General features: G+C 41.8%; 1 protein-coding gene across 1 annotated transcript; it reads right to left on the reverse strand.

Moving 5' to 3' along the window:
• Positions 1-48,588: 48,588 nt before the first annotated feature.
• TECRL (trans-2,3-enoyl-CoA reductase like) lies at positions 48,589-113,279 on the reverse strand. Its single transcript, XM_049815035.1, has 12 exons — positions 113,046-113,279; positions 98,234-98,285; positions 76,265-76,309; positions 74,888-74,991; positions 62,638-62,753; positions 59,882-59,987; positions 58,069-58,141; positions 55,969-56,012; positions 52,166-52,223; positions 50,764-50,849; positions 50,293-50,338; positions 48,589-48,716 (listed from the first exon to the last, which is right to left on the reverse strand). Exons 1-12 carry the CDS (start codon positions 113,277-113,279, stop codon positions 48,589-48,591), a joined length of 1,092 nt encoding a protein of 363 aa, XP_049670992.1.
• Between the last annotated feature and the right edge of the window lie 30,900 nt (positions 113,280-144,179).

Consider the following 144,179-nt stretch of genomic DNA (forward strand, 5'->3'; position numbering starts at 1 on the left):
TCATTCTGTTGCATTCAATCCAGATTGACTACTTCTAGTGGATAAAAAAATACCTAAAATTATTTGCTGCAATTTATCTCTTAGTCAAATGTCTGTATAGTCCATTGCCTGCTGAGTGAAAAGTATTTATAATAAATGTTAGCTAACAAGCTTCTTCCTTGCTAACTAGAGCATTAAATTCATTGACAAATGTTGTCATGAGTTGGTTTGTGGGCAAATAAATGGAGTTCAGAGGTAAGGAGAAGAAATATGAGGCCATAGAAATGGTCCTGGAGAAATTTGAAAGCTTAGCACTTGTAAGCCCTGGAGAAGACTTTTATCTTGACTAAAACACACAGGACAAAGTTTCATAAAGTGATTAACAGAGGCGGTAGTATTGTCCCCCAACCCATACTGAAAGGTGTACAGGTGTTCAGAGATACCAAAAGAGGTGAGTTTAAAACCAAAACAATGATTCCCATTGATTTGAGAGCAATTTATGGTACTAAATACAGTTGGTCTTATTTTTTTATGAAGATTGTCTCCCATATGGGCTCATGGCCAGACTACTCAAAAAGTCTGTGGGTATCAGGAGCAGGTATTTATTATTTTGCAGACCATGCCAGTATTTAAGCCTGCACTCAGGGCACCTTGTAGCTTGGGCCTAAATATAAAATAAACATAAGCAACTGGCTTCCCCTTTTGCCTATCTACCCCCTGCCAAGCATTGTATAATTTTGTCTCTTTAGATTACAAGATTTTGGGTTTCACGGAGCCTCCTAGCCTGCAGCACATACCTCTGCTGAGGCCTTAGGGTACTGCTAAGGTGGCATTATATTTCTGAAAGATGCTAAATTGTAATTTCTTGGCAAAACACCTTGTCTCTGTTTTACACATTTCCTGCTGTTCCTAACAATCTTATCTTCATATGCATCTGTGTCATGATGGGGACTGTCTTCCAGGAGATCTTTGTGGATGAGATTTCCTTTGTCTGCAGGAGAAAGACCCTGCAACCAGGCTCAGTCTTGCTGTTTTGCAGGGACTGAAGCCTGCTGTCATAGCAATGAATTGGGTTACTAGCAGAAATGAATTTGAAGTGCTTTCATGGACAGGACTACAGGGAATCAAGGTTTTATGAAATGTGTAAATAGGAATTTGTAAGAAACACTACATCCACTTGCTTTTACCTACCGATAATAAAAATGCGTTTCTTTAGCTGCAGGCATATTATCTTGCTTGTCAGTTATATGTGATACTCTATTAACCACTGTATTTAGGGTTGCCATTCATTCAGTACTTTTGTTCTCCTTTCGATAGAGGTATGGGGGCAGAGTATCTTCTCAGTGTGTGAATGTGTGTAAAGCTCTTTTGCGCTAATGGAAGATACACTTAGCTGCATTCATGCAAAAAAGGAGCCAGCACCTGATGCTCTTTTATCTCTCTCCTCCTTGCAAGAACAAGAGACCCCATTTATTTAACGAGATGACTCCACTTAGAATATTCGCTTATGAACTCAGGGGAGGGAGTCTTGCAGTTTATTGCCGAGCAGGGCTCAGGGAGCCTGGTCCCAAGCCTGAGCCTGCAGCCCAAGCTGCAGTCTTGGCTGGTCTCTGGGTACGACTTGTGCTTGCCCTGTCCTGTTGCTGTGCTGCCTCTCAGCCCCATGAGCCTCAGCGCAGTGGGGAGCTGCATGGGCAGCGTTGCATCACAGCCTCGCCTTTGGCAGCACCTTCCGCTGTCCTTCGTGCTCTTAGTTAGGCTTCAGGGGGGCGGAGGATGTGCAAAATCATGGAGAAATTGTTTAGAAGGCAGCCTTCAGTGCATCAGGCTTGCAGGAGAGACGTTAGGTGTGGACTGCATAAGGGGTATGCAGTTTTCTCCAGACCTTCCTGAACAGGGTCTGAGCAGAGCCCACCACGGTTCCCACCTACCCAAGAAGAACTTGCAGATCCCACAATTTGTCATAACTGGGAAGGTACCTATGTGTCACTTATCTAGTCTCGTTCCTGCTCCTGATGCTCCCCAGGTTTGGTTGCTTTTGACAGGGCACCAATTTCTTCATCAGTCTATTGGTGGCAATACCTAAAACTCAGAGCTGGCCCTGCCTGTGCCAGGAGCTGGGTGGTGCTTAGCATGACTGAACGAGCCTTCAGGTATTTTGGTTTCAAAGGAACAAATTTATTTTTTACACTGGAAGCGTCCTCTGATGTTAAGGACTATAAAGAGATCCATGGAAAAGGGGTAACCATCTTGAAGGGTTAGACGTTGCTGGAGAATGTGGACAGAGAAGAAAGGGAACCCATATTTTGGGGCACCAGCCTGCAACCATCAGGCCTGGCTGCTTCTGCAGGTGTGCTGTAGTTTCTTAACAGGTTATTGCTATATTATTGTAGCTGCTGATAGAGGTTATGCTCAAGCTATGCAAACAATCATAAAATTTGGACTCATGTGCGTGCATGTTTAGGTCAATACAGAGTGAGAGCCAGGAGCATTTGGAAGGGAGGCTACTTAGTATGTGCTGCCTGTTACTGGGCATTTAATTCAAGGGGAAATTCAGTGTGCTTTGTCCTCGTAAGAAATCAGTGAACTGCTGTATACTAAAAATTCTGTGTAGACCTCTTAGAAATGGCAGTGTTTGAAAATAAAATGGACTGATAGTATTGGCACGTTCAGCATTGCAGTATTTTTAAGCGTACTTATTGCTAATATATAGATTCTAATTGGTAATTCCCTCTTTTAATTATCTTACATTTAGTTACAGCAAATGGTCCCCTTGTTCCTTAAATGTAAATAAATTTGTGTGAGCATGTGTTTAATGGCCTCTCTCATATTTTCCTTTTCACCAACACTGGAGTTTATTCTACTCAAGCTAAGCGCCTCCATATTTTGTGGCTGTTTACTTATCTATCTTTCTTCTAAAAGTATCACAGTCAAGATAAATGGATTGGCACCAACTTGGTACTTGGGTGATTAATGTGAAAGCTATTTCTAAACCATTAGTTTGTTGTATGTGGCATTTTATCTTTGTTTAGGAAAAAAAATGCATGAAGTGCAGATGCTAACTATAGATTAAGCAAGCTTGATTTATTCTGAAATGTAATAAACCTTGGAGAGGGGATTGCCTCCAAAGGTAATGCCCTCCCTCATAAGTACTCAATGAGTGAAATATCTTTCTTTTAAGCCCACTTATTAGTTTGAGGTGTTTGTCTGTCCAAATAACAATGCACTCCAGAAACACTGATTTGTGTTTTGTTAAAAAACAAAACAAAACAAACTGAACACCACCTCCATTACTTAAAATACATCTTCCTGAAATGTTCATTGTTACTCCTACATATCCCCAGCAGCTGAGGGCACTGAATAATTTGATGTTCTAATTCCAGTATAAGATTTTGTATATGTCACTTCTGAGTGAAGATGTTTCGTCCCCAGCAGTTTTTCTTAACACTTTTCATCTAACAAAGGCTGAAGGATGTCCTTTAATACTTTTTTTCACTGACTTAAGTTACGTATGTGATTTAGTGTCTGTATACAGCCAGGGTAAAGGCTTGGGTTTGGGTCCCATGGGGCCTTCAGTTATACCAGCTGCAATTTGTACTGAAAGCAGCAAAATTTTCAGCCAGTTCATGAGGAACAAACTTCAGTCCTGAGTGTGTAACTGTCGTGGTTTAACCTCAGCCAGCAACTGAGCACTACGCAGCCACTTGCTCACTTCCCCCCACCCAGTGGGATGGGGGAAAGAATTGAAAAAAAGTAAAACTTGTGGGCTGAGATAAAGGCAGTTTAATAGAACAGAAAGAAAGAAAATAATAATTATAATAGTAACAATAATAAAATGACAACAATAATAATAAAAGGATTGGAATATACAAAACAAGTGATGCACAATGCAATTGCTCACTACTAACCAACTGAATCCTGAGAAGCGATTCCCCCCAGTCCCCCCAGTTTATATACTGGGCATGATGTCACATGGTATGGAATACTCCTTTGGCCAGTTTGGGTCAGCTGCCCTGGCAGTGTCCCCTCTCAACTTCTTGCGCGCCTCCAGCCTTCTTCCTGGCTGGGCATCAGAAGCTGAAAAATCCTTGACTTTAGACTAAACATTACTTAGCAATAACTGAAATAATCCGTGTTATCAACATTCTTCTCATACTGAACTCAAAATGTAACACTATACCAGTTACTGGAAAGAAAATTAACTCTATCCCAGCTGAAACCAGGACAGTAACTGATCAGTGGATGTCACAATGGCCAGCTAAGAGCATCACACATTGGAAAAATTTGGGAGGGAGTGATTCTGGGTGATACAAACTATAATACACATACACAGTCACTATGTGGAGTATGTCATCTGAATCTGCAGAATAATAAAGCAGGGTGATGGTATGTGAATTACCGTGGGCAGAGAAAGATGGTCAATAGTGTGATATCAATGAGGTTCATGATATAGGTTTCCAATTGAGGCCACAGTGTTACTGATAGAGAAGAAGTAACAACTGTGATGTCTCTAATGAAGGTTAGATCTCATGTCTATTTAAACCCTAGTTTTGCACCCCAAATCAGTTCTTGGTAGTTACGAAGTTATCCAACAGCCCAAAGAGAAAGAGGTGTCTCTAGTCCTTGATTAGATGGGAAATTGAACTTACAGAGCTAGTTTGAGTGATGTTTATGGCAAACCAATGCCATGGTTTGGAATAGCACAATATAGTCTGGCTTCTACCCTTAAATATTATTTTTCCTTCCATATTGTGTCTACAAAATATTTTAAAACTTCACTCTCTGAGGATTAATATGGCCTGGCTCTTGAAAGTGTTCATCTCCTAGCAGCAGCCAGGGAGATGGGAGAAGCGTGCCACATAACTGAAGACGTTTCATTAGCACTGTCAAGCACAGCTCCCCAAGGACAGGCCTATTTAAACATCCTGATTTCCAGGAATCCTGATGGAGATCAGCTTGTGTGTCCCAAATATCTTTGCAATCAGGCTGCATATGTTGTCAGTGAGGTATCCTGGTGCAAATTTGAAATGTTTATAGTCACACATATCAGGTTTCTGCAGAGTTTACACACACTGACCTCCTGTGGACTTTGGTTGTTCAAAGAATGTGCTGACTGCAGAAATATTTCATGTCCCCTACGGTCTGTCTGTCATGTGACATCTCATGTCCTAGTGACCAATGCGATAATTCTTTGATTTAATAGGAAATAGTTTTTCAAAATGAGAGCTAGTGAGAAAGAAAACACAGGAAGATAGAAAACAGCATGATAGAATTAATAGATTAATCTGTTCATCAATTACTCTTTGAATTATACGTCAAGTTCTTTTCTTTTGATTTTTATCAGATGGATCAGCATTACTTCCAGGAATAAAGTCATCACCTCTTTGTTCCTTTTGCATTCTTTCTTTTCCTGCCTAGGACACATAATCGATATCTATAAATTTCTTCATTTTTATTGTTCCAATGTAAAATCTTTTTTAAAAATAATTTTAGCTAAGGCTTACTAGGCAAAACATTTTTTTGCAATGACCACTTGTAGGCACGTTCTTCATTCCTGCTCAGCACTTGCAGTGAAAACTTCATCTGATAAGAAAGGAAAGAGGAATCAATAACTAAGGCATACCTGTGTCTTATACATAGGAGCCTCTTTACTCCTGGGTGGGAAATGCTGCAGGTTTGTTAACCACACAGATATAGTATCCTGAAAATACCACAGTAGTTCAGATTTTGGCTCTGTCAAGGACCCCTGTGCAAGTGTAGTGGGGAGCCTTTTCCCCTTCTTGTGTCTGGGTAGAAAGTGGTCCCATTGTCCCAGATTTTAACTTCCTTTTCCTGATGAACTATAAACCTTACACAGCTGGGACCACCTTTCTGCCTCTTTTGATGTGACATTAGATAATATTTGGAGATTTGCAAGTGGTTTCTGATGGATGAAGAAACTGTTGATAGGCTTGATCCTGTATTGCAGGAGCAGCAAGACTGACTCTCCTTTCCCTCTGATCCTTCCCACGTGCCAGTGAAGTAGGAACAGTCACTGGGTTTAAATGTATGAAGAAAATAATGGAGGTGAACAGAGAATGTGCATGATGGTGTGGGCCTATTTCTTATTCCTAGATTCAAGATTTCAAAACCTAATAAGATTGCTCTTTTCTGATGTTCAATATTACTCATAGATTAGAGCTCATAAATCCTGCACGGAGCCTGTAGTATTGGCAGAGATGCTGTCTCTCCTAAAAGGAGACACTGGATCCTCATTTAAATGCTTCAAATGGCAAAGAATCCCATGCCATCCCTTAATTAGGTCGTGATTGTTAATTATATTCTCTGCTAACTAAGAGCATGCAGTTCTCTCCAGCGTGCATTCAGCTCACCTTTCAGCCATGTAATCCCACTGTAATGTTGTTGGCTACATGGAGAAAACCCCAGTAATCAGTTATTTTCTCTGTTGGTGTGTGGTTGGGGACAGCAGGATAATTCGTTTCACTGAGCCTAAGATGCAGTTTGCTGTTTCTATCATTCAGTAATAGTTACTGTCTACATCAGCATGTGAATGTGGGATCTGGGGTAGGGGGACAATATGTTGTGTGGGCATAGCTCTTAGTTTACATTGCTTCAAGGAGTAAACTTGAGCAGCTGTTGGCAGAGGTGGGATCTTTCAGTGCTGTGAAGCCGGGGCTGTGACTGAAGGATGGGAGATCCTTTGTGGTGAGAAGGGGAGAGCAGTGGGCTGGAAATCATTCATTGGCATTAAACCCTGTGATAAAATATATCTTGTAATGCTACAGCAGATTGTACATCCTAGGAAAGCATTTTAATAAGTGTTTGTCTAAATTAGTCTTTTCAATCTGACCTTTGAGAAATGTCATATGGATTCAGTTAGAGTTGAAAAGAAGGCTGGTCCAGAAGATTGATCCTTCTTGTTCCAGGTGTTGAGTGGCATCAATGTTACTGGGTTTTGCAAGTTCTAGATTAGCCATTTAGGTAAAGAATTGTTCTGTGAAAACCTTCCCAGAGAAAAAAAGAAAAAGGGCAGGAGGAGCTGCAACAAGGATTGGTGATTGTAAGGAGCTTTGGTTGTAGGCAGAGCTGTCAGTTTGACTGTATTCAGTAAACACAAGCTTGCTCCTTTTTGGACCATTCTTTCTCCATCTTTAGTACAGACTGCAGGGGTAAATATACCCAGGCATAGGCTTGTGATCATCTGGTACCTACTGGCACAATTTTTTTTTTTTTTTTTTTTTTTTTGAAGCTGATTGTGAAGCCACATCCTCCTGTGCAGGAAAAGGAAAGGGGCTGTCAGACTCACACAGCCAGTTCTGTCTTGCTATGAAAAAGCACATGCTTTGCATACCAGTGACAGTGAGGAGGACCAAAAGGCCTGGTGAGTCCATGACCACATAGCTGGCAGAACTGCAATGGCAGGTCACCCACAGCATTTAAAACACACCTTTGGATAGTCAGATGCTTTCTTATAAACACTGTCAAGTAGATATGGAAATATTTGTTTGAATGAATATCTGGATTGGCAGACGACACGTTACTGAATAGTCATAAGTATTGAAGTGGCCGCATGAACGACTTGGAAATGTTTGCAGGTCTTGAAAGTACAGCACATTTTGCATGGATTGAATCTTCAGTGTCCACTTGCTCCTTACTGTTTTTCTTTAAAATTGGAAGATCTACTCCTCGAAGTGCTGCAGCAGATACTTGTGAAGAGACAGACTATTCTGAAGGGCATACACCACGGAAAAAGAAACAAAGATGCTATGATCAGTATTACAGCACAAAGCAGCAGCAAAGTTCTGTATAGAGCAAAGGTTTCTCTTCAGTATATCAAAAAGCAGCTTCCAACAGCACCTTGTAAAGTGTCTTCATTGTTATTTCCTATTTAAAGTATGATAGTCACAGACTTTGCCAGTAGCAGTGCCCACTAGTTTAGATAATCAACTACACAGATAGGCAGCAGCAGATATCTGATGGGAAGTGCTAAGGATCAATGATTATAATAATGAAAACTTTTCTAAAAACTTTTCAGAAACAAGAAAATGAGCAGAGGGATATCAGGCTTACTAACCAAGAAAGACAATATTTGTATTGATTAATATTTGTAATAAAGTTCCAGTAGTTATAATGGTAGATAACACTGGATGAGAACAAGCACTTTCAACATCCCAAACACCTTTTTCTACCTTTCTGTATGGCTATATTTACTGAAATGACTGCATATCTACAGAATAGTTGAGTCATCCCTCCCATGGTTGTGTAGGACAGGAAACTGTTACTTGCTGTCTGGCATATGGGAGAGAAGCTTCAGTAATAAATCCATGCAAGAACATCAGCAGGAGAAAAGCTTCCTGGCTACCATGGGGCATGATGTTCTGCGTGTAGGAGTGGAAAGAGGAGTCTTATAGGAGGTGTTTAATTATCATGTGCCACATAGCATCCTTCCGTCTTGGCTTTGATTTCTAGTACCATATTTTTTGTGGCAGCCTACAATGGCTGAAGCAGGCCGGGGTATTCTGGGTCTATTTTCTTTCATAGTATGTGATTTCAGTGTCTTCAGCTGAGCCGTGTTCTTCATGGTAGCTGACATGTTGTTGTTTAACAGCATGTTTACCCAAATTGCATATTCCACACCGACTGCAGGTCTTTTTTTTTACGTTGTCTTAAAGAGAAGGTGATTTTTTTTTTCTTGTGTTTTTTTTCTCACTCGAGATGATGGCATACTCATTACAGACAAAAGATGATTACAGTAGATGTCTTCCTTTAGGCATGCTTCCTTTCTGAGATTATTTTGAAAGCTGTGATGCTACTGATAGTTACTCCTACAAGCAAATCTATTGACTTCAAGGCTTGAATTCTTCCTGCTAAGATTGATGTTCATTACCTTTGGATTGGTATAGTTTTGACATTATCAGAGGTGGTTAAGAAATTCAGCTCTCAAAATAATTTCCATTTTCACTGATTTGTTTTTCTATTAAACTTTAGGGTTTTCTTTGACAAAGTGACAACCAAACCATATTTGCCTCCCTGTATGTATTCCTGCCTTTGGTAGGAGTCATACAATCATAGAATGGTTTGGGTTGGAAGGGACCTTCAAAGTCCAACCCCCCTGCCATGGACAGGGATATCTTTCACTAGATCAGGTTGCTCAAAGCCCTGTCCAACTTGACTCTGAATACTTCCAGTGATGGGGCATCCACAATTTGTCTGGGCAACCTGTTCCAGTGTCTCTCCATCCTTATTGTAAAAAATGTCTTCTTCATATCCAATCTAAATCTACCCTCTTTCAGACCTGGAAGTTTTGAAATTTTGGGTTTTTTGCATTGCAAACTTGAACACATTCAATTAAAATAAGAACAAAACCATATTAGTATTTCCAGTTACTTGTGTGTCATTTCTTTCAAATCCTTTTGGATCAATTTTCTTTGAGCAGCTATAATTTCCATGAGGTGCTGTTGAACAGTGGTTGTCTGGACTTGTTGCACCTAACTAGGTAGCTGCTGCAGGAATGTGGTAGATGTGAGCCGGAGCACAGGTGATTGTTTGGCTCAGTGATCAAAACCCAAGTCGTATGCTTTGGTGTCTTGCCTGGCCAGCTCTTTGCCCTGTTGTTATTCCTCTCTTTAATTAGCACAAGGGCAGATACCTATGCAATTATTTCTCCTATACAATGTGTCACGAGCCCAATATAAACTCATTTCAGACATTTACACGATTAACGTAATGAGAAGTAGTACGCATATCTTGCTATGTCCCCAAGGGGTGACCGCTTGACTAGCAACCAACCACTTTACACGTGTCCACTCCAGGGAAAAATATGTCAGACCAGCTCCTGAAGAAGACACTGATAAACACACTGTAGCTGAACCACATTTGGGCAGTGTATTTACACACGTACACAAACACTTTCCGAAGTGAGTTAGAGCCTAAATGGATAAATCTGATCTCTAACTGAGAGAAGCTATGGGGGTGGTTACTTGTAGCAAAATGGAGGAGATGGCACCTTTGATGTAGGATCCTGTTGGGGAGAGGAAATCAAGTTGAAGAGCATGCATTTATTGCATGGGAGAATAAAAGGCGAAAATAAGAAACGAGAGAGCGTGAATATGTGCATGTCTGCATGTGTACACTGACCTCTAACTCTAGAACTACTGCATTCCTTGTGGGCAGGATTTGGGTATTCAGGGGATCTAGGAAACATCATCCATGTCCCAACTGTGAGTCAGCCTGTGTTCATTGCACCCCAGCAGAACACTTGACCTACCAACTCTTAGGGTGAGTTGTTTTTTCCCTCATCCCTCTAATTACAGCTGTCCCACTTTGAACGCATCATTAAATATTCCTTGGATAAGAGAGAGCCTATTGCTCTCTGGCACATCAGGTCATTCCTAATTCATGCCATAAGAACAGCTGGGGAGAGCTTGCCTGAGAAGGGAATGCAAGCACACGTGAATTCTCTACCCACTTTATTGTGTGACTGATTTGTTTACTGTCTTCTGTTGCACCAATATTTGAAGCTTTCATTGGGCTCAGTTTCTGCTCAGAATTTCCCTCAGTGTAAAAGAAGCAGAAGTTACTGCAAAGTTGTATCATTTCTGGTTGACATCATCTTCCTGGAGGGGCAGTAGCTTGGATGTGAATTACTTGGAAAAAGCAAGATCGTGACAGTTAGTTCTCAAGGGTTGACTGTCAGACTGGAGTGAATGAGTGTGCATATGCATTTTCTGCGTGAAACACTGTAGGCCTAAAGTATATGCTTCTAAGTTTGTTCAAGATATACAGGAGGTTTGCCTGGATAAGAAATTTCTGAGATTTTGTACAGGGTGCTCTTGTGCGCACTGATAGCTGGCCGTGGAGGTGTTCTGCGATCTCCTGGCTCGCTCTTTGCAAGAAATTCCACACGCTGTATTATCTTGCATCAGAGCTGTGATACCACTGAGGCTATAAATGCAAACATAAACGAAAAGGAGGGGGTGGAGTAGCTCTGCATTGTCACGTGCTGGTCTGTTTGCTGCAATGGCTGGTGTCAGGTCAGCGTGAGGGTAATTCTCTCCTCTTTCTACTACGGATGTCCAAAGGCAGCCCTCATCAGTGGCCACATGATAGCCCTTCTCTTGTGTCAGCTATGTTCATTGTTGTCAGTCCCACTACATGGGCTCTGAAGGTGGTGTTTCCTGGCAGTATCTTCTGGGATCTGTGGGCCTGTCAGATGCCTCGAAGGAATGCATTCAAATAGAAAAAATAAAGACCAAATTATCAAATGCAGCCAATAGCTTTTTCTTCTTTATTTTTATTTCATAATACAACACTTAACTGCAAATACAGTACAGACTGTGCTAGCTAGGTTTGGGTCTGGAGTATGGGCAGGCTCATTTGTATGGCTGTGTGTGTGTGTGCCTCTTAAGGAGTCAGGTCAGCTGCATCTCAGGTCGACTTGGTATGGTTCCAGCTCACGTTCCAATAATCTTCAAAACAGACTTATATGCAGTTCTAGACCAAGAAAAATGGAGACTTGGAACAATTTTAATTTCAAATTTGATCTGACTTTTTGGGCTGTGTGTATATATGACACCATTTGTATTATTTTATGCGTAGGCTGGTGAAAGAAGCAATACATCCCTCACTGTCCTTCACAGAGCACCATTTCAGGATGCAACACAAGACGTGATGGCTACTGGGAGGGAAGATGGGCCTCTGCAGCAGATGGGAATCAAGCTGTCCTTTTGATTTCCCCATCCTGTGGCATCAGCCCAAAGAGCGAAGGGACCTGCTGCAGGGAATGACTACAGAGCCATGTGGCTGCTGAATTAAGAAGGGCTGGAGCAGGGATCAGCTGGGACAGAGTGACTCTGCATTACACCTCCACACGCTTTTTGGGGGGACTGAGTAATTCTTTGTGTGTGACTCTGAGGCCGTTATTTAAACTTGTTCACCGTTTTCATCTGTGATGTAGCGTAGTTGCACTGGATCCTGAGGAAACTATTTTAGGGCCATATTATAAGAAATATGATTTGGAAATCCGTATAAATTGGCTGCAGTTCTAGTACTGTACCAGAATGCAGGTGCTCTGGTGCAGAAGTACAAGACAATTCTGCAGAGCATAAAGATAAAAATATGGAACAGTTTTAGAAATACACGTTTTTAGTCAAGAAGAGGATGAAATATACATTTAACAGTGCTTTCTTTCTCAATTTGCAAAGGCTGATGAGATCATTTCAGTGTGAATGGCTTTCAAACAGGCAACAAAATGAAAACCAAAGTCAGGTTTACAAGAGATTTATGATTCCAGAAGTAATTATAAGCGGTGCTACTAAGACAGAGCACCTAAAACAATGCAACTGAATTATCTCAACAGATAGGTGTAACAAATCCTGTCAAGAGTAATTAAGGTCACCAAACATCTTATATTGAAAAATTTCAGACAGGGTAAAAAATAGGAAGGTTCCTTAGTCATTAATCCAATCTTAAACCTGAAAGATCTTATAAAAATAAACCCAACAGGAGGAGGAGGACAGAAAGAATAGGAATGAGTTACCTGTAAGGCACAAAAGTTGCAACACGGAATTTGAAATCTTTGGCTTGGGGTCACTTTCATGACTGTCAGAATGAACCTTTTTCTACTCTTAACATAGCAGCAAGCTCTTTATAAGAACTGAAAATTCAGGTATTATCAGTGTCTTCAAAAAGACACCACTTCTGTGCGTGAAAATTCAGTGTAAAAAAAATCTGAAATTAGTGATCAGTATCGGTAATCATGTTTGTCCGCTGTCTTGACTGCCCTTTGCTCTCCTGGAGTCGGTCCCTGATAGCGCCATGAGCCGTAGCATCGCCTCTCTTCTATCTCTTCTCCATAAAACACGCCTGGAGATGTGGAAGCTTCATTCTGCTGCTCATGTCAGGGTTGCATGTTGCCTGAGAGCTTGTGTCTTGGAAGGGGCAGCTGCCAGGATTGCTGAGTCAAGTCCTCAGCGTCATGAGATTCGGAGTCATCTTGGGCAAGCGTGTGGCTGTAAGTCCCCTCTGCTGCCTTTTTTTTTTTTTTTCTTCTGTAACTTGAAAGTCATGCTGTTTGCCACCTGCTGCATGTAAGATGTATACCAAAGTAGTGCACTGCGTAGGTGCCAAATATCTTCACTCAGTTTCTCGGCTATAAATATTAATAGGCCAGAATACTTGACTCAGTCACCTAATATAGGCATTAACTCAACAGGTTCACTACTGATAGCATTAAAATGTGCACTCCTTTAAAAGCTTGACCTTTTAATCATACACCGTTTTGCAGGTTAAATAATAAGCTTTTGATGGGTAGAAAAGACTTGGGATGATCAAGGTTTTAAAATCCCAAGTGGTGTCTTCAGTGGCAGCTTTTGTTTTCATTCAGCTTAGCAGATCCTCACCTGCCCTAGCCGACAAAGAAATCCTTTTGCCAAATGAGAGGACGCTCTCACTTTGTATGCCAAAGTGGCCAGAAGCTCTGCAGGAAAAAGCAGCCTGAGAATATTAGTGAGATACTTGGATTTATCAGTGGAGTGTCACTGGATAGCTGTAAAAAGCCTTATCTGAGTTGACAAGTTGGAAAAGAAGTTTGTAAAAGAGCATTATGGTAGGCTGTGTTGTGCTTAATGACGTTATATTTTGAATTTCAGAAGGTCACAATCTGATACAGACGTTGTGATATTTACTAGGATTGCTAGTACGACATCCCTGTCAATACATCTGAGTTTCATCTGATCCCATCAAACATGCTGTAGCTCTCAAAATTCAACTAAATAGAGACATTTGCCAGGCACGGCCTGAAGATTTCTTGCAATTATTTATACTTCAAGCTAAAAGGGACACAGTTTTCTAAAGACCTCACCATCTACTAGCTTCCACTGCTCAGATAAGAGTTGCAAAAAAAAGGGGGGCTCTTAACTATCATAGCCAGTTTGCTTACCCATGACCAGGATAGTGGAGCCTATTTTGCAGCAGACTCCATACTCTATATGTAGAAATAAGAACAAAGAAAAATGTGGCAAAATGATGTTTTTCTACTGGAATAGTGCAGTTTCAGCAAAGCAGAAATTTCATAGGCACATTTACATTTTGATGTTATTTTCAACGGGAAGGGGTGGAAGCAAATAGCTTGCTCACGTCATTTAAGTAATGCTGAATTGCTTGTCTCAATGAGTTAAAACATTTAATTTTCATGCTATTCCATTTAATTCCATCGAGACTTTTGTACTGTAACATTCATTTTATGCTAAAATGCTCTTTATTTTCTTTTATACTGCTTCAATATTGATTTAAAACGTCCTCTTCTCTTTTTAAGCAAAAAGATTCAACATTATCAAAACACAGCCTTTTGGTATTTCCCAATTTTTAAGTTTCACAAGAAATCTCAACTCTTGTGCTATTTTACAATACAAATTAATTTCAAAATGTCAGAAGATCCCACTGAACGGAAGTATTTTCTTCCCAGTTCTAGTGGATAAATTGCTTTTGGACTGTTACAAGTACTGACAGGATGTATTATTACTTCTGCTGAGTGGTATTTCTTCATTATGTCTTCAGTCCGAGTTCTATCTAGAATGTGTTTAAGCAGTCATCGTATTGGTCTTGTATCACAGGCTCTTTCTTTACATTTAAAGAAAAAATGCATGGATCATTCAGTGTTTCAGTGATCATGACCTTACACCATATATAGAGGAGGTAGTCAATAAGTTTCCAAAAAGGTGTTTTGTGCAATTCCTATTCAAGTTATCCTAGCATAGCACTCATTGCTGTTTGGTTTTTGTTGGGGGGGGGGTGTTTGGTTTTTGTCTTCTGTGTTGTGGTTTAACACCAGCCAGCAACTAAACACCACGCAGCCGCTCACTCACTTTCCTCCCACCCAGTGGGATGGGGAAGAGAATTGGGAAAAGATGTAAAACTTGTGGGTTGAGATAAGAACAGCTTAATAGAACAGAAAAGAGGAAACTAATAATGATAATAATAGCAATAATAAAATAACATTAATAATAATAAAAGGATTGGAATACACAAGTGATACACAATGCAATTGCTCATCACCCACCGACCGATGCCCAGTTAGGCCCTGAGCAGCGATCCCCCCACCCCCACTCCCCCCAGTTTCTGTACTAGACGTGACATCCCATGGTCTGGAATACCCCTTTGGCCAGTTTGGGTCAGCTGTTCTGGCCATGTCCTCTCCCAACTTCTTGTGCCCCTCCAGCTTTCTCGCTGGCTGGGCATGAGAAGCTGAAAAATCCTTGACTTAGTCTAAACACTATTGAGCAACAACTGAAAACATCAGTGTTATCAACATTCTTCTCACACCGATCTCAAAAACACAGCACTGTACCAGCTACTGGAAAGAGAATTAACTCTATCCCAGCTGAAACCAGGGCACTTTGGGTGGCATATTATTATTTCTAATCACAAACCAAACTGCTATTCCCATTAATGAGCTAGCTGGGCTTTCTGTTTGTTTCGTATTGCTAAGGTTAGTCCCTTTCCTTGGAAGGGTTTCTTTTTGTCATTCATCTAAATGATTCCTTAGGATACCTGGGATAGATATGGCGAATGGGCTGCTTCAAAGCAAGTTTAGGCAGCATAGCCGACAGCTATGGAGTTCAGTCTGAGCTGACATGGATGTTGTGCACTTTTTGGGTGTGTGCACCCTTTGAGTGTGTTCTGCAGCCTACAGTCAGCTCAAAGCCTTCACAGACACGCTATTATCAGCAGCACAAGTAGCTTCTGCACTGTGAGCTTCCTAAGACTTACCCACAAAGGAACAGGTCATTTTAATATCAGGATGATCTACTGTGATGGTGATTGTGATTTTATTATTTCTGGTCTGTAATTTATCCTCCACTGTATTGTTTGGAGTGACATATGGCCTTCATTTGCAGGTGATGTTTGCCCTGTCCCTGAGGACATGACTCTTAATTTCCAGTTTGCTTCTGCTGCAAATCTCTTGCCTTTGTGAATCACACCTTTGTCTTGGACAAACTTGATCAAATGTCTTTGGTTTTTCACTATAAAGCAGGTAATCTACATCCTGACCAGTCCTAGTAACTCTTTTGCATTCTTTCAGATCAAAGATAATCAGAAAAACACTGAGACAGAGTGGAGATGCGGTGCTTTACAGGCATGATGCAGCTGTGCAGAAGCAGCTGTAGTAGGCAGATGTGCACTAAGTCTGAGTTGGTAGTCTGTAAGGACTGGCATGACCAAGGCTAGAGCCATAAAAATAAAATTCATTGTGACTGCTCACACATGACTTTTTGAGGGTGAAGACTATATATTAACAGCTTCAGAACAGTTTGATGTTAGTATAGCATTTTGAAGTTTAGTCTTCATGCAGTATTTCCGACTGAAGATTTCTGGAATGATTTGGGTTTGTGGTAAACAAAAACATAGCCTTCCCCCTGCCACAGTGGTTGGTGAGAAGTAAACCTATATGAGGTGTGCTATAAGCGTACCTTTTACCCTTACTTTTACAATCTTTGTAATCCGTAAACACATTTTGAAATTGGGTGGGGCACATTTTGGCAGTACTGCAATTATCAAGAAAGGATAGATCTGCCCTCCTGTATGATTCCCAGAATGGGAAAAAAAGTTTGATTTCTCTAGAACTTAGAGCAGTACAACCAACCAGGCTTTTAGTGAAATGTCGAGCAAAATGTCCAAGCTTCTTTAGATAGCCCTTCCCCTGTATTCCTGTTGTGAATTCACCCCTAAGCCTGCATTGCTGAATGGTAGGGCATAGAAGAGGGAAGAAGAGTGGCTGTGAATGTAACTGTCACCCCTGCATAACAGAGAATTTGCAACCCCTCTCTCTGCTATCAAAAACCAAGTACCAGGGAGGTTACGCTCCATGGTTATTGGGAAATTGTTTTCCCATTTATTTAATGCCCTAAGAGCTCTTAGGACTGTATCGGTCCTCTGCATTAAAGAGGAAGACTAAAGAAAGATAACGGTGTTTACCTTAACTTGTCTCCCCTGCTAACAAAACAAGCAAAGAAGAGGGCATAGCTTGTGTAAAGTCCAGGGAACGCCATGTCTTTTACTCCTGAGGTTCTGTGTAGCAGCAAACCAAATGTAAAAAAAACCCTGGAATGATAAAATAAGCCTTTCTAATGGTAGTTTTAAGGGATCATTTGCTGTCACAATGACACTCCATTAGCAGGTCTGAAAAAGATGAAGGATTCCTTGGCCATGCTGGTCCAGATCTTCCATGGCACATTTTCCATTGCTGATGGTCGTGTCAGAGCTGGGGGCAGCCAGGACAAAGGAAAAAAAATTGTGCTACCCCCAAATTATAATTTCCAAGGCTACAAAACTGAGAAATAAAATCAAAGACATGACTGTCATTTGGTGACACTGAAAATGTTTTGCTAAGTGTTCCAGTAAAGATGATACAGTAATGGTGTCACATTGTGCATTTATATGTCACAATGCTTTTTACAGTAGCTATAGACTTGCAGATGCACTCCTTGATAATCCTGCAATTTTATCATCAGGGAGTGATAAGCTCTCAGATATGAAAGCTGATGTCAGCGTCTTCTGCCACTTTGATCTGCGTGAGCTGATGCCTTGAAAATTAATGAGAATGCTACATGTGAAATCAAAATCAATCTACTGTGGATTTTTTCCTCTCTCCGCCTTTCCAGGAGAGCTGGCAGAGGGAGGGGGTGGGTGGGAGACATGCGTTATCAAATCTGAAGCGCGGCAGAGTATAAAGGCTGTAATCTCATCTCAGGATTCTTATGGCTTTAATAAACTCTTCATGCTTCATTCTTGCAGTTTACTGCATCATAGGGACCCCTCTGCAAAATTGCAGCCATAAATTTTCCCTTCTGCTGGACAGATTTTACTCCCTTGCTTTGGTATATATGTCATCCTGCTTTCAACAGAGTTGAGACATGACAAAACTGATTAAACATTTGTATTACTTTTTCAAAATATATAGAGAAATACAATTTCTTAGATGGAGGGAAAGAAGGCAAAAGCGTTGTTGAGTACAGTTCACGGGTACTTCTTTGTGCTTGCAAACACACAAAGAAAAGTACAATTCAACTCCTGTCACCTCTTGGGATGAAAATTCCTTGTCGCTTGGTCTAAGATGGGCAAAATATCTTTATCACCACTGGCATTTGGCAAAAGGTATTAGTCAATCATCCAAAAAAGCATTATTGTCCTGCCATCTGCTCCCACATCTGCTTAAGTCCTGATGGCCCCCAAGAAACTGTCTGCCATTAGCAGTGATCCCTAAAAATAAAGTCCTTTTTACTATGGGTAAATGAGCTAAGTAGACCACGTTCTCCCTTAAGATGGTCGTCTGGCTGCGATTGCACATTAATTATGTTCGGGGCTGGCAGCTGGAAATTGCGGTAATTGTTTGCTGGCTTCTGCTGGAGGAATTTGTGGGGTGGAGCCTATTACAGTCCCATCATGTTTTCATCTCTAGTCTTTGTCTCCAAGGCCCAGGCATGGCCTCGGCTCCCCCTGCTGCTAGCAGAGCTTTCTCCTGTACTGTCTGTACCGCTCGCTGGGGACAGCTTCTGAGGCACAAGACTGGCGGTAGCAATTGCTGTTGAGAAGAGCACAGTGATGGAGCTACCTGCCAGGTGTGACACCTTTGTGTCCCTGCTGCTGTCACCCAGGCTAAGCCAATGATCTCACCACTGCCTGTAGGGCCCGTTCCCAGGGCTGCAGTTTCCTCAGTCAGGAGTGCCAGAGCAGGGATGGTTTCTATGTTCTGCAAGGACGGGATATCTGCGCGGGGGAGACGACAGTCTTCCAGCAGGGAAGGCTTCCCCAGAGCTGCCAAGGGAAGGAAACTGCGGGATGCAATTAGAGTCAATACAGCTGGCAAATGTATCTACGCCCGTGACGGCACACACGAGTGAGCGAGCATCAAATGAAGAGTCGGAACTGGAAGCAGGCATCTCTGGCACTCCATGCACGCGTTTAGGTCGTGGTCTACGCCACATGGAAACTGTACTTGCAGCTAGAAGTAAAGTTTTATGTCTTTGGTCTTCATTGCAAACTGTTTTGAGCAAAGCGTCATACCAGCCTTGAAATGGGGTAACAGCGATGTTAGCAAAACGTTTGCTTTATAACATTTTGACCAATAGGAAACAAACTAATCAGAACCTAGCCTTTGGGGGGTTGAGATGATCAGAGAAGTTTTTAAAAGGGCAAGGACATTAAGAGTTTCATCTCCACCTTCCTAAAATTCTCAAGGAAGCCGTAGAAAAGGTAGGAAGTTTCCATTACAAAAAGCTGCTTAGTACTAAAACTTAAGAGTTAGAAGCATTCTCCTTGCTTTTCTTTTGTTTCAGGGACTTGTGTTCAAATTAATCATGACATAATATATTGAAGGCTCTTTTACTGATAATGAAAAATAAATTCAAATAACGCTGGTGCTTTAGTATAAATGTCACGAAGTTTGAAAATGCAAGTCTAGAGCATCAAAACTCAAAGGTCTTTAAATTAAGAACCAATTTTAAATTTGCAGCTATCACGCTGGTTTCAGCAGGGAGCAAGTCCAAAAGGATGCAGTACATGAATTGAAAAAGGCAGTTAAGATTTATGTGTCCGCATTACCATTGCCAAAAGAATCTTTTCCTTTTTTTAAAAAAAAAAAATGGATCATATTAAGTCTGTAGATTCCTAAGGAAGGGAAAAGATACTAAGCCTTAAATATGAAGACAAGGATGAGACATAAACATTTCATAGTTAAGGAGGATTGTAAGATGGATGGATAGACAATTACTGGGACTTTCTTTTGGCCTTATTTCCTGTTGTCTTACAAATCTGAGAACTTGTTCTGATCATCCATATCGATGGTGGGACCCAGTGGTGTGTGGCAGTGGAGGTGCTCCTGTGGATTCCTGACCGGGTGCGGTTGTATTTGTGCATGGACAAGACTTGCTGTCTTCTCTACTGTAAATGAAGATCAGTGATTAAGCCCTTCTGTTTTAGCTAGTTTTAACCCACGTTGGAATAGGGAGCTCAGCAGTTAGCTTTATATATTCATATGTATTCACAGTGTTCCTGGAACCTCTGTCCTTCCATAAAGAGAAGTGAATATTTCAACTGAGTTCATATTTTTTTTTAATGACTTCCCCAGTTCATTATTTTCTTGCCATTAGCCTGTGGAAGAGTTTGAATCATACAATTTTCTGTGATTACCTTGCTCAGTTTTTTACATACATTACCACAAGGAGCACTTCTGCAGTGTGTTGCACCTCTGGTCTGCAGGACTCGCTGCTTCTTGTAATCCAGACTGCTGAACATGGAACACAAAGCCCTCCCATAGCATGTGCACTAGCTGTATTAAAGGCCTCGAGACATATACCCTGAAAAGACTTTGAGGACCTTTATAGTGTCTCACTGACGTTTTGCCTAATAGGTTGTAGCAAAAAAGGTGACTGAAATACGGCACATCAGTTTTTCATTCCCAGTCGGTAGAAAAAAATAAATAAATTAGGTTTTCCAAAATAGTTATGGGATTTAGGAAGACTGGTTTCTTAGGAATTCATTAGGAATTCATAGAGCTGGCCAGGAAATTGATATCCAAAAGGTATTTCAGCAGAAAATATGATTCCTGCTAGATTGTTATAGGCATTTTATTTCCAGTGGAAAAGCTGAAAAGTCCATTTCAGGTCACTTTCAATATTTGAAATTATAGGGATCTAAAAATTCATTCCAAGCTAAATCAATAAGAGGTTAAGGTGTACATTCTTTTGGTAACCTGTATTTCCAGCCCTTTCCATCTCATCTGGAGAAGGTTTCCTGAAGGAGTAGTATTTCCAAGGAGACACTATGCTAAAATATACGTAACCAAATTGTACAGCACAGCCTGCTGCCACCATAGTCGTAGTGCTTTAGAGAAGATGTAGTTCATAGTAGGAGCTTGGGCCACATGCAGGGCAAAGAACTACAACTTCACGAGCCACCTTGGGGATCTCAAAGGAAGCAGCAGCCACTGCACCGGTTTTCTGCTGGACAAGGGCTATGGTCGTTAACCTTCACATCACATTGCAAAGTCTATTTGCTCAAGACTTTCCTTGAAGGAGAGAGGATATGTGCTGAGCTGATTTGACAATGAAAGCATCAATGTCAGTTCTGTGTTTCTTTACGAATTCGTAATGTTTTAAATTGAAATACATTTGTTCAGAGACTGCCATGGGTATACATGCATCAGAGAGGAAAATAAAGTATCACGCTATTTCTGATTCACCAGCAGCTGTACGGAGCACCAGAGGCTGCTGTTCTGTGTCAAATATGCTACTTAATCAGGTGGAACAGGGGAAACAAAAGTTTTCACAGCCACATCCTCCTCCCGTTGTCCTGCTGTGTTGGTTGCTGCATTTCCAAGGCACTGGGTTGCTAGCCAAAACTTGCCTGCGCATTGGGAATTTTCAAAGACATCCAGGACAGCTTGTTGCCCAGCTCCCACACCCAACCCTACCCATTTCAGGATCCAGATGTAAGTCTACTCAGTCAGATAAGACGTTGCTTCTTCTAGGTTTATTCAGTCCCTGTAGCTGTACATACTGGAAGGTGGAGCAGACGCGGAACAGGGTGCCAGAATGAGTCAGTGCCGGGGCCAAGGGAGAAATGGATGGACATCTGCTAAGCAAGAGGATGTCCAGGAGAACATATTGGCCCACTTACTCCCCAGTACTCTGATCAGACCTGGTTTAGTGAGATTTGTTATCCGTGCTGTGTCCTAGAGCCTCAGAGGATTCAGTCAGAGTAAAGCAATTTGTGTTCACAGGAAACATGGCACTGGAGTTGCAACCTGTCTGTGCTCTTGAGCTGGATACCTCAAGAGCCAAAGGCAGGCTACAGGCACGGTAGCAGTGTCTGGACTGTCCTCTTTCATTGTCATGTGTTATCCCTGTCACTTGGCATTTGCTAGTTTTCTGCCCATTACGCCTTCTCAGCTACTTAATCTGTTCACATAACAAAGCTACAAGAAACAGGTTAAGCTACATATTAATGTTTCAGTGCAACACTGCAATTTGATAACAATAAACAGAAGCTTTTATGAGGCTGTAAATGTCTCCTCCATTTATAAATATTGTACTATAACTGCAGGCTCTGGGGTTATCAGGCAGTCAAACCTTTCATCAAAGCCAAATAGTTCCTAAAGTACCGCTCTTAAAAATCTTTTGCAGGCATTAATGTTTCATTAGTTCTCTCAAATGAGTCTCCTTGGGAATCTGTATAGCAAGTAAAATCTAGCTCTAGCCCATGGAAAACTTAACTGCATTTTTAATTCATTTCTTCAGAATTTACTCCACATGGCTTGTGGTGGTACATAGCTGATATTCCAAATGTACTCAGTTTTAAAGGGTAGCAGTAAAATTAATAACATATGTACAAATACACTTTTTACAAATGCGCAGTCGCCCTCCAGCCAGCTTGCTTTCTGTGTACCCATCCAGCTCTCCATCTATCCCTTGCTTTCCCATGGAGAGCGGCTGTGTCTACCCCGAGTATGTGCGTACTCGACAGAGCATATTGCAAAGCTTGCTGAAGCTCTGAGTAGATTCCCAAACTGGGGAATCTACGTTGTGTGGGGTCAGCATGTGCGCAGGCAGGCAGGTCTGTATGTGCATCTCTCCAAACCTGGTGCTCCCTGTCTCTGCTTAGCCAAGTCAAGCTTCCAGAAGCTACATTGAAGTTGCACCCATGGTGCAACAATCAAAGCGGCACTGTCCAGTTTGATTCATTCACAGGTCAGCAGGGACCACTGTGACTGCCATAAATATACCTGTTTACCTATCCAGTAGACTACTCAAAACACATTGTGCCAGCAACAAACACAGCCTGTGTATTCACCATTCCTTTTTTTTTTTTTTTTTTTTTTTTTTTTAATCTCTAGCCTTGTAAAACATATATCCTCAGTTCCTGCTCAGTGTTTAAATGTAAGTAATTGGCAACCTGTTGTTACTGCACATTGGCATGGGGCTTTATAATTGGTGTGAAAGAAACTGATTTTGGCATCTGTAGTGGCTTTGTTTTTTCCAGTTCGTATGTGGTTTTCCAAGCAGTGCTTAATTTTGTGTAGCTTATCCGGTAGACATTTACTATAAAGTACAGCTAGAGTGCAAGCGGGTAAGATTGAACCTGCATCTTTCATTTCACAAGTGACTGACAGTTTATCCTCTCTGGGCAGGCTTTTTGGGGGACAGTGAAGGCCTGAACTGATCAGAAGATGTGCTTTGTAAGCATTTGTGGTCTTACAAGGCCTCTTAGAAGTAGAAACAAAAGGAAATGCCTGCATGCTGCCTTTGCTGGGATGTTGGGAGTTGGGATGGCAGGAGCTGGAGGGGGGGGAGAGGTAGGGGAAAGCGGGAGCGCATCAGGGAGGTGCGTCTCTGGGTGCCTGAGGGGCTGCAGGTGTGGAAGTGGGCATGAGCATGTGAAGTCCCATGGATCACACTTCTCTTCACACTGTTCAATTGCACAGCATTGTAGTTCAAAGTACAGTGAGCTGAGCAGTTCCTTGCTTGGTCATGTCCAGCTCAGTGTGACCTTGGCACTCCTACTTCAGAGAACTTTGGATTTGGGGCTGAAATTAACTGTTAGCATTGGGAAGAAGTGTGAGTCTGTCCTTGAGAGTGAGCTTGAATGTGGTTATACCTGATGTCAGCATGTCTGTAGGTTTCTGCAAAGTGCTGACATTCATCTCATTCATCTCGCATCTCTGTTATCGAACCAATTGCGAGTGTATTTACTGATAGTTACCCAAAATCATTAGTAAACAAGGAGTCAGCAACAAAATGGTTGCACATCTAATGGGTCCCCCAGGAACCTGTTTGGACTATATTATCTGTTCCTGTGGACTGGAAGAAACTGTCTAGACTTTGCTGGGAAATAAATAAATAAATAAATAAATTGATAACGATAGAATTGGTAGAGTGGAAAATAGCAATGGAGACAATCAAATTGTATGGGGCAAGTTGAGTTTGTGCAGTGCCATTGCTTGATTTGAACTACCTCTTTAGCATAGTCAAGACAAGATTATGCATCCAGGAATGCACACTATAGTTCCCACTGACTAGGTGGTGTTGAGTATCTCAGAAAATGGTGTCTCAGGAAAGGAGTTGAGTATTGTAAGAGCAGTATTCAACAGAATGTGAGTTGACAACTTCTTCATAAACCTACCTATGCCAAATCATCATAATAGGCCCACAGGGATGTTTTCTTGATGCGTGTGCTGAAAGCGTTTGTCCTGCAGTATCACATGGTCGTTTTCAGTGAGTACAGAGGCCCAATTTGTGAATTCACTCTCCAAGTGTTCCCTCTTTCTTTCTCCCACACTTTATAAAATTGCTGTCTGTGGCAGTGACAAGGCAACATGTAAATACCTTGCAGAAGAGTTATTCATCATTAACGCAGACAGTTTGAAGGCATAGGCAAACAGCATTTGGCAGGAAAAACTTTTTAATGAGAATGGCATTAAGGAATTCAATTTAAAAATTGTGAAGGGATTCTTTGCACATGCCTCCGGCTTCTCAGCCTTCCAGTTTTTTTTCCTGTCCACTAAAGATTAAAAAAAAAAAAAAAAAAAAGGCAATTTGGGATTCATTTTCCCAAATTCTGGGCTTCGTTGATTTCACATGACATCTTTGCCACTTAGCTTCTCACAAACAGAAACCACAAAAAGACTTTAGACTTAGGGGGAAGTGCAGCAGGGATTTTTGATACTAGAAATCTCTAGAAAAAAGGCGTATTGAAAATAATTGGCTGGAAAATGAAATTGGCCAAAATGAGTCTATAAATAAAGTGGAAATGTTTAACAGGGAAGGAGCAGCTAACCTCAAGTTGGGGTGAATAATCCATCTCTTCCTGTGACACCTCTCTAAAGCAACTGCCAGTGCTCAGTCAGGAATTACGGGGTCAATGCAGAGATTATTTGGTATTGATCTTCGGCCTGGCTTTATGCAAAGCACAAGTCTGTAAAATTACAATGGTCCTTGCAAATTTTTTAAAATGGCTTAAAATTTATTAATCACTTTGGAAATGCAGGTCATGGACTCTGAACTAGAATAATAAAGCTTTAGGCCACTACCAATTATCTGAGAAGTTTGTACAATGAGGCGGTTCAATTACCCTGTGTGCAGGTTTCCCCACCAAACTGCAGTGAGTCCGCACTTGCCATCTGTCCTTCCCTAAGTAAATGGGGCTGCCAGCACTCCCCAAGTTAACACCATATCCCACCATCAACAATTAATTCTCATTAGTGAGGTATATCTGTAAATTATTACAAGGATATTGAAATAAAATATTAATATCAGAATCAAAATATGCCAGACATGAGAAATGGGAGACATTAGAAAAAGCTCCGGGCATGCATCACTGTTCAGGGGAGCGGCAGGGAGATGCTTTCTTATCTGCACAGAAATAATGGCTGTGCTGTCGTATCCCATTGCTCCTGATAAAGGAAGAGGTCATTGTTGTACATATTTTCTGACAGAATGAGGTTGTTGACGTTATCCCTGATTAGTTGAATAATGGCCATGACAGATTCTTCGTTGTCTTACCTTAGAAATGACAGTCTAGTTTCCTATCCTGGCTGACCTTTTTGTCTTAAAGGGAACTATACTTGCAAAATAGCAGCAGAAGCTAAGGTCTGTGGGGGCTGGGTTTTTTCCTCTCTCCTTGTGAAAGGATAGTAGGAAGAAAATGAGAAGAAACTTTAGTGGGTACCGCAGCAATAATCACCCCTGTTTATCTTGCGGTGCATGTGAAGGATATGGTCTCTGCAGCAGCAGAGCTGGTGGAAGAAATTCTTCCACCTGAGCCGTGGCAGATTGCTGCCCCTCAGATGAGACAGGAGAGCTCCTTGCCGGGTTATTCTAGAAAAAGGATGGTAGAAATAGTCTGAGTTAAGAGCAATGCCTTCTGGATGAAGCAGTGGGGGTGGGAAGGAAGGGAAGGGCACTTGTACCATCAGCTCTGCCATCAGGAGTGGATCTGCCCCCGCCACCCTGCAGGGTCTCACGGGCTGGAGCTGGCTGGAGATGCTGCTCCTCCCACCTCTGCCAGAGGTAATGTACTTGTAGCAAGGGTGGCCACTTGTCATCACCCCACGGGAAGTGGGAGGGTGGTGGCAAAACCCCAGGGGGGACAGCAGGCTGTGACAACTCACAGGACTGTGGTGAGGAGGACCCCAGCTCATCTGCCAAAATGCTCAGCTGGTTAAACTGGGTCTCCTACAGCTGGGGAAGATCCCTGCTGAAGAGACTCTGAACAGCAAAGGGCTACTCTTTGAAGGAAAGATTTAACTGGTTTGCCTGCGAGAGAAATTTCTTAAGTTTGTCTCAGGAAGTTATGGCTAAAAAATCACAGAGCTGAAATTGGGGCCTTCTTATTTCAGACAAGTTTAGCAATATTTCCACACAACTTGATTCAAACTGGAGAAGGCACTTTTATACCAAAATGAGAGTTTAAGTTCAGGCTTTATTCATTTTCATAAATTTTAAGGCCAGGAGGACACATTAGATCATTTGCTTTGCCCTCCATAGCGTCTCAGCCCTGTGCCCCCGTACCGAGCACAATAACGTGACTAAAGCTCCTCTTAACATTTAACAGCCCCATTAATTTTCCATTGATGCACCACTCAGACTAAGGGATTTGCACCCTTGACCTTGGGCATCTAACACATAAACTATCAGAATATGTTTTTGCAACTCTCTTGTATGCATTCAGTCTTTCAGTGCTGGGAGCACAGACGGTTATAACCAGCTCAGTCAGCCAACATAAAAACCACTTAAACTTTTCTGGCATAGACAAGGCTAGAGACGCAGGAGAAATTCAATGTCCTTGTCTTGTTTAATAAGTCTGCAAGCTTGAAAGTGTTATTAAACATTCAAAAAACAGAACGTGACACACTTAGAGAAAGTTTGTGGGAATTACCGTTTCTTTTTTAAAATTCCTGTTGAAGTCTCCTTGAAAAATGAGAACTGAGAACAGAATTCTCATTTTTGGTGCCTTCCAGTAATTTGGATTGAATGTGAACTGGTTTCTTTTCCTCTCCATTCATTTAGCCAGCAAATGGAAAACATATTTTGCTTGAAAAACCTTTAGGGAGTGCATGAGAATGAAGTTATTCTAACCAACCACTGCACTGGAGAAGTAATATAAATGAGGTTCAGTTTTTCTGTGGAACTTCTCTTGAATTTGACCTGAGATGCAATGAACTAGATCAGAGACACACACTTAGAGGAATAGTTAAATTATAGGGAATAGGAAGGGATGTGAAAGCGAGAGCTAGAGCTGACCTGTGCCTGGTCTCTGGATCATCCTCCCTCCCTGCCCACCAGACTTGGATAAATGTGGGGTTTGTAGTGGAGGTTGTTAATTACTCACTTAAGCAGCTCTTGGGAACTAATAAAGCACTAAGTCTTCATGAGGGCAAACTTCAGGAAGTTAAGTGGCTGCTTTCCTGGAAGACTCCTTCAGAGCCTTCTCACTCTATTTGCAGCAGGAAGGAGGGTGAGATGTAGGTACAGGGTGGCTGTAAAGCGTGAATAAGCTCTCGGGTGAAGCCGAGTGCTGTATTTCTGAGATTGGCGTGCCACATGCCGTGCATCTCCGGATTCGGCAGGAAAGCAAGGAGGCTCCAAGAGCCTGTGCCGGGTGATGTCTATCCCAGCCACCTACGGGGCCCTTAAGGTTTTCTGGGTGCTGTGAACCTTCGAATGCCATCTCAGTGCAGGTGTCTTGGCAGTGTACAGTGTTTCAGGTCACTTACAAAGCTAGTGGAAACCTGCTAATTTGACAGAGGACCAAAGACAGTGAAAATGCCTTCTCTAGGAGCGGGTTTGTTATCCGCCTTTGAGGCAGAGTCAGGACTCACCTTTGGTGTGAGACACGGAGCGCTGAGATTATGGGACGTGGGTGCAGGCGCACGAGATGGAGCTGGCATCAGCCGCCCGCAGCGGCACGCAGGCGTTCCCTGGATCGCAGCAACACATTTTCTGGGGTGGCACTGGCCAGTGTCTTCTCTCCTGCAGCAGGGCTCGGTGTGCTAGCCCGGCCACTGGCCAGGCCAGGCTGATCTCCCCACAATACCCACCGCGTGGAGTCCTGGAGAGCGAGAGAGAGATCCTCCTGCTGTGCCATGGGAGTGGGGTGGGCTCTGAGACAGCAGGTCTCTCACCCTGCAGGGCTTTTGAGGCACGTTCTAAGCAACAGCATCTCCATTTCTTTAGATTAAATTCATTTTGAAACCCGTTAGGAGGCTCACTCAAAGAGCGATAGTGTTTGGTTCATGATCCAGCACCATCCACTACTTAGAATGGAAATAATGACCAAACCCTTTGTAGAAAAGGAGAGGGGGCAGTCTGGGATGGAGCGAGAAATAAACTGACAATCTAAAGTTATAACCAGACATGGAAAGGCAGAATAATATTTTCCAAGGTTGTTTTCAGGGAAAGTTAATAGAGCTCTAATGAATATTAATTTATATCCATATAGATTGCTAACTTCTGTGCTTTTGCTGACATGGCAAGCAATCAGTATTTAAATGTCTAGTATTTCTTTTGATTTGCCACAATTAATGTTTCATGGCATGTATGTGAGTTTATAAATTAAAAAATTTAATTAGAAGTTGTCGTTCTTGGTTTTTTGTAAAGACTGAATGGCAAACAGAGCCATAAAGCCATGTCATATTCAGAATCAGGATGCTGATGTAAATATGGGTAGATGATGCTAACGACCCTGAGTTATTTCTTTTTAATCTCCTCATATTTTGAATGGAAACATGGCTTTAAATGAAAATGCTCATTATACAAATTAGATGGATGTTATTACTAAGCACATTAATCATTTTTTCTCCAAATGTTCACTTTACAAATGTAATTATTTTTAATCATACTGGTTCCACTAAATTAGAGATTTGGTTTCCTTTTTATACTCAAACTCAAGGCCTTTGTATTTAAAGGCACATTATTTTTTATAGATTATTCCCTGCCATTTTATTTCAAAAGCACCTAATAAAATTTCAGTAAATGTGATTAAATAGCACAGAAAAGTTGCCATGGTATTTTTCTTCCTTTCAGCGTTATAAAATAGCTGGTTTCTCTATTGCAGGTTTGCAGCTTCACAAAGATGTGGGTGTGTAATTAATCTGATTCCTTAATGTGTGTATCAAAAATATATTTTCTTGCAGTTCAGTGACTGATAGTAAGCTATTGAGTATTTAACCCTGGCAGAAGATCAGGACAGGGTCTTTACGACATACAAATACCACCTATAGCTTATCTTGAAGACTCGCAAGGTACATAGTACACCTCGTTGTCACCTCAAAAGCAAGCGTAATTTCTATCCCATGCTTAAAAAAATCCCAAATCCTCAAACCCATGGGAGATTTTGCAGACTGCTTTTCCCCTGGCAGTATGCAGCAGAAAAAGCAGCACAACATGTTGTGTTATGAACTGCCATCTGGCAAAATTTCTTTGTCTGAGCTTTTCACCTGCTTTATGAGGAACAACAATTAAACTCCACACTGAAGACTGTTCAGCCTCACAACCAGATCCAGTCATTTTCAGTACTGCCCCTCTGTTAGTATGTATAATTAATATGGACTTTGAGACATTAAGCAACAAATTCTGTAATTGGAAGATATTTCATGTGCAGATTAGGAAGCAACCATCTGCCACCTTCTTTTGCATTACTGTGGTTTATTTTAGAAAGAGAAGAAAAACCCTAACATATTCGCTGTTTTGCAAAGACCAAACATGCTCCCAAGAGAACCTGGCTTTGCTTTTGCTGGAAAGGTAGTTCAGCTACAAGTAAACTCACATTCTCTGTGCACATTTTCTACCGCAATTTTGCTAATGTCTTAAGGAATAGTACTTCTGTGAGATTCTGCCAGTCAAAACGTTCAGCAGAAGTAAAGGGAAAAAAAAAATAATTTTCCTTTTATGTTAATTCACACAGCAATCCATGAATAGCATATTATTTGTCCGTGATACAATGTTGCTTATGTTGGCATCCCTTGCTCTAATTGCAGTGTTGCATTCAGTGCTGCCACACTCCATGTCTGATCTTGTATGTTACAGTGGTTTAGTGGGTTAATTCCCAAACTGCACTTCAGTGGTGCCTCCCCATCAAGCTTGTACGATCTTCACCTTTTTTTAGAAAATAAAAATCCACTAGCTCCTATTGTCCCTGACAAGTCTGCTTCTCCACAATTTGTCTACAAAAGGGATCATGCAAAAATGCAGATGAAGGAAAGAGATTAATTGATGGGATTTTGTAATTTGGGATGAAGCAGAGAGGTGCTGTGACTATTTGTGACAGTTTAAGGGAGCATAGGCATTCATAAACATCTAAAGAGAACATCCATTCAAAAACTATTCCATGAGAAAACACTGCTCATCTCATTGAGTTAGCAGTTTAATGCGCTTTGAAAAATAGCGTGAAAGATTGTTGTTTTTTCAATCATTGTACATCAGGTTGCTGTTCTAGAGCATGGTGTTATAGCATCGATGAATTGTTGTTTCAAAGACTTTTTTTTTTAAAAATTGGCAAAATATCTATACCGGTTTTTGTAAGAGTGAGCAAAGATCTGACAAAAGAGATTGGGGGAAAAAAGGCCTTAAAGACATTGACAGGAGAGAGGCCCATTGGCAGCTATTACATGGAGTGACCCACTTGTAAACTGTTGGGTGCAAGTCTCTACTCTACACGAAGGTGGGAGAGAGTCCCAGAGGAATGGGTACTCTGCCTATGTCCTCCTCTGGATTCTTCTGCAAGGGCTCCTTCCTGACAAACTCAGAGGTAGAAACTCATTCCGTGGACATTTGAATTGATCCACAAGGGCTGTGTATGTAATTCCCACGTTGCATTTTATAGTTTTTACTGAGATGACTGTCTTGGATTTTCACGTGAAGTTCAAGGAGGTAGGGAGCTGTTTCACTGAGTTGTGTTTGTCTCAGTCCCATGGGGTTTTGTAAGATCCCAGCTGAAATATTTCTCTTCTGCACTTCTCTTTACAGTGTAAAGCTTGTTTTTTTCATTCCACTCCATAGGAGGTACAGTGGACTCATCTCCTTGCAGCTCTAAGTATAAAACCTCTCGGGTGAATGACCACAGAAATCCAGTACCACAGACAATCAAGGCAGTAATTATTTTGCCAGCGTTGTTGCACCTCACCGGCATGTTAAAGAGCTGGCAGCTCCATCGGTGGTGGGATGAATATAGCTTGGTTTCCTATGACTTTTTGTGCCATGTTGGCTTCTCGGAGGCTGATGCCGGTGACTTGTCCCCATCTGTTCTTTCAGTCAGAGGCTGCTAGTATATATCTCTTTCTTAGCTTTTCTAGTTCTGTGGAAGTTTTCAGGAATTTACTGTCTTTAAAATCTCTGCCTTCTTGTAAAATTTGATGGAAAACTTTGCATTTACTGGGGAGGATGAAGGCATAGATGTATGCATACATACAGCATGACTACCTGGCCTTTGTTTCCTTAAGGAAGCTAGGTTAAAAGTGTCCACTGCATCCCCAGTCCCCATCAGTGCACAGTGGTGAAGCTGTCTTTCTTAAAAGGCATTTAATTATGGCGCAATTTTAAAAGAGAATGAGTGATGTGAGTTCTATCTAGTTTGTAGTAAATGGGCTGGGATTTTTTTTCTTTTTCACCCCTCAGAATCCTTGACATATAACCTTTTGCTTATATAAAACACTTCAGCTGTTCATTCATAGGTTTAACTATGCTGAAGACTATCCAGTGGAAAGAAATCTTATTATCTCCAGCTTAATGTTTCATTATCTGGCACAATATGAGGATATTAGACTTTGATTGCCGGTTCTCTTCAGAGATTACAGCATTTAAGTTCTTATTCCCATCTTCATTTTAAATTTTATCTTCTTTTTTTTAAACTGGTCACATTTACGTTACATTTAAATCTTGTCTTTCAAGTTTTCAGGGTAAAAAGTTTAGGTGAGAAATATTCTAATTAGGTTTGCCTTAAATTGTCCAGATTATCCTGATGTTCATCCACTCATTTTATATCCTAACAACATGTAGACAAAATAATGGACATCAAGCAATTGCAATGACTGTTCGCTACACACCAACATCACAAATCTGACCAAAAAAATCCCTTCAGGAACGATATGATGACCTGATGCACCTATGCATTTTACAAAACCATTAATCTGTGACAATGTCACCCAAAGTTACAGTAAATAAGTTATTGAAGTAGTTTTATGGGTCACAGTAACTTATCTGTTTGGAATCTGTGGTACTCAGAAAGGCATATACTTTTGCTGTAAATGGATCTTCAATCTCTGTGAATCATTTTATTCTTTTTTTACACACTATAAAATTGCCATTTTTATGGCCAGGCTTGATGTACGATATGGCTGAAGAATTGTATGAGTTAATTAAAGAATAAAGGGCTGTCCCTTCTGCTGTATATTTCTGTTCATGACATTAGCATCTTAGGAGCACTGGTTTGTACTGTGCAGAGATTTAACTTTAAGTGAATCACATAGGTTGTGGCAGGCGTACTCTCATACTGTGCCAGAGCACGTGATTTGGTCCAAAATCCAGAGGCTTTGTATCACCAAGGCAAGCATCTGCACTCCTAGGACATCTTTACATTTCTTTGAAAGCGTCAATAACATCCCAGACTGCAAAGCAGAGTAGTGTCTGTAAATGGTAATCCCACCAAGAAAATGAACATGGAAAAGTAGGGCAGGAAAGGATCACTTAAATTCTGTCTGCTGCTATCACAGATGGCCACGTTGTCTCATGCCAGTCAGGCACGCATCTGCATCTACCTTAAATCTCCTTGATGGTTGCTTTTTGTTGCTTTTTTTATTTTTGCTTTTTCTACCACCACTGGAAGGATGTTCCAGGAAATCACTCCTCGAATAGCTAGAAATCACCCTCAGCTTTCCAGCTAAAATTTATTCATGCTAATTAATGCTCGTTTGTTCTCATGCCAACATTGTTCTTTAGCTTAAATTGCTCTTCTGGCTTCCTGACGCTTACCCCAATGTATTTATAGAGCACAATCAGATCTCTCTCGGCCTCCGCTTTGCTAAGCGAAATAAGACAAACACTCTTAGTTCACTCTTGAGGGACAAACTCATTGTTTCTTTGATCATCCTGCACCTATGCCCTGTTGGGTTTATATTTTTTTGCACACGGCTGGCAAAAACTGTCCCCTGAACTTCAGTCAAGGTCTCCCCAGGTTGTCTTATGTGGCAAATGATATTCTCCTCTCCTGGGAGGAGAGAATTGGGGTCACCAAAGTGGCCTGTTTTGCATCAGCCTTCAGAAGGGAATGTGTGTACCCGAACGCCTGACTCTGAAATTTACACTAGACATGTATTTTCCCAGTCACTAGCTCTCGTCTCACACCGGACAAGAGATGAGCAAAAATCATATAGCCAGGGACCACCTTCGGTTTCGGTATTTTCCCTTTGAATCCTGGCTGCCGTGCATTAAATAACGTGGTTTCTTCCTCTGTAACTATGTGATGGAAGTTCCCATGAGCACGTTCCTTTTTGTCAAGAGAATATTATTTAGACAGCCAAAAGGAAGGCAGTTGTAGCATAGGATGATCACCAGAAAGAGAAAAGAACGCCTCCTTATATTTACATTTTAGAAAGCATGAAATTCTGTTTAGCTTGCTCATCATTATCTACTATGAGCCAAGACATTTACAGAATGTGTGATTTCCAAAATGATTTTAAAGGATAAAATATTCTAATTGCTCTGAAGTATATAACAATCTTTTTTCTCCGTATTAGTCTCAGAGAAAAAATAGCATGAAAGTGTCAGGAACTATAACTCATTGCTGTTTTTCCACATAACTTAATCATGTGCCTTAATTTCGAAGCCCACATCCAATAATGCATGTTCACTTTTAAGGGCATCTTCAATAAATCATCCTTCTTCTGCACAGCCTTTATTATAACTGGGCCCTTTCTGTCATATTTTTTCTTTGTGTAAATGCTATTATATATGCAGATTTTTAATATCGCATGGATATCTATGTTTTCTCCTTGAGATCATTTTGTTCTAAGAAAAGAGGTATAGTCTTTGGTTGCAGTTACAGACAGATACAGTGTCTCATTCCCGTGGGGCACTGGTTTGTTGCAAACATGCTAGAAAAGCTAGAGGCACAGTTAGAGAAATGAACAGTAGAGATGGCAAAACACTGCAGGAAAGATCTCTAATGCCTTGTGGGTTATAGGGCTTTAAAAGGTACATGGCTCTGTTATATTCCTTCCTAGAACCCAATTTTGTCTTCACAAATATGCCATACAACTATCATTTCTCTCACATACTAGGCTTTATCACCTCCTTGCCCTTTACAGCCTTCCTCATGTCCTCTGTTAGCTCTAATAAAAGTTAATCCATAAGAAAAGGCTCAAAAGACCAAGCTGACCAAGCTCAATTAGTTCTTTGATTAACTTTATAATTGAGCAATAAGCCACAGAACCAGACCTTCCTCAGCTGAAAGGGATGGCACTCAGCAGTGGCAAGGTAGAGCCTGCTCAATGTGCGTTTCAGCACAATTGTTTTTATATCACAGTGGTTTATAACTTAAAGCATTTTTTCTTATTACCTGAGTCTTCATGCATTTTTCTTTTACCTCACCCTGTCTGTAAGGCAACTGGAAGGGCACTCTCACAACTTCTCTCTATCTCCTCACATGTGGACCTCAATAAATGAGGATACCAGCCCTGTTTACTTGGCACGAGCCACTTAGGACCTGTAAATATAACTTAGCAGGAGTGCAAACCATTAGCAAAAGAAACCTCTAGTTCCTTCTCACACATTTCAGCACAGAAAGGAGGGGGGCTTTGTATTCTAATGAATGTATACAACGGTTAGGTGTGTATAACTTGGTTAACACCAGGTAGATAGGCGAAAGAGCCCAGATAAGACCACAGTTTGTTTCTCTTACTGTGCTCTGAATTGGACAGATGTATGCTAATTGTAGCCTGCAAGATGCAGATCTTTTAAGCAGGGTGTATTTGTCTGAGCATATGTGCTATTGCTGTTACGTATTTTCTGCCCCAGAAATATTTTGGCTGTGGCTCTTTGGATTGTACGCTGAGCCCGTCTGCTTCTGCCCACGTAGATACACCTGCTGAGACACAGTCCTGAGGCATATGCAATCGCTTTGTCATTGCGTTCCTCCTCTGTCATCCTTTCTGGATGCTTTTGAAGACAAGATGCCAGGTCAGACGGATCTTTCATGTGATGCAGCGTGGTCACAGCCTTGTGCTCTGCTCCGGACCAGGCTGCCCACAGCTGTGCGCCAAATTTTTCGTGTGCTCACGAGCCTTTCCCTGACATCCTCACATTTCCATTTGTAAGGTTTAGCAGAGACATAGTCTGGGTGTAACACGGGCTTTTAGTAGGAACACCAAAACATGAGCAGCCAGAACTAGACGTTAATTTTTAAGCCTGCTTTTCTGTGGTAAGAAAGTCACCCTGCAGAGTACTGCAGAAAGGTCATCTTTTTGAGGCAGCTGTGTCCAGAAGAGGGTGGGAAATGCAAGGATTTGGGCTGGGAGGCAGAGGGGAGGCAGTAGAGGAGAAAACAGGAGCGTCCAGGATTTGGGAGCATAATCCAGACGTCTGTCTGTGCAGGGGGAAATCTGTCTGTCCGTCTTGGTATAGTGTGCAGTAGGTGGGGATTCCCATGTGTGTTTCTGTACTGAGATATCCGTATGTACGATACACTATACAGGTGTTTGGAGGAGAAGAGACAGAGGAATATATATTTTTTTAAAGGACTCTGCAAACAACTCAGATTGGTTTTCAGAAGTTTTCTTCCGCAATAGAATATTCAAAAAATGCTCTCACGATAAACATCTACCCATCTGTGACACTTGCTAGCAGCTTGTTTTAACTTTATGATGCTGGAGACAGACCTCTAATCTCAGCGGGTGCATTCTCACTGAAGAAATAGCCCTATAAAAGGTAATGGGTAATTAATATAATCAAAAATTCTTCAGCAATGGCTGGGGATATCAGATTTTGGTTCATATATCCTTTTGGGAACATGGAAATTAAGTTTTATACTTTGTGGCAAAAAAGGCTGATCTTTCTATTCTGAGCACTTTTATCTCAAAGTGTACATGAAACAGCAAATAATACACTTCCACAGTTTTATACTACTCTTACTGGAATTTAATTTCTTCCTTTACTTAAGGAAGGAAAATCTGAAACATCCTCAAAGTCTAACGAGATGCTAATGTGCTAGAAAGAGCCTTTGAATTAGTTTGTCTTAGTCAAAATATTGCAAATGTGTTAATTCCGAGACCTTCAATGACACTAAAAACACTCATTGACAAATGCCTCATTTTCTTTTAATAACACTTGCTTTAATGTTGCTGTAAATGACATCAACTTTGCCGTAATGATACAGCGTTAGCAGTTAAAAATCTACCTTCAATGGTTATTTGTATTTTAAATTTCACATTTTCATTTGATCCCATATGCTTTTGACAACCCTGGATTGATTTAAACTCAGGTGATTACAGAACATTGAATTAAAGCAGAATTCCGGGTACATTACAAAGGTGAGGGAGCAGCTAGATTCTAGGCAACACCTGGGCTAATGTCTGTTTTCTAATTGAGTGATAGTCAGGCAGTTTGCAGCGCCAGCAAGTATGGTTAAATCAAATTGACTTTTAGTGTTAGACCAATGGTGCTAATAGGCTGGGTTCACTGTCTATGAAAGGATATGGAAAGACAAATACATTAGAAGCAAAGGTCATTCTTATCTTTTGCTTTTGGCAGCACAGACTTCACTGTACGAAGTTCGTTTCCCCTCCAAGAAATTATCGTTCTTCCAGTTTATCTCAAATGAGTTTGGTAATGAAAATCTAGAAGGATTTTTTCTTTCCACATCATTCTCCATAACTCAAGACTTATCACCCTCATACCTTGCTGTATTTGTTCCCTCCCCTCATGCTCAGGTGGGAGTAGGGATCGTTTTCCTTTTTAGTTTTGCTTACAGCATCTAGCACAACGATGTCTTGATGTTTGCTTCAGGTACTAATGTAGCAACTAATAGGCAAAAACAGGTCCAAGTACGGGAAACAGGAGGAGGCTGTGAGCTGTCTGGGGGAACAGAGCACGTAGTAGGAAATATGGATCATTGCTTCCTTCAGCAGCCGACTGAAAGAGAAACAGGCGTCCTGGTGAACTTGAAACACTATTCCCCTGCTGAATTCATGAACTTTTTGCCAATGCTAAACAAATGGCCTTTTCACATAGCTGAATACCGTGGGCAGGGGAAGAGTTTTAATACTGCTTTCAGTGTTAAATGTCAGGTACTGAGGGCTGCAGAAGTCTTGGCCTATTGATTCGTGTGGGGCTTGCAGGCTGCTTGGGGTTAAGTATGTGCCTATGTCTTGGCTCAGGATAGCAACCAGAGAGCTCTGAACACTCGTGTAATGCGGATTAATAACAATGCTGGTAGCAGTTAGGGCACAGAGTAACTACCTTCAGCACAGTGGTAGCAGTGACAGCAGAGTAAAAATGCTGCATGTTTACGGCTGAAGCTTTGTGTCTGATGATGAGGCAGGATGAAACGAGTTGCGTTTCAGGGAGGACTTCAGCAAAAGACAGCAACATCTTCTTATGCTAAGAAGTAAAAAAAAGATTTTGCCAGTAAATAGCAGGAACCTCTACCTATTGATCACGTCTGAGAGTCCTGCCAGCATTTTGACAATGTCTGATCTGTCGTGTTATGTACCTAGTGCTTCCTGCCCCCTAATAGGCTGCTGAGAGCTCTCTGGGCAGTGCTGTCCCCCCCAGTCACACATGCAGGAGGAGAAATTCTCCCAAGAGCCTGATCTGCTCAGGGGATCCATATAGGGTGTGCTTCAAATCCTGCCAGCACCCACAGAGGTGGGACAAGAAAGAGATCTCTTACCTCTGGCTCGGAGCATGCTGAATGTGATGGCCATGACTCACAACGCATCACTCGCTCCCTAAACCGCTGATTTACCGAGGTGCTTCTTTCCAGTCTCAAACTTCATGGTTTGCATTACTGGAGGGCACCCACGGAAGGAGCAACTTCTGCATGCTTGGGTTTAATGAGCTGAGAAGTGACGGGTGTCTGTGCATTGCTGCTGCTGCTGCAGCCAGGAGAGGCTGTGTCGTGCTGCCTGTCGCTGTGTCTTTGAACAGTACAGAAATACAAGAACTGGGGAGAGCAGACGCAAGAGGTCTGACGCTCAAGAGCAGGTAGGGCCAGACACTCGTGCGCTTTGTACCTTCAGTCATCGGCACATTCCTTGGAGCTGGCCAGAGCCATTTTCTAGAATGACTTTTGTTGGAAAATGCTCTGTTTTGACGTGAAAATTCTGTAGGAAGATATCCAACAGCTGAATTAAGACAGACCGCTTTTTTTTTTTTTTTTTTAATAGTTTCATTTTACCCATCAATAGTACTGCCTATTTGTATTAGTTTGGATGATAAGTAATTTTTAAGCGCAGCTGTCGTACTCCGCACTGTGAATTGCAGTGATTTTAATTTGTTGCAAGGAAACATTTTGACACTATGAAAACTACACTTTTTACTCAAGCATTTTTGACATCCACAAAGGTAAAATTTTTCTATGGTCATTTCATGGTTTCACTATAGACCAGGTTCAAAATTCTGTTCCACAACACATTTTGAGTGTGCAACAAATTTTTCTCACTTGATTTGGGGAGGGCAGAATAACAAGCGAACTGAACACCAAAAGTCTGGAGCTTCTTGCAAGTTGAAAATTCCGTGGTTTGCTTCCCTCTAATACCAAGAGAGAAAAGGTTAATCTGAAAGCACAGAGAAATTCACATTTACAAAATCTGGTCTCCACAAGGCCGTGAAATCTTTAATTTGTTTATTTCTCCCAGAAGAATATAAATCACTGTTGCATTCCCCAAATGTTTGTGAGTTTATCAAAAGGAGCATTTATTCAGCATTCATTCCACTCTGTCATTAAATCCTCTGGATTATATGGCTGTTGTTGTCTTTTAAATTCCTGGTAAATATGTTGCTGACAACCAGCTGTTCTTTTCAATGCATCATAACCAAGCATCCTAGAGTAGATCATTAGTCTGCTCGCATCCATCTATTTCATTTATGTTGCTCAGGGAGTTTACAACGGCCATCTGCAACTGTGGGCAGCTTTTGTTTTGGAGGAATGGCACCACCGAGGGCAGAGGAATGTGAGGGACAGGGCAGAGCTTCAAAGGCGATTAGCTCACTGGGAGTGGTAAGGTTTGCTGAGAGCCTGGTAAAGGGACACTTTGGTGTCTCTGGTGACTTTGGCCCTTCTTGCCCTGGAGCTGTGCAGACTGGTGCCACTACGAGAAGCCTCTTGGGGCTGGAGCCCCAAGCAAAGCATGGGGAAATGCGTGACCCATGCACCACCTGGTTATCCCTGGGAGCCAGTGGGTCTCGGAGACCCTCCGCTCCATCAGACCCTCTGCTTCCTCCTGGCCCTTGGACAGTGAGCCCATGCTAGTGGCCAACTCCATTGCATCAGCTGGGGGTGAGGAGAGAGGCAGCCTGTTTCTCACGCGTTTCTCTCCCACATCCATCCCATGGATGGAGCAACCTGGACGCTGGCCCCATGTCTACATTTCCATTTCAAGTATAAGGGTAGTCCATTTTCAAAGCAAAAATTTGGGTGTACGGTAAGTCCTCAGTTATGGTACAGTCTTTTTCCCCTCCTACTCTTACCCCATGTTACATTTGTTAAAGAAAAGGTCAGAGCTTTCCAGCTACATTTGTTTCCCCCTTGACAGCACGCTGAATCTTCCTGCTGCTGCTTTTGACTTTTCAGTGCTCTGAAGCATCAGGTTTGGTTCACTCGCAGTTCAAGCTGTGTCAGACTCCCATGTACAGAGCAGTCAGAGGATGTCTCTGCTGGGGAAATCAAACACTATGTTTTCCAGTTTGCAGTGTTCAGCCCAGCTGGATCTTTCTCTGAAAACAAGGGAATGCTGTCCCTTCCGCTTGTAATTTACAGTAATTAGCAATGAAGTGATGCTTGGTTTGAGGGAAAGAAGCACTGTAACTCGTTCCTAAAAAGGAGATTTCAAGAGGGGGGGCCCCACTGGGAAGTAGTACATTTTGATTCCTGGTGTAAACATAAATATTCAACACTTTATGTAAATCAAAAATTGGAAGGAAAAAACCCCAGTGATTTTGGATTGATTGAACTTTTTTCTCTCGTAGCTTACGCTGAAATGCTTAGTATTTCAGCTCTGTGTGAAATGCAAGCAAACTGATAGATTAGTTGTATTAATTAGAAAAAGGGGGGGAAATTACCAAAAAAATCCTAGATGAGACACTTTACTTTCAAAGAACAGATGGCTTTCATTTCTTGGGGCTGTAGACTATTTTGCTGCAGCATAAAGGCATATAGTATATCCTCTGGGGATGGAGGAAATTGAGACGGAGAGAAAACATTGCAGGGAAATTCATTAGAAGCTCTAGAAGTAATAGAAATACCAGGCATGAGTTTTGGTGCCACTAACCTTTGTTGGCTTTAACTGGCAAGTCTTACAGGGCTTGCCTGAGATCAAGGCATCAGGACCCCTACTTGCCCTGAGTTTTCAATCCTTCTCCCCATCAGGACAGCAGCAGGAGAAGTCCCGTCTGCAGATATTTCTTGTGGCAAAGGACATTTTTTGTGTTTTCTCTACCAGCCTGCCTGGCTTAACCTTTTGACCATCCTTCAGCTTGCCTCTTAATGTGACCGTTTTATCGACAATTGCAGTTAAAATGGCAGTCAGTTTAGCCAGTCCTGTCTGCTGCTGCTTGAAATTTTTATGTATCATGACCTTGTTTGCGCCCTTAATTTCTGCTGGAGATGCTCATCTCCTTGCACTGTAACCAACGAATCAATTTTATTTTCTCTGCTGAATGTAGGGGGGAAACATAGTTTCTCCCCCCACTCCTTAACTCCAATAAGAAAACTCCTGCAGTTTTTCTCTCTTTGTAACTGCCTATTGATTGTGTATGTCAACCGTACATTTGTGGGCGCTGAAGGATTTGATTTTATTTCTGTTGGCTCAATGGTATCTGAAAAGTGACTGCTTGAAGGGCTGCGGAGAAGTGAGGATCTTGTCAACATGTTTTATAATGCGTTATTCGCCCATAATTACAACACGACAGTGTGATTACGTGAGGTATTTCCTTTTGCTTGCTTAGATATTCCTTTTGGATGATATATGCATCTGCAGTCCCAAAGCCCCAGAACTGCAGTAGGCAAGATTGCCTCATATTGCCTGTTGCACGTGCCCAGATTTACTGCTCTTATACAAACGGTTTGCCAGTAAATAAAAGTAGTCATTTTTCTAAGTGTTTGATGGCAATGGCTGCTGTGCTCGCTTCTGTTGGTCTGGACAGTCCTTTGCCACTGAGTGCAAGTCAGATGCGCGCCTTAACGAAGCTTGGGCTGGGAAGGACCACAAGACTTGCCTAAGGGATGAGAAGCAAACATCTTGCTCAAGGATGAAAAGCTGTTTGGTGGACTGCTTGAATCTGGCTTCAGCATCCTGGCCTTGTACCTGCAGCACATCTCCTAGCACAGCTGTGGCCAGCTGGTGACACTTCAGCTCTTGAGCAGTTCGAAGAGGACTTGTGCGCTGAAACTGCTGGCCAGGGCCATGGCCCATGGGCAAAGGGACTCTGAGAGGGAGAAGCACTGGCTGAGATGGGCTTTGGTCCATTGTGGACTTAGGCTCATCAGCACTGGAGCAGGGCAGTCTGTGGAGACTGTTATCTCCTATCTGTGAATGACTCCTGAACTCCCTCTGTGAAGCTCACACACTTTGACACACTCAGTCAAAGCGTTGTGTCTGCCCTAAGGATTTGGTATTGCAGTTTGTAAGGGCAGGAAAATTTGCCACCACTTCTCTGGTAGGAACTCAATTTCCCTGAGAAAAAAATGAAGACAAGTAGCTATATATAATAACAGGGCATGCAGTAATTCCCTGTGTAACTTGCGTTAATCTGCGCAAGTTTGCCGTGCTTGTAGTGTGTGAGTGAGAACTATTCTAAAATGTGTGTTTCCAAACCGAGTGCACAAATGTCTGAGGTACAGCTTCCAGCAAATATTTGCATGTGATCAAAATAGATTACCTGTTTATTTAATTTCAGATCCATAATCAAGATCAGCATTGCCTTTATTAGACCGCAGTAAATCTTTATTGCACTGCTGTCTCCTGGGATAGGTGCCCAAGGCACTGAGACCCTGCATAGACGCCAGCTCTCAGATTGCTGCAGCCCTGTTCACTTTGTTTCTGTATCCATATAAGCAAAATAGCCATCTTCCTTTTACCTGCTAGGGCCCTCTGAATAAGAAAACATGTCAAACGTGTACATGAGAGTGTTGCGGCTTCTATTGTTACAGATTTACGGTTTAATAGTAAGATACTGTTGCAAACCTGAAAGAATTATACGTATATTTTTGCAGAAAGAAGTCCCTGAATAGCTTCAACCATGCAGAGATTAGAAGCAAAGGAAGCAAGGACAGTCATTTTGAAGTTAGGGCTCAGGTACTGCAGAGTATTGCAATTCACTGCTTCGAGATTTAGCTCTGTGTTCTGCAACTGGATTAAGGTGGGATGTTTAGCAAGACGCTGAACATGGCATCGTGCTTCACGTGGCTATTGGAAGGATAACTAAAAATGGCAGCGAAGTAATCACGTATGTGTGGGGCAACAGGGCTGAAATTCGTTAACAGTGTACAAACAGATTCCTCATCCCTAATGTTTTGAAATCAACAGCTGCTTTTCCTGTAACATCAGTGGCTATATCAAAGCTCTAATAGGTAAGTAATTAAGAGTTAGCATGAAAGTCCAAACGCAAAGCACCTTCTGCAAAGAGATGATGTAAACCAGAGGGTGGAAGAAGACAGTGTTTGTATATGTGACAAATATTCCCTGTTGGTTTAAGAATAGGTACTTTGTTTTTCATTAGATACGATATTGGAGATGTGTCATCTTTAATCCATTTCTGTCAAGCTCAGTTGTCAGAAAGAGTGAAATTTCTTTCCAAAAAGACATAGCTGCTAATCCCTAAAAGCACACTGCGACCACATTCTGGTCCTTCCAACTCTCTAATCAATGTATCCCTCTGCAAGGATGCCCTTGAACCTGGGAAATGGCCTCATATTATTAGTAGAAGTGAAAAAAAGTACTTTTTTTTTCCTACTCTTGCCTTGAGGAGAGGGACACCTTTATAAATATTTGTTTGGTTTGTAACTTAGTGTCACAGTGCTTCACCAGTCAACTGAAAACTCAACTTTTCAATACAAATAAGAGGAAAATAAAGTTTGATGTGGTCTGTTTTCTTTGGAGCCTGTCCTGCAGTGCTTTAAAAGAGCCCCCAAATGGTGAAACATATAATTGTAAAACAAAAGCCTTCCTTATTGAGTATGGCTGGGTACTGGGAACAAAAGGGACCACTGGTAGAGCTATATTATTTTTCACAGGAATAATACTGTGTATTAGGAGGAAGCTGGCTAACAATCAGATTTCTTTGACAAAAGATGTGAAGTTTGCTTTTTGAAATAAGGAATTCATTAGTAGTATTGAATATTCTTATCATATTTCTTTCAACTATCAATGATTTCCTCTTACTTGGTTCCTCAGTCTTCAAAGGCTTTAGAAGTTAGATAAAAGCAGGTATACGTTAGAAGCCTGGGTACTGTGGAGGTGTTAATATGTGGTAAGTTTTTTTTTAATCTAAGCGCACATATTTCAGGACCCATTAACTTGACTTTTGCTTTGGTAAAGGGGTTTTAGATTGACTATTATAATGCAAGGAAATTCAGTATGCATTATTTCAGTCACACAGTGACTGACACTCCTCACCTGGACAACTGCTTGTCCAGTCAGACAAGGTGGGCAAGGGAATGTTTTCTCAGATATCCTCACAGGGCAGAGCCGCATGAGAGCCAGTCTCTGGTGTGCTAGACAAATAAATAAGCAAACACTGGGACCACGATAAAGGCCCAGGACAGCTAGGCTCTTGGTTCCGATACCTGCAGAGAGAGTTGTATGTTTGAGTCACGTATGGCTGAAGATATGCAGAGACCATTAACATAAGCATTCTTCCCTGGTACTAAACATGTATGATGTGAAAATTGCCTTTAATCGTAGGTATACAGCAGCCTTTATACACTCATCTGTGATAAACCAGGCTTTTCATAATAAAGTATTATTCATGTAGATACTAATCTGCGTGCAGTGACAGCCCAACACTTCATTTACGTTTATCTGTGGAACACTGGAACAGGCATACAGTGCATTTCTCTAAAAGCTTTCATGAATGTTAATGACAGGGCATATTGCTCTGAACACAAAACTTGTGCCTAGGAAAATACGGAAAAGGAAAGCCAATAAAGCATCATGTGGAAAATATTAGCTTGCTGGAAAACTCTTTACGGTTTGAATTAATTTTTAGTTCAGCAGCACTTGTTAAAACTATAAATAGATAAATAGTCTCTTGCTTTCCTACAGCTTTCTTCCTCTTATAGTGTGCTTTAGAAGTCTTCACATTCAGTGATTTTTATTTTATTGTATTTAGCTATCACTGCAGGCTCTCTTTCAGAGAACTACTTTGATATCAGGCTGCTTTATCTCAGTTCCTAGTGTGGTAAAAGCCAATTTAGAGTCACTTTCTTTATACAAAACAATGGAAAGTACAAGATATTTTGATGATAATAGCATCTTTAAAAAAGGATGACCATCTGCCTTTATTCACTTCTGCTTTCAGTGTCCTTTCAAGCTCTACTTTCCCTATGGAAAGATGAAATCATTGAGATCATTTTCAGTCCTGTCAGCTGCAAAGATGTGGTAACCGTCCTATAAGGCAAGCATATGGCTGGGGTTTAAGGGCTTTTTCAAACCGAGGTTCCAAATACAGGCTGCCAAGTTGTGTACAGGAGCATCTGCCACTTTGGTTCCCCATCACAACGCCTCCCAGCACCACCAGGAAGCCTGAGCTGGTGCCTGCTCTTTTCCAGGCTGGCGTTTCATGGCAAGAGCAGGCCACAGAAATGCAGAGCTGCATACACGAAGGCTTAGCTTTAGGCTTCTGAATTTGAAAGTCTTGGGAATACTTTGGGAAAGATGGGACTCGCCCGCCTGAAAGATCACAGCAGAAACCCAGCCGCAAGCTGCAGGGTGAACACGGAGGGACCTGGATGATAAGCAGTCTCTCCAGGTGGACCAGGAGGCATTTATTTTGAGACACGCGTTGAGCCCACGGGCCGAGCAATGCCGTTCGCACAGTCCTCGTGGGCAGGCCAGGAAGGACCCACTGGCACTTGCGGTTCATTTTTACACAGCCCCTGCCAAAACTGTTGTCTGGTAGGCCCAGTGCCTCTGTATCTTGCTTTATTTGTGGTCCCCTGGCTCAGACGGCTTAGTTTCTGAGGAGCGTTGAGCGGGAATCACCCCTACACCTGGGGGCCTAAATGTGCCAGTGAATTGGGTTTTGTTGCAAGTGGTGGATTTCATGGCCCTCATGCAGAAGCGGGATTGCAAAATGTAGTTCATATTGTCCTGATTATTTTCCCTTTTCCATGGACACCAGTGTGTCCAGTGCACTGGAATGGTGCCATCCTCAGCAATGCCTGTGAAGCGGCTCCGTATTAAGAGTGGCCAAAGTGGGGAGCAACTACCCGAGCTGCATCTGATGGCTCATACTGGAGGTTGACTCCTTCCCTTTGACCTTGAAACACGATGAAATTCTGGTGGTAGTGTGGCCTTGCCCCTGCCTTCCTTCTACTGATGGCTCTGAAGAAGTTAGGTCTGTGCTTAAGAGAAAATATTGCCAAAGGAATTTGCAGTTAACCATTTACTTCCTCAGCAGCCCCTAATACAAGAAATACCAGTATATTTAGGGCTCAGTAAGGCATTTTTTTCCCCAGGTAATCACCACAGTCATGACAAACTTTCCCATGAAAATGTTTGTGTGGAGGCAACTGTTTTGATTCAAAAGGTGCATTATATTTGTGGGTAAAATCACTGTCGATCGCAACTTTGTATATAGTGATACTTACTTTTTGCCTGTTTTTTTTTGTTTGCTTGGGGGTTTTTGTGGTTTTTTTCTTTCTTTTTTTTTTTTTTTTTCCCAAAATCAAGGCCCTCAAAACACTTATCAAAACAAAGACTGACCATTTTTATATACTTTTTGTTTTAAAGCAAAATGTGTCGCCCATGCCAGGAAGTTAACTTACCTGCTCTAGTCACATGGAACTTGCCCTGAAATCAGAGAGGATAGAGTAATACAGAAAGATCTGTGAAGGTGCAGGAATTTGGATTTATTGCTATTTGTGAAGCCATTTAACACTGCTCAGAGCAATTTTAGCTGGTCAACACCTCATTGGTGAATCTCAAAATATCTGCCACGTTTATCTGAGACAGCCTTCTGTGACATATCTTCATTTGTTCTTACCTAGTGTTTGCTCTTAGCCCTGTTGTAAAACTTTAGTCATTTACTACAGGAGACAAAACCCTTCTCCCCACTCCCCCACTCCATGTGCCGAATGACCAACTAATAAGCAGGGAGGTAAACGATTCCCGAAGTACTTCCTTTGCCTAAGCTAACTTTTGAATAGGAACCCTGCTCATAGCAATCGGAATCACTCTGGAAACAAGCCTTGAACAGACTTAAAGCTGCAGCCATTGTAATCCAGAGATTAACAGGTAAGGAAGTAATTTTGGCAAGTTACCCTCCCGCATGAACTATTTTAAACTTGAAGATTGCTAAAATGAGACTTTTAATAAACATGAAATGAAAACAATCCTAGTAGCTGGATTAAAAAAAAAAAAAAACAGTCAACAGTCTTGACTCATGAATCTATCACTGGCTGGAAAAAAACAGGTTTCAAAAATATTGTTGCTAGGTATAAGTGACTAAAGAGTACAGAAAATAATTTTTCAAAAATAAGTCTTCATAGCAGTCTGGGTTAGAGGGCTGGATGTTCACTGTGACTCAAGTTTTCCATTGACAGGGATAAAAAATTCTAGGCGTTCACAGGTTACAAGTTAAAAAACTACAGAAAGTGATTTATTTACATTACCAAGACAAAATTGAGTTACAGTGGCTAATAGGATAAGTGTTGCAAGTTAGACATTAGAAGAGGGATATGAACCCAATTTACTGGGCAAATTAACTTTGTTAGAAGACTTGAGCTGGTGCAAAGATAACAGCGCCTTTAGGAGACAAACTGCCTGCCTTGCTTGTGTACTCCGGTGTTTCTCTAATGATTAAAGTTCTTTAGGCAAGATTTTTCACCAGCCTAAGGGAGCCAAAAGACACCGATAAATGGGCAACAGAAATAGAATGAAAACTGGACTTAATGCCCTAACGCTCCATGTCTTAATACTTCCTGAAGCAGTTCTGGTTCTTTTGCTCTCTGTAACTGAAATTGTGCTTCTGCCTGACATGTATACCACTGATTTGCAAATGGAGCCAAATAAGTGTTTTCAGGACTTGAAATAACAAGCCCAGAGAATCCCTTAAAAAATAATGTCCTGGAAAGCAAAGTAATAGATAGTAACCAAACTGAAGGGGAGCTGAAGCCTTTCGGCAGTGTCCAGCTGAGGCAGTTCAGATATGGACTGAAATGCACTTGGCAGGATCCCTATCCTTTTCGATAATCAGCTGTACTCTGGTTCACCTTGTGCCCAAGGATTTCACCGTGCTTGATACAAGTAAGGTGAATGGTGTTTGATGCAGCTGGGCACTGAACAAGGGAATCTTAACATGCTTGTTAGTCCAGAAAAGTCTTTTGCTATTTCCAGAACTGTTCAATGTAAGAAAGGGGGATGGACTTAAATGATGTTCCCAAGGTCATGCTGCAAATTAGTAGCAAGATGGGAAACACCTCACAAACAGTCCCCTCCTGGGATCATGGGGCTGATCTGCCTACCTGAAAATAAAAGAAAGGCAGACCTCTCTGCAGTGATCAATTTAAGCCAATTTGTATTGAATAATTTGCTATTATATTCAATTTAAAAAAAAAAAAAAAAAAAAAAAGAAAGAAAGAAAGAAAAACCTTGTAAAGCTAGACTAAACTGTGTTAACAGTGTAGCAGTCATTCTTTGATGTGATGCTTCAGAGGAGCTGAGGCAGAACGTGCTGTTTCTGTGCAGTTTAATAAAAATAAGGCTGTGAAACATCTTCTGATGCAAAGAATCCAAGACTCTCATCAACATCTAACACTGAACCTTAAAATCACCAGACCTGAATGCATGCAGATGAGCTGTATTTGTTAATTTTAACAGCATCTGTGCCCATTTACACCAGCTAAATATCTAGCCTAACATTCAATATAAGCAATTTTCTTGTCCCTTCCCAATTAGCTCCATTACAGAAAATCTAATTAAATCATATCTTTTAGCAGGAACCAAGGCTTCAAGAGCTACATTTTTTCACTTAATTAAAAGCTCTTCATCTTGAACTGTTAATTTTCTTAAAAAGATATCCAGTAGTTCTTCCGCTGATCCACTTTGGTTACTGAATGAAATGGCTCATTTGCTCTGAGTTAGCTCTTGAACTGTACACATAGGCTCCAACTCTTGTGAAGAGCTTAGAAGATGATAGGAATCATAGCTGCTTTTCTCCGCACCTCCGGATAAAATCTCTTCAGGTACAGCTTGTGTTTCTTTTGGGCCCAGAGAGACATCTGGATGACCATCAGGAAAGCAAAAATTCCAACTACCAAGGAAAAAGAGGAAAAGAAAAAAGGATCACGTGTTTTCTTTCAGTGTTTCTGTGAATACAAGAGGGTTCATGGAAAAGTCTGTAGTCTCTTCTGTGGGCAGAGACAAGTTAACTTTGCCCTTGCTCTCAGCCTTGAAGTTGCTGATATACCATAGCCTGAGGCTCAACCTCCACATCAGAATTCACACAGATGATGTCCACATCTCTTAGACGCGCCCTGTATCACCTATGACTTTGCCATAAATCACATGCGCTCCTTGGGCATGGTGCTGTCTCACCTCAGAATTACCCATGGCCTCTCCCAACAGTTTTTCTGGTTTGCATTTGGCCTATAACACTTCTTTGTTTTTACCTCTGGCTCCCAACCATAACAGGGAGCTGTGCTGAACTTCCTGTTGCATGGAGGGACAACTTGGCCCTGGAGCAAGTAGGCAATAGGTGCACAAATAGATAGAGCTGCCTGGCAGCGAGGTCTCACAAAACCTAACAACTATAGATACCCAGGCCACTGCTGCAGTTGTCAGGAGCCAGCAAGTGGTCTCTCAGGTACCTCTCCCTTCGGGCTGAGTGGCGCTGAATGGGCAATGCTTTTACAGGTGCTTTTTGCAAATTCATTGTCCGTTCTTCCTTAAAATGAGCTGGTGGATCAGAAACATTCATTTGGCATCTGGTCAAGTTATCTTTGGGACAGTTACAGCAAGGATGAGTGTGCTGCATGTGTTGCTGCTCCCTGTCCTCGTCAACGCAGCCCTACAACGTCCTCAAACTTTCAGGTCATTTCCATAACAGAGCCTAATGCACAAAAAATGTTATATCTTTTTTTTAAAAAAAAAAAAAGAAAAGTTTGATTTTTGCATGAAGCAGGTTAATCCACTTTTGAAATTCCTTTCTTTTTCATTTGTAAACCATGTGGGGCTACTTTTTGCAAGTAGCTTTTATAGGTTTCTATTTTGGAATAGAAAAATAATTAAAAAGTTAATATTTTGGAGACCTTAGACCCAGGGACCATATTTGTATGGGTATTTAGTTCTCTAAGGATGCAGGAAAGTACTGAGCAAGAGTAGTGAATGCTACTAAGCAGGCTTCTGTTACAAGCTGGCTGCCTGATATAAGCAAACAGGGAAATACTACCAGGAACATGTGTCTTTCCTCTTTTGAAATACTAAGTTCATCTGTTTTCTTCTCCCTATTAGAAGTATTATTCCAGGTTTACAATACAAAGAAATTTTCCTATATCAAAAATGATTGACTGTAAATGAAGAAAACTGATATTATTCCATCCCCCCCCCCCCCCCCCCCCATTTTCAATGTCTGCTTTCACTGTGGAAACAGAAGAAAAAACAATATTTCACAAAAAGCAGAGAGCTGGTTTTGATCAAAAGAAGGTGTTGCAGTAGTGTTCATGCTCTCTGCAGCTTTCTGAGGGTAGGACTTTGAAAGCTTATACAGTCATGTCACAAGGGGGATTCGATGGCAATATTTCATATGCTATAAATTTTTTGGCAAATTTTAGATTTTCAGAATTTACTTCCATTTTTTAGAGGCTATCTTCATTCTGTTTCAAACCTACCTGGCAGGGTTTGTGTCATCACTGTGAAACTAATCCAAGACCCAACCTGTTGCAAAGAAAAAAGCACTGTTAATCTGTTAATTGTATACTTTATCTAAAGCAAAAGGACAAGTTTTTGAAAGCTCCTCCTGGAAGAAGAGCGTGACACTTGTACTGGAAATGGAAGAGGAAAAATAGCTAGAAAGGAGCCCTGCAGTGTGCTGGATGGGGTGAGGAGATGGGTGGTAAATCCTTGGAGCACTGGGGAGTCTGTAGCGGAGGGGAATATACACAAGAGTCATGATATTGATGTGAGGGAAAAGAAGCGTCTGGTGGCGAAACATTTGTGGGAGCAAGGAGACTCTGATGTACAGAACATCATGATTGATGAGCAGAGGGAACTGCGTGGAGGCATTGCAGATTTTCTGCGGGCAAAGGCTGTAACACAGTAACCACCTACCCTTTGCATGCAAGCAGAAGAAAGTCATGTACCTCGTATGTATAGTTGGGACAGGATACCAGCAAGAAGAGCCACGTGAAGGGGTTGTAAGTTGGACTTGGAAAACAGGCTTTACTTCCTTTATGAAAGGAAAAAAAGAAGGGAAAAAAAACCAAAACAACAACAAACAGACAAAACCAGTTTCAGTACCGGGAGGGGAACTGAGCCTTATAACTTGCCTGTGTAACAGCCATCCCCTTGGCCAATGCTCCCAGAGTACCACTTGTTAGAAAAGTTTCAGTGAAATCTTTTGAGACAGCAAAAGCTGTATTTATCCTAGTGAGAATGCTGCTTAGTGAGCCATGTATCAGTTTTTACAGGAAGGTCTGGCATGTCCAAAGGATGCAACCTTTGTTCAGAGGAAGAGAGACAAGTAGATTTAATGCGGGCCAGCCAGCGGGCGAGGGCTAAGGGCACTCTTCTGGGATGTAAAGGATGCAGCTGTATCTTATTCAGCCTGATTCAGGAACGTGAACCTGTCCCCTCTCGCATCTTCATCCTTCATCCCAGGGTAGAACAGGAAAACAACTCCAGAGCTAACAGGATGACTCGCTACAGCCACAGATAAAACTCACAAAAAGCCATATACGCAACATTTCATTTTTAAGTTCTGGCAACATTGTTATCCTTAATACTTGTAGGCACTGAGAATGTAGATGAAATATTTGGGTCTTGCTGTTTTTAAACTGAATTAGGCCCCTTGCAACAAAGAACATAAGGACCTGCCTAACCACAGCACATCAAAAGTTTTCCAGACTAGAAACTGACGTCAGTGTGTGAAGTTGATCATACTGTGGTAAAGTATTTTCTTGAATACGGTGTTATAGTGGGAATTATACTATTATTATCTGAAAATATATTTTACTTTCTAGTATATAACTTTTATTCTCATGGTACAAAAGATCCTGAAAACCTATGCTTGGAGCAGCCTTTTAAGAGCATATATATACTTTGATGCCTGTGTAGGTATTCATGAGTCTATCTTTGTGTATTTGTATATATATATATGTGTGTGTGTGTGTGTATCTTTGCATGAGATGAATGTACCTAAAAACTCTGCAATCTAGTTTAAAAGTTTTTCAAACATATTTAAAATGTAATCCTCTGTTGTCAGTCAACAGGATGCTTTAGAGAACTTCCACGCTTAAATCCATATTTAAATTGCAGTTGTGTCTAATTAAGATAAGTTTGCTATAAGCTTTGAAACAATAACAGTGTTGCTAATGTTTCCTTGTCACCACATTTATTTTGAAGATGTTATACCAACGGCATGGTACCTGCTTCATCTTTCTTTATTCTGTGGATGTGGATACATAAATTACTGTATACCAGCAGAAGATGGATAGGTTAAGCACACTTCAGTCTTAAATAGACAAACAGACAACAAAGACAGACCTGAATGATTTTGGTGAGCTAAAGTTACGTTGATAAAGTGATTTCCAGCTTCACACATCTGCAAGACATTAAAACCGTATTTTCAGTTGTATCCCTAAAATGCTGCGGTAACTCCGTTGCAGTGCATAACCAGAATCCCCCCATTACAACTCTAGTCTCTGTATCTAGAATATATGTACTCTGAAATGACTCTCCCACAGGAAAGACATTCTGTGATCTCTGTCAAACACACAAGTGCCTAGTGAGCACCGCGGGCACAGCCTGGGGATGAAAGCCCATGTTTCAGCTCCGCGGAGCTCAGCGCAAGCACGCCTTCAGTGTGGTTCTCGTGCCCAGCATGTGCAACATGCTTTGGTCTGGGGAGACCGGAGAGGCTCCCTGGGGTCTAAGGAATTTAGCAAGATACTTTTCTGAACCGAACGTCATTGTCAGGATTTGGATTTAATCCAGGCTCCAAAGAAGCAGGTGAAAAGTTGACCGCTGGTTTTGTAAAGATGTCATGAGTTAATGTGCCTACCCTCTTCCTACACACACTTTGAAAGGTGTTCAGCTTAACGCCTCTGTTATGCCAGCTACGGAGTATGGTAACTGGTTCTTTAGGTGAGTCAGAGGAAGAAAAACCAGGGTGAATAAAAAGGTAGCGGTTCTCTGAAGGGCAGACTGGTCGAATAGATAGTAGTTGGGAATTGAAAAATGAAAGGAGCCAGTATTATTCCTGGTTCTGCTCCTCTCTGGTTATGCCATTTCCTGCCTTAACCAACCTCTCAAACCTGGTCTTTAATATTTAGATGGTTTAAATCTTTGGGAGAGGTACCATGTCTCCCCACTTGGCTATATAGCATGTGGTACAAGGTATTTCAGATTTGCTTGTGGCTTTCGGTACTTCATCAACTACAACTACTGTAGAATCAAAGCCAATCACTGCCTATATTTAATGTGAGAACTGGTAGGAAAACCAGTTTCAATTCCTTGAAAAGGAAGCCTGTCAGTACAGCAGCCTAATTTTATTTTTTTAATTTTTCCCCAGCTTTGTGAAGAAAACCAAAATGCTGTATACTTTTCAGTCTTGGACTGAATTGAACTTTTTTATTCATTTCTGGGTTTGAAAACTGATTTCTCCTCTCAAATTGAAAAAAATGTAGTGTTAAAAAGTTGTGTTTTCTTATATCATTTGTCATTCTAAATTTTACAAGGCTGGAAAAAATTAAGAAAATAAAATAAAAAGGAGGAGTGCTAAAACCTAGAGACATTAAAAGTGTAAAGTTGCAAAATTAATACAGAAAAAAAGAAATACAGTTGTAATTTTTTAAAGCTAATTCTGAAAGTCATCCATTACAAACTTCAATTACAACTAATTGAAAGGAATATGTAACTTCATTTTGTATTGAAATGTGCCATTTTCTGAAAGAACATTGTGGATAGCATTGCTAAAGAATTTTCCCCTTTTTGGCAGAGAGATTTCTGTGGGTTTTGTGAGGAAAGTTTAAATCAGTTCTATCAGCAAAGCTGTTATTCTGCATGGATATGTAGTCATGGGTCAAATTCTGCAGTCCTTTTATGTTTTTTAATTACAACTAACTGGCTGTCATCTATCATAAACACCAGATGTAAAACACTAAATAGCCAGAAAAGGAAATTCTATTATAAAATACCATATCAGAAGCTATAATTCTAGCCATAGCAATAGGAGTAGTTTTAATTTACGTACTTCCAATTATGAGCTAGGAACATGATTTTTTCTGATTACTATTATTTTAAAGAAAAAAGTTTCAAAGTTAAAAGTGTTTTTGTGAAACACTGTACATACTGAAATATGCAATGCCCATACTATTGTGAAGCAAGAGAGATTCACACACTGTAGTTAACACCTACTAATTCTATAATCAATTCTAAGTAAAGCAAGCAAAGGGCATTTCTGCAGGGATTTTTATTGCCTTACCTTTGACTCTGCAGCTGCGTTCTGCTGTAATTAGCTGTTATGTCCCTCTTTATACACGTGGCTGCTAATGCTCTATATTGAGAAGTTCTGCTAAATGTAAGCTAGTCCTTAGTCCGTGTCTCATATATAAAATATGGGGCAGTGGGGAACAGCAGGAAAAAGGTTTACCATATTTATGCTGATAAAATATTGAAGTCTATGTACTGTTCCCCCTCTTTATATTCCACGTGACCCTATGAGAAAAACATCCCTGCAAAGCTTAGAGTGATTTCTCAAAATATGAGAATCAGAAGGGCCTGCTGACACTCTTCAAATTATTCAGTACTGTTGTTTACAGCAGCTGCAGATGTATACATGTAAATCAGGATATGTAACAAAGACAAGCGTTAAAAGAGGAAAAGAAAAGAAATCTTCCAAATATTTTATTTGTGTGTTTTAGAAACCTGTGAAAACAGATTCATGTTATTTTATTTTGTATGTTGCTGTTTTAAATTCATTGTCTGGGAACCTGCCAGAACAAGGTCTGAAAGGGAAAGGTTTTGAGTTTCCATGGGTAGGAAGTTCTCAAAAGAGCTGCAAGAATTCCTACCACAGACCAGGTGCTGATGCAGATCTGAAGGGGTTGGCCATGTTTTATAGAAAATACCCCCAACAGGACTCATCTCTTTGCTTGATGGCAGCGTTTTCCATAAAAGCTATAGCAGGGCCAGTTATACTGAGGCGAGGAAGGATGTTTCACTAGAAAGAGAGGCTTTTTCTATGCGGAGATTTTGATGAGGGCTAGTTTTACTGGTAGCAGTGAATATTCAGACAAGCGGCTGGTTGCTTTTCAAGTAACCCCTGAGCTTGGGAATGGCGCAGGCAGTAAGGTTCTGGGTGCACCACTGCCTACAGCTGCCACAACCTCCTGTCTCCGCAGTACAGGATTATCGCTTTCGGCCGTAGAGCCTCATTGAGTACGTGAACTTCTTCATATGAGTATTTTACTTGTCTTTGCTATACTTTATTAGAGCAGGAAAAGCTGAGAACTGCATGGCCAACCCCAGAGACAAACACTGCCAAAAGTGGGATCTTTAAGGCTCCCGAATTTACAAAGGCATTTAAATATTGCAAGGAGTTGTTTGAATGCTTTTCTGAATAGTGTTTGCCTGAAGAAGCCTAAACAACTTACTGTCTCATCTTCTTGTTATATTTCTGGAAACTGAACTGTATCTGATTTTCAAAGAGGCCGACCGTTTTGGTTACTGACCCATGATTGCTCGGGAAAGTCAACACACAGCATTTCCAAGCGCAATGCTCACAGAGGACGGAAGAGAATATACATTTCCAAGTGAGAATTTCTTACTGAGCCTCTGTCTCACTATATGGTTCTGTTCATTCAAACATCAGGTTCAGTAGTCTCAGCCATCCTTTGTCGCCTGCGCTTTCCCTTGGCTTAACCCACTTTGACAGGGATGGGTTTTATTGTTTTTAATAGCTGTGAGGTTAAGTTATTCAGGGCACACAGTACTATCGCAAAGTCTGTTTAGGATGTAATTCTTCAGTGTTATAAAAATGGCAAGTTCCAGTCTAATTACCTGTGTTTTTACACAATTATGAGTAGTAATAATGCTGATGATGTTTTCATGGCTCTCAGAAAGCTTTGTATAGGTAAACAGCACTAGGAGACTTCCTGGCCTAGAAACCGTAATAGATTATCACTAAATCCAGTCAAAGAACACAGGGCTATGGGCATGGACATATAAATATATATATATATATATATATATACACACACAAATGCATAGCAGCCTTACTGTATTTTGCTAAATCAGGAGTTACTCCTATTCCATAGTCATTAATAAAGCTTTATTTTTGTACATACCAGAAAAGCAAGGGCAGCAAAAGAAACTTGTCTGTGGCCAAATGCTAGAAAACAGAACAAAATTATAAATTGCATTTTACGGTATGCACATGGTTTGCTATGGGTGAAATTAATCTAGTGCTGAGGAGCAGAAATACTTCTTTCCTGACAGGCTCTGCAGAAAGAATTGATATTATCACACACAGTATGAAGAAAATGCAAATAGTAACAACACTCTAGAAATGCCAGTCTCTTCACCACTGATCTCAAGGTAGTTTTCACCTAACTTCTTCTAGTATTTGTCAGCTTCTAAGTCCAAGCTATCCAAGTGCTTTGTCAAAGCAGCTGGTGGTGTTAATTTCCTTGGAAAGGCACGAGGAGGGATGAAGTGAAGGTCAGTGGCAGAACCAGGCCAGGAATCACAGGCCCTTGTATCCCATGAGTAGAGAACCCAAGATATAACCTATCCGCTACTTTTTCCTTTTTTTTAGGAGTGAGGCTTTACTATATAGCCACTGTCTGCTACACAGTCTCACCACGCAAGAAAAATATTTAGCCTTTGCAATTTTTACCTGCCCTTTGCCCACCCTCTCCCTTTTTCCGCTGTCCCCAGATCACTGTAGTGCTGTATCACGTTCATCGCCAAAGGTTTACAGTTCCCAAGTAAACCTCGGTTCTGGCTGAGAACCACAAACCAGGTGTATGTACCTCACTTCCCTGACCAAGCCTCATCGAGCCTTTACTTTTGAGAACCCTTTTTCTCCGGCTGGCACACGACTCCTCTGCAGTGCCAAGGGCACGGGCTAAAACTCCTGCTCAGAACAACCAGCACACGTCAACTTGTGGGTATGTAGCGGCTGAGCAGATGTTCTTCATGGGTCCTTTGTCAGCCTGGTTTAATTTACCACTCCTGCATAGCATTCTGCAACTACCTGCTTGCCTTTCCTTACCTGTCCCCAAACCAGCCATCTCTGGATTTGGTTGCGGAGGTCACCCTCTCCTGCATCCAAATAAACCGTCAATGTTTTACTGATCCAGCTAACTATGCCAGAGGGCTGGTGATCCCCAGCATTAGACCCATGTACCTATAACTGTCATTCTAAGGCAGAGGCAAGCAATTAGTAGCACTTCTTCTGAATGCTTTCTCTATTGGAAAGCTGTCTTGAACAAATGGTTTCCTCTATAAAGAAGCTGCACCTACTGATTTGATGGCCCAGACTGCTAAAAACTGTGTCTAGGGAGGTTTCAACGTTGTTCGCAGCATTACTGTTAAAGCCACACCAAATTTAACTTTCAATGAATCACATCATTTTGGAACAGAAATTTTGTACTATTTTGAAAGAAAAGCAAATACCATGTAGGAGAAATTTTTTTAAAAAAAGTAGTAATTTAACTGAGTGTAAATAAAAAAGGCAAAGCAAACTCTTTGTTCCCAAAGCTCATAGATAAGTATAAGATGCACAGAAAAATAAAGATTAAGGTGTCACAAGAAAGTAAAGTAGCAGGAAACAAAAGTTATGCCAATTATGCTCAAAAGAAGCAACAGCTCGAAGAGTAAACAAGAAGAAAAAAAATCGTGAAGAAACAGCAGTGCAACAATAAAATATAATGAGAGGGAACAAAATGATGAATGAAATCTGGAAGCAAAAAGCATAGGATTTTTTTCATTATTATCAGCGGTATCTGCTTGACTTTTACTGGTTTCTTACAAAAAAAAAAATTAAAAATCTTAATTTTCATGAAAAGGATGTATCTTTAGCAAATAAATATTTCCTCCAAGAAAATGCAGCCAGCTCTAGTTCTCTCCTGCATTCTTAATACAAAAACTGTGAAGATGAGCAAAATATATCAATCTTTGTGTTTTCTCCGCTGGGCCAATATTTCCAGTTCATAAAACTGGACAGCGAATGACTGTCACTGAACAGGAACGTACATGCAGTGGCCCAGCAGGAGTGCCTCCTGCACAACAGTCTTCCTTCTGACAGGGAGTAAAGGCTAATCTCTGGCTAGATGAGTCGTATGATCTCATGTGGGAGCCATCTATTGATTTTGGAGGTCTTAAGGTTGCATACCAAAAACTTTTTAAAACCAAGGTCAGTTTTGTGTTCTACTTATACATACATGGCGGCGTATACCGTGGATGGTTGATGTAGTATGCAATCCAGGAAGTGAATCCCCAGTAAAAGGCACAGCCCTGGAAGGGACAAAAGATACTTTTTTTTGTTAGAAAGGGCGATAAGCAAGTACAAACTGTAACTTTATAAGTTCTGGTAAGTGCAAAACCCAGATGGCCATTGAAAGACTTTGCAGTGGCTTCTTGAGACAGAACAGAGAACTTTCCAAGACGCTATGAAGCTACTAAAAAAAAATATAAAAGGACACACAGTGTAGATTTTTTGGGCTGCGTTGAATGCGTTTTATGCCTGTTGTAGGAACTGACATTTGTTTTCTCCTTATTTGATTCTATTGCTGAAGGGCACTTTTCTCTGAGTTGTACTATTAAAAGTCCAGGGCTGGTCAACACAGCTGAGCTGTTACTATACCTTAAACTCAGCATTTCCAGGCAAGATAGAGCTAGCCAAACAGAACACTAAACCAGCTGAGACAATAAAGAGTAAAACTGAGTAGGCCTGGTTTAACCCTGGCAAAAAAAAGGCACACCGTTCCTATAAAGATATTTGAGTCACACGCTCCGTCTACTCCCATGGATTCAGCCCCACTTCATCCTCTCGTTAAAAAGCAGCACCCCAGCTGCCTTTTCTTGGTGACTGAAGCCGTGGGCTTGGGAAAGCCCAAACAGAGATAACGCAATCGTGTTCTCGCCCTTTGTAGGGGTCACTGCTCCCAGCCTTTGTACAAGGAAAAACCAAAACCCACCAGTCAAACAACTGAAACCACCCTGGAGACTGGATAAAGCCTTTCTACATGTCTGGGTTAAGGGTCCCATGCTCAGGAAGAGCAGTGTGCTGCGACTGGCTACATCCGATAAGTAGGGTCGCAAGTCAGGATTTGTCTTTTTAATCTTTTTATGCAATGCCATTGTGGTACACGAGGGAATAACAGTAACTGTTGGTCTAACTCCCACATGCATGAATCACTTTGGAAATGGCACTCTGGTTCCAAAGCCGTTCAGCTTATATTCCTCTTCTTTTTTTTTCTTTTTTTTTTTTTTTTCTTTTTTTTTTTTTAAACACTCTGGATTGTAAAACAACATCTCTAGCTGCACATCTCATTACCTCTTTTCTGACTGGAATCGAGTCTAGCCCCCTATCACGGCCATACATTTTTCTTCTTCACTAAAATCTTAAATGTATTGCAAAGGCAGGGTCTTTACATCACACTGAATAGGGGGCAGCGGGGGGGGATACAAAATGACCGAGATTGAGTATGTGAAATAAAAGAAAGGAGAGCCTATAAGTAATGACACACAGTTGAAATTTGGGAGGCTTTGGGCGACAGAAGACTTTAGGCCAGCTCAGTATCTTCCTGAGGCCTCCATCTATAGAAGGAGAATATATTTTTTTTTCCTACTTGTAATTTGATTTTCACTTCCTGATGCAAGGCCTGTCTCTTGCTCTGTATTTATATTGCACCGAGGAAGTGGAGTGTGATTTCTGTCAGCATTGCTAGATGTTGCAGCAGCATATCTCATAATAAAATGGCATTCAGTCTGAAAAATGTCCTGGACATGACAATCAGCCCCTTGGGTGGATGAGTCAAAGTGGACATTGACATGCAGGAGCTAAAATGGACATTGATTTCAATTCATGTCCTTGGGGACATGGCCCTGAAATTCTTCCTATATTTGTATTTTGATTAATCATAATTCCTGGAGCTAGAAAATAAATTAATTTTTTATTTTTCTATCTTCTCCCAAGGACTGCTTTGATATAAGGATATTCTCTCTTACACAAAATGATAAACATATTGTCACCTTTATCATGTTTTTCAGAGGAGTGTGCCCTCCCGAAAACTTGTGAACAAATAACGTCTCCAGAAGATGTCTGATGTAGTGTAAACAATGGCAGAAGCAGGCCAAACTGGAAGAAAAAAAAGAAAGGAAATTAAGGTAAGTGAAAGATTGCTTTTTATTACTTCACAGTTTAATGTCACAAAAGGAATAAGGACTAATATTGCAAAACTGCAGTCACACTGAACTCGTGGGATTTAAGATATTGTCTTAATTGAAGCATCTGGAACCAAAGATTAATGGAATCATTTTCAGTGTTATACAAAGTTGCTTTCATTTTGCAGGGAAGCAACTTATTTTTACTAGCCATGAATTAAAAAGAGCTCCTCGAGCTCTGAATGTGATACATAGCCCTGACAAGACATTAAAACAGGACAGCTGTGTATACAAGCAGGCGCCTGCTGTGCTTTTCCAAAAGACGTCTCCCACATTTTAAGGCCACCTTAATGCTCCTGTAGGATGTGCCTGACATTTAAAAACATTCTGAATCTCTTCTGAATGGTTTCCTCGTCCTTTGCCAACTCAAGTAGCTGCATGGAAGTAGTTTGTATTTCATTTCCTTGTGGACGCAAAATGAGATTTTGTTGCAAAGTTAATCCATTCTGATGGCTTTTTTGTTACCCGTTATAAAGAAATGAGGTAATTGTTGTAGAAATTATTATACTGATTCTCTTTTGAGGAATATTATGAAACAATAATGGGCATTGCTGATTTGCTTCTGAGAATGAGTTGCAGCTCATAGAGATTGAGTTTCAGAAACAAATGTCAAGAGCGATTCCTGGTGTCATTTTATCTTGGTTACATTTACCATACTACCAGAGCCTGTCTCACTGCAAACCAATTACAAGACGTAAATAAAAAGTGGTTTTCAGCATGTGAAATCTCAAATACTTTTATTATGCACCTTGTACGGTAGCCAGAGTCAAAGATTAAACAATTTCAAAGTAATTAAACCAGAGAGAGTTGAGCTAAGGAAATTCCAAACAACTAACGACTTCTCCAAATTCTAGAGCAAACTTCCAGCTTTGCTGGGAATTTTAAAATTACTTTGGCTAAGGATGGGGACCTCAGATGAACCCATTAAGGAGTGGTCACTGGAAGGATTCTGCACACCCCTTGCCCACTTGAAACAGGGTAAAGGCATTGCTGGCTCTTCTGTGGTTCCAGAAACTCTCTCCTTTTAAGTGTATGAGCAAGAGAAGGAAGGCAAGCCTCTTGCAGCTCTGGGTTTGAATTCAACTAGTCTGTGTTCTCATTCCCAGCTCCACGAACTCCCTTAATGTCTCTCCAAGTCTCTGTTCCTCCATCTGTAAATGGTATTATTACTCACTGTGTTTCTCTGCTGTATACCAGCTTCTCTGATTCTGCATTCATAGTGTGCAAAAAGTGCTGTGGAAAAGCTGTACAGTTCCTTGAGGCTCCTAGTTCCCTGTGTGCCCTCCCACTCCCAGTGCTCCAACTTATGCAGCAAACAGGTTTTCCTTGATCATGCTCCATCCCTCTGCCAGGCACTAATCCCCCAGAATGGGGACAATCGCACTGAAGAGAAGTTCCTTAACTGTGAAATTTCCCAACCTGCCTGGTGCATTAACCACTATCCTGTGGAGGGGTATGGTTGGTGGAGGCAGTGCCTTCAGCCTCCCTGGCGTTATTGTGTATAGCTGCTTGCCACTTTCTTGTCTGTAACAGTTCTTAATCCCTCCCATTGATCAGGTCTGCTTTGTTTCTTCCAGAGTCCTTCAAAAGGCTTGGGAACGGCAGGGGCTGTCAAAGGTCGTTAAAAGCTACCTTGTTTGGCTGTCCTCTCTTCATTGCTTTTTGGCATGCTCTTGAGTTCTAGCAGACTAAGCAGGTTGCATTTCCTTGTGGTCAGGTCCTACTGTATTATATCAGAGCTATTTAATTTTCCTTTTTAACAGCACTGTTCCAGTGATGGAGAGAAGCAAAACTATCTGGTTTATGCTTATATGTGAGCTCCTCTGATTTGTTTCTGTACAGCTAGATACAGCCTGTGCTCTTCACTGGTCTATAACAGTGGCTGAGCTCTTATTTTTGTTTGTCACTTAAGTGTTTTAATTCTTAAAAGTCTTTCAGAACTCAAATATGTTGCATATGGCCCTGGGGAACAATTACAGTTTGAAGAGGTTAGTTTCAGAAATCAGATTACCAGTTCTGAAGTTCTATGGTGCTTATTTTGAATTTCTCAGTTGTTCTTGACCTGACACATGACATGCAGACCTCTTGAAATTCCTCCTTGTGCTTAGGTGAGAGCCAGTGTGGGTGTAGTTATCTTCTGTGCTGGATGCTGATGCTACTCATTTTACGAGTGGGAAAGCACTGTAAAGAGACTGGGAGCAGGACACCTGATGTCTTGTCCTCTCTTCTCTGTCAAGCATGACTTTGGGTTACTACCCACTGTGTTTATTATTTCACCTTCTGTTCAGGCTGTCTAGAGTGCAAACTATTTGGGGAAAATACTACATGTCCCATTGTGACCAGGTGCAGCGACCATTGCAACTGGGATCCCATTTTTGGTCAGGCTTGTGAGTGCTGCTAAAATGCCAAACCGCTATTGATAAGAACAAGCTGAAAGTGCCACTGACTCTGAGACCAGGCATGCAGCCTCACACCCCTTGTAACCTTCTCAGCCCTGGAAATGAGATCTCCATCCGTCCGGCTCCCTGTTCTCCATGAAAACAGTTCACACAAGTGTCACTTACTGAACCACTGGGTGGCGGAAGTTCTTCGTACTTTCCACTTGATCATAAATAGTTGAAAGGCGAATGTAAAAGAGCAGATATATTAGAAGAGGCCCGGTGTATTCTGTTAGAAAAAACTAGAAATGAAAAAGAAAATAGCTGTATAGGAGTAGGAAAATGTACCAACAAAGGCATGAGAAAAAGAATGCCCCTATCCATAACACCTATTCATCCTTCAAATGCCATTTTGGCTTCATTTTGAGGACTTAAATGACACGTGGGGGGGTTCTGCTGTCTCTTTAGCAAAGGAGTAAAATCCGTCTAGGAAATGAGAGAGAGGTTTCTGTGCAGAACATTAGCCCAATCAGGAATGCTTCACAGAAGGTGGTCAAAATCACAGTTATCTCCTCTTTATACTTTTGGCTGTGCCATCAGATGCCTATTTGGAATCTAAACAACACTGAAAATCAAGGCCCAAAAGCTGAAGGCAGCTTGCTTTCTGCCAGTGTTTTTTGCAATTAAGTGATATATCAGTTGAAAGCCAACCAAGCATGATAGAAACAAACATAGTTTTGAATCCTGGTTGCTAGCAGAGTCATCTGGAAGGAGGGATCATTGCTTGGAATTTGGTGGTGGGTGGAAGAGCAGGACCTGCCTGCCTGGTGTATGGTGCTTTGAGCCTTTGTTCAGTGACCAAGTGGGACTCCTCCCTGTGCAGGCATCAGCAGAAGTAGCCTGTGGTGGGCAGATTGGACAAGTAAGTTACCCTGTAAAACAGAAAGAAATAATTTCATCTCCCCACTGTCACCCCTGCTAGCCACAGAAAGCAGAGAGGACATATGGGCACAGGGAGAGAAGGCAGAGTTATAGGACTGCCATGAGCCTCTCTCAGTTTTACGTTCTGGCTTTGGTTTGGTAGAGCCTGTACTGCCTTTTGCCAGGGCACACTCTTAAGCTACAAACAACAGGAGGAAGTAAAACGTGGTTAGAGTGATGTGAGGTCTGAATTTGATCATCTGTCCCTACTGGAATGAGTCTCAAAATAAAATGGAAATGGTGTGGTCCATGTTTACAAGGACCAGCAACTGGCAAATCGTAATTCAAGTGCATAGTATTGCTTAAGGGATGAAGATTCATAACTAATGGCCCATTTGGCTTTCAGGTAGCTATTTGCACTGCTATAGAATTGTAATGGATAAATACCTGTGGCTTAAGAAAGCAACACTGAATTTAGACTACCTTTCTCAAAAGTAGTATTTGGCAGGTGGTCTGAACCCCAGTGGGCTGTTCTTCTCATTTCTCTTCAGAAGAGCTTTGAAACAGAAAGGTTTTCCTGCAGAAATATTCTGCAATTAGCTTTCCTTCCTTTGGGTCCCCCAGTACCATTTCTTTTCCTCTATTACAGGTAGAAACTTTTTGAAATTTCAGCCTTTCATAGCAGGACTGTCTCTAAAAGTAACAGACTTCAGCACTCGCTACCACAGAAATGTCAATTCTCTTTTGTTCCACGTGACACCATGATTTCTGTGCTCCATTTAGACTCTGCGTGGTCCCAAAAATGTGTGTGTGTGTGTATGAAAAGATTTAATCAAGGAGTGTCTAAGAGCCCACATCGTTATGGAACACACCACAGTCCAAGAGCTTATTAGAGTTTTTTCCTAATAGCAGTTGTATGGGTCTCTTCCTAACTGTGAGCCCACTGTGTCAGGCAATCTGCAAACACTGTAAGAGACAGCCTCTGCTATTGAAACCTAATAGACTAAATACAGACAATGGTGGTATAGGAGACAGAGGTGCAGGTAATCTGGTCTGGGCAGGTCAGTGTAAGAGATTGGAATGAGCTGCTTTCTTCAGTGTAGCTTTTTCTGTCAGCCATGAGTTGCACCACAAAATACACCCATAACTGCCAGCTTTTATCATCTGTTTGGCATGAGCATATTACAAAGCTGCCAGGAAAATTTTGGCAGGATTTAGCACCAAGTTGTGGTTACTTGTCACTGCACCAAGTGTTACCCCTTTCCCCCCTGGCTGATTTCAGATGCTGCAAGGAGAAGGAAAGCTTCAGGATTTAGTAAAAAATCCAGTCTCTATTTAACAGCCAAAGCTACCAACCATGTGATACCTGAATCCCTGTGACTGGGTGAGGACATGTTTTTGATGTAGAAGCGGGGATGCAGAGCCTCCCATCAGAGCAATCAGAGAAGCATCTGAGAGCACCACCAGCAGCTCTTGCACTGGGGTTTGTGGAGGTGAGCAGTATCAGCATGCTCAGGGTGCTTTACAAGCTGTGGACAAGGTCCCATCTTGTCTGTGTGTCAGTGACATCCTACACAAAGTGTTAATTGCCCATGTGGAGGCAGGCGGTCCAGGGTCAGCTGTGAGATTTGCAATCAAAGTAGGTATTGTCTGTCAGGCAGGACTGTATTTGCCTTTGTCATAACTGCATCACACTGCTGGAACATAATTAAGATCAGTAGCATCCTGTTATAGAGGATGAGGTTCCATTTGCTGTAGCGGTTTTGGGGTATTTTTTACATTTTGGGTGAGTTTCAGTCTGCTTTCCTCTGTTGCATCTCCCATGCTGCAACCTCTGCTCTCCTTCTTTGGCCCACTGATTTTAAATTCAGCAGAAAGGAAAAGTGAGTTCCAGAAAGGCAGGCAGAGACACTCTGCTAAAAATCCCACAAGTTCAAGCAGGTGGAAGGGAAAGTAGTCTTAAATTAACACCAAATTACAATTGGTTCTAACCATTGGCAATCAAAGGAAAGCACCGTTCTTTTACTATTAAGTCTCAATGAATATATGCAATTAAGCCTGCCTAATATCTTCATATTCGTCCTATAGCTGACTAATTGCTGGGCTTGGGGAGTTATTAGTTGTGTTAAGGATCAGTTCAAGCTATCGTTTCTACAGATGCTCAAAAACTAAGATACTAGTTCAGGCTGACATATCTTGCAAAAATAATAGTCAAATTTTAAACAAAACCCTGAAAATGATAACATCATAGCTTGTAGTTTCTGGACAAAAGAAATACTATTTTGTAAAAACCAAAAAACTGATCATTTAAAGCACAGAGCATTTTTCTTCTGTAGAAATGTAAAAAAATCCAATATTTAGAAGAAAATTACTTCTTCTTTACCATCTTGTGGGCCTGCCTAGATTATGTTGATGTGTTTAGTGCAGCCAAGTATGGTGGTCCATAGTAAACACAAAGATCTTTTCCTGGAGGAGCATTACATCTGTATTACAATGTGCACAGCTCAACAGAATTTAACTGTTGAGCTCATCATTAACTCCCTGAAGAAAGAAAACAAGAGATTGCCCCTTTTTTACCCCACAGCTGTACACCTTTTTTTGTATCTTGTACAATGTCCAGTTCTCTTACCTTCCTTCTCTCCTCTTCAGTGTCTGGCATTATATACTCTATATACCTCTTATTCTCAGTGCTGTTGATGAATTAAACCTCTTCCAGACATGAGCACCATACAGGGTGCTAAACTAAAGCTTCTTTAACTGGCTTAATTATCAGATCCTTGGGGACCTGGTTCAGTAATACCTAAACTGGAAACATTTACTACATAAACAACAAAACTGGGATCTGAAATATGTCAAAAGAGAGCTAAGGTAGGAGTCTCCATCATTCAAGAGATGATGAGACAAATTGGAAAACAATACAGGATAGCTAATTCACAAACCAGCAAGGCATCTCATCTCGCATGAGCCAGACTGTATCTGCTTCTTTTGTCTCTGTTGAGATGATCATGCCAGTAACACCTTGTTGAACTGAGTAACAACCAGGTCAGGAGTTACAATTCCATACCTTAAGAGGCAGAGGGTATATTTAGGGAGATATGAATGCAGCAAAGGTGAAAGGAGCTCTTTAAAGTTATTTGAGGGAATGTGAGGTGAATTTTCTGGCTGGTAGGAGCAGCTGGCATAGTGCCTAACACCATCCCAACAGGTCTGCTACAGGGAATGGAAAGGTTTTTGCTTTGAGTTAATAATACCATGTGTACTGGTTGGGAAAAGGCAGAAAAGGACAAAAGGAAGCTATAAACAGAGGGTGTGGAGCGGAGAGAGTCTGAAAAAAGTCCAACAGAATCTTTATAAATGAACAGCCCACAGATTAGCAATCTTCACATGAGGGCATCAGCTAATTCCTCTCTGTAATGTTTACGACATGCCCTTTCTCTAATATCACACAACACACCCTATCTTGTATCATGTTGCCTTTTGGCATAGTCTCACATTATCTCATGTATGACAAGCTGCAGAGCAGAGCTGAGGAAAGGCCATTTCCATACTGATCCCTTCCCGCAGCTCTTTCCATGCCATGTAGGGGCACTTTCCCAGTTCATCGCTGCTGGTCATGATGTTTTCTCTTCCACTGCCAATGGGATGTCTGGGTTCAAGCAGGGGAAGAGGAGGGTGTGGTATGAGGATAATACCTGTAACCAGGACAATGACTTTGGGTCATTGCCTGAAATTCTCAGCACAGCAAGAGCTACAAAATAGTTTAAGCACGTCCTGAGTAACTTTGATGGAAAAGCAGCTGCGGTATATAAATTATCAAATGGACAGAGCTTAGTTTCTCTGATAAATGTTAGACAAAGTCACTAGTTGCAGGTCTGAGCCACGGTCAGCCTGAGACAGTATGTACTGCATAAAGAGGAGGATCTACTGATACGAGACAGACAGACCATTACTATGTGCAAGGGTACAGAGCGCAGCTGGGATTTCTGAGAAACCCAAGAGAAACAGGCTGTTGAACCCCCCCAAGTCCTCAAATCACATTAAACTTAGCATCTAACTACCTTGGACTCCTTTTACGATCCCAGCCCTAAGTACTCTTGAGCCAATGATCATTAAGAAACATTACTAATTTCTGGACTAATTTCTACTTCATATGCTTTTCTACCTCATTAAAGGCCATATAGTTACCTGGGGATGATAATGGCATAATTTTAGCAGCATCTCTAAATCTTCACTTTTTAAAAATGTTTGTATTTTCATGTTTGCAAAAATCCGCAGCAGCAGCAGCAGTTTTGCATCAGGTAGTACAATTCTTAAGGGCTGCTTGAATATTCAATGATTTTTGTTCCAATTCTCATGGAACTGGCTAAGCCATTCTACAAAACTTAAATAGCACATGCAGGGGCACCTGAAACTTCCCTTGCCTGGGCAGATTTTTCAGTGCCTCGGTGTCTAAGAGTATTTCAGGCTGCAGCTCAATATTTACTGCAAACACCTGAGATAGGGATGGATTTGCTGTAGGATTTTGTAGGCAAATTGCAGCTGACTCAGGCCAGCTTCAGGAGCTGGGGAGTGAATAGTGTGATGGGTCCTGTTTGTCCCTGAGCCAGCCCTGTGCTCCCTCTGTGGGAAAAGGGAGGTAAAATCCCAGCTTCCTCCTGTCTTTTCTCCTAAGACTGAGCTGTCCGAAACCACTGGTTTGGCATCAGATCACTTCATACTCTGGTCAGGATTCTTCCCTGAGACTACAAGCCTTTGCTTGTTTCTTATTCAAAATGGAAAATCACTGCAAATTAACAAATGCTTTTATACACACACATATATGCATGTTATATATGTTTGTACCTATACAGATTCAGCAAAGCACTCAAGTTCTGTTTGTAACCAAACACCAATGTGAATTCAGATTTGCTGCCAAATCTTTACAGGCCTTTGACAGCATTTTGAAATCTGCCATACAACGTGTATCATTTTAAAATGTATATCTATTGTCTGCTATGTAGATACCTAAATAAAATAGTGCTTTTTAACACCTGGCTATTACTAATAACCTCCACTAGCTCTTGCACAGTGCTTTTCATCTAGAAGCCTCAAAGCACTTTGCAAAGAGGAAAATCCTGTTACTTTCTTGCCACAGATCTGGAAACTGAGATACAGAGAAATTCAGTGACTTGTCAAGGTCACCAGACAAGGTGGGCAAAGAATGACAAAGGGGCACATGGTCCTCTCAAACACTGGTTCACTCTTTGGTTCGCTTTCCTCTTTGTGCTCTCCTCACCCGCAGTATGGGGTTGGGCAAAAATTCCCCATACAAAATAATTTTGCCAGGCTTATGCATTCTAGAGGGACTAAAACTTCTCAATTTTGCATAGATTGACAAATTGTCAGCCTCTCTCGTTACTCTGAATACTAATAGGAAAGGGTCTACATTTATCAGCACCATACATCAAGTAGCTCTTTGTTCCTTAAGTAGCAGGAAGGGTTTAACCGTAAAGCTGTGTATAACTGAAAGAAACAGTTTGTTCTGTTTATGCTTACTGAATTCCCTCTACCTTCTTTTTGCACTTGAAGCAGTGAAAACTTAAGGGTACGACTATAAACACTTATGCATAGGTTCTTCAGCCTAAGAGCTGAAGAGCTCAAGAGCAACTAAAATGTTTACCCCTCAAAACTGATTTTCCTGGTACCTCCCTAACTCCCTTTGGCACCTGAAAAAACCGACACGCTAGCACGGTTCATTGTGAGCTTGTGGCATTTGTTGCTGGGACCAAGAGAAATTATTGCAACACTGTTTGCCTTATTAGACACAGCGTCTGAGGAACCCCACTGCAGGGCAGTTTCAGAGGTCTTCTCTTCCCTTATCAGTTGACTTCATGCTTCCACTGGGCAGTAACAAAGAGCCAAAAGTATATGTGGCCCAAGGAAAGGCACAAACAATATAAAACCATGGCAAGAAATCAGGCAAATGCAAGCTGTTCTCTCCTGATAACCCTGGAGGTGGAAAATTATTAGACTTAATTAAATGAAAAATAAGACCAATCTTGTGTGTGTAGTTTGCCTTTGTGAAAGGTTACAGTGTTTTGAAAGTTCATAGCATTTGACTGGGATCAGCTCAAGACTTGGCTAGCTGTACCAATGTAGAGCAACACTTACTGTGTGTTCCAGCAGAAACCTCTGCCAAGTACAAACTGTTAGCTGTAAAATGAAGGTGCTTTGTGTTACAAATAATTGTAGTTGGAAAAGGTGCTATAGAGGAAATAGTGACTTCTTTTTTTCCTGGAGATCATCTTCCATGACCAAATTATCTATTGATCCAAGAGGCCTAGCAATGAAAAACCATTTGGGGATTTCTCTCTCTTTGGCACTTTGTTGTAGTCATTCTTAAGCCACCCACAGATTTACACAGAATCACACATTCTGTTTATTTGGCACTGCTGCTAAGTTGTCCTGGTACCCACAATTCCCTGAAAGTGTTATTCGATTTGTAGGGTCCTGTCCCACAGCTACTTGTGTTTGAATTGGCCACAAAATATGCAAGCTCTGATACGTATCTGCTGAGAAATATATTCAGTGACATTCTCCACTGATACATCCTACAGATCCTCAGCTCTCTCTCTTACCTTGATCTCAAATGCCTTCCTAGGCAACGATCATGTGAGTTTTCTTACATTTATCTTCATCACATTGGCCCACTAGTTTGTCGGGACTCCCAGCCCTCCCACTCCTTCAAATTCCTCAGATCCTGTCTTTTTTTCTTCTATTAAAATTGTCTGTACTACTGCATCCCATTGAGAAGTTATAAACCCTTATTGAAGTGTCTTCTTCCATTCCCAAATTAGGGAAAACATCTTAAGTTGTTCCTCATGGAAAACCCAGAGCCGATCTCAGTATGGAGAAGGTGGAGAAAATGAGTTTGTAGCACTTTGGCTGCCTCTTTCAAACCCATCAATACTCATAAATTGCTTCATATCACACTCATCCCACAGGTTTCATGGGACTGTTCCACATTTACAGGACAAACTGAGTGAGCTCTGCCAGCCACAGTCAGTGCAAACCGCTCCTCCCCTATTCACCACCCACCCACACTCACAGGACAGAAAAACTTTGGTACGCCTGCACTGTGAGAGTAAGAGGAGAGAACCACACTGACCAAAACACTGCCTTCCCTCCCGAGAGAACGGGCACACCTCGCTATTCAGCACAGCATGCACTTCCCCACGCTATACACCTGCTATACGTAACCACAAAGCTTCAGACATAGATCTCTTGGCTTCTTGTTCATTTTCCACAATGCCTAACTTGGTGGTAATTTTGCTTGCCAGCCAGAAAGGAACAGACCAATTAGTGAAAGTGTGGATTTTCAGATTTCAAAGATGTTCTTGGGTTTAAATAAGTATTAGTCTCTACATTTCTAAATTGAGCAGAATCTTTTTTTTCCATTGGAAAATTTGAAATGGAGCAGTTCTGCTGCCAGCCTCAGTATTTTAAGGCTCTCAGGAGTCAAAAGTATTTAAGCAATCCCTAATTTTAAATCGCAGTTACAAAAAATATTGTGTTTTAGGGTTAATCTTATGAAATTCACAGACTTGGAGGTAAAATACGTTTTTCACAGTTCTGTGCTGTTTTCTCAGTTATGTTTTGATCCTTCTGGTAGCCTGCCTGGGTAGCAACTAGACAACAGAAGCTGATAAATCAGAAATTGCAATCACTGCTCAAATGAGGGAAGCTTTAACAGAAGTCTGAATTTGAGCAAGAAGAATGCTTTCCCCCCCCCCCCCCCTTTTGTCTACAGCAGCAGTATGCATTCTTAGAGGTAAAATACCAGCCACATATCAAAAAGTCACATGCCACATTGCAATATGTAAAAAGAGGCCTCTGTCAAACGTGCTTAGGCCCAAAATTGGACAGAGATTAAAAATAAAACCCATCACTCCAGTGGTGGGAATTTCAAACATGCCTGGGGGTAAAATCTTTGCAGGATGCATACAGAAAAGATCTGTAAACTCAGCTCCCATTAGTATGTCTGCAGCATCAGTCAGAAAAACCTCAGCTATTCCCTCCAGGTAGGGTAAAGGAATTGGTAAATCTTGTGCAGAAGTAAATTATGTGTTTCAGGTAATATTTGTTTTATAAAAAAGAAGGCAGAGTAGAGAGCGAGTTCCAACAAAATCCATGATACTAAGAAACAGGTTTTGGTTTCTCCCGGAATTGCTTTCTGGAAATGAGCTTTGAGGGCCTCCTTTCTTCTAAAAGAGCCAGCTGAGGTTGGATTTCTATCCACATTATCCCAGGAAAGGGCCTCATTCTCAAAAGACATTGACATGTATTTGCTCCAGTGGAGGAGAACTGCAAATCCCTCACCCCAGTTTGTCCTCCCTCAGAGCAAGCTAGCCTCTAGAACTTGTTGAAATCTGGTCAGACAATCTCAGAGCTGTAGTGTAACCTGAGCCCAGGGGATGTCTGGCCTTTTACAGCACAAAACACCAAAAATATTCTGGTCACTGTGTAACCATGTTTTAAGAAGGCTAAGGATGTAAAGGAAACATCCTTCCTACAAGTGGCAGCCTTTGTCAGAGGGACCGAGTAGACAACAGGAGACGATAAACTCTTGAGCCACCACGGTAGACTGTGACAAGAACTGTTAATCAGAGACTGTGCATGCTGCAAGAGGGAAGCTGAGGTTTCTTGGTTCAGAAATACGCTCCTAGATTTAGAGACCCAAACTGATTGTTTGGGAACAGACAACAGCATCATCTTTTCTTTTACAACATGCCTGGAGAGGATACTGCTCCCAGGAGGTGGAGGTGGGTACCACTTTCCCCTTTTAAAAAACACAAGTCATTCTCTTGGTGTAAATCCCCAGCATTGGGGGTCTTAGTGTTCAAGTGGGCATCTCAAGTGTGATCTCCAATGAGGTGACAAAGTCCCAGAAGACCCACCTCCATGCTTGGTTTTCCCCTAGACAGATCCATGCCCAATGCATCGACCTCTGGAGCACCAACATATCTCCACGTGCTTCTGTGTCTATTTTTGGAGTCCAGACCCGAATGTGGCCCTTCGTACCTCAGCTATCATTTTGCTGATAAGTATATTTTTATTCTATGCCTTGTTTATTTAAACGTCAACCCTTTCAATCAGAAGCATCCCTCCCTGTGTGCATAAATCTGATAGAGCGTCAAGGAGGATGGGAGAATGGGAGCTCTAAGCACAGTTAAAATGGCAGTAAAACTATACATCCTGTGTACAAATGCATTCTTAATTGCTATTGTCAGAATACAGTCTTCTATGAACTTTTTCTCTATTGCTATAGACTAGCTGTAATATAAAAATCTCTTGACTGTTTAAACGATGTTGCTAGGAAGATTTCTCCTACTGAGAATGGAGACAATTTAGAATATGGAACAGAATAGGACAAGATGAATATTCAGAAACTCATGGAGTCAACTTTCTGCACACACAGATTAAATCATAAAAAAATGCCACTGCCTGCAGTATCAACGCCTAGTCATAACTGCACTATTTATAATGGGATATTAAGCTTTAGTTATGTTACTGTCTCAGGCTACATAAACCATGAGGAAAGGAGAGAATAAATAAGGTGCTTGCAGATTACTTAGTTGTAGCAAACAGGGTGCTGCACTACTCACAATTTTGCTTTGCAAGGAAATTCCACGGTCGAGAGGCAGTGGGATGGGTTGGGGGAGAAACAGGACCCCAACTAACATTAATCAATATGGCCCCAGCAGGCTATTAATCAGCATGGGAATCAGTGGGGTAAAGCCTCAGCCTCGGTAAACTTGCAGATCTCTACGGAAACGGGTAAGTCACACAGTGCAAACTGCTCTAACGCCACTGAAGTAAACCGCTTGTCACCACCTGGGGATTTGAGTCCTGTTGTCAGAACTGGGAAAGATAGATATAGGTCATGTTCTTGTTCACAGGGGCTAAAACCTGCCAGAGTTTGTGCTGCTAGGGGCTATCTGCTTCCCTGGAGAGAGAGAAATGCACATGAGCTTGAGCAGGTGAGATGGTATGTGACCTTACAGTGCTGATCCAGCAGTTGATTCTTCCCAAAGTCAAGGACAGTTCTGGCAGTAACATCCACCTTGAGTGTATTGTTTAACAGGTAAGGAGCTGTAAAATAGCATGTCCATTCTAAGTGTCATGTAGTAATGCTTCCTAGCCCATAGTGACCTGTTGGAAAGAGGAACAGGTACTATCATCTGCAAGTTGCTTAATGACCTGACACTCGCAAGCTCCGTCCGTATAAGCACAGCCAAGGAAGAACAGTGGCTTGTCAGTGGGTCTTGTAGTCACCCCAGGTGAGCAGGGTAGGATCTGTGGGCTGCCTGAGATAAGAATCTGATAATTTGGCCTACAGCCATGATGCCAGTTAGCAAACACTCACTGGTTTCATTAAAGGAATTGCAAGCAATTGGCAGTTTGTTTTCCATTGCTATGAATAGTCTCATCATCACTTTTATGGCTTTCAGGAACTCTAGTTCTGCCTTACTCATGTTTCTTACTGCAGAAATTGGGAATCTCATTACCCAATATACAGATGTGGGCTGTGTGTTACTCCAGCTAATGCAGTATATGCAAAGTACAGCAAAAGCTACACCAGTGAGACTATCAGTAGCAGTAAGACTACTTTCAGCTCTGCCACCCATGCCTGCCACAGGGTATTGGAAAGGTCTCTTCACCTTCCATTCCTTCCCTGTCCTTTCAAGCTCTTCTGCTGTCCTCTGTCTTTGCGCTGTGAAAGAATCGAACCTTTTCACTTCCTCCTTGCACAGATGAGCCTGCAAGGTTAGAGTTCCCCACAATACCGTTTGGGTGGAACATATTGCCTCTCTCCCACCACCCTGACATTCCAACAGCTGCTTACAGGAAAATAACTGAAGTCAAACTGAGGCCAGAAGTAAAAACAGACCATGGTTCTACCTACAGCATAATACAGGTATTGTTGCTCGTGGTGAATGCTTTTGTTTTACAAAGAGATTCAGAAGTTTTGTGACTCCTGAGCCTGGCTGGGCATCTTCTGCCTGGAATCCTTGGCCTCGCCACTCTCTCAGAACTGTTCATCGGGTGAACAGAGTGTAAGATATTTCTATCCAATAATTTTCCTGTATTAGTAACAGGATTACCAGAAATCCATTTTTTCTTTTTAATATCCTCCAACTTTCAAAGCTGAAGAGCCTTGCAGCAAATGAATGTATTTGGCTACAGGATCCTGCACAGGCATATAAACCCTAGATAAGCTAAAACTGTTTTTAAAAATTGACTTTTTTTTCGTCAGGCAATATTGTTATGTCCACCTTCTAATCTTTAATTGGGTGTCAGAGTTAGCACATTGATAGCTTCGCTCACCATCCATTTAATTCTGCTTCAACTGCTGATAAAGTAATTACACCATTTGACATAGGGAAGGACAGGCTGAGTTAGTTGGAGTAATTTGATGCTAAAACATATTGTACATTAAGATATATCATGTTGATTGTTACAAGGACATACTTACTGTGGTCCAACCAACCTGCTGACCCAGGTCTGTAAAATACAGTGTAATGATAGAGGAAACAGCAAGGCTTTGAATGTTAATGGAATCCTTCAAATAGGGCCCATCTGTAATAAGAAAAGGGGAAAAGGAAATGGCATGAACAAGAGTCATCCTCTCAGAGGCTCATCATAACGCGTTGGCTGCCCTGCTAGTGCTCAAGGTGTAGGCCCAACTTGTATTCTGATTTATTTTGGTGACTCGGTACTTATTCTCCAGGTTAGCAACTTAGAGCGTTTCTATGAGAGTTGTTCTCCTCTCGTTTTAGCAAAAGCATTAGGCTGACGTGACACTGGGTGGCAATGCATAGCAGTTGTTGTGGTGCTATCTCTGTTAATCTAGACCATTAGAGATATGCCATGCAATCACACAGACAATTTCAAAGAGCACTTTTTATTCTGTCTTGCAAGACTACTGGGAAAGTCAATGTTATGCAGTGTCTCCCTCACCGATATCTTCTGCTGAAGTGTTTTTATTCTCAGACTATTTTACAATAGGTGGCACCATCATGATGAACACAACTTCTTGGGCAAAGGCCCACAGTCCAAGATTTCTTTGTAAGCTATCTGACCTAAGCAGACGAGGTATATCTGAGCATTACATTACTTTTCACAGTATTCTGAGGCATCTGCTTCCAGTCCTGATGGGCCTAGAGTGTACAGGCAGAGACATAAAATGGCAGTATCTGGTTCTCTTTTTTTTTATAGAGGCAGTGAGCTGGATATTAGGAAACCCCAACAGCCACTGGCATGGGGTGTTGCCACAGCTGCAACACTTCTGTTCTCTTTTCCACTTTATGTGTTGTGTCTCCCTTTCAATATATGTTTGTTGACTGTTTAAGTCAGTAAGGGTGCTAAATTCCACTAGGTGCTGAGCCCTCATTTTCTAGGGTTCTGCAGTGCTACATGTCCCCAGACCAAATGCCACACAGCCCGTGGCAGCTTCATCTCCCACTGCCATGTCCACCAAGAGCTGGTGTCCTGGCACCAAAAAAGAGCCTGCCTCCTGCAGCCAGTTGCGTCTTCTGATGAGGCTGTGAGCAAGTATTAAAACGGATAATGCAGCGAGTGAGGAAAGTGAGTGAATGCTTTTAAAACTGCCTTGTTTTCATTATTTGATCATATACTGTATTCTGAAACATTTTTATTCAGTGGTTATGAAAACCATTAGATTCCTTTATTAATGAGAAAGCTAATAAGTTAATCATTGATAACAATTAATGAAAAAGTGCTAACAGTTCACCCAATAACACATATGGAGAGAGCAATACTGTTAGGAGGAGAACTTGCTAGAGGATTAGTAATATGTTAGGTGACTGTATTCAACCGTACAAATACTTACTGCGTTCTAGCTGCAGGCCAACACGCGAAGGGTACCACTGGGGACCTGTTCAAATCACAAAGCATGGTTGTTAATTTCATGGTGGAGGATCTAAATTTCTCGTTCTGTTAGTATTCTTTTTAGCTGAGAGATACAAATGTGAGATTAAAAAAAAAAATCCTCTCTTTCAGTCTCAGCTATACAAGGAGAATACAAGGGAGCTAGCAGGAGCACACAATGCACACATTAAAACAGAGATCCCTTCTCCTCACTTGAATATTGCAAGGGTCAATCTCAATGCTGAATTGCTCCATCAGCGCACGAAAAAATGGGCGTGTGCACACACCACTGGGAAGTATAAAGAGGATGATGTTTATTACTATATTTGCTGAAACTCTATACTAAATGTGTCAGTCTTGCCCCTCCCTCCAAAATTATGCTTGTTCTACAGTCTGGTCCAAAAGGTTTGGTTTTTACCATTTAGGAATATAAAACCTGAGTAGGGATGTGCAGCTAGCACTAGTTCTTAATCACAGATTAAGCAAATGGAGACACAAAAAGCAGAGGCACCCGCGTAGCTAATACTGGGTAACGTATGATTTCCATGATACCCATCAACTTAAGGATGTTCCCAAGAAGCAGATTTTTAAACGCTCTAGTTTAAAGGTTCCTCCTAAATGCACAATAGCAGCTGACAGTTGCTACTAGGTGCCCTTTGATGATTTTGGACAGAGACTTGTCAGTTTGTTCAAACAGGTACGGGTCTCCAGCTGCATTTGTTTCTCTCAGTGTCAGGGCAAGTGGGTAACTGCCAGAGAAAGGCTGCAAAAGAGATTATGGCTGTTCAAATTGTTAACTTGTCCAGCTCCTTGTAGTGTCTGTATGCAGAAGGTTGTGCCCCTACAGCTGTGGTGGCTGACTGGACAATATAAGCGCTCTTCCGTTGCACCCCAAAGACACAGAACTTCGCTTAACCCCACACACGCGCTTTGGTTTGCTGTTGAAGGGTTTTAGGGCTGACCTGGAGCAGTCTGGGGAGACCTTACACAATCTAAGGTGTCAAGTGAGATTTGGGGGCAGCAAAGTCTGACAGAGGGAACAGCTGCGCTATCACCACCCCCAGCCATTTCTACCGCATTTGTCTTTATTTCTTTTGACACACCTTAGGACAGCTGACAGCCTGAAAGGGATTTGCTTTGTCTTTTCAATTCAAAGTCTGGGTGAAATTGGTCAAATACAGCCATGGTTTTCTTTAGACCTATCTTACAATTGTTAGTATTCCTGTATTTAAGACACCAGTATTCCCGTACCTTAAACAAATGGAAAAAGATTCTTCAGAATGACTGTGATCAAACATGGAAACATTTGCCCTGAGAAGCTGTGGGATCTACTACGCTGGAGATAGTCATGCCTTGGCTGGGGAAGACCCTGAGTAATCTTACAGGACTTGAAAGTTAGCCCTGCTCTGAGCAGAAGCCTGGACCAGATGGTACCTTAACCGTATTTGAGGATGATCAGGATTGTTTGCCCCTCCAGCTGCCAGCTGGAGGGGAAGGGGAGCTGTACACAGCGTGCACTGCACCCACTGTGCAATGGCACCCAGCACACCTCATTTCAAAAGCACTTGGTCTGAGTTTTGTTGGCAAGAACAGGCATTAGATGAACCCATGAACCAGGGCTAATAGCAGGAGGTGAGACATCCATCAAGTAAGTCGCAAACATTTTTTTTCAAGGTACCACAACAATCCATGGCTATTAAAGATAACAAAAGGAAGATAGAGAAGGAGCAGCTGTCTGACTTGTCAAGAAAGATATGATTTGCTCCAGGACAGCAGATTATCAATAGTTATTTGGGAGCCTGAAATGCAATGTACTTGCGTTAAATTGGAATCTTCCCCCCTGCTCCCCCTCCCCATATTACAGTATGTTTCAATAAAAGCCAATTTACCTGATCCTGTGGCAATGTGCTTTTAGGTATGGCTCATAATCTTCACAAGGGCAAACAGAGGTTGTGCGTTTAAGCACGTCATCCCACATTTCCAGTCCTTTAGCCTCAGTACACCACTCTCTTCAAACATACTCAAAGATTTAGACAGATGGAAGTGTGCCTTTGCTGCTGCTTGTCGGCAGTGACCTTGTTATCACACCACTGTCTGTCTCTGGTTTTCAGACCATCCTTGGGGGGCTGTGTGCATTTTGCTGGAGGGGCCTGGAATTAGCTGTTGGAATGTTCCTTCCCAGCTCTTACTATAGGGGGGGTGGCCACTAGTTAAGTGGAAATGCTATGCAAATGGAGTGGGGGACAAAGTCCAAACATCTCTACTTGTAAGTATGGGGTTAGTGTGAACATGAAAGTTTCCCACTTTCAATCTTCACTGGCAGCAGACTTTCGCAAGGCTGTTCCAAAGTCTTAGCTGCCCAGGGTCCTGCAAAAACCAGCGTTGCTTTCTGGAGAGAAGTGTGACCCCACTTCATTCCTCAGGAGGTTTCAGAGGTTTGGCTGGTCTGCTCTCCCACCCTGATGAGACTCATTTCGGAGGGAGGAAACCCCACACATTCCTAAGCATCAGAGTCTTGTCTGCTCACCACTTGGTAGCAGTCAACCAAAGGGACGCCGGCCCCACTTGTCACCATTTACCTGCCTTCTTCCTGTGACTGAGTGTTTTCCACAGGGTTCCTCCAGAGCTCTCACTAGGACAGCTCTGGATTTCTATTCGGCGATGTGGGAAGCCATTCCAATCCAGCCTGGCTCTGGCAAACACACATTCATGTCATTCCTATAGGAGAAGAGCTCTCCTTTCTTTTAATAGTGAAAAGAAGCCAAATGCAGTGACTAATTAGCACCTGTATTAATTCTTGCTACTGCCTGTCAGAATAAGGGGTTGATGGCTCTCTTGGATACCTAGAGCCAGTACTGTCTGGCAGATTAGCTTCACCTGCCATCAGCAGGAGTTCAGAAGTGCATGTTGAGGGTGCATGCTCCCAGACAGAGTAAACAAGCTCTCGCTAAAGACAGAGACACAGCTGCAGCTGTGTGCAGCACTCGAAAGCCTCTCTGCGCTCCCACACCTGGCAAAGCTCCCCTCTCTTCCAGTCTAAAGCTGGCGGATTCCTCTTTTCCAGGGCTGTTTTTGGTTTGGGTTTTTTTTTAGTAGGGTTTACGTCCCAGTTTATTCTTATTAACACTTTCCATTGGTGCCTTCTGCAGAGATTAATGGCAATCCGAGAGCATGGGTGACTGAAGTTTATCTTGTAACTCCTGTTGTATCCCTAAGATCAGGCACGTATTATTATTTACTTTCTGACATTGTGATGGTGCATCAGAGCTCAGCCACGTGGTACGTCACGGTCCCTTGTATATTCCTTGTGATCCACAGAGCTGTTCAGCTCTCTTATGCAGGGTTAAGGTTTTGGCTACACATTTCACACGCATTTTCAAGTTTTGACTTGGAAAGACTGAGCAGAAAATAAGAATGGCCATCATGGTTCAAACCACAGTTCTATTTAGCCAATATTATAGCCTCTGATATCTAGCCAATATTGTCGTTTGTCCATCACATTTCTTAGATTTCTAGCGTTTGTGTAGAACACCTTTGGTTCCTTTCTTTGCAGCATGTTTGGACAGCTATTTAAATGTCTTCCTGGTTTTCCATCTCCTATTTGATTATTTCTACCCTCCTGACTTATCCGTCTGTTGAAGGATGTCTCAGTCTTTAACACGGTCACCCCACAATTGCATGCACGTAGGCACCTGAAAGCTTTGCCCATTCCTCAGCTGAAAGGTTATTCACAAACTCCTTGATTTTGAGTGACATCAACATCATTCTTCTTCACCGAATAACCTGATCTAGTGAAAGGTGTCCCTGCCCATGGCAGGGGGACTGGACTAGATGATATTTCAACATCCCTTCCAACCCAAACTGTTCTACAATTCTATGATTCATTCTGTTATGATTCAGATAATGTTCCTTCTATGTGTATAGGCTTCCTTTTTTCTGGGAGTGTAAGCAATTCATGATGAGACTTAAGTCTTTTACCTTATTCCATCTTCTCTGTCAGGAATATGTTCCAAATTTGTGCAAAAAATCCATACATTTATTTTAAAACAGTTAAAATAATTTAATGCTATCATTTTTAAGACATCATAATTTTTCAACACAGGATGGTATTTTCTTGGAAAGTGACTCAATGTTTACTTTTAATAATCTGTTTTGAAAAATGGACATGAGGAAAAATACTTAATTTTGGATGGGTTATTTGTTGTACCTGCCAGTATTTAAAACAAAAATTAAAACATAAGCAAACTGACAGGATATATAAAAACTGACAGCCACATTTAATTTGACCATCCCCAACTGTGAAACCACCTATTAATACCGGATATAAAAAGGAGATGTAGTGCTATCAAACAACCATACAAATGCTTGCTAAAATGACAGCCTCAGTGCCATGCCCAGCTGCCAATACCACTATGCAAAGATGCACAAAAAACCAAATTCTACTGATCCCACTGTTCACACAGTTTGTTCTTTCACTTCGTTTATACTAGAATTTCAGTAAATGATTCAGCTGTCAATCACAGGAACTGAGAACAGTTTTAAAAGCCTATATGCAGTTTTAAAAGTGTCCAAAGGTACACTCTATCCACGTGATTCAAATTGACCTTAATGTGTGCTCCACCACTTTAATACCACAAGAGGTTTCAAAATTTTCACACCTAAGAAATCTAAGTACTATGTACTTTCCAATAGTTATGAAATTGAGGGGGTCAGTCTAATTTTTATTAAGTTTCATAAAGTTCATTCCATAAAAATTCCTTAGTGCACTGCCGGTTCTGTAGTAAATTACACAATCAGATGTCTGTTTGTCACAAAGTATTTATGAAATTACGTGAACCTGCGTGAGAGCAAAGGTGTAACATGAAGAAAATCTCTCTTGCTGGGAAATTCCGTGTGTTCCTTAGAACGCAGCCCTGCAAAAACTATTCCGCTGGGGAGCGAGAAGTCTAAGAAATGTAAAACAGAGCTGACGGACACAGTTTGGAGATAATTAGCAGATTGACTTTCCATGATCAGCTAATTTTATTATCAGTTAAATTGTTTGTTTCTCATTGTATTTCACCACCCATGCATTTCTAATAACAAATAGTCTTAATAATTACAAGCAATACCTGCTGTGCTATGAATAGGATGATATGAACAACAAAATTACTCTAATCAATCAGCAGCAGCATGTTGTTTAAATATGCAGAAATACAGGAAATTCTTGGGATCACTGCAGCACCGCTATCCCTTTATATGATCATAAAATGTTACACATTAGGTGAGAAATGTAACAGCACTTGCTCATGTGAACTGAGCATGGCTGAAATGCATTCCACCACCTTAACCAGGCAGTAGTTTTGATAAGCTTGTAGCAATAAGAAGAGATAGCTAGGAAAGATTTACATATTAGTATGTGTGGGAATGGTGGGTTTGTGCATAATATGTAGAGACAGACATACCGACACACAGATTATCTGAAAACTTGCTGAGGTCTTTTTCTTGACAAGTAAACGCTGAACAAATACAGTTGTTCCATGTCCACAACCTTAAAGAGCAATGGTCATAAATGTTGTTTCTCTTGGTTGCAGCAGGCAAGTCTGAGCGTTCTCAGGAACGCTTCTGAGAAAAGAGGAACGGATAGAGATATCACCATGCTGACAGTTGCAGCCTTTGCTGGACTGAAGTTTGCATACCCTTGCTTCACTGAGCTGAGAGCAGGAAAGCGGGATGCTGAAATGACTTGAAACTGTTGCTTTTTGCTTTTATTTGGAAGAAAAGGCTGCGGGATTTATTGTGCTAACGTTGCGCTTGAGTGATTCCCGAGCACGACGGCCGTAAGCAAAGCACACCTAAGAAACCACAGTAAAACTAAGCTGGGCCACAAGACCAAGAAAGAAAGTGTCTGAAGCTATTACTCACTATGCTTGCCTTCACTGTAATAAATGACAGCCACTGAGTACTGCTACCTGAACCACCAGCCCACTTGAAGAACCGCAGCTCTTGGCAGCAAGCCTGGGGCAAGCAAGGCCCCGGTGTCTCTTCACATGGCCCCATTTCAAAGGCCTTCTTTGGCCACAGACCAAAAGATTTTTTGCTGCGTTGACCTGCTAAATGGCAGCACAATCACCTGGGTTGGGTTTTTTTCAGGGCTAGTGCAGAAAGCCAGCCCCACCCCACCCCCCCCCCCCGCCAGGTACCACTCAGCTATACTGGCCTGGCACCATCCTGAGCCCGGCTGGGCTACCAACTGTACCGTGCCACCACCTCTCGCTAAGTCTTTAGGGCACAGGGCTGGCCTTGAGAAGGCACTTGCTGGATCCGGGATTATTCAGCTAGGCTGTGTTTTTCTTGTAGAAGGACCTTTGCTATGGTGTATCAGAATATTTAAAGAGTGGGAGCGAGGTCTCGATCCATGTTTTTCTTTGAAGTCAGTGGAAAGAGCAGCTCCAGTGTGTCCTGTTCAGTAAAATCACAGTAGGGTACTGAAATGGATGTTGGTTTTAATGGCTCCATACCCAGGGATAAATCTCTTTTCTTTGTCAGCTTTTTTCTCTGAGTATTTTCTCTGATTTAATTTGTAAGCTTTTGAGGGAAGATCTTTGGCCATGTGTTTTACAAAGGCACCTTGACCTCTAGTTGCTATGCGGACACAAATAACCACTTTCTTAATGACATGTGGAATTTGAAAAAGGAGCTATTTGATCATAAGCATCCATTTCTTTCTTCTGTTTTTTTTTTTGTAATACATGAATGCATCTAGCTATAACCATACCGCTTGCCCAGGGAGAGCAAGCAGTGAGCTGGCTGAATCGATGTCTCCAGACATTGGCTAAGACCAACAGTGCTAAGGACAGGGTCTGGCCAAGGGGCAGAACAGCATGCGCTTCCCACAGAGTACTAAGCAATTAAGCCCGAGCCCCACGAAGTGTCTGGCTAAATGCTTCCTTTTTGGCTGCCCATTGATTATTCCCACTGATCTTAAATGCTTAAAATCTGAGTATCTATTTTTCCTACATAAAGTCATGTAACTGGCACCCTGGCACCTCCACTGAAGCCCCACAGAGCCCGATCCAGAAGGGTTTTCAGGGCATACCTAATGCCTCTATAGCAAAGAGTATTATACTGCATACAATGCCTGCAGCCATTGCCCTTAAAAAGTGTCAGAATTTTGCTTTTCTCGCCCAGGATCTGGCAAACACGAGAGCCCTGTCCATACAGTGGTTCCTGGAAGCAGTTAATTTGCTGCGACTGTGCCCAGATGTGGGATTCTAGCCTGTGAGACTCTGCACTGTACCTTGGGTCACAAATTCACCTGATTGCATTTTCATTGAAAAAACTTACACAACTGCCTGAACTCCTTGAGGAACAGAACACTTCTCTCCCTACCACCCTTTTTTTCCCCTGAAAAAAAAATCTCAGACTTTAGCTATATTCTGATCGGGCAATAATGGACAAATTCCTTAAGAGTCAGCATAGTTTTTCTTAACGAAGATCAATTGTTATTAGTGGTAAACAGAATATTATTTGTCATTTAGAGGTCAATTTATGTCACTAGCAGATTAAGCTTTCAATTTTCTTTCTGGAACAGCTTGGCACTGAAAGCAACTGTGGAAATTCAGACAAGCAAAAAGCATCACAAACTAAAAGCGAGCAAACATGCAACATTTAGATGCCTTTTTTGAAAAAATATTTTTGCTACATTGTTTCTTCTTTACACTTCCAAAAAAATAAAAAAAGATAAAAGCAAAAAGAAAAGCCAGCCCTGTGCATTTCAATTTTCCATGCAGCCTGCTGCAGAAAGTATAATTAATTTTGATCTTTCAGTGTGGATTTGCATTTAAATTAATGTGCGTGGGCAAGGAAAGGGAAAGGGAATGAGGCACACCTATTATTTCACTAATAACAACCGTAGAACAGGATACAGAGAAACAAGAAAACAGATACTGGGACGAGCCTGGAGCTTGAAGCAACGTTCCCATAAGGGACTGCCTTTAAGCGGTGCAAGGAGGTGAGGAGGTGCTGAGCGTGCAGCGGTGTGACACACACGCTCTGCCTGGCCCCCAGCAGCGTGCCTGTGCCTGCAGGGCTGGCTCCCCTCGCCTGGGCTTCGTGCTGCCTTTGCTGCCTGCGTGACACACAGCCGCTGCACAGGGGCGTCCACTGTCGCTGCGGGGTGGTGGTGGGCCGGTGGGTCAGTGAAGCTGGACTCAGCGTAACGGGTTCGGGGAGTCTTTCGACCGGGGACCCCCAGGGAGGACTGCGTCCTGTGATCCACGCACTAAAATAGCACTGAGTTTGCTTCGTATCTGCAGACGGTTGTGTTCTGGCTCTGAAATGCCAACCCCAATTAAAAGAGAAATGAGTAATTTATGCCAGTTGAGAATCTGTATTCTGGCAGTTGTCTTTGTCTTTGATTCTCCTGTCTCTACAAGTTTGGAAAGGGTAACAAAGATAATTGTTGAGGTATCAGGGGATGTGACAACTCCAGCAGGATTCGCTTCCTCAGTATAAACTCTACCAGCGAAGCCTTCATACAAAGGGTGAACTAGACATGAGAAACTGTATGTTAAAGAACATGCATTTGCCAACTACATATGTGTTTCAAGGACTAAAAATACCCTTCTTTCTCTATCTGCCTGTCCATATTCTAATGTGGGATTTTTAAAAACATGGCTTAGAGTTTGGTGGTTGATGAAATCAGTTGCTGTCTATCTGAATCCTTAACTGCTCAAATACCTTTACTGGCACGGCAGTAGCCAACCCAGCCAAGGGTTTCACAGGCAGAAAAGCAGAGCATTTAAACACAGGTATCTGACCCTCCTCATGGTCTCAGAAAACACAAGCATTAAGATATAAAGGCCTGTTTTAAAATGTCATTTCTTTTAAAACCTTTATTCGTGTTCAACCTGGGCCAGGTTCTGAGAGAACAAACAGTGCTGTGCCTTGCAATGTTACATATATGCTGTTTTTCAGGACACTGATAGCACAGGTCATTGCCTCCTCACTTCAGAAAGCTCTAGTTTGGATACTGCTGCAATCAGCACAACCGCTGAGTACATTTAGGTAGCAGCTCTCCGCAGAGCTGCACGAGGGGCAGAGAGCAGAGAACCGGCGAGGTTGCTGGTTTACCCCGCGGTGCTTGAACGCTGTCTGAATGTGATATGGTGCGGGTGCATGTTACAGTGGGCTTGGGGCCCTGCTGATTTACGTTCCAGCATCAGAAAGTACCCAGCAGTCCAACAATCACAGCTGATACAGCGGAGATAGCTCAAAAGCTCATTTGTGCCTCCACCTCAGATGTACTGGGCAGAGGAGAGTCCTACCCCAGGCTCTCGCTACGTTTCTTTAAAACCATTCCTTAGTCAATTAGCTAATAAAATATGCTAATGAAGTATAATTTTCTTTCAATATTTGACTGTCCGGGGGATAGCGCTCTCTCCAGCCTCTAATCTAATCAGGATGCACTCCCTTGCTAACCCCTAATAGCAACGCATTTTTCCTATCTAATGGCCACACCAATGCCATCAACAATTAACTGAACACATTTGAAGTGACATGATTTCTTCCTTAGTGCAAATTAATTTCTCATAAATTCATTGGTAAATTCACCGCACTGAAAATTAATCCCCACTAGTAACAGGGCTAAATTGTAGTTTCTCCATGAGGAAAAGGCAGCACAGATCTGCCCTGCTTTGGCAGCAGATCAAACACTAGCACGCGAGCCAGAGGCTCAGTCATGTTCCCATGTCCTTCCTGGGAGAAGTTTATTTGGGCTGGTTTAATTCCCCCATCCCACCACCTTAATTAGGTTGAGCAGAGGCTTCAGTGCCTCGGAAGCACTGCCACAAGGCTTGGGAAACTGCTTTTCCCATCTCAGCTCTACACACAGGACAAATAATTTTCCCTCTGCATACTGCAGTTCCCCTGCTGTGAAATGAGGCTATAGTACCTTCCCAGTGAATAGAGACGTTGTATTAACTGCAAACACGGTTGATTCCAGGTCGCCTCCTGTGTACGCTGTGAGTGATGCTCTAGCCCACGTGGAGAGAACAGGACCCGTCATCCCAAGCTCTCCCAGCAGGAAATAAGCTTAGGCAGGCTGTCTGCACATCAACCACGAGGCAGCCATGTAGAACAAAGGGTAACATACTTAAAATTGATCAGCAAACTGCTTTTCCACAGTTATACTGACACAGCCCATGAAGGACTTGATTAAGGTGGTACTGCTTGGTATGTTCATTCTCATACTTGTGGGATGACGTTTCATCCCAATCTATATGGCAAACACTTAATGGCCTTTGAAGACCTCTACTGATTTTCCTCTGTAAATGTTATAGCCACATCTCATCTAGACTGCTTGTAAACTCTGAACGTGCACTCTAATGGCAGAATATTAAAAAAAAAAAAAAAAGCCTTCCCGTTAGTATGTATTTAAACTAGAACAATATACATTGTTCAAAGCAAATAAACCACTGGCATAACCTTCTGTTTGTTGTATTTCGGTGCCATTCAGTAACAATTCTTGGAGCTGGCCTTCTTATTTGCAGGCAGAATTAGTTGAAACTTTTCAAAAATATTTTTGATGCTGTAGAAGCACAGCTTTTGTTTCAGAATTCAGAGTTGTTTATGAGGAAAGTAAGGCTGTATATTTCAAACCCAGAAAAAAAAACTAATCTTGTGTTTGGTGACCGTCTTACTGGTTCTTTTTCAGCCTCTGATTTTCCATGTACTGTTCTCCTTTCACTTTTTCTACATCCAGATTTTCTTTCTAACCTCATTTATGGAATAATTTAGACTATAAGTTTTCTTTTCTTTGACTGAAGTTTTGGTAACTTCTGGTTGGCAGGCTATGAAGTTAAGTTTGCCTGCCTTAAGAAGAAAATCCAGTCTCTCTAACTGATGCTAGGCATGACTTAGCTTTCTGAGCTGGAAATCTTGATTGGAAAACATGGTACCTCCTATATTAATTTTGATGGAAAATAAAAAGTACGAGCCATATTATCCAAAAAACAAGTCAAAACGTAAGTCTGCATTGAAAACAGTCAATTGCACCCTTAAACCCACGTCCAATATACTGCGTCACAACAGCAACAACAAAAGAGGTAAAGGAAAAGTTAAGACTTTCCAAGATATATGCTAAATAATTAAATAGTTTATCTAAAACCAAAATATATTCAGAAATACCCACCTTTGCCCTGGGCTCAAATGCCTGTACCTTTATGTGGTAAATCTTGTTCGGATCATACAGGAAATGTGGCTATACTTTGCAACATTCAAAGTTTGCCTCATATCAAGGCATCTAACCAGTAGGGAATCCAGGGCGTTTGGAGTCACACAGCTACTCAGTTAGAAATGGAAAATTTATGACAGATCTTCAAAACCTCAAGAACAGCGTCATTTTTTTTAGGGATCAGAAATGTTCCTTCAACAAAGGTGCTGCCATGCAGTCATCTCAGTGTAAATTAAGACAGTTCTTGGCAATGGTCAAACTAAACAACATGTTGTCAGCTTTCTACATGGGAATATGGCAACCACTGTTTTTACCGAACGGATACTGGTGTTATCTCCAGGAAAAAATGGTTTGATCTCCTAAAGGTAAGCGTATTCCAGAGAAGTCCCCATCTGATCTTAGCTAGACATTGCTAAGCTTTCCACACTTTGAGAAGCCCCATCTATTTGTGTATATGTTTCCTTGTTTTCAAACATTCAAAAAAGAGATGAAAATAATGAGAAAGGGAAGGTAGTAGTTGAAACACCAGGTAGCCTCAGATACCAGCTCCTTTTTCCAGAGTCTTTTGAGAGATCGAGAGGTGTCTGTGCCCCTGTTTTCCAAGATATGAGATGAGGTGTTTGGGTCCTTCATTGAAAACTTTGAGACTAACTGGTGGGGATAGGAATTAGTTTCAGTCTAGTGTCAGTTGGTAGAACATGCTTGGGGGACTGGAAATAACTAAATGCTAGACTGGAATACAGAGGTAGATGAGCAAAGGCACCTAACACCCATTAGTAGCAATGAGAGCCAGACAGTGGGCAAGGCCAGCCCATTTTACATCAACACAGCTTGTGCATAAGCTGCAGATCCAGTATAACTCACACATCAATTATTTAAATGGTAAATAATTTCCAGCAGCAAATATATTCAACATCATTGTAATTTGGGGACAATTTAGAAAGAGGCAGAACTCCCCTCTACTACGTTATTTTTATTGTGAATCGTTTGTTCAGCTTCTTGTCTTTGATGCATTGCTTTCATTAACTTGAAACAGTGGCAAATATCAAGTTTTGTTGGAAAGATTTCTTATTTTGGTTTTCTTAGGGTTTCCTTCCCCCCATGCCCAAACAGGAAAAGAAATTAAAAAACAGGCTACAAACATGAGAGAGAGCGTGTGTGTAAACAAATGCAAAACAAGTCGCCATCACAGGGTGACATCCTTCACCTTCAGGTCTGAACAGCCTCCCTTGCTCTTGTCCTGCTCACCTGACCCTACCCCAGAACTGCAGCTACTTGTTATGCCACACCTCCTCTTGGCCCTGTGGAAGCTGGGGGGTCCAGAAGCACCGAAAGGGGAGCCATGAGGCAGACAAGACCTGGGGGAAAGTCTGAACTTAGCAGCTGAAGCAGCTGCCTCTTCTCTAACCTGTCTAGCAGAGGTGACACCGTGGGCCCTGTCATTTTTTTCTCATGCTCTCCCAGAGTTTTCCAAGAAGGAGGTAGGTTCCTTTCATTCTGGCATGGGAGATTCTCTTCCTCTTCTGTTATCCGGTGCCTGTTGGCTCTCTTTCACAAGAAGTCCCTGGGACATTTCACTCAGACCCATTCCATGCAGCTCCTCATACGAGAAACTGTTGGATCTTTCTGTAAAGCCATCTGCCCAGCTCTGGTGTCCAAAAGCACAGAGACTCCTATGAAACCCCTGATGTAGATGCAGAGCACGTTTAAAGGCCTGAAGTGATCTTGACCCTGCCATAATCAACAGGCATCTGTCTCGTTAATGGATATGAGATTCTTTTCACAATCTTGAAGACCCACTGGGGCTTTTAGTATCTTGAGTTCCTTGAATGAACATTAAGCCCTCATGAATGCGCTGGTGAACACCAGGTTAATGCTGGAAGTCTATCTGTCCTTCAGACAAAAGCCATAATACCTGAGTTTAAATTGATGTAGGAGCTGTTTAAAAACCAAAACTGCTTTGGCATCTTCTATTAATAGTTCAGTAGGCTTTAATTCTTCATTTTACCTGAGACGAGATATTCTCTAGGGCCTGGATTACTTCTATAGGGACTTGCACTGTCCTTTTCTCAGTTGAGCCATAGGCACTAATACAAGACACATTGTAACTAATAATAGGCAATTCTGGTAAACAAATTTTGTTGTTTCTCATCTAGATCTGTCAATTAAATCTACTGCAAAGGCAAGAAAAGCAAAGAATCTAGCTATGAAATTTCCTTTTCTTAATGAGGCATTTAAATAGCATCTCACATTTGTTCTCCGATTGTTTACATAGGATGTCATTTGTGATGCATTGTTAGAGCCCTGTAAATCTCAGCTGGGAACAATATCCCAGAGAGCAGAGAGGGCCAGCTCTGCTTCAAGCTACGTCTCAATAGATTTGCTGCCTTTTCTTTTATTACGTTACTCATCTGAAATGATATCTGTAATCCTGCTAATGAAATGCAATAACATCAGATGCAGCAGCTGCCAAAAAAAAGAGGAAGAATGTGAATTTCCATTAAAGTTTTCGAGTTGATCTTCACTTTTTCCATTGCTGGTTTAAAAATTGCTGTTTTTTCTGAAGGTCATCTTACTTCTATGAGCATTTAATGGATAGCCTGGCTTTTGTGTTTTAGATATTTTACTCCCTCTGGTTCAATAGGTCATTAGGCATATATCTAAGTCATTCTTTGTCCCAGATGTTTCTTACGGGACCACAGCCAAAACAGACAAAAGATCCCAAGGTGGATGAAAGGCAGGTTAATTATTCTTATTTTATGGATGAGAAAATGAAGCTCGAAAGGGAGAAAGTGTCTAGCACACAACTCACCCCAGTCAATAGCATGACTCCCATTGGTTTTGAATCAAGTCTTAAAGACCTAAGTCTTAGACATCGCATTCATTTCAGTGTGAATCAGGAGACTTCAAAAAGCCCAGCTGGCCCCCTGGCTTTTATTGTTACCTTTAGAAGACAAAAATGTTTTAAAAATGTGACCCTAAAATTTTTGCTTAAGGTCCTATGTTACTAAGTGCACTGCCTCTAAACCAGCTGGGTGAGTCAAACCTCAGCCATAGTTTCCTACTTCAGTTCATAATGAAAATATTCTTTGTAACCACGTGTACATTTCAGAAAGCAAAACTCCAGGGATATCTGATCAGATGCTTTTCAGACTGATTTAATATCTCTTTCTCCACAACTTATAATGAGATTCAAGTGCTCAGCAAAAGTGAACTGCAGGTGCTTAGTCATCGTAAGCTTGCTCTCATTATTAAGTCCAATTAAGTTGGGAGCAAGAAGCTGGATGTCAGCGCCCCAGCTAGAAATGTCTGAACGCAAGTTCTGAGCTTTAGCAGCGTCAACAAGAGACACATGAGACAGGGCTCAAACGGGAGGGTTACGACCACAGCTCGGGATGCAAAATACTGTCTGTGAAGTTCACGGCAACTTCTGGAGGGCTACCTGATGGCTACACCACTGCGATTTCAGCTGAAGCACTCCATGCATTGTCTGTCCCTTTTGAAAACTGGGCAGAATTGGTTTTCTGTAATTCCAACACAGAATGGGGAGGGGGGGGGAATAGGTTTTGGAGTCTAAGTTCAAGGTAACTTTTTAGTCACTTTGAAGAAGAAAATCATGAGGCTAAGTCACTTTGGCTTCTTCTTTCTTTTAACTGTGTTAGGTCAATGACGCCCCTCACATTTCCTGACTGGTATTACAAAAGAAGTGAAAGTATTCCTAGCTTTCACAGGTGTGCTTCAATTATTCTGACAGCTAAGCCATAAATGCAAGTCACACGAATCTGTACCAGCAGACAGAGTCTTGTATTTTGTACAGAGAGATTTGCACAGATATGCCACAAATAAGCTGAGGGGAGGTCATCTTCCTGATGCTTCTTCCTGCACAGATCAGCAATGAAGCCTACTGGACAGGCTGGCCTCATGGCTAAAGCAGCATGCCAAGGCAAGAATTTAAGTCTCTGTTCTGACATGCACACGCTGCAGAGGCAAGAAGCAATCTACTCACAGATTAGATCTCCAATTGTGAGCTGGGGAGGAAGATGGTAGTGACTGGTTTGAGTTTTGTGGCAGGAGCTGTTGCTTATTTTGTGCTTAGGCTTGCAAAACAAACAGTAAAGAGTTTGAGTATATACAAGCCTCGCTGTGGCAGTAACAAGAAATTCAAGGAGTTTCTAATAAACTGAGTTGTGTTGACAGGCATAGAGAAGTAAAAAGAACTTAGAATTGTGTCGTTTGAGGGATACTGAAATTCATCATAAGCTAGTCTTCTATTGCTATCCGTTGTGTGACTAAGACAAAAGAAAAATAAATTATAAATATAAGATGAAATAAATATCATGTTTCCTCCTAATCTAGTCATTTTCATTTACAAAGTCAACACAGATGAATGAGCAATTTACCCAGATGAAATCACTGTACTTCTTAGTGCCCATTTGCAATAACTGCCCATCCCTAGTGATTCGCCTTCATTGTTACTTTCCAATTGAGTTGTTATGAATGCAGAGAGGGGAAAATTTATTGAAAACAATAGTTGGATGTGACTGCCAACCCAATGTGCTCTGCAAATCTGCGCTGGGGACATAACGCTGGGCCTATGAGCTCTGCAGACAGTCTGCACAGCAGGATATTGCCTGTCCCTTTGAAAACTCATTCATATATGGATTTGAGCTGTTACTCTGGGCTAGTGTGAACTACTTAGGATAAAAATGGGGAGGAAGGAGTTTGAGATTTGTTAAAAGCCATAGACTTTGTAGCTGCCTTTCTGTCCAGGGAGTACATCCAGCTCAAGGCGACTCACGGCAGGATCAGATTGTGGCCCTCTTTCAAAAATTTGGCTTTTTCAAAGCCTGATCTCCTAATATAGGACAGAAGAAAGATCCCTCTGGAAGGCTCCATGCCCTAGATATAACTTATTTGGGTCTCTTCAGTTTATGAGATGCATGAAGGGCTCCTGGTTGATTGACAGGCCAAGACTGAAGTCAGCTTGGGAGAGCCATAAATAGCATAATTCAGCTTCTCCAACTCCCCAGCAGGTGTATTCATCGGGCACATGAGTCTCTCCAGGCATCAGAATTGACAGATTTCATTAACTTTCTTCAACCTGAGAATCCAGCTGTAATAGACAGTGTGGAGAAATGAGAGGAACTGCAGGTTCTCAGCAAGACTGTGTTATCAGACAGTCCTGATTATAGAGAGCTGGTAGGCAAGGCACTGGCTTAGCAGTCACCATTCTCCCTGGTACTGCTCTTAATGACTAATTCCCAGCACATCCTTTCTCACCTCTCTGAGCCTTGCAGTTTAACATTGCAGGCAGCCTCTGGAAGGGAGTTACGTGATGCAGTATGAACAGTCGTCCTTTTCAGCAACAGCTCTGCATCCAGCCGTTGTGTTTTAGCACAGGCCTGGCAAAATATGGAGTTATTCCTTAAGCCCTTACTCTTGGAATTATGCTACTAGCTCTCAGACGTCATTAAAACCAGGAAAGTTGCAGATTCAGAGAGCGAAAACCCTTAGCAGACTTTTTGGAAGGGAGAAAAGAAAGAGGACCTCCTCCACTAAAGGATTAGTTTTCAAACCTCATGTGCCTTAAGCTCCTCTCACAAGGCTTGCCTTGTGACTTCTAAGCAATGAAAGATTCTTCTCCTTGCTCTTCACCAGGCCAGCTTGGCTTCCACTGTTCTGTGTTTTGAAGAGCTGCTTCACAGTTTTGGGTGAACAAGAACCTGTTGGCTTTAAAACGCTGCTCTCCTTCCAGCTGCTCAGCACTGGCTGAGCCGAGCGCTACTGACAGGCAACTGGGGGGAGAAGTGAGCTGGAGGCAGTAACAGATCATCTTGAAAAGAGAAGGAGGGAGAATATGCACAGGCCTCCCATGCAGCTGGAAAAGAATTGTGTGCTATGGTACTTCTGCTTATGTTTGTCCTCTGTGATGGTAAGGTGTGTCCTTGCATTAGGTGATAAAGACCTTATTCAAGGCACTTGGAAGTCAGTGGGAGTGTTAGACTCGGTGAAATGGAAGGGCTTGCACAGAAGCCTCTGATCTTGCTTTTGTGCAGGGAGTCAGATGGGGTAAGCTCTAACCAGGTGGTCTGGAGGGTGATGGCTTCTAAGGGGCTGCCCGTTCTCCTATGGCTTCTGGGGAACATGCAGGATGAGAGCAGTAGGTGAAACCTGGCACTTTAATGCGTCCCAACACATTGCCTTACAGCCTGTAAGGAGCAGGCTAAAAGAGAGGTTGGTCCCCACCACGAAGAAGGAATTGCACTGTCTTTCTCCTTGTCCTCTCTCAAGAGGAAAGCAACAGAAAATATTTCAGTGGTTTTCCAGGGAACATAGCTCTTAGGATCACTGTAGAAATACCTGTAAGAAGCAGTCGTAAGATGGCATAGCAGACTTCTGAAGCTTCATAGTGTCCAGAAATGATGCTGTTTATTCTTGAGTGCCATCTACTGACAATTTATTTCTTAATGATTTACTTTCATTGACATTGCTTATTTTAAATGCCCTCTGTAACATCTGTTAGCTTAGATGGAGGGGCCTGCAATTTTGGAGCTGAAAGTTTAGGAGTTAGTATTTTATTGAGACAGCCAGCAGCTTGTAATGTTCCTTATTCCTTGAGCGCCTCATTCCCCTCTGCAGACCGGGATACTATGCACGTGATGTTTTCAGTTCTCTCTTCGACTTCCCTTTTTCCTTCCACCCATCACCAGGCTTCCTCCCATCTGCCCGTCCTTCCCTGCCTGCTTCTTCCACCTAGAGGGCAATTTCTGGCCTGCCTAAGTTCACTCTCCCGATTTCAAAGAGTAGCTCTAGTTGTGCTGCTTCCTTGTGCAGGAGATTGCATCCATAAGTTTGTTACAGTATTGCTGAGATCTTATTTCCCGCTCTCCTTTCGGTTCTTCCTCTTCTTTCAAGAGCTTTTTCAGCAACTTTTGTGCAGTAACCTTGAAAATATTTAATGATCACTGACTCCACTATATTACCTGTTCTAGAGGTATTTTATTTTAGTTATGTGATACTTGAATTAGCATTATTATTACAGTTTTTCATTTTCTATCTGTAAGATTTCCTCCCCCACCAGTCCAATACATTTTGCAAAGATAAAAATAAATTAAAGGTGAAGAGTTATTGCCAAGGACAAGAGCTCACGAAGTTTAGCCTACAAGGTATTTCTCTCTCCATTGAAAACATAATCTTTCTAGATAAAGAAAATGCCAGGTACCTAATTCATCATAAGCAACTGAGAAAATGGGGCAAGAGGCCTCCTTCTTATGGACTTAGGTTTTGGCTTGGTTTCACCTCTGCCAGCTAGCCAAAGGAATGAGGAAAACAGTAGTAAAGTCACCTAGTGCACAGCACCAATTTGAGTGAGGCTTCTTTGATCATACCTTACATAATATGGTGTGATGGCCAGTAACACCCAGGCCCTCAGCTGCCACTCAATTTCAGGCAGAAAACATCAAGCAGTAGAAGTGTAGATATCTGTCCACAACATACTTATACTGTGGAGCTCCTTCCCAGCGGATTTTGCTGAGGTCAAAACTGTAAGTAGGTTTAAAAAGGATTAGACAGCTTCATGGTGAGCAGGTGTGATGTTTGCTATTAAGCATGACAGCCTGGATCTAACATCTGTTACAGAAAGCTCCTGTAGAGCTGATGGTTGGAAGGCTGCAACAGGGAAACTGCTGTTCTCTGCCGACCCTGGTTGGTGTTGCCAGTCCCTGCCAGGGGCAGTGGCTACAGCGACTGGGGGACGGTTCAAAACAGCGGTCTTCAGTCTGGAGCAAGCCTTTGAATTCCCATGGAAACGGTAGTTTTTCTTAAATGGTTATTCTCCACTAAGAGCTCAAAGATCCCCAAATCTCCACTGATAAAACTGGGATTGCGCCTCTGAACTCAGTGCCACAGAAAGCACAGGGTTAGGCTTTGCCAGGGTTGTTTCCGTAGAGACGGTATTGCTGAAATGAAGGCTGAGGAGTATTTCAGTATTTGTTCCTGGCCTTCTAAGTCCATATTCTGCCTTTCATATAAACACAGATCCAAACTAATGTTTGACTGACTTAGGAACTACTTAACAGTAACATGTTATCTGTCACTTGCATCCCATTTCTTTTATTTTAATGATTAACAGCCTCCTGTGCTGCACTTCATAATTCAGACTTTTTCCTCCTTTCTTGAATCAGGCGGTGAACACTGATCACTGACAGACATGATGCTTGTGAAATTGCTGCACAGGGCTTCTTCTCACTGAAGGGCTGACAAGATACCAGCTGAGGAGAAAGCTTAATTGCATGGGTGATCAAAGGAGAATGTATGAAGACAGGGAGACTGTAAGGGGGTGTGCGTAGGAGTGCGTTTTAGCAAGAGATTATAGGGGAACATGTGAATCTGGCACACGTGAAATGACAGAAATGAATGCATGAGCTAGTACAAAATAGCATGCTAACCAAAGGCATCCACAGAGCAGCTTCAACCCCTTCTCAGCTCTTGCCTAAAAGAACTGTATCCTATTAGCTGTCATCCTCCAAACTGTATGAAGAGAAAAAAAGTGAAGGTTTGCTCTTCGCAAGTGGGAAAGGAGTAGGAGGGGAGAACCTCATGAGACAACAATATCCAGGCTGAACTGGAAAAGAGAGATCAAAGCAAAGAGCTGGAACGGGAAGAAAGGACATGGGACACTGATATGGTGTACTCCTGGGAACGGGAGGAATTGGCATAAAAACCTGAGAACTGAAAAAGCATTGAATGCACAGGCCAGCCCTTCCATGTGCTATAGAACGCTGTACTGTCAGAGCTGCGGTTCATAGTTTGTATCGTGCTTTGTTGTGTTGCTTACTGTCTTCCTTTATACTCAGCTCCACTTACACCTCTGGGAGTATTTGAGGAGTAAGATGCCTCTAAATATGAAAACAGGCACCACTGAAATGGCTTATACACAGACTTGCACCATTTCAGCCCAAATCTATTAAAAACCTCATTACAGTTAAATTGGCATAAACCTTTGTGCCAGTGATCTTCAACTGATTTAAGATGCATCAATATAAATCCAGTTTCAATTGATTTAAAAGAGTCTAGGCAGAAATGCACTGCGTTTCACAAACTGATGGGAGGACATAGTCTTATGGAAATATTAAAACTTATGCGCTCAGTCTTTTCATATGCAGCTGTGGGATTTTGAACTTTTACCATTTTGCATTTTACAAGCCCTTACAGGAAGTGAAAAAACCTAGTTTTACAGCAGTCAGGTCAACAGCCTTTTGCTTTATCAACTGAACCTTTGTGCAACCACAGAAGCCTTCAGCTTTAGTTTTTTATAAAATTCTAACGACAGAGGAAGAGCATAACATTTCTTCTACTTACCCTACTCTGAACTTAGAGTATTAGTGTCTGACTAAACCTTTTTTTTTTTGCAAAAGGCATCTAGCCTTTAGTTGAATACACCCTTTTTTTGTAAAATCAATGAAAGCCCATCATCTAAGATGCTTACTCCAAGAGTAAAACCTCCTGCCTCTTGGAACCAAATACCTCATTCCCAATTTGAGTTTCTCTGGCCTTCACTTCCAACCCTCAATTCCTGCTGCACCTTTTTCTGCTCAACTAAATACCTCTGCAGTTCTACGAAGTCCGGTTCAAGTTAATAGGCCTTGCGTAGACCTGCACATCTCAAACATGAGTGACACTCAAGGTTACCAGTCCTCATCACAAGTAGCACCTTACTTCCCACAGGCAGAAGTGAGAGAAACATTTCTCAGTGTAGGAACAAGGGTGGCACAGTTAGGATCTCTGGAAACACAAATACAGCAGTATTTTGTCATTTCAGAACTCAAGGCACACTATACACACATATACATCCTGTAGGTTTCAGGTACATTTGGCCCCACTCCCCAAAATCCTGGCCAGCAATTCAGTGGATAAAGCTAAATGCTATCAAACTTTGGCACTTGGCTACTTTCATTGCTCTTTCTCCCACTTTTTCAACCACCTCCCTCTAGAAAGGGCTGGAGGCGTGTGGTGAGAAGGAGGCAGAAAGGAAGCATCCACTAAAACTGCTCTGTTCTCTGGCAGGAAGAAAAGAGGGATTTTTGAGAATGATTGCTCTCATCTTTTCTCATGTACAAGGTCCATATCTGCAGTCTATGTGCAAAAATCACCCTCTCCTCCACTATTTTCTCCCCTCCCTATGGATATGAAAACCAGAAAAAAGTGGTACTAGAAGGCAGGGAGGTTGTCCTGACCATTGAGGAACTGGACATGGCTGAGTCAGTTGAGAAGTCTGTCAGATTGCCTGCACGATCCCAGGTAAGTCATTTAATCGCTCTACGCTCGAGTTCCCCACTACAGTAGTTGTTTGGTCTACACAGTCTGTTTATGGCCAGCTTGAAACAGTCTAACGTTATCGCAGCTTATCTAATATAACACTGGGAGGGCAAATGCAGTTGTGGTCTTGAATTGACACCGAGTAATGTTAAAAAGAGGGTAGAAAAGTATCGCTGCTCACGGGCGGGCAGTGATAAATTATGCAGTTCTCTCCTTCCAGCCTCTCACATCTGTGATAGCTACAGTAGAAACTTAGTCCAAACACGATTCTTATTTAGCACTGGAGCTGTCAAGCCAGTCTCAGCTTTCATGCGAGATTTCATGAAAAATAAATTTGTCAATTTCTCCAAGCTGAAAGGCCTCTAACCATGCCTCCAGCCTGCTAGCCATCGTACTTACATGCTTTGTGAAATTTGTGCTTCACATCAAGAAGGGTAGATGATGGAGGTACCTGGAAAAGAAAACAAAATGCATGCAGATTAGTTTTTCTGTCTTCTTCACTGGAGGATCCCTTCTCCCTTCTTCTAATGACAAGATGATTCAATTTGCCTACAAGTTCCTTAGGCAATAATGAAGCAAATCAGCAAATTTGCTCTCACGTGTTGATATGTTATTAAGGATTGTCCACATTTGATTTATACATTACCTGGACCACCTCCACTTGGCCAATGGAAGGGTAAAATCCCAAGGGTCAAAAAGGAAAGCTGCTGGCCCTGCTTGAGGCAATAACTGCCCCCAAGATCAAACCAGCGGGACAACTTGAAGGGTTAGCTTTAAAGGTAGGCTCAAGCATGCTGGAGCGCATTTCTTAGAGACATGAAAGGGTTTTTCTGAGGGACAGGTTCTGTCCTTTCTGCCTGAAATGAGTTTGCTTCTGCATGCTGTCGTTGATGTGCACTGAAGCAATTCAGGTGTCACAGTGTTAGATGGCAGTCTGGAGGCCTTTTAGGCTCTATTTTATTATGTATATTGATTTCTTAATACACTTTGTACAAACTATCTGAGAAACACAGAATTTACTAGAGCAAAAGACTTAGAAGTACCTAATATTTACAAGAAAAGGCAATGGAACACTTCAGGAAGTAATATGTTGAACTTGAGATTGAGGTGGCAAGAGGTAAGGGGGTCTGGTCTTTAACAAGACCATCCCTTTGCAGTTGACACTGATTTAATATTCTATATTGTCCGTTTAAGCACAGAGACTGGGAAGTAAATTGAACTGTGTCCTAATTATAGGGATCTGCTCTGGCTCTAGCAAGAGACCTCATTGCTGCAGTCAGACAGCAGAATGCAGAAAAACACCTTCCCTGGAGACTTTAGGCACCTGTGCAGCATAGGCTAATACCAGTATGAAGTAGTGGTGACTTATAGCAAAATCTTGAGAAGCAGCAGAATTTCTTTGAGTTGAGGTAAAGAAACAGCCATGGCACCATTTTCCCTGGCTAGGCGCTTATTACCTCATTTACCTCCTTTCCAGCTTCCCTCAGTCTAACCAGAATGTGGCAGTTTCCTGACACAGCCTCCTTGGCAGTTACACAGGAACAGAACAGTTCTGCTCTGCAGAAGCTTGTCTGTCTCTTCCCACCTAAAGATTTCTACGGGGTTTGCTGGGCAATCCAATTCCTGTCTAATCCAATCCATTGCATTAGTTAGAACTCATACACTTAAGCATTAATCAACTTACTGAGCCTTGCTTAGTTCTTGGCACCATCTTTAGCCTGTAGCCCCAGTTCTTCCAAGTGTGATTAGTGATGTTTATCTATATATCTTTTTTACTTACTAGTGATATTAGTGAACTGTGACAATAACCATGAAAAAAATAGAGAAGAACATAAGAAATCCTGATACTAGAGATCAGTCAGCACCTTAACGTAGGTTGTTTTGTTGAAAAGACTGAGTTTGGAGAAATACTGATGTAAGAAAATAAAACTGCTGACTTAACAGCAACAAATCAGTACAGACAGAAAAGTTTTGCTCTTATATAATTTGACACCCCACGCAAATATACAATATATGTGCCACTAGTGCTTAGGAATAAGCCAACTTGTTTCCAGTAATAATATGAACTGGCAGAGAGCTCATTACAGGTTTCGATGATCTAAAGCTGTAAAATGATACCTGTGCTAAATGGTATGTAAAGTTCAGGTTTTTTCCTAGCTTTTCCTTTGGGTTTTGATGAGAACCCTGTCTTTTCCACAGTTACAGAGGGTTTTACTGGGCATTGGAAAGGTCCTTATTTGCAGAAACCGCTGTAAGCGAACATCTACTTAAACCCTGATTTGTCTCTCTGATGTGCCTGCTGAGCGATGCCAACTCCACCCAAATCAAAGGCTGGGCCCCTTGAAACCAAGGATGTACCCTTTCCCCCTTACCAACATCACCAAGGTCTGCGTTGCACCCAAACCATGTTGAACAGTACTGGGCCAGGAAAGGGACATTGCCCTTTGAGTTCCTGATGCCAGCTGAGTCCCTTTTCTTCCTGGCTACAGGGAACAATAAAAGAAGCCATCTTACCTTTCTCAGTTCAAACAGGAAAGAAATATTTTATTTGTATTCATTGCACTTAAGCCATTCCACGTTAACATCCAGTAGAACAGCACATCTCCCATAGTCTACACGTGCCTTTTCTTGCAACGTGCGTAACCGCTGTGCACTTGAATACAGGAGACGGAGGGGTTACGTTTTCAAAACCTCTAAAAATATCTGAATTTGCTTTCTCACACCTGTGAGGTCTGGAGCCCAGAATCTGTCAGATATGGATGCAAGTGCTGTTAGCTGGCAAAAACTACACGGCGCACAAGACTGCAGACCAAAATCTGTCATGTGTCCTAGCGCAGGGCAGGTGTACAGGTTTTCAGAGGTGGCATTGCCAGCTCAAGGACAGGGATGGTCTTTTCCAACGTGATGGAGGATGATCTGGCTTTCTAAATACAATATAAGCCGCATTACTGCAGGGCCTGCATCCCTACGGGAGATCAGTATCTCACCATGCCAGGTTCTGGGAAGGAGTGCGCAGGGCCAGCCTGTGCTCTGGAGAGCTGATCATCTGATTAAGTCAAGGGAAGCCGACAGACTGTTAAGCTTAGCACACTCACAGAGCAGTGCTAGCTCAAAGCAGAGCCCACGGTCTCCATCTCCTGCGCTCCTGAGTATGTGTTTTCTTCAGGGCAGCGCTGCCTTCAATCAGTGCGAAATGTCTAGTCCAGCCCTTCTTAGCAACTTTACCTTTACATCCCGCTCCCATTTTTCAACCTGAGGCTTTCAGTTCTTTCTCCCCTCCAAATCCTGCTATGCCAGCCACGGGATTGATATCACCTAAATTTAGCTGTCAAAAAAATTACTATAAGCTTGTGGTTTAGGCCTACCCATACAACCATTCACATGCCTCAGGTGCTTAAAAGTTACAAAGTGCCTGCCGGGATCTGCGCGTACACTGAGTGAGCCGTACCAGTGAGCGTATCCTCGTGGCGTGACGTGAACCACCAGACACCACCTCCCCGACCTCCAAAGCTGGTGCTCGAACCGCGTAGCTGCAGCTGGCAGGGACCGGGCTCTGTACCGCACCTTTGAGAGAGGCAGAGCTCATTAGCAAGAGCGCTGCTGAGCCGGAGTACATCCAAGCTGCTTTAGGCTAGAGCTGGTTTAAATCCTGCCAGCTCAGACCCAGGCGGAGCACATACTTGGTCGGTTCGTCGCAGTCTGGCAGCTCTGCACGGCACCACGCTGTCCGGGCTGCATCTGCCCAGGGAATGCCTGGAGCACACATCCAGCCGGGAGGGCAGGAAGACATTTGTTTTATGGGCCAGCTGGCTTCGAGAAGGAGCCTTCCACTTGAGACAAGCTACACGGATAGCAAGTTGAAAAATAACGCAAATACCTTCCTTCTGCTTCAGAATGGGCTGTGACATAAAGGAATCGCAGTGTCCTCTCCCAGGCAGAATAATGAGGCTATAGCCACAAAAGAATGAAATACATTTTTTTATGATCTTGATGATTCTGTGTCCTTTTTTTTTAAAGGCCTCATAAAACAACCAGTGAAGTTATAGTTTCTAATATTGATCAATGTGAAGATGGATGCTGAGACATCAGCTTACTACTAAGGGTGTCCTCTTCGTAGACCATTAATTATCTTTTGTTCTTTTCATTGTGCATCAATACAAGCTAAAGAATTGTAAGGACTGGAACAGCATCTGCTCTTATTACCCTTTGTACTAACTGAATAAAACACCCTGGAACATTTCACTGTAATTATTAGTCTTACTCGCCTTTTATTCTTTTAAATTATTTCTGAAAGTGTTCTAACCTTCCTTTTCCTCTATTTCAGCACTTTTCAACTTTTCCCTTTTCAAGGGAAAACAGAGTGAAAGACCACCCTTAGTTTATTTAAAACAAGACAGATTTCATTATAAAAACGCCTCTTACTTGACACATATCTTCTATGTTTGACGGTCAAGCCAGTTTTCCCTCCAACTTCTTAACTTGTAGTCTAACACCAGATTTTAAATATAGTTAACTTTCTGGTAAGTTTCTAGCACGTATAAGGTTCAAGACTACTTTTTCTCCACAAAAAAAATGTTATGAAGAAATGCAGATTTTACAGGTGTGGATTGCGTTCATTACACTTCTCATTGAGAAAAGGATGATTTAAAAACCTCAAATCCTGTTTTTCTTGTACCTTCATAGCAAAAATACTTCTACTTTTCCATTCGAGGCAACTTTTCATTTCTTAGGAATTCAAGAATGAAAGGACCTTCTGGGTCATCCATTCCAGTTCTATCCTTCCTTTATGCAGCAGTGCACAAAGCATCACATTTCTTCTTAAGATTTAAAATACCGTATTAGTTACTTAGGCTACGACTCAAGGAAGAGCACTAAGTGGAAGATATTACGGGAACTTAATACTGCCTTTTGTGGGTGCAAGCTAATCAGGTAGTTATCCACTTTCATACCTCTTTCACATTTGTAAGTTAAGGAATTATAACAAATCTGGTGCTTTGTATGTAATTGCATCACACAGTTCTTGCACTAAGGAATTATTTTAGGGATTAGAGGTTAGCAGAATATCAATAAGAATTTGAATGATAGAATTTTAGCAAACAAGTGATCTTTCATTCAATATTTCCCTTTGAATATTTTTTCTCTTTGTGACATGTCAGTACCACTGCACTGCTGAGTCACCTACTTTCCAACAGGCAGTCATTTTCTGTAATTGCAGAATTCTGAAATTCTGCCACTCCAGCTGCTCATTAACCACAGACAGCTCCATCTTCAGCCTGGGTAAATTTGTTCAAAAGGGTGACATCAGCTTATTGCAGCTGAGGAACTGACTCCAAAACAGTTAACCAGCTAATGGGAAAACCAGGTAATTTCCAAATTCAGCACTCAACAAATACTTCATCATTACTGCTTTTGCACCCTGTCCTTGAGTTGGGACCATGCTGTATTATTAGAAATCAGCAGCATTTCACAGAAAGATAATCAGGAAAAGACCTGTTCTAATTGATCTCTGTGTTTTGTGAATTTGGCTTTTAGATCAGATTACTTTTTCTTATTGTTAATTTTCAAAGACAGTATTAAAAATCAGGTACTGTTTTACTGTAACCTTCCTCAGTATGTCCCACACTGCGCTCTTGTTAGCTTGGTGAACCAGTGTCCCGGTCATGTCCGAAGAGATATAAATAGATGAGCTCACTGTGGAGATGACATAGAAGTAACTACATACAGACAAATTTTGTCAGCAGCTACACAAAGGCTTTACACAGAATTTAATATTTTACTCTGTAGACTGCAATGCACTGCCTACCAAACAGCTAGCTCTGATCTCAAGCCAGTTTTTCCAGAAACTGGATATATTCAGAACTATGGTTTTAGCTCAAGTCGGTTCCAGTATATGCGAGTAGAGGACCATATCACTTAGCAATCTCCTAGATTATTATGTGGTCACATGAACTTTGGCATATGAGTCAATCCAACTGACTAATATTTCCAGTGACTATGGGTCAAATTATCTAAGAATACACATAACCACATGCTTGCCGGGTGCAGTCATGTCAATTTACACTAGCCAAGTTTGTCTCTAAAGATGTTATATTGTTTTTGTACTGCTTGTTGAGTACTAACTTAAAAAAAAATCCTCTCCCTTTGCAAGAAATTTTCAGAAAAAGTGTCAGACACCAGAAAGAGCTTTTTCTCCCTCTGCTAAAGATGAGAGTGGAAGCAAAGAGAATGCAATCCATTAGCAGACAGAAGGTGTGCAGGCCATCCCTCAATTTACAGAATTCACCACGTTCGCCTATTTCTGAGCAAATCTGATTAGACTTGGTATGCCTCCGTGCCTTCTGACCTTTTGTTAAAGGGAACTGAGTAAGGCTGCCATATTCACCTTGAGAGCTTAACAGCAGAACCAGTCAGGAAGCCTCTGTCACAAAACTCTTCTACCAGGGAAATGGAATTGTTCTGGCAAAACTCTGGATGTGTAAATTTGTATTGACTTCAAACTTAAAAAATGAAATAGAAAATGCTTTGTGGTTTGTTTGGTTTTTTTTTTAATCCTGCTTCAGGAACATGCTGAAAATTCATTTCATTGTGTTATTTCCATTTCTTTTTATTTCTCATTGGTATGGAACTTTCATTACTTTTGCATTATTTTATGACACATCAATCATGATAGTGTAAAATAATATAACACATGGCTCTCATGCCATGGAAAATAACCCAATAGGAAATAATATGTATTTAAATCACTATTAAATTGTAAAATAAATTGCACTCAAAATGAAATATCTATTGTGTCATAACAGATTGAAATATTCCAAAATTAATTTGTAATACAATCTTTCCCAAATTCTACCTCATCAAAAATTCAAGACTCGTTTTTTTTTCACTGTAATTTGCAAAGAAAACAACATTTGGGATATGCACTTTAAAAAAAAAAATAAAATAATTTTGACCAGTTCCTTGCAGGAAGAAAGTGAGGTTTGGGGTTTTGTTTGGAGTTTGATTGCCAGTCCTAGCACAGATTAAATATATAGCTTAGCTGGGAAATCTCACTGAATTTGTCTTCCCTCTTCTAGCAAATGGCTGTAGAGGTTTATGTTTGCTTTTTTATACCTATGCAGGCTGCTAACATTTAAAATCAAGCAGTGCACCCAAGAAACTCAACCAATACTTAGCAGAGGATGGTCACGAACTATTTGGGGGACTGCATGAAAACAAAAAGCAAGAGTGAGATCAACCAGCTCCAAAGAAATTTCACAGGAGAACACATATTCGCAAAACGAGAGGTTCTAGGAGTAGCAGGGCTAATAAAGCCTTACTTTCTACTAATAAAGGACCTCAAGGCCTTTTCCAGCTACCCCATATCCCTTCCTTGTCTCCTGTGGTGTTTCCACTGGGCAAGAAACATGTTTTGCTGCCAAGCCCTTGCTGATTGCCCAGTCAGAATGTGCACGTTGAGCTGACAGCTGGCTACTGGCATCCAGCAGGGGTGAAGGCTGCACTCTGCCCGTGCTCCCTGCTCTGAAACATTACCCGACCCAGTCACCGGTTTCCATTAGACAAGCTGGAACTAAGTAATCTTTTGAGCCTTTTTTTCCTCCCTCCCCACCTTCCAGATGTATTTAAATTTGGCCAGTAGGTCCAAAGTTATGTTGGGGAGAGCAGGCAGGGAAAGATGGAGAGACAGCAAGCCCCCTGTGGTCCACGAGGGGAAGTGTGAAGCTGAGAAGCAGAAAGGAATGGGAAGAAACAAGGGTGATACATGAGAACAATTAGACATCATCAGGTCAGTTAGAAATCTAAGTAATTTTCACAATACCAAGTGCAACAAAGAGATGCTTGCTGTACTTCTGGCAGAGATTCTCTGACTGCCACAGTTTGTTCTGTTGTAGCACAAGAGCTGTATATATTAAAAAAAGGAAAGCTTGCGTTTTAAGGACTTTTTTAAATCCAAAATTGTTTACTCATAGGCGGATATGTTCTAATGATAACATTAAGATATACTGCCAGATATTTGTAGATCCGTTACTACATGGCTCAGGTACTTTGTGAAGAATCACAGGTCTGATTTCAGAAAGAACCTGAAGCATGTTCTGATGGACCAATAAATCATGAGCAGCAGTATTTTAATGCTACAATAATGCCTATGTGAAATGCCATTATACACCTAAATTTCCATCATGGGTTGTTCTGATTAACTATTAGAGTAACAAAACACCTACAGCTCCCTATGGTCTTATATTGCTCCAGTACACTTATAATTTGCAATAATCTGTGAATTATCTTTGATGCAATAAGGCAAACTTGCAGCTGGGGTAAACTGTCATAACTTTGTTGGGAAAGAGGACATTTTCACCCTGGCTGGGAATCTGTCTCTACAGATACGCTTTTGGCAATATTGACTGCTCTGGGAGCATAGCTGGCTTTTACTGTTGACCAGAAAGGCTTATATTCACGAAGAGCTGGAGCACCACTGGTGCCTCAAGAATTCATCCTCTTGTTTTCACTGAACTTTGAATCAAGCTTTAATTTTTTGGATGATTTATTATATTCCACTCCTTCTTTCTTCCCCACAGGCTTAGAATTTTCTATCTAAAATGAGAGATGTATAAAAGAGATGTATTTAAAGGCCCTTCTAAGCTTTGAAAATTAGTATCAGCTGAAGCATTAGTCTTCTGTAGTATCTTCTGTAATTCTTTAAATTATCCCTTCACAAATGCTAAATGCCCTAAAGTTACCAGCTTCTCCCCTCCCCAGTCTCTCTCATCTAGGTAAATCAAAGGCCATTTTCCCAGGTAGTCCATTTAAAAAGCCATATTGAAACAAGAATGGTGATGGCAAAGAGCAAGTAGAAATTAATATGTCTAGTTGCCTCTTTTCATCTGAAAGTATCTGTAGCTATATTGACATTAAAACGATGCGAATTTCTAGTGGAGCAGGAGAAAATGAGTGTAATGCATTGCTTCAACAGAATTTGAATATGTTTACCTACTTTACCATGTGTAACTAATAACTGAGGAAGAAAATACTACGGTCATCCCCTCCAGCACTGGCAGGCTAGGCATAAGATTTAATTCTTATGGGCAAGAAAACACACAGACTTTATAACATGTCTGTAAATGCAATGTATTTTCTTGCAGCACCTCCCAGCAAGGACCAGATCCCCACTGTGCTGGATCCTGTGAAATCATACAGTAAAAGACGCAAGACACCATGAAATCCTCCTTCCAAAAGGAAGTAAAAAAGAGGACTTCCACAGCAAGGAGCCTATGTCCAGTTAGTTTTGTGTCCGTGTTCCTTCACCAGTATTGCTGTGGGAATCCCTGGTTTGTGGGACTCAGCATCAACGTGTGATCTTACCATGGAAGACCCCTCCTTTGACATAGCTGGTTATTCAGTCCCTTTGGGCATCTTTGGCATCAGAGGCAGGACATCTCTAATGACAGATTGCTTGAGTGAGAAAGGTGATGATCTTAAAAATCCTGTGCATGAAATAAGGCCGCTGTGGAAGCGCACAGGTTCTGCTCATTCTCCACAAGGAAGACTACAGAGCCCTGTGAAGTGAAATATTACATTTGCAAGATTTAGGAAAAAAAAAGACTATACAAGGCAATGAAAATATTAATCTCTTTCCTGGGAAAGGACTTCTTTTCTATACTTCCCTAGAATGAAGCAAATGAGGAGAGTATGATGTAAAAGGCAATGTCCTGGTACTGCAAAGAGTTCCTTTGTAGAGTTTCATTGCCTACTTTAATGATTATATTTGCTCACCTAGAATGAACGTGGTATGTCTAACCTCCAAGTCATGATGTGAGAAGTTATTTTTATTTGCTAGAGATGACTATGCAAAAGAGAGCTGGTGATGACTGTTCTTGGCTGCTCACTTTCTGTGACAGAGCTGCAACCCACAGGTGAGAGTAATAGATTTCTGATCCTGCAGATACCATTTCTGCATGTATCTGATTTTGCTGTCATGCCAGTGTAAATGCATTGTATTGTTAAGCCATAGTGAGCAGATATAAGGATGCTATTGTTTTAGGTGCTTTACAAACAAAAATGCTTGTGAATTTGTGAATTCCTTCAGAGGCAGACAAGCTTTTCAGAGTAATCAGAATAAGCCCTAATTAATCTTTGGCAAAAGATGTGGTAATACATATACTGTGTAATATTTAACAGCAAGAAGAATTGTATATATAAGTGACTGGATTGATGCAGCCTTGTGTTACGCTGGGCATGACAAAAACGTGTAAAGAAAGGACAGGCCCCGTGCAAGCGTCCTTTAATTTCAGAAAAATAACAATGTTCACGTGACTTTCATTGTAGGCATTGCGCGGCATGTCTACACTCACAAACATATGGTTAAATATTCCTACAGTATATATCATTAACCACAGACATTTAACTATCAGTAACTGGGATTTCCAAAGAGTTTTCAGTGGGAGGGGGCACTGGGTGCATGGAGAGCTGGCTTAAGGAACAGTAGGAAAGTAGCTTCCATCATCTTTACAGCACACGAAGAGAAGAGGCTCTTTCCTGCAGGCAAGCAAGCTCTCTTCTGGAGGCCTTAAGAAGTTTTCTGGAAAGGAGGGCCACTATGTAGCGGCCAAAACCTGAGTTTGCACCTCTGCTTATAGCTTAGCTTGCAAAATCATACAGCACAAAACTACTGAGCTCTAAGGCTTTTGATGGGAAAAAGCTTTCTCTGCTGCTTTCCCCAAAGGTGATTTATTCTGTAAAAACTATACTGTGTAACACTTTCTGCGTTAAAAGCAACTCATGCAAAATTAATTACATTGCACTATGTTTGTGGGAAAATACATTTTACTACAAGTTAATTTGGAGAAAAAAAATATTATACAACGAATGCTATAACAGAAACAGTTATGAGTTGCCTTAACAGCATTTATAAATCAAATCACTGTACATCGATAACTTTTAAACTAACCTACATCAGGCTTTTGGAATAATGTACCAGCAAAAGAGTTTTTGAGTAGCTATGTATTTTTCATAAGTTGTGGCTGATGATGAAAAATGTGGCTTATTTGTTAAAAAATACAAAAAGGAATTATTTTCTCTCATTTTTAAGACTTGATGAATTTTGCATGTTCTGTCATTTTCTATAGCTTTTTGGAAGTAATATGGGAGCCAAAATCCTTAGACATTTTGGGACTCTCTCACCGAAAACATTTCTAACAAGAAACCACTAATTACATGCCCTCTCCTCTTTACAGACAGACGGGAATTTCATCCATAGAAATTAATAAATTGTGAGGAAAAAAGGGACTTGTGATCATCTAGGCTCACCTGCTGTTTTACACTGGCCAAAGAAGAGATGTATTCCTTGCCGAATACTTCTTTCGCTCCTTGAGCAAGAAACCTGTATGACTCGTGTTTCAACAACAGAACATCTTAAAAAAAATGCAGCATTGATTTGCATGTTGAAGAGACTGAAGATTCACCCACAAGATGCCCAACAGTTACTTATCACCCCTTGACTGACTGTCAAAACATGAGCCAAATTTCTTGGCTGAATTTGCCCGATTGTGGCCTTCAGCCACCAGCTCTTGTAAGGCCTTTGCCTGCTTGGGTAAATGTCTTTCTGGTCTGAGAAATCCTCCCCTGGGCCGCAGGGGGATCTCGGGTCAGGCAAGATGCTCTGCGTACAGCCGAGCCGTGCGGTGCGCCTGCTTCCCTGGGGAAGGAGGGAGGGAAGGAAGGAGGGAAGGAAGGAGGGAAGAAGACCCAGGACTCCATCATTCAATCTGACCCGCATGCCTGGACTCTTGCCCTCCCGTAGGTGGTGCGCAGAGCAGGAGGCTGCTCGTACCTCTCCTCCAAACCTCAGTGCCTTTTGTCGCCCAGCTGCCATCGCATGAGTGTGGATACCTCTGCTCACGTGAGTACGGCCCAGGGTACCTCCTCTGAGCATTTACATACGGCTTTTAAGGATAAATGGATGGGGTCGTTGTAGCCTTGGTTTAAATTAGCTTTCCCTACTAACTCCTTTTTGAAGCCTTTTTCCAACTGTCAAAGGTAGCCCCCTTTTGTCTATAAATTCCTGGTGTCTGCTGTCCCACCAGAAGTAGTTTGGAGACATTTTGTAGAATAACTGGAAAAAAATTTTGAGTCACGTTTGTGTTTCCCCCCTTCTCTCCCCATCCCCAAAATCTGAAGCCTCTTCCCTGTGACATCTCACCTCAGAATTAATTTCTGTACCAAGAGCAAATATGGGGAAAAAAGATCTCACACTGCTATTTCTTCTCTTTTAAAATCTTCAAGTAAGTCACTGGAAAAGCTTGTGTGCACCAAACTACTTGCATAATGTCATATCCATAGCAGAGAAAGTCCCCAGAGCAGGTTGACAATATTAAATAAAAGAAATGATACTCCTATACAGAATTTTATGTTCAAAGTACACACGTGCAAAATGAACTGCTGGTGTTGCTGATGCTTGTGAATTTACTTCAAGTTTTGCAAGATTAGGTATTTTTCTTCAAGACCCAGCTGCTGGAGGGGATGACTATGGGACAAAATATCTGGGGTGTTCCTCTTCTACTACTTTCTTTCAATACTTTTTTTTCTGCCTTTCCTGACTGTGGAAAAGCCTGCAGTATGATGTGAATGTATCTTACAGGCTTAAAAACCAAGAAAATTCGTATTTATTCTGTTCCTTTGAGACAATCTTAAAGACCATCAAGACCTTATAGTAACCACTCAGTTTACCTAATATAAGTGACTGATGCTTCCCCAAAGTATAAGATGGGTAAGAAAGCTAAAGGAAATAATGTTATTTTCATTTTATAGATGGAGGATTAATTCACAGTTACTTATGCTGAATCCAAAGGCTATTGATGTCAATTGATTCCTTGAGATCACACAGCCGAACACACCTCTTCTAAATCCCTGACACAGCATTGAGCACAAAACATCGTTTATTTCTAGTTAGGTGTATCATAATTTTGCAGACTTTACAGAGCTTCCACTAATCTGAATAGGATTCATATGTGTATGCAAGGGTCTCATAGAAACTAACCCTCTGGTAGCAGTGACTGGCATTTAACCACATAGCATTAATCATCTAATCATTCTGTCTGAGTTTCTATTAGGTGGAGAAAGAAGGGGTCTTCTCTCTGCCATCATAATATTTTGTCCCTTTAGTTTTATTAATCTGAGAGTATTAAAAATGTATTTGCTAAATCATAATAGTCTGAACTACTAACAATATGCAATAAGAGTGTAAATACATACATTTTAAAATCTATGGTTCCTATTCTCTCCTATTATAAGTCCTGACAAGTAATTATTACATGCAACCCTGAGAAATGAAGCTAATCATAATTATCTTACAAATAGAAAACAGGCATTAGAAGTGTCATGTTGGCTCTATATCAGTGTTATATTTAATTAAGCAGAAGATTATGTATAATCCAGTAAAATGTTCTCGTTTGCTCTAATAACCAACTGAAATGAAGTTCACCAATACTAGCAAGTGTTCATGGAAGTACGGAACTCAACTTCTGTACTTTCAGGGTGGCCTTAGGAAGGGATTATCACAGCAAATTAAGGGACTTAGCCAGGTGAACGTGCATTCAAAATCCAAATTCTTTAGGCAGTCTTGGAAATCTCAGCCTTGCACTATACTTGCACCGATCCCTTGGTACTGTGCCAAAAAAAAAAGAAAAAAAGGTCCATGCTGCTGGCCATGGCCATGTAAATTGAACATAGATTCCTGAACAGACACTTCCAGTTTAGTTATTGCTCCTGTGTGTGTATTTTATCTCTATATAGACAGTACTTCACAATCACCACTCGTCACTCTCTTTCTACCATTACAGGGGCAGAATCCATGGTTTGGAGAAGGTGTAGAAAATGTTCAGGCTCATCAAAATTCAGAATAAAGATTAAAATGCATGTCTGCTATTGTCCCAGCAGTCTACAGTTCTTCCATGCATCATGGAAGGATTCCTGAAATGTGGCTCTTCGCCTAATTCTGTTTATGTTAATATATTTCTTTTAATGACACTACAGGAAAGCTTAAGATAAGAAACAGACTGCCTTTTTTTGGATCAAAACCTTATTCACTATAGTATTTAGAAAAGCCTTTTTAATAACTGCATAAATATCACTCAGTAAATTAAATAATGCAAACACTATCCTTAGAACTGGTATTAATAGTCATCATATTTGTTTGACCATTTTGTACATGTTTCCCCTTTGGCTAGATTAAAAAAACCTCAAAAAATATTTTGCCACATTAAGAATAAACAAATGAGACATTTAGCTTTAACTAGGCGTACAAATTGCAAAAACAGCCTTTAAACAATCAAGAACACTAGAAATCTGGTAGTATTCTACCCTGCATATTTCAAAGGCATTAAATTAAACATTTGAAGCAAACTTATCCACCAGTTCCAGCTGTTGCCAATGAGGATAAGGGAATTTTTTATTATTTTTTTCTTCTAGCAAAACAGTAAGCCTCAAAACTCTACTATTTTCATGGCACGCAAGAGACCAGCTCTTCTGCTGAGGGACAATGAATCACAAAAACTGTGATGAAAATATTTATGAAGCATGTTTTCAGCTGTTGTTTACTGTGTCGTAAACTTCCTTCCTACCCTGTCCTCTCATCCTGCTTATACAATTTGACTGTAGTTTATTTTTTTAATTCACATTATTAAAAAAAAAAAAAAAAAAAAAAAAACAAAAACAACAACAAAAAAAAAACACCAACAAACTGCTTTTTTAGTTAAGACCCTTTGTTTAAAAATAAAAATTTTTAAAAATTGCCAGGTTCCTGCCCAATCTGATAAGTAGGGCGCAGCTGAGTATGTTTAGATACCAACAGGAACCCACAGCATTGCAGAGATGCTTAGCTTTACAAATGTATTCAGAATATCCATTCTGAAGTAGACATTTAAGTATCATGCTCTGAAGTAAACACTGTAATCTAAGTGTCAAGAGACATCCTAAGGACATATCTTGAGTCCACAGAGCAGCCAGGAGGTCTAAAAGAAACCAGTGTTGGATTATTTGTAAAATCCTGGAGAAAAACAGCCAAGGATTGTGACTAACGAGAAGTTCTGAGTATCTCCCAAAGAAAAGAATGAGAGTATTTCTATTACAGAATAAGACCACAACAGAGTGAAAACAGACTCCCTGCACTGGCACCGTGTGAACCAGGCACATCCCCAGCGTGCTGGAATAATACACTCACCTTGTCCACAATGCAGATCTGCTTCTTGCTTTGCATATCGAGAATTTCCACTTCAAAGTAAGTGATTTTTGAATGTTTGAGCACTGGTGGTGCTTTGAGATGGCCAGCAGAGAGCACAAGCTGAGAGAAGTTGAAAAAAGAGCGCGTGTCATTGTGGGACATGGACAGAGCTCCTCCATGAGCTGCAAGATCCCTCTTGTGTTCCGGAGCACTGGGTTTCTGCCTCCTGTGCATGGTGTGACCCAGCAGTAGCGATCGTCATATCAACAGGGGACAGTTCCAGGGGGAAAATGTTTCCTCCCTGCATCAGTTAAATACAATCACAGACTGATGAGACACGAAAGGTCAAGTGGCATTCCATTTTAAGAGTACTGTCTTATTTAGCTGGAGTGAAAACAATGGCTCTGTAATCCATGTCTATATTTAACCTGCTATTGTGATGTGCTGTATTGCTGCTGCTTTTTTTTAACTTTTTTTTTTTAAACCAGCATTTGAAACAACACATCTAGAGACTCCCTATTAGAAGAAGTCAGATCCTGAAACTCCAGAGCCCCAAAGGAATCAGGAACGAATGCAGCAAATTCCACTGCTATCTACTGAGACAGATGTTTAAAAGTGTCCATATATACGCATATGTACAGGTATGTGTGTGTGTATATATATATGTTATATATGCGTATGTGCGTATGTATGCACCTTTAGTATGTATCCACAAAATTATGTCAGATATCACTTATTCTAGAAATATTTACTAACAAAATGCCAGGAGTTAGTCAGCAAAATGTAGGGGTTGCTTGCAAATACAGAGAGGATCTTGTACCTGCTTGTATTTAGTACTAGGGACTCTCTGTTATTTAATGGGGTAGAGCTTTCCTTGCAGCTCTGCCAGGGAAACTTAACTGAAGTAAAGGAAATCATAACCATAAAGGCAGTAATTCAGGCCTTGGATCATTTCACTATTTTCTTATTCTTTCCTGACAATTAATTTTCACAATGCAAGTCTGCAGCAAAACAATAGTAGACTTAATGCTAAAAATAAGGATTACTTAAACCAACAAATTTTCTCTAAAAGGTCTTCCCCAAGCCTTGTTTAAACTTCATTTTTCCTTGTATGTTTTTTTTACAGGATTTAATAGAAATAGCAGCACTTTTCCACCCTGAGATCCTCCCTATTATTTCCCTGGGCTGCCTAGGATTACAGTGTTAGAAGGGCATCACTGATTTCTGCAGACAGCTCTTTCCAGTGGAGACACTGAATACATTTCTACATGGTAAAACCTCAGGGAAACTACAGTCACTATTACAAAAACCATATAGGTTTGTTACACTAAGGAAATTTAATTAAGTGAAAAAAACCTTCCACAAGATAAAAGTGACCACACAACTAACACCCCATCTGGGAGGCAGGGTAGGAACAGAACAGGTCTCTCTTCTTTGATTCTGCTATAACTTACAGAAAATTTAGCAGTCACCACAACTTCTCTAGCGACACGTGACAAGAAGCTCTATGAAATAATGGAGAAACTAATTGATAAGTTGTTGCAAGAATTAAAAACCTGACTGAGGGGGGCCCCCAAAGGAAGGCAATTTCCAAACTAAAGCTCCTCTCCTGACAGTATTCACAGATATGCTCATCTTCACGTGTATGAGTTATCTAGTTGCTGTTGATGGAATAATCCATGCTTCAGCAAGTTGTATATGTGCTTAAGTTCCGGAGAATCAAGCCTGCGTACATGAAATGTTTCCTGCTTACAGACATAGGAGAAGAAAACAGCAAATTATCAGGGGCCAAACTACTTGTTGATGCAGTCATGCAGCTTTTGAATGCCTTCACTGGCTTTGTTAGTGGAAAGCCCTGACTGTGGGAATGCAGATGTATAACAATATTGGTCACCTAATACAAATAAGGATTAAATTTTAGCTATACTGAAATCAGTTAGAGTCTTGGCATTGATGGAAGACAAGTCAGAATGTAAAGAAAAAGATTGCTAGACTGGAACAAGATTATATTGTGATCGAAGAAGTGCAGCTGTCTCCAAGTTTAGGTGAAAGGTGGGCAAGGAACCACCACCTTAGTGGACTCAATGTAGCAAGCAGAAATTTTTGGTATAAGCTAGTCGGAACACGGAGAGTGACAAATTATTGGCTAACTGCAAGGGGCTTCTTAAAAACAGCCAGGTAAAGACCAGAGAACGGACAGGTCCTAAGTTCCAAGTGTGAGATACACTTATTTGAACAGACTACTATAAGGAAACTGTATAAACTGCTGTACAAGAGATGAGACAAACTGATAAAATATCCCCTTTTAGCCATAAAATCTATGAATCAGTGAGCTGTAATAGCACATATTAATAAATTTCTAAATTTATTTCAATTCAAAAGCAATAAAGAATAATATTGATCATCATGGCTAATTTCTGTGTATATAAGGAACTGGTGTTTCAGTCATTACTGTGGGTATATTTATAACGTTATTTAAAATTATAATATCTGAGCTCCTGCTTCGGAAAAAAAAGCTTTTGATTTACTGCAGACATTTAAATGATCAGAATTTTATTACTGACCAATGAACACTTGAATATCTGAACCAATTCCAGGAAAATGCTTTTTTCAATCTAAGCTAATGATATGCAATTTCAATATTTTGATAAACAATCTTTACAGAGCCAAATACTTTGCTAACATAAACTAGTAGGGCTTCCCCGAAGGTGACCAGTCCTTTCCTTGCCGTATTAAATTATGGGTCTAGGATTAGACTGCAGCACCATGTCTACAGCAAACATATTACTTGCATATAAGGTGGGTGAGAGCTACTCTACCAAAAATAATCAGGGATAGAGTTACCACTGATAACCTAAGCTCTGAAAGAGAGATGCAGAAAAGCAGTGGCGATTTTGCCATTAATGTGACAAATGCTGCACTTGCTTGAAATGTCATCAGTGGGTTTGGATGTTCTGGCTCGATGTGAAGTAATTCAGTCCATTCTATGTAGAAGTGCACATAGAAGGGAAACATTAATTACTGGACAAAAGGCACATCTTCCCTTTCAATGCAGTTACATCTACCTCATCGCAGTCCCTGACACTGGAGATGGGGAGTCCCAGCACATGGGGACAAGCAATCAGTCCTATGATGAGATTTATTGATCTACATTACATGGGTACAAGCTGCTGTTCCCAGAGCTGTGGCAGGGCTAGTAGCCAGCAGTCACAGAGTCCCTGACCTCAGCTTCATTCTGGGACTCTGAGAGGAGTCAAAGAGCACTCAGCAAGAATTAAATCATCTCTGACAGCTTCAACTCACACTGAATTTCCTGCCATATAAGGGGCCGATATTTCTGAGGGGCCACGAGGATGGGCATAACTCTTCTCAAACTGTGGCTCTACCTCCTCTCCTCACTTGGCACTTGGCTGACACGAGCCATTTTGCAGATGGGCAGGCATTTCGTTAAGCCATCCTTCTGAGAGGCACTTTTTCCAGGAGGGAGGGAATGCCTGCCCCCAAAGCATGCAGCAGGGCCATCATTTCTGATTAACTGAGCTGCTGATATTTTCACAACAAAAGCAACACCTGTAATGGACTTTTTGCACCCTTCTAATACCATATCTTGAAACAAGCATTAACCCGTGCAGGTCATGACAAAACAGGTAACAAAGCGCTGGGCAGGGACTAAGACTTAGCATTCAGTTTCTGCTGATGACACTGATTTCCCGTGAAGCGTTAGGGAACTGCTGTTTTTCCTGCTTTTCCCTTCCCACTCCACACGCCTTCTCCGTGTGAGGCTCTCTTGCACTGTGCATTTTGCAGACAGCCTGGCACAAAGGGATTTCACAAGATCTCAGCTGGGGCCTTAAGGCACTTCAGAAGTTCCTTTTTATCTTTGCTCATGTTTTGTACTCCTCCTTCCCCAGAGAACTGGTCATCTCCTTTCAGTCTGCAGAATGCCAACTGTTAAGTTAGCAGCAAAGGGTCATCTCTGTCAGTCTAGATGCTTGTCAGCAGCCCCTCACACATCGCTTTTTTATCCCCTCCACTTCAAATGCTTGGTGGAAGCAGGGTTATTCCTTTCCCGCTGGCTTTGTGATGCCAAAGAACTGAAAAATGCCCCCAAGACACAAGGCTCCAGAGCCCAAAGTATGTGGGATTCGGTACTGCAGGTCATGCAGCCTAAAGCAAAGCCGACTCCCAAGGTCACACATGCTCACTTCAGCATCCCATTTTTGGAGATTCTGCCATTCATTTTGCTGGGGAAGGAGACACTGGGACCAAGCGCTCCAGTGGGTTGTAAACAAGCAGCGAGAAGGGGGTCGGAACCAATACGTTCACGTGGTCCGTACTGCGCCCCACGGCCTCAGCGCCCTCGTTTCACAGCTGTGCAGTCCGTACACCCGGTACTGCGCTTGACCCCATCAGCGCTGCTCCACGTCTCCCCATTTCAGTCTTGGATTTAAGGTTTTCAGAGCCAGGCAGGAGTGTAGCCATGCTTTCAGTCTCTCTTTACTGAGCTGTCCAAGGAAGGATTTGAGAACCTGATAGAACGTACTCATTTGGAAAAACACTGACAATAGTTTGTTTGTCTGGCTCCTGGCTGAGAGTTTAGGAATAGGTTTACCAGGTTATTTGGGGGGCTAATGCTTTTAAATATTTGGTTTGATTCTGTTATCCATATCATATTAGTAACAACTAGAATGCACCTCTGAAGCGTAGTAGAAACTTAAGCATGTGAGCCCAGCTGTTAGAAATGAAGAACGTAGATCTAAGATCGCAGTGTGCAGTATGTGAAATTGGATACCGTTATTCCCAAATACTGTTTATAAAGGCTGCATGGTTAAAACAAACAAACAAACAAACAAACCCCAACAAAAACCCAACCAAAAAAAAACCCCTGCCTAAACCTCTGGGATTTCTTTGCCTGCATATGCCTACCTTAGCAGGCTCAAAATCAATTTAAAGCATTCTGTCTACAAGTGCATACACACAAAAAAAAGCCACTTAGAAGAAGCCCCACAGTGTTACTGCTAAAACTACTTGGGAACTTTAATTTTCCGTCTTGAAGCTAAATCTCTTCACAAATAAGTAATGGACAGGGTAGAAAGGCACAGAAGGAGAGTGCACTGACTCCATAACACAAATCAATCCTAAAGCTATTTTAAATAATGCTGAAGTCAGAACTAGACCTCATCAGTGCTAAGGGACAGGGCAAAAGCAATATACACCCATGTTCCTCCCCTTCAGCTACACTGGCAGGGCTCCTCAGCAAAGGATGACAGCCTTTCTGACCCTGTGAGCTGCACAAAGGAAACATTACATGGCCAAAAGCCACGAGCCTCAGGCCACATCCTTCAGAGGCTGGGAGAAGGGAGAGTCCAAGGAACAGCTTGCAAGCAGGGCCCAGAGATCACCAGTGACCACCTTGTCCCTGCAGGAGAGGTTTTTACCACTGACTGTCACAGCAATGGAGTTTTGCCAGCTGTCTAAAATCCCACTCTAGTAGCCTGGCTTTACCTTTCTGGCTTTGAAAACTGAAAATGTTGACTTTAAACTTTGGTGTGGGTGGTGCCAATTAGAAGCAAATTCGCAGTGCAAATCAAATCCAAAGCTGGTGCTTATTTTATCCCCCACAGATATCCACAAGGGACATGAGAGAAATAAGCAAAGCCAACAGACAGGCACAGTAATTCTATCTGCAAGAAGTACAAAGTGAAACCTCCACCCCCAGCCCCTGTCACACACAAACACACACCTACTTCTCTACCAAAATAAGTACAGTGTGATACAGAACTCAAATCTGATGACAGTCAGGATATATTGTAAAAGACAGCTGTTGGGCTGCAGCACAGAAGAAGCCTGAGGAGATGCTCCTTGTGATGAAGAGGCCCGAAGGAATCTTTGTAGGTGACATGCTAGATCAATCTTTTAATGTTATTGACAGTAAATAGCCTATTTAGAGCTATGCAGCTGAGAATTTTCAGTTCTTGTTTAAATTAAATCAGTGCAAATGGTGCTATTCCTGATGTTATTAACTCTTATTACTTGAGGCATATGATGGCCTTTTCTCCTAAATACATGGCATTTGGAAGTATGTGATCATGTGAAATGCTATGTGAAATGTCTCTTTTTTTAAAAACTTATATATTTTGTTATTCTTTTTCACTTAGGTAAATATGTAGCCCTTAGAAACGTACAGGAATATCTGAAAACTTGACCTCAAAAGGTCTAGAAACAAAGATACCTTTTTCTTTTTTTTTTTCCAAAACAAAGTTTATGATTTTTAAGCCAGTCTTGTCATTTTGCAGACAGTCCAACAGGGAGATCAACACTGTTCGTGTTTAAGTCCTTACACAGACAATATGCTTTGTACCCCATTGTTTCTTTGAGGCAAAGATTAGAAAGCAGTATTAGAAAGCAGACAAAGAAATGCCACCCACACTTGTCCAAGAACTACTTTTAAGGAAAATTCCACTGACCTTTACCTGCAGAATTTTCCCTACAGCATTACACTCACCCTTTAGCATCTCCTGAAGCAGCTTTCCCTCTCAACGGCAACAAGTGTTTCCACCCGTTGGCCTTAATATGGCGTGACGTCCCCTTACTGCATCATCAATTCTGGCTAATAAAATGGCACCTCAATTAACAAGGTTAGAAACTTGCTTCCAAACATTTCAGCGTTTCACCATAGGCTTTGTGCACTCTAATGTGCCATTGCTTACCTGAGGAAAGCCGCTGTGATGAGCTCCCTGACAATTTCAGCACCCATACTCATGCCCAGCAGCAAAGCAAACAAGGCCACATCTAGGTGGATGAGAGACCTCAAAGCATGGACAGACAGAAAGTTTCCATGTATTTCGTTGTGGCTTTATGTTATCATGCCACTTCACAGCGTAAAAAGAGAGGACTGAGCGGATTACTGAAGGACAGGTGCTGATACCCCATATTTTGCAGCAGTGTAAGCTTACTTCACGTCCTCACTTAATTTCAACGGAGTATGTGTATTACTGACAGCATTTTTTTAATCCCCCTCCAAGAACATATCCTGACGAGATAATGGATTGTAATTTCACAGGGCAAGATCAAGTAACCACATTATCGGAAGCTGATCAGCCACTAAGTAAGGATGATGAAAAGAAACACAGTAAGGCAAAGCCATTTTTCACAAACAGCAGCAGTACAGAACTGGCAAATCCATGCTCTTACAGCTGAGATTAAATGCATCTTTCTTTTGTGCAAAACTATTACGTGCAAGATGAAGTCGGAGGCACTTGGAATAGTTTCAGGAAAACAAAATGTTGTTCAAATATGCAGTTTTCATTGACGCTGAAGCACTTAAAAAGATTTACTCATTTGGTTGAAAAGACTTTGACATTCAGAACAATCTGGTCTCTCTGATAATTTCTGACCAGGAGGAGGGAAGAACAACCTTGACTAGAACACCTACAGATTCCTAAAGGAGCTAGTTCAACATAAAAATATTCAAAAGGTTTTATTTGCTAACATAGAATGTATAAAAATCCTGAAACCTCGGTAATTGTCACAAAATATAATCACGGTCTTTCAGACAGTTCTATGCAGAGATATGTTTAAAAAGTTTACAATGACAAAAAAGAAACCTAACTCCTGTTTTACAATCCTTCTTTTTTGTCTGAAGTTCTTGGGGTGATTGGTCTTTTATTACTTTTGAAATGTTATGTGTTATTTCTTCTCATATAAGAAGCCCAATTGTTCTCAGTCTTTTTCATTTCAGGGCTTCATTAATTAGGTTTCTGAAACATCTGTCAGCATAACCTCCTTCTTTCACAAACTTTCTAGTTTTCAGAAATGTTGCCATTTAGTATGACATTTTTAATATTCAGGCTCAGCCCAAAAATTATTCTTCAGCTAAAAGAAAAATGATCAGACTTTTTTAAAATTCATTTTGTGACTAAAAAATATTCTTGTGACATTTTTCTCTTAAAGCAGAATGATTTTGAGAAATAGCAGAATTCCTGAAAACTTGGAGTTATACAAGTGAACAAAAGAGGATTTTATTTATTTTATTAGAACTGTTGTTCAGTGCCAGTTTTTTTTTTCAAGCTTGAAATGTTTGGCAAAATGTTCCCATGCAGCAAAATTAAAAAAAACAAAGGCAAGCATGCTCATCAGATTGAAGTACTCTTTTTTTTTTTTCTAATTCTTTCTCCTGTTAGACTGTTCTGCCTGTACAGCTAAATCATCTGCCCCCAGACGCCTACCACTCTCAGTAATGACCCCGATGAAGTGACCCTACCCCAATTTGGCTGTCGTCCTGGGCTAGTTAGTACTTTCTGTTTCTTGTTTTGACCATTATTTCTGCCAAGGCTGCAAGAGACACCAGGGTCTCCTCACTAGTGTTGTTTAAAACAGTACAGAAAATCTATCATATTTAAGGCACTACAAGAAACCCACTCTTTAGGTATACTTCAGAAGCAGAAAGAAGTTTCACCTGAGATCAGATCATTCTTCTGCAGGGCTGGCGTCTGGTCCAGCACGGGAAGCGGTGCTCAGCCAGATAGTTCTGCTTGCAGCAGGTTTAGATGAAAATGTCACTGACTTACTACCTCCAATTTAGCAGGATCGGATGCTCCAGATTACCACCTCACCAAACCTGCCATCCTCACAGCACCTGGAGCCACCGCATACCCTGAAATAAAACCTGCCTTTCATCAGGAAATCCAGCCAGATGGGAGGATACTGGCAGAATCACGGGAAGTAGTAGCTCTGTGGGGAGCCCGGCGGCACATCCACGTGTGCCATGCTGAATCGTGGGAGCTGGCTCTCTCGCAAGCTCGTAGAGCAACCTGGCCCTTTCACTCATGCCTAAGCATAAGTCTCCAGAAACCAGGCACAGAAAGACCTGCCTCCTGACTACCTCTCTCTTCTTGGAGAACACCCAAGCTTTTGAGTCCCCGTGTAACTTCAAAGGACAAGATCCAGATAAGTACCCCGTGCTGACCCTGAAGCCCTCTCCGGGACCCACCTGCCTCAGAGCAGAGTGCTGTAGCACTTGGGTCCCTTTTAGGATCTGGCCTGTGCTCTCATGCTCCATGCCACTGGTTTTCACTCTGAGAAGAAAGCAGAACTGACCTGTAGGGGAAGCGAGCTGCCCGCAGACATAAAGTCGATGGATCTCAGTACAGCGTCAGGGCATCCTGCCACACACAAGAGGATGGAGCCTGTGTGAGCTCCAGGCTTCCCCTCACTTCCATCGTTAACCACCAGAAAGAAGTGCAGACGCAAACAAGAGTGCATTTCATCTACGTAATGGTATTATAGCACACAGCGACCTGGAACAAGTTGAGAAGAACAGGGTTTTAAACTTGAGCTCTAAGGAAAAATGGTACTGTTAGCTCCATAAATGCTTTTGTGGCTTCTTGTGAAGTACTTGTGTTCCTAGTGAAGAAAGCATTTTCCACCTGGCTCTCTGTTGCTGCCACATCCCAATTTATTCATGCTTTGTTTTATCAACATTGGCACAGAAGCATTTTAAAGTAAAAAATTTGCTTCTTTACAGCACAGTTGGCAGGGAAGAGTGCATTGATTTCTGTGAAGTTTGCAATGCACAGGCTTCCCCCGTCCTGTAGCAAATCAGAAAGGAGCGAAGCTTGCTCCTTATATTAGTTAGCACGTGACAACTCAGCACTAAGTAGTTTGGCTCTGAAGACAAGCAAAGCCAAAGCAGACAGTTGCCATAGTAGACTCCAAAACCTTGACAGGAACCAATATATAAGCTCAGGCTGCCAAAAGACAGCACTTGTTGCTTGACACATTAGGACAACAGCATGTCACTCAACACCTCTGGAGTCTGAGTTCCAGTTTACAAGCTCCTAGTCAGGAATAACTGTGACCAGCTTGCAAACAATGTCAGGACAACCACCGTGTGGTTACATCCAGCTGTCAGAATTATCTTTGCTTAAAAAAAAAAAAAAAAAAAAAGCTGATGCCTTTCATAGGCTGACAGCTGTCTCTGTAAAGCATTTCTGCAATTTCCATAGCCATCCTGGGGGCAAGGTCATACAGATAGATGTGACAAGGAGAGCCCTGACATTTAACACTCTGGGAAGCAACACTGAAGGATTACAGGTAAGATACCAGCATGCTTCACCAGGACTGCCTGTCGCAGAAAGCAACTCAGATCCACAGGCAGCTTCAAAAATTCTGTAAAATAAAGCCCCTGGGTAGAAACAATGTCCTCCTCCTTCCGTACCCAACTGTAGGAAGTACTCTAAAAGGCTGAAGGTGCTGCTCAGTTATAAGGATGAAATGAAGGAAGATTCAGCATTACATTTGCAATCTTCCAGGGCTAGAAATCTACCAGTGGAAAGGGAAAATCCATAGTTGCCTAGTGGGATTTGATGCAGTTATCGCTAGTTCCACAAGCTGATGAGATACAGAAATTCCTTTTTTTTTTTTTTTTTTACAAATAGGGAAACTCACCAAGAACTCTGGCTTCTCTGTGCTATCTTACAGCAGAAGACTGGAGTATGTCTGCATTTGAAAGGTCCCACTCCCATCAGCCAGGTTGCTAGACATCCTATACAGCCTTAATAAATAATTGGTCCTGTGTCCTGTCTGAAAAGCAATGAGGTACAGCTTTGCTTTTTCCTTCCTGACCATCAGCTATTTTTCCATATGCCCAGCACCTCAAGCTGCCAGACATTTAGCAAACCATGTACTGCTGCAGATGTACTTAAGCATAATCCTTGCATACAGCTCTGTTGTGCTGACTGGGAGGTGTGAGTTGACCAGGGTTACTCGCTGTGCACGTGTGACAGCCACACCGTACCTTCACAGTCTCTTTTTCTCTTGCTCCAGAGCTCCAGACAACTGTGGTTGTCACTGCCGTACAAAAGACCCTGCTCCAACTTGCTTTCTGCTGTGACTTTCCACTGAGAGCAAACCACGTATAAGCACCACAGATGCTGTATCCGCGTCCATTCGGTTTAGCGGTCTTTGTGCCAGAGCTCTTGGCGTCATGTCAGCCCCAAGAGGAACTGGCTGTGCCTGCAAGTTTCTTTACAGATAAATAACCTGCTTTGCTGTTGCTGCTGTTAATTCAGAGGAATTGGGAGTTTCATTCTGTTCTCAAAAAAAAGCTGCTTTTGCGTGCAAAAGCACAAAAGCCAAGAAAAGATACAGAAAATAACTACTGAAGAGACTTCATCACGGTCTGTTGCAGTTTTTCTTTGTAGGTTTAGCTACTACAGCACCCGGCTTCAATGTGAACTGTTGGTGTATACAGTTTCAGGAATTAAAAAATGGACATATTGCAAAGTCTCAGGTTTCTAATGAACATTTTAATTCACAACTTTTCTCTGAACTCACAACATTTAGAGCACAGCAGACTGACCACTGGTGTCAGCTTGATGTGAGATAAGCACAGGACTACCTACATAGAAGGAACTGCAAACTCCACCTCAAAATATTTCTTTCAGAGCACCCCCTTAGCAGACTAAAACCCATTTAAACTTAAATACTTGGTTCTTCAGCCAGACTAAAAATACAGCTTTAATGAATAGGGCCAAAAAAGAAGTTTCTCTTGATGTTTCTCCCAGAAAACATTTCTGTTTTCAGCTAGCCGTAGCACTCAAGGGTAAAAAAGACTCTGTCAGAACAGGAACACAGCAACCTTCTATCTTGTTTTTGCACGGCTTACCAGAAGGTAAGGTTGAAATAATTTCTGCTTGTTCTGCTTTCATCCTTTTTGTTATTATATGCTCACTACTGCAGCACACCTTTTTAAAACACTCCTAAACAAAGCGAGAGGTTCTTTTAAGAACAGTAGATGCCCCAGGAATGCCACACAGACAGCCCAGCAGGTCCCCTGTTGTAGCTGACCCGCAGGCTGGACTCACTGCCAGCGGCGCGCTGCGCGGAGACCCGTGAACCTGTCGGATCCGGAGAGAGGCTGAGCTCCTCCGGCCCATGCCTGAAGTTAGCACTGCTGAGATGCTGATAAAGAAGTAGTCAGACATCTTCACCAGCGAAAGCCTCAAGGATTGTTTTAATAATGTTCTGTGCATTGCTAAAGGGCAAGTTCTAAGCCAAAAGTTAAGGGTTTCCTACTTGATGCTCTTTAGACTTTGAGAGACAAGCATTTCAGTATCAGTAGCTTCTCGCATGGATATACTTTTCCATCTCTCTCTTGCAAAATGCAACCCAAAAAGGCAAAATCTTCAGCAGCGGCATATGTGCCTCATTTTTCAATAGCTCTGTCAGCTTTGTCTCAAAGAAGCTGAAGTACAGTTTACATCTCTCCCTCCTGAAATCCAACAACTGATGGAAACAATACAGGACAATATGAAAGTGCCAGTGAAGCATCTGTAACTACTTAAAAACAACAGAACAAGCAGAAAGTCATTAGTAAGACTTCTGAAACCCACAAATTAAGTTATATCTTTCTCTGCTGAGGAAAACGGGAGATTGAGCATCGCAAACTATTCCAGAGGAAAAGACCATCTGGGTAGAATTTTGAAAACCACAGCAAGTGCATTAGCATGGACTGGGTGTTTGGCCAGAGGGAGCTTACCAAAAACTGAAGGCCTCAGGGGATCAGCAGACAGTGACCTGGAGGCTGAGCTCAGAAAAAACACAAACTGAAATGAAACTCTCTGCAGCAGCCAGAAGAAGCTTGGTTTTGGTTGAATAACACCAGCATGGTTTTTGCGTCCTTGATTAAAAGTATCTCAATGAAGCACTTAAAAAATGGAAATATTTTGAAACCTAAAAAAGATAGTAACATTTTACGGGATAAAAGGTTTAGAGAGATTTCAGTTTAGTCGTCATCGCATTCAGATGATTTTAGCCTAGAAATGAATAAAATACAGCTATTCACACCATCCAGCACAGGAAACTGGTTTTCATACCTTTCCTACATACACAGTCAGTGGACAGAAGGTAAAGCAAGGCACCTAAATCAGGCCTGGGAGAAAACCACTCCCTTTTCTTGAAGTTGCGTGCCTAAGGTTGGGCTTTCTAAATATTCTTCTAGATGTCCGCCATCAGAAACTTGCAAGGAATGAAAGCTCTGTTTTCTGATCTGCTTTAGTCACTGCAGGACCTAAATTTTGGGATTAGCAGACTTCTCAGAATAGGCAGGCAGGGATCCAGTCAAGCTGTAGATAATCAGAAACTGCATCTTAGATTTCAGCTACAAAAAGCCTCCCAGTAGCACAGGACTCTCACTAGACTTAAGACAAGTTACTACCCCATTCTCAGAGCAGTGCAAGCGCACACCTGCCACCAGAGAGTGAAGGACAAGGCCACCATTCCAACATTGCAGACAAGCTTTTTATTATGAAAACATCTGCACAAATCTGTTAGCCCCTGCACGTTTCTCATCATTCCTTAGTGGGTAATCAAGATCACGCCTTTCATTTGCAGCTTACAGTCCAATTAACAACAGATACATATATAAAATAAAAGCCTGTTTTAAGAGCTGATTTTTAAAGATGGATATTTATCATTTCGTTTGCAGAGTAAATGGTTTGGTTAGGTTTAATTCATGTTTATTAAAGTCCATAAAAGTTGCTGTATGAGAGACAAATACAATTACCCTTACTATGTGAATAAATGTATAACGAAATCCTAGCTTTCCCTCTTTAAAATAACACACTTCACAATAGGTATAGATTTTGGCAAAGCAATGTTCCCCTGCCACGCAGCACATGTTTAATGAAGCTACTCCTCAGCTGTTTGTTGCTGAACTGAGCACTCCCAGTCCATTAAAGTGGAAGCCTCCACCGAAGGAAAACACTTCACAGTTTCAATCTAAAAGTATGTCAGCTTACCGAAACGACAATCATGCTGTCTTTTCGCAAAGCAATTAGAGCAGAAAGCAATCACAGAAAGGAATTAAGAGGGATTTGTGGTCAGATCTCCCATCAGGATCACTCAGACCAGATGGATTCATACAACCTCAGATCTCTCCCTTTGCCTTGTCACATTCTGGCCTGCAACAGCTTTGGCACGGGTATACTGAAAGAATGCCAATGGTACTTGCATGCACTGTAATTAATAAGCAAGGTTTTAATTTACCTATTAAAAAAATTACGTTCTAGGAAGCTAATGAAAAGCCATTTTATTAACAAAATAAAGTGTTTTCTCTGGCCTCGATAAATGACCCCAACATTACACAGCCCACCCAAACTCAGAAGGGAAGATTTTTTGGGGTTTCAGAAAAAAAATCAAGACTTTTTGCATGGAAAAGCATGTCACTGGTACAGTATGCGCTGCAAAATGGAGCTTTAATAGTCAGTAAAGACAGAAAGAGGTGGTGCTTGCTACCTCATCGCTACCAGGTTTTCAAATTATGGAATTCATCCGTCACACTCCACTTAGCATATCTGTATCACTTCACCAAGTAATGCCACCATCAGATAGTTATTTTAATAGTGAACAGGTAAATGAATAGTGTAAAGGGTAATAGAATGGGGAGGAAAAAGAGACAAGACCATTAAGTCAAGACCTTTTTTTTTTGCTTTTTCTCTGACACTGAAGAGTGACGATTCCTCTTTAACTCGCTTTAAATTGAGAGGAATGTAAAAAAAAAAAAGGCAGATGTATTTAACCAGGCAATTTACTTAATACAAGAGAGGAATCTTCAAGCTTATTTCAGGAGCAGATCTCTAGAGATGCTTGCATTTCTCAAGGGTAAATAGACACAAAGAGCTTTACTGCATGCATGGATAAATTATTTACACAAAGCAAACTGTGGTCCAAACTTAAGAGTGACTTGAGACTTGTCCCTAAAAATTTAAAGCCTCCATCTTTACGGTCTTTGCTCTCCACAGCAGCTGGTAAGCTGTGGTCTTCAGTCAAGCAGTCCTCAAGGTCCAGGCTGCAGAGCCCGCAGCTCTCTTGAGCGGGCTGGCTGTGCCCACGCTGCCTCCTGAGTGGGCTGTACGGAGCAGCGAGAGATACACCGCGGTCCTTGGAGCCTCCGCAGCAGAGGCAGTGGTTGAACACGCAAACTGCCAAAAGCCTCAGGCAATTCTCCAAATGGGCATCCACGCATTCCCCGCTTCTGCAAGCGCTTATATCAGGACACAAAAAGGGAAAATCACCTTTCTTGGGGGGGGAAGGGCAGAAGGGAGGATTCAGCACGCAGGCAGATTCCTGGATAAAACATCTTGGTTTCCCTGTTTTCCTGGTGGCTAGCTTGCAAGAGCAGCACACTGGCCGGCCATCCCCAGCAGGGAGTAAAATGCACGGGCCCGCTCCGCTCTCGGAACTGAGGACCTGTGGAAATGTGGGCTGCTCTTCACCCCATCGCTCACATTTGTTAGCACAGCTGAAGCCACCCGGAGGTTTTAGTAGCCACTGAGTTTTGCTCTGAAAAGCTGTTTCCCCCAGTTCCTTCGGTTCTAGCACTGGCTTGGGCCAGAACGGCAGCACAGAGCACTACCGCAGCCTGAATGCTCAGAGCTGTGACATTTCAGGTTTTGTTTAAAACCTGCCTTCGGTTGCTACTCCGGGTCACCACTCCTACACCATGAAGGGCATAGAGACTGGGGGAGCGAGGGGAACAAAGGAAAAAGAGCTTTTGCATACAGGGCATGTTTTCTAATGTAAAGCCCTAGCAGCCTCTGATATGTGGAGCCCTCGCATAAAATCTGCCCCCTCATATATTGCTGCTGCATACATACTGCCACATTCATTAACCAGCCCACTAGAAGAGAGTCCTGTGTGTTCAAGTCTTCCCATTCCTTTTCATAAAATAAAGTGTACTATTGCACAAGAGATTATCCGAATTGTGCAGAGATCTTTTGTTCATTATTTAATAGAAGAAGATAGCATACATTCAGGGAATATAAAAATGTTTTATTCACTATCTTCAGCTGACTTTTATTTTTCCTCTACCCCAGTAATAGAGTTAATACATTTGTACGCATTCTCAATGTAGTATTTCACATTCCACCTGCAGATATCTTTTTGTCTTTGAAGAATCTATGAAATGCATTAAATAATCACTGTAAGCTATCTTTTGTTGATAACTTTATCATTTTACTGCCCTGAATTATTCATACAAAGCCAACACTGTATCACTATATTATTACAGGAAAGCAATTAAGGTAGACTGTATGATTTGTAAAAAATGGGAACCCCTCTATTCTGTTGCATAGAGCGGGATGTTTCCACCACCTATTCAGGTCAGTGTCAGAAAACATCAAAAGTTTGCAGAGCTATTTGGGAGTATGTGTCCGAAGGGGGTGGTTGTTTAGTAGTATTACCAATTGCATAGGGGAATAAAAACAGGCCATTTCTCCTAGCCCCAGTGCCTGGCTCTAGCAGAGCACTTGTCATCAAAGCACATATAAAGAAGTGAGTGCAGTTTTTTTTCCCTGGCTGCTGCTGGTGAAACAGAGGCATGGCACAGTCTGCCTCCAGTTTCGCTCACAGCTACTGCCTGCTGCAAGGCGCCTGCGGTTCTCAAATGCCAGCTCAGTGCAAGAGCTGGTCAGCTGTACACCCACACGAGCGGACAAAACCTCAGCCTTGTCCCAGCAGGTGGAAGTGGCTGGTTTTAAAAATGCGGCCACTGGTTTCAGGTGCCTTAACACCTGCATATTGCTTTTATGTACCTGTGAATGCTACTGATCCCTTAACACCAGCCTGTAAATTAAAGTCTACATGGTGACTTACTTTATGGAAGAATCTAAGTCCATCTGAGCACCAATCTTCCTGTATCTGTTTGAAACCTGATTCAGTAAAGACGCACTTACTGCTTTCACAGGGCACTCATTATATGAGATAAGAGTATCCAATACTTGTCTGGGGTTTTGTCTTTTTTTTTTTTTTTTTTTTTTTTCTCTCCTTTTAACAACTCACAGAACACGGAATAAAGCACTCTCCAAACTAAAATACATATCAGAGTCATGGATGTTGCTAATTTAATGAAATAACTGGGAAATCTGCATAGATAGTCAGTATGGTTTTGTGTTTAGACCAGATTTAATGCAAACATGCCAGGAAACAGGAATTGTCCTCACACACAGTCTCATACAGCCAGCATTATAGCCTGGCACAGTCAGCCTGTGAAGAAAATCAGTCCCACTGATGAGCGGTGCTGACAGAAAATAGAAGCGCTCCACAGTGAAACATGTCACAAAAGCTCCCTGTTCGTCATCAAAAGCTTTTGCTAAGAGAAAGCATAAATACTATTATAGATACATATATATATTTCACTAGTTCCAGTAATGAATTATTCTTTCCTAGGAAGCATCAAAGAAGTTAATGAAACATTTTCTCACTCTGTAGAAACCTATTTTAGGTAAAAGCTGTAAAACAGAAAAGGAAAAAAAAAGATTAAATAAAAATAAGAAGATCTTGCTAAGAAGGTTCAAATTATGGAAAAAAAAAAAAAAAGCCTCCCTTCTTTGAAAAGCTGAATTGGTTAAAAAAAAATAAAAATTACACACAGGAATTCTTCCTGCTTTGCCACTCTCCCCCACATCAGCAACTATGCCTTCTCACAACTCTAAAGATGGTAAGATGGGACCGCAACACAAACTGGGACTGCGTAATCAAGTAAAAAAAAAAAACCACATAGCTATTACAGATGGAAACTGAAGTGAAGCCTTTGAAACCACAGCCCAAAGTGAATAACAAAACCACAAGGCTGAGCCTGTGTCCAGCATGTCCTTGAGGTCTACAAGCCATCTCAAGCCTGTCTGGAAATCCTGCCCACTAGGCAGTGGAAATTACTGGGCAGAGAGAAACCATTCCTGAGGGCACCAATTAAGAAAGAAAAATAGACCCTCCTAGCCTTAGGTAGCTCTGTCCTTCTGCTAATGTGTCCTTTCTTATCAACTGGAAACAGTCCTCATGGATGTAGAGTGCAGGAAATCACCTCTAGGTTTGTAAGAAACCACTTTAAGTTCGATGGAAGGAAGGAAAAAAAAAAAAAAAAAGCTTTGTCAAGTCACTGTCACAATGAAACAATGGTCGAATAGGCACTATTCGCTTATTCACATTCAGCAACCTAGAGCATAAAACAAACCAGGGAGCTACTAGGTTAGCTGAACATAACATGCTGGGTAATTTATTATACACAGCTCTCTAATGAGCTGTGAAATAAATTCAGATGTGGCCATTTTAGCAAATTCAGAATAATCTCCATCTCTCAAATATCTGAGCTAATGATTCACAGTTTGTTGGCAAATGGAAATGTCACTCCCCCAGTCTGTTGCTACTGGTTTTAATGTCAAGGGAGCAGTAACAATTCTATACCTCCTCTTTGCATCATAGAGGTACCTAAACGCTCCAGCCGAGCTCAAGTCTCTCTCCTACCTTCGCAATGCCTTCACCGCAGGGTGGACATTTTCTAAGAATCACGAGACAGCTCAGAAAATATCTTTTGATCCAAGAACTTTGGCAAGGGCTATCCTGGCTACTCTTCCACATAATCATCATCACTTTTCTCCATTTAACCGTAAAACCAGTTCTTTGCTGAGCATGCCTTACTGGCTAGGGTTGCTTTTTCTCTTTTTTTTTTTTTTTTTTTTGTCAAAAGTGAAAGGAGCAGATACTCATTAAAGGGAGCAAAAAAATACAGTGGGTATGTGCTTATGACTCTCAAACATACACGATGGCATGCAACAGGTAAGATGCACATATTAATTTGGCATGTCTGTTGGGAAGTATTAAACATGATGAGCCCAAGACTGCAAAGCAGCAGCTAGCTTAGCCCCATGGTAACTATAAATTCATATGCTATAAACACAGAATCTTTCTCGACCTGGAAGACATTTGTATTCTGTCACACCCAGTTTTAAAAGTCACAGGCGAAGGTGATTTTGCAGACTATTATATTTCATTAGCAAGAAGCTTTCTGGATACTAATTTACAATTTTCCCTTCCTTAATTAACTCCAACTACTTCTAGTTACACCTTTGTGTGCTTCATTAAATCATTTCATTTCCTCCTTGGTATTTAACAGCCTTCAGTTATTTGCAGACTGCTGAGCTCCATTTTCACCCTTTAGGTTGGCTAGTGGCCAAAACTAAACTAGCCAGCTCAGATCCTCAGCTGGCATAAATCACTTTAGTACTTTTAATCTTTCTCATACTGCACAAGTCGTTCATTCCAAGTCAACGACCTGCTCATCAATTTTTTCTCTTTCAGCTCTGACCTCTCCCTACTGACAACACAATGCCCAGGCTCAGCACGGCATTCAAGAAAGGAATACTTCTGTAAGAGGCAGAATACTTCTGTAAAGGCAGCCCAGGTTGCCACTAGCTTTTTTCTAAACAGGTTGAAAACCAATGTCTAATTCTGGTCTACTATCAGAATAGTAGACTCTGTCTCCTTCAATATTTTCTTCCCATGCTGTATACATGTGGATGTCTTCAGTAAAATCACTGGGAAAAATACAATTTAATACAACTTAACTCATTTCCATGTATGGTTTTGTAGTTTCTAGCTGCTCCAATGCATTCATCTCTCATGTTGAATCACAGAATCTCAGCTCTATTTATCTCACTGAGTAAAATATAAGCCCCAAATGAATCTCGTCAGACTGCGTGCCAGTTAAGTGTATGGGATTAGCTGCTTCTGAAATGCAATAGCATAATTCTTATCCAAACCTGCTCACCAGGAGAGATGTGGTGAACACCTATGGAGTTTACAGATGTCTACAGTACAGAACTGAAGGAAGTAGAAGTGCTGCCCTCCAATATGGATTACTATCTAGCAGTGCTAGAGCTGCTATGCAAACAGAAAACTAGTCCTTGTCTATGCTGCTTGCAGTGTGAGTATGTTCAAAGAATTGCAGGCATGCCTGTGAGTAACTTTTATTGCTTGCTACTGAAGGAACTATGCATGCTGCATAGTGCTGTCATGATGTGCAGGACTGATCTCGCTAATTAGATGTATTGTCCTCAGTTATTTCGCAATGACTTCAGCTGACTAACTGACAGAAAGAAATAGCTGCAGGCTTTTGTGCCTCTGAGGACTCAGCTTCCCTCCCAGCCCAAGGCAGATGTTGCTGTTTCTGCTGCGCTAGGGACGGTGCTTCTGAGTTTTGCTTCTAAGCATAAATGCACTTGAACAGTCCAGAGTGTTCAGAGGTCATTTTGTGCCACGCAGCTTCTCAGAAACAACCCCACTAACAGTCTGCGGACGTGAAGCATCACAAATGGACATGCTATGAACAGCAATGATTTCTCACAACAGAGAAGGTAGGCGCACAGTGCTGATAAAAGACATGAAAGGCAGTCAACACCCAGGTTTTCAATGGCGTAAGTACAGAGGTTATTTTCCTCAAGAAAGGAAACAATCATGGCTGGGGTACTGCAAAATCGTGTGAGCTGAACACAAATGCCAGGAAATAGTTTTCGACAGAACTGACACAGCTGAACTAGTGTTTAGCAAACAGGTCAGTAGCTGGGGCTATCCCAGAGGGCTGCAAATGTCAACATGGCCAAGTAGTTTCTGTGTGAGATGAAGGGAATTACATCCTACCCATTCCCTCAGAACAGCAACATAAGGGACAGTGGCGTGACTGCCGGTTTCTAGAAAGACGACAGTAGTTCGCTTCTCACCCTTCCGCACCAGAATTGAACACCTTTTGCATCCCATAAGCTATATGCATCTATCCCACAGAGGAACAAGAGGATGGCTATCTGAGAATTACCTATGTGCAGGTTGACAAAACAAAAACTGTCTTCTCAGACATAATGGAAATAGCACTAGCACTAAACGGCCCTTCATGCTCACCAAAGATCAGACAGGGGATCAGATGTTTGGTATTGGACAATTTGTATCAGACAATATTTGCTAATTAGACAATTCCTTGCTATGTCTTATTAAATAACCAAAATTAACCATGACTGCTTTAGAAAATCCTGCTCTTTACCGTCAAATACAGCACACTGAACACTGCCAGGTTCTTGAGGCAGACTGATTAACACATTAGAAACTGCAGATTATGAGACAGCTGCTTCCAAAGCAATGATTCTCAACTACAGAACTGGCCACATTATCATTTAGAGCTGCTCTGGGGTTGCTCTAAGCTACACCACTGTCATGGTTTAGGCCCAGCCAGCAACTAAACACCACATGGATGCTCACTCACTCCTCCCCCTCACTCCTCAGTGGGATGGGGAGGAGAATCAGAAGAAAAATGTAAAAAATTATTAGTTGAGATAAGGACAGTTTAATAGGACAACAGAAGGAGAGAAGAAATAACAACAACAACAATAATAACAGAATATATGAAGCAAGTGATGTACAATGCAATTCCTCTGGGCTCTGCGCTGCCAGTTACTCTGCTTCCATTGCTGCAACCAGCCCCACAGGGCATTTGCCACCATCCCTGAATCAATATAGAGACAGAGTGCTGGCCATTTTCCTTGATCAGCAATGTCTAAAGCTAGCTGGATGGTTTTCGTGTCTGCAAACTGGCTTGATTCACCTTCTCCTTCAGCAGCTTCTGCGTCTTGTCATATAGGGCTCCATACAGCAGCCTTCCATCTCGGATGCTTTCCCACAATCTGACAAGACCCATCATATTGCTTCTCACTTTCTGGCAGTTTTTTATACAGCGGGGCCTCTTCAGCACGTGTCACCTCCTCCTCTGGCAATATTCCAAAATCTTTGCCTTCTGGCCAGTCCATGATCACTTCCAAAATTCCTGGGCAACTGGGGTTTCCTATTCCAGCCTGTTGTGTGACCAGTGCAACCCACTTACTCCACGTGGCATCAGTTGCATGATGCATAGAGGGGACTCTCCCTTTGAACATCCAGCAGTTAGGGTGCTAAGAGGAGCTGTGCTTCAGTACCAACCACTTCCAAGGCAGCTCAAACTCCTTCATACGCTGCCAATATCTCTTTTTCAGTTGCAGTACAGTGGGCCTTGGATCCTCTATATCCCCAACTCCAAAACCCCAGGGGTCAGCCTCGGGTCTCCCCAGGTGCTTTCTGCTAGGGGCTCCACGTAGGGCCATTCTCCCCGTCTGCAGTGTAGAGCACATTTATTACATCCTGTCCTGCCCGGAGGGCTACTGCATGAACTATTTGCTGTTTAATTTGTTCAAAGGCTTGTCATTGCTCAGGGCCCCATTTAAAACTGTTCTTCCTTCAGGTCACTTGATAGAGAGGGTTTACAATTATGCTGTAATTTGGAATATGCATTCTCCAAAAACCCACTATGCCTAAGAAAGCCTGTGTTTCCTTTCTGCTAGTCAGTGGAGACATAGCTGTTATTTTGTTAATCACATCCATTGGGATCTGATGGCGCCCATCTTGCCATTTTATTCCTAAAAACTGGATCTCCTGTGCATGTCACCTGACCTTACTTTCTTTTATGGCAAACCCAGCCTTCAGAAGAATTTGGATTATTTTCTTCCCTTTCTCAAAAACAGCTTCTGCTATGTTGCCCCATATGATGATGTCATTAACGTATTGCAGGTGTTTCAGAGTTTCACCCTGTACCACTGCAGTCTGGTTCAGTCCATGGCAAATGGTGGGGCTGTGTTTCCTCCGCTGGGGTGGTCAATTCTGTGTGTACTGGACGCCCCTCCAAGTGAAAGCAAATTGTGACCAGCACTCTGCTGCCAAATGGATTGAGAAAAACACATTAGAGATGTCAATTGTGGCGTACCACTTGGTTGCCTTTGACTCCAGTTCTAGCATATCAGGCACAGCAGCACTCAGCAGTGGCATGACTTCATTCGGCCCACGATAGCCTACTATTAGCCTCCACTCTGCATTAGAATTTTACATGACGTCATATGGTATCCAATAACCCTTTGGCTAGTTTGGGTCAGCTACCCAGGCTGTGCCCCCTTCCAGCTTCTTGTGAAGATTAACTTTATCCCAGCTGAACCCAGGACAACCATACATATGGGATCTTAATATAGATAGTACCAGACGGTGCAGAAAACCAGCAAGCCCCACACAGATATGATCTGTACCTTCTTTCCATATGGGCTGCATATGTTTTCTTCATCATTATTAGATGCTAGTAATATTACAAAGGGTGATAATATTTGTCCCATCAATGATCTCAAAGGTCAATTCTGCTCTCAGCCACTAAATGGCTGGCCCTGATCTATGCCAAACGTGGGTACAGCCACAGCGAATCCAGAAATTCATGCTGTTATTAACTCTTGACATGAATATCTCTCATCCCCACATAAGCCTCATTTTTCTCCAGCTGAGAAACGTGTAAGGCCTTTGGATGTCTTTCTAATCCAAGGATATCCACATGGAAGTTGTGATTTGAATTCAGGCCCTTTGAGTAGCATAAAGGAAGCTGTATAAAGCAGAGTACAGTCAAGTTCCCAGTATACGTGAAAAATGAATGATATAAGAGCCAAGTCAATACAGGAAAGAGTTGAAATTTGAGTAGTTTGCCCAGCAATTTACAAGAAGAAAAAGTTACAAGTAAGGCTGAAAAGACAAACCTAGATCTGAGCTGAGCTCTCATCAGAAGTTCTGACAAGGCAGTGCACTGCACTGCAAACTATTCTGGACTATAAAGGCCGCAGTTTGAAACTAGCCAATTTTTAAACTAATGAAATACAGGGAAAATGAAGTATATTTTCTGTTAGAGAAGTCGTCCTTCCTAAGGGGGATCTTTGCTTTGTTTTCCATCACTTAACCTGTTTTAATTCTGCTGCTCACAATAACAAGCGCCATTATGGCTACAGGATTGATTTTTTTCCTCCAAAATCATCCTGTTCTCTAAATCAGATCTGCAGAGATTTTACGCAAGAACCTTGCAAGTTTTGAGGTTTTTGAGGTTTCCTGGAAAAATCCACATCTTGGAGTAAAGTGGTTAATGCTACAGTATCAGCTTTCATTACAAAAAGTTAGGCTTCTCAACTTTGATGCCCATGCATGATATTTTTAATGTTCATGTTGGCAGGGCAGTGTCTTTCTTAGCAGAGAATGACTGGAGCCCTGATTCTAGAAAGGCACTTCATTTTACACGTTATGATCAACTCCAGTGGGAATATGAAGATGAGGACCTTCAACCATGCACAGAATTCTTGCCGTCACTGGCAATCAAATGTGCTGCAGAGGCTTGGCCTCTCCCCAGCTTGCTTCTCCTGCGAGTCTGGATTTTAATATTTTTATGCTTTCCTCTTTCCCTCTACAATCAGTCCACACACATACACATGCATACACTCCTTTCTCAACATCTTTACCTCTGGAATCCTATAACTAATCCAAGAATCAATAATGAAACTCAGAACAGCAAGCTTTTGAGGGCAGGATTGCGTTTTTTATACTGTGCCACTTCTGCCAACAACCAGCTTCTCACTCAGCTAATGCCTCTGAAAGCCTCAAGCAGCTACATGTGTGGCAAAAAAACCCCACAGTGATCCCAGTACAACTTTTGACATACATACCCTGCCTGGAATACTAGCGCTGCCTTCTGCCCCAACATATCTAAGTGTTAGGGTAGGACAAACAGTGACACGCTCTTTGCCTTCAGTTTTAGAGGAGTTTAACCTCAAGACCCTATCTAATTGGGATGCAGCCACCTTCAAACAGAAGAGATTTGAGAGGGCATTATCAACAGTCTCCTGCAATGCCTGTTTTAATTAAGCTGCATTGAGCCAACTGCACTTTGAGCTTCATATGTCTTTGTTTGCTGGGTATGAATCATCTTCATCGTTTGTGCTTTCATTCTTTCACTGATGGAAAAGATAGCAGGAAAGGATTCCTCAGGATTGATTAACTAAGCTCTCACCCCATTGCCCTTGGTAAGTTTAAAGAGAACTGGAGGTTATAATCATCTTTATCGCTGCACGTTGCACAGCCATGCAGATTTCCATCTTTCATTTTATCACATCATGACTTTGCACTTAAAGGAGCACATAGCTTTGCTAAAGCAACCATCCCCTCTCTCTCCAACCAACAGTTGCCAAGAAAGTTCTGGATAGCTACAGTATGCTGTGAAGTCCCCTTCAGTGAGCATGGCTTTATAAAAGTGCTTATTTTGGTCTAGAGAACAAGACATTAACATATGGGGGTTGAAATCTGTGCTTCATCCCATAATACCTGTGTGACCCTGGGCTGCTCGGGTTGTGTTATAGGCACAGCAGGACCACGCCTGTTCCGAATGCCTGTGAAACTCTCAGGGACCTGGGATTGTTCTTCAATGACAGCACTCATGGCAAGTGTATGAGCCTGGGAAAGGACTACAGAGCCAGAAGGGTTTATGAGGGAAAAGCATAGTGTTTCAGGACAAACTGTAAAAGAGACATCACAGGGGTCTCAGAAATCACCCTTCTCTTGGGCTTAGTGGTGCAATCCCAAGTGCAAGAGCCAACTTAGTTCAACTATTGCAGACCTCATCTTGCGGGATGAGTGCAGGAGTCTGCTTAAAACATTTATAATAAGTAAAACTCTTAACTGAGGAAATGCAGTCCAAATTTCAGAAACCAAAGTGTCTACTGTAGCTTATGGACCAGTGATAAAATTCTTGACTCAAATCAGCCTGAGAAAGAGATCCAGCTGGCATTGCATGAAGGTGCTAATAGACTCTAATTAACCCTCATCAACCTCTCCTGGTGCCTCCAGCATGCACTCATAGCCCAGGAGCTCTATATAAGATCAGGTCTGACATCTTCTGCTCTTTCTGTGAACTGTGTTGTGGAGAGGGTTTGGGTCTAGTCTTGTTCTCTGCTGAGCCTAACTTGCTTACTAGATTCCCTAGCTTGCCCTGGGACTTGCTTCATCCTTGCATGTTTGTCTGATGGTCGCTTGGCTGTTGTTGGGACTCGTTATTGCCACCAACCCTGCTCTGCTTGTGCTGCGTGGCAGTGTGCCCCACACTGGTGAAGTTGCTGTGGCATGGTGACCTGGGTATCCCGGTTTATTGTCCTCAAAGGAGCTGCCCTGTTCTTCCAGCACCCTGCTGCTGGCCTCCTACCTTCAAGGTAAGTGCCCTGTGCACCAGTGACTGGTCAGACTGGCTGAGCACCCCTTGGGGCAGGGGGTCTGCCTGTGCCACAGGTACCAAAACTCTTTCTGGTGTTGGTAACTTAATGCTCCTTGCAGGGCCTTGTGTGGGGTGTGAAAGCCCAGAAAATGCAGCTGGGGAATGCCTGGGGCAGGGCGACATGAAGGCACAGGACCCTTGTTTGTTTGCAGTAGGGAGATTTGGTTTGCTTTGTGAGAGTTCCTAGCCCAAACCTGGGGACCTGGGTGCTCCTGGACTGCAAGGTGGCAGAGCAGAAGCTTCAGAGAAGCCACTGATACTGAAAAAGACTTGGACAGATACATTTTTGGGGGAACAGAAAACTGTTTATATGAGGGTCTTGTGCAGTTTGTGGTGCTGCTTCTCTGGGGAAAGGCAACTGATGAGAAAAGGGTTTTTTCAAATGTTTAAGGACCTCTGGCTTTGTGCTCTTCCTTTTGTTGAACTTGCTTTAGTGACACTAATGAGATGGCCTGATGGAGCATTGATTCCATCTCCTGGTTGCCAAAAGAAAGTCTGAACTGAAGTAAGATTTTATTGCTACTGTGAAGCTTTGTAAGCCTCCTAAGCAGTAAAGCAGAACAGAAAGGAATTATAAAGAACAAACACATGAACTGTGCTTTTTCCAGAGTTTAAAGGTGAAGTTGTACAAATATCAGAAACTAATTAAGCTGACTGTGTGATATTTAGTTATCTTGGATCCTAGGAGAAAAATTGATTTCTGTTGCACTGAATTAAATTACATTTTCATACTGATTGACACAAGCAGGCTTTGCTTCTACTTGTCTTGCAAAAGTAACCATTATCTGACTTCAGTTCTTTAAACTAGACTACTGAACTTCTGCAGTGATGCTATTTTAGCACTGTATCGATGAACAAACATCTTGTCTGGGGGTAACATTGGTCTGAAAGATCTTGTATACGTATTACATCACTTTTTCAACTATATGCAGTTTTCAAAAGGGTGTTATTTTTCCAAAGCAAAACAGCATTTCTAACTTGTACAAATATGCTGTGCTGTTACCAGCTTCCAGGTGCAGAAGCTTTCTGTGTGAGGGGGTGAATGCAAGTAACAAAAGCTTGTTCCCTTTCTTAACTGCAATCAGCTTCCACTGTAGGCTGGTGCAAGCATGAATTAGACTGCTGTACAAATACATGCCTCCAATCATGGCTCCTCATCTGATAAACCCCAAATTCAAGGATGTGACATCTGCTACTGCTTGGCAATGGTGCCACAGTGTTCATTATTATTAGATCATTATTCACTGCTGTGCTTCAGAGGGAGGAAAAGGAGTGGTAGGTGTCCAGCTGATGGCTGGTCCTCTTCATGGCTGTGTTGCAGTCAGCTCCTGGATGGGATCTTCCCGCACAGCAGCGTGGTGCATGCCAGTTCCTTTGCTGCAAGTGGCTCATGCAGCTATGGAATTTGAGATGCTGCTAAAGAATAGGATCCTTGTTTCTGATCTCTCATTGTCAGGACAGCTGTGGTTTTCAGCCTCGGAAAGCCAACTCCACCAACAGTCCATATCCCTCCTCCAGCACAAAGGGAGAGGATGCTTGTACCTGTGGAGGAAGCTGCCGCTGTCAGGGAAAGACAAGGAGGATGTAGTACGCTGCTCTTAAGTGAACCAGGAAGGCTGTCCTAACTAAGCGGAAAAGCACTAAAACTTTTTTTGGATGATACTAAACCTGCTTTCCTACTGTGAGAAAACTTATTGCCTTTTTTGCTTGAGGTGAAAAAATATAGGAAGGTTAATCTGAAAATGTTATCTTGCTATCTTGATGTACTTTGTAATGGATGATCTTCTCTTGATCTTGTAAGACAATTTTGAGAATCTTCTTGATTCCTATGGAAAGCATGCACACCTGGACCTGCCCAAGGCTTCTGGTCTGAATAATTTTCTGCATGCCTGACTTGTTCCATTCATTCATGCTTCTTATGGATTCCTGGTGATCTCTGTAATGGAAATTGCATGTGGCATGTCTTTCACACTCATGGGCTTATCAAGGTAAAGCTGACAAGTTCTCTCTTCTCAGCCTCTGACTCTGCATGACAACCTGTACTAAGTCTTGGCCACTTCCAGACAGATGATGACTTCTGTTTCCCACAAGACCAGAGATGCTTTGTTACACTGATAAAGTGCCTGTCACAGAGTGCTGGGGTTAAGTGCTGCTCAAAATACACCAAAAGCAATGGAGAACTGGCACAAGAAGTGATAATGAAAGGGAGGAAGGAAAGTTCAGGCTAGACCCAAGCACTGTGAAGACCTTGGTCCCTTATGGGGAGAACAGCACATTCAATTCAGTGGACAAGCTTTGGATGGTAGACAAAGGTGAATGCACCCAGTTTTCTTGGGTCACAGCCATGTGCTGTGTCTACTTGCTTTCCAAAGTTTTAGATAGTTTTTCTAAGCACTGTGAAGAATTTGGATACAGAAATCGGTGCCCAGATACTTCACATAAGAACTGCACTGTAGTGACTAAGTATTGCCTGACCCAAGGGAGAAATTTTAAGGCCATGTCCTCCTTCCCTCTTTTGCACTGAGCAGCAGAGAGATGCACGTATCCGTCCAGTTCTGTGCTTCATGGAAGGCCTAATGCACATGAGTAGGGGAGCAGTACTATCCCCTGACAAAAAGGTGATTATGATAAAAACTCCTGACTTGCCACTGGAGACAGCCTGTGTGCCAGGGTAGGGACCCTTAACCAAGGTATGTCATGACGAAGTGGAGGGGAGAAATTGGCCTCCTTTCCCCAGCACCAGTTGGGGCCCATGTCCTCTGGAGACTGACCTGAATAAATTCTGTCTCCAGCATGCTGAGTAGACTCTTCAGAAGTCACTACTATTCTTCCATGCCACTGCTCCTTATCCTACCAGTGAATGTGCTGCTCTTTTCTGTGAAGATATTTGCATTGATACAAGTCACCTCAAACTGAATGCAAACCCACATACTATCTTGCATACTGTACACACAGGTGAATACTCTGAGCTGCAGAAAACCCCATTTCAGTGGCAATGGAAAATATATTCAATTTGTCTCACCTTTTTTTTTTGCATGGTCTTCATTTAATAGGTACTAAAGTGACAGCATCACTTTGAGACAGCACTGCTTAAAAGAGCTACATTATTTAAAGGCTGGCTAACAGCCTTTCTACTTATTTGTGTTATTGTTTCTAAGCACTGCAGAAAGAGGCTAAAAGGCTATATCAATTTGCAAGCTGTTCTCTTCCATAAAACTTGTCCTTCCATCCCATCTTTATCCCAAATAATGTTCATTAAGGAAGAGTTCCCCTTCCTTTATGAAGGTTGAAATGAATGCTCTTAGACATCATTTGAAGAAGTTCTCCCAGAGTCTCTGAATATCATGACAAAGATTTCTTACTCGTTTGCTTCATTCATTCATTTTGGGTAGTTTACATCAAATCAATGTAAAGATATTTCCTTTGTTACTGAAAGTGACTCCAGTTCCCTTTCACACAGGAATGTATAGAGGCAGAAAGTTCTACTTTGTAAGACTAAAGTTTGTAACACCCATTAACAAATGCAAGGTGTTTGCATACGGTGTTGATCAAAACCACAAGTACTGGGATAAGCAGCAAGGGTAGAAGTAAATGAGGTATAGTAACAATACCAAAAGAGCCTCCAAAGATCAAGAGGTTGCAGCTGAGACACACAAATAGTGGTGGAAGTACAAGCTGCTGATGCAAAACCAGAAGAGAAATGATGGCTACAGAGCTGACAGTGGCCCTCCCCTAAATTCACCAGCTTACATGGCCTTGGTCAGAGTAGATTCAACCTGCAATCTGTTGCTTTTATTCTCATGCCAACATTAGATACAGGGCAGAGGTGGCCACACGTTTTGGATGGAGGCACAGGGAGGGTGGTCACAGCGCAAAGCGAGCAGTCCTCCTCCTGCCCTGAACTATCCTCCAACCCACCAGGGCACTTGCTCTTATTCTGCTCAGCCAGTTTCAGCAGTAGTACTCAAGGACTACATTTCCACTTAATTTAACTGAGAAAGGCTGTAGGGCTTTACTGCTATCATTGTTTAGCAGTTATTTTTCCTGAAGCTGCAATTATCGCTGCCAATGCAATCCAGCGGGTAATGGAGGAAGTCAGGACAGTATATGCTTCAAAACCTCTCAGGTGCTACCTACCCATAACACTTATTTGTGAGGCTCCCACTCTGCTCCTCTATTGTTTCAGGCAGAACAAAAAGCATGAGCTCTCCCTGGTTTAAACCTCTAGCTCATCTTTTTCCTGTGCATTTGAAGGAGTAGGGAAGGAGCGTTGGGGGAGGAGGGGAACAAATTCAAAATGTTAAACAAGGGTGTGCTGGTTTTGGCTGGGATAAAGTTAATTTTCTTATAGTAGCTAGTATGGGGTTATGTTTTGGATTTGTGCTGAAAACGGTGTTGATAATTGAAGGATGTTTTCATTATTCCTGAGCAGTGCTCACACAGAGCCAAAGCCTTTACTGCCTCTCGCCCCACCCCACCAGGGAGGAGTCTGGGAGGGGCACAAGAATTTGGGAGGGGACACAGCCGGGACAGCTGACCCCAACTGGCCAAAGGGGTATCCCAGACCATATGATGTCATGCTCAGCAGAGAAAGCTGGGGGAAGAAGGAATGGGGGGACATTCCGAGTGATGGCATTTGTCTTCCCAAGTAACCTTTACCCATGATGGAGCCCTGCTTTCCTGGAGATGGCTGAACACCTGCCTGCCCATGGGAAGTGGGGAATTAATTCCTTGTCTTGCTTTGCTTGTGTGCGCGGCTTTTGCTTTACCTATTCAACTGTCTTTACCTCAGCCCATGAGTTTTTGCACTTTTACCTTTCTGATTCTGTCCCCCATCTCACTGTGAGGGCTGTGTGGTGCTTGGGTGCTAGCTGGGGTTAAAACATGACAAAGGGTAATTATAGAACAAAGGCCAGTGGTCTGCACTCACAAATTTAGCCCTCAGGGGAGCTGATGAAGTGTCAAACTAAGGGATCACACCCTTAAGGTTATGGGCAGGAAAGATTGTTAGCAATTGCATTGTGGACCAGGTAAAGTGTTTTTTTTTTAAAAAGACTGTGGGATTTAGGCCTTGGTAAATCCAAGGAACATCTGGCACCAAGTCATTTGTACTGAGATGCTTCCAGCTTTCCCCTTGAGGTTCTCATTCAGAACTTGAATCCCAG

The sequence above is a fragment of the Accipiter gentilis genome, chromosome 12, assembly GCF_929443795.1.
Source record: "Accipiter gentilis chromosome 12, bAccGen1.1, whole genome shotgun sequence".
Lineage (NCBI taxonomy): Eukaryota > Metazoa > Chordata > Aves > Accipitriformes > Accipitridae > Astur > Astur gentilis.

What these genes read in the sequence shown, in the direction of transcription:
- TECRL (XM_049815035.1), bottom strand. Translation starts at nt 113,279, where the DNA reads ATGCACAGGAGGCAGAAACCCAGTGCTCCGGAACACAAGAGGGATCTT. An exon ending in TCCACGGTATACGCCGCCAT is followed by an intron (nt 56,013 to 58,068) that starts GTATGTATAAGT and finishes TCTGTTTTCTAG; the next exon opens with CATTTGGCCACAGACAAGTT. An exon ending in TTGCTGCCCTTGCTTTTCTG is followed by an intron (nt 52,224 to 55,968) that starts GTATGTACAAAA and finishes AATGTCTTGCAG; the next exon opens with ATGTGTGAAGCTGGAAATCA.